General features: G+C 48.8%; 6 protein-coding genes and 4 non-coding genes across 10 annotated transcripts in view; 6 read left to right on the top strand and 4 right to left on the bottom strand.

Annotated features, from left to right (window-relative positions):
* SLC28A2 (solute carrier family 28 member 2) overlaps positions 1-2,251 on the bottom strand; it is a 35,905-nt gene extending 33,654 nt beyond the window's left edge. The window contains exons 1-3 of the mRNA XM_036248851.1: positions 2,248-2,251; positions 1,854-1,942; positions 1,631-1,719 (exon numbers count right to left, since the gene is read on the bottom strand). Of these exons, the coding sequence (XP_036104744.1) occupies positions 1,631-1,719; positions 1,854-1,942; positions 2,248-2,251 (182 nt within the window). The remainder of the gene's footprint in view (positions 1-1,630; positions 1,720-1,853; positions 1,943-2,247) is intronic.
* An 11,838-nt stretch (positions 2,252-14,089) lies between these two features.
* Positions 14,090-14,161, bottom strand: TRNAH-GUG. Its single transcript has one exon. It is a non-coding gene; the product is annotated as a tRNA-His (tRNA).
* Positions 14,162-14,824: 663 nt separating this feature from the next.
* TRNAH-GUG lies at positions 14,825-14,896 on the top strand. The gene has a single exon. It is a non-coding gene; the product is annotated as a tRNA-His (tRNA).
* A 1,473-nt stretch (positions 14,897-16,369) lies between these two features.
* TRNAH-GUG lies at positions 16,370-16,441 on the top strand. Its single transcript has one exon. It is a non-coding gene; the product is annotated as a tRNA-His (tRNA).
* A 5,175-nt stretch (positions 16,442-21,616) lies between these two features.
* On the top strand, positions 21,617-40,743 carry SHF (Src homology 2 domain containing F). The gene is given in 8 exon segments (XM_036277692.1): positions 21,617-21,733; positions 21,736-22,116; positions 31,027-31,168; positions 33,321-33,527; positions 35,041-35,181; positions 36,467-36,638; positions 36,781-36,900; positions 40,200-40,743. Coding segments are annotated over 8 exon segments (1,467 nt in total). The 3' UTR covers positions 40,387-40,743.
* Positions 40,744-43,654: 2,911 nt separating this feature from the next.
* DUOX1 (dual oxidase 1) lies at positions 43,655-76,554 on the bottom strand. Its single transcript, XM_036281824.1, has 35 exons — positions 76,474-76,554; positions 75,941-76,065; positions 74,589-74,679; positions 71,897-71,980; positions 71,536-71,700; positions 70,606-70,793; positions 70,202-70,403; positions 69,885-70,051; positions 69,452-69,512; positions 69,208-69,304; positions 67,726-67,816; positions 66,544-66,646; positions 66,113-66,285; positions 64,787-64,962; positions 64,464-64,582; positions 63,698-63,835; positions 62,940-63,053; positions 62,020-62,219; positions 61,188-61,373; positions 58,633-58,858; positions 58,290-58,383; positions 57,837-58,012; positions 55,691-55,760; positions 55,177-55,302; positions 54,465-54,643; positions 53,938-54,168; positions 53,316-53,415; positions 53,028-53,077; positions 51,548-51,675; positions 47,893-48,046; positions 47,249-47,478; positions 46,852-47,010; positions 45,576-45,731; positions 45,221-45,349; positions 43,655-44,596 (listed from the first exon to the last, which is right to left on the bottom strand). Exons 3-35 carry the CDS (start codon positions 74,644-74,646, stop codon positions 44,474-44,476), a joined length of 4,653 nt encoding a protein of 1,550 aa, XP_036137717.1. The 5' UTR covers positions 74,647-74,679; positions 75,941-76,065; positions 76,474-76,554; the 3' UTR covers positions 43,655-44,473.
* LOC118622334 lies at positions 68,395-68,519 on the top strand. The gene has a single exon (XR_004958050.1). It is a non-coding gene; the product is annotated as a small nucleolar RNA SNORA3/SNORA45 family (small nucleolar RNA).
* An 825-nt stretch (positions 76,555-77,379) lies between the features above and the next one.
* On the top strand, positions 77,380-90,322 carry DUOXA1 (dual oxidase maturation factor 1). The gene is made up of 7 exons (XM_036269001.1): positions 77,380-77,489; positions 86,991-87,167; positions 87,471-87,528; positions 88,218-88,352; positions 88,594-88,807; positions 89,054-89,271; positions 89,938-90,322. The coding sequence occupies exons 2-7, from the start codon at positions 87,021-87,023 to the stop codon at positions 90,180-90,182; spliced, it is 1,017 nt and encodes a 338-aa protein (XP_036124894.1). The 5' UTR covers positions 77,380-77,489; positions 86,991-87,020; the 3' UTR covers positions 90,183-90,322.
* A 1,225-nt stretch (positions 90,323-91,547) lies between these two features.
* On the bottom strand, positions 91,548-94,939 carry DUOXA2 (dual oxidase maturation factor 2). The gene is made up of 6 exons (XM_036268988.1): positions 94,793-94,939; positions 93,616-93,673; positions 93,199-93,333; positions 92,743-92,956; positions 92,209-92,423; positions 91,548-91,883 (listed from the first exon to the last, which is right to left on the bottom strand). The coding sequence occupies exons 1-6, from the start codon at positions 94,937-94,939 to the stop codon at positions 91,699-91,701; spliced, it is 954 nt and encodes a 317-aa protein (XP_036124881.1). The 3' UTR covers positions 91,548-91,698.
* Positions 94,940-95,961: 1,022 nt separating this feature from the next.
* DUOX2 (dual oxidase 2) lies at positions 95,962-114,529 on the top strand. The gene is made up of 33 exons (XM_036268341.1): positions 95,962-96,031; positions 96,315-96,404; positions 96,606-96,770; positions 97,282-97,469; positions 97,666-97,867; positions 98,018-98,184; positions 98,561-98,621; positions 98,768-98,864; positions 99,292-99,382; positions 99,666-99,768; positions 100,331-100,494; positions 101,083-101,258; positions 101,474-101,592; positions 101,951-102,088; positions 102,271-102,384; positions 102,569-102,771; positions 103,051-103,227; positions 104,660-104,885; positions 104,964-105,057; positions 106,712-106,893; positions 107,795-107,864; positions 108,294-108,377; positions 108,887-109,065; positions 109,161-109,391; positions 109,567-109,666; positions 110,347-110,396; positions 110,682-110,809; positions 111,061-111,214; positions 112,415-112,644; positions 112,875-113,033; positions 113,658-113,813; positions 113,921-114,049; positions 114,361-114,529. The coding sequence occupies exons 1-33, from the start codon at positions 95,962-95,964 to the stop codon at positions 114,481-114,483; spliced, it is 4,620 nt and encodes a 1,539-aa protein (XP_036124234.1). The 3' UTR covers positions 114,484-114,529.
* The last annotated feature ends 24,852 nt before the right edge of the window (positions 114,530-139,381 follow it).

The raw sequence follows: 139,381 nt of genomic DNA, 5'->3' as shown, positions 1-139,381 counted from the left end.
AGTGGGTGTCCTGAAAATGGCTGGCCTTTAGTTAATCATTAAATTTTATCAATTCTACTCTAAAAGTGTCTCTAGGATTTAACTTCTTTAATCTATGCCCACATGTACCTATATTTTTAAAGATTTTTTTTAAATTGATTTTTAGAGAGGGAGGAGGAAGAGGGGAGGGAGAGAGAGAGAGAGAGAGAGAGAGAGAAACATCAATATGACAGTGAAACATGGATCAGCTACCTCCTGCACACCCAGATCCCTGCAGTGTGGGCATTTGCCCTGACTGGGAATGGAACTGGCAACCTTTCAGTGCACGGGACGATACCCAACCAACTAAGCCACACCGGCCAGGGCAAAATCTGTAACTGGCTGTGATCAATTAATTGTAGGTACCACCACACTCAGACCAGCCATGTCCATATTGATATATATCAATTTATACACAGAAGTGAATTTCTGGAGAAGAAAATAGAATTAAATTTTTTAAGCTTATTTTCTCTGTGAAATCACTAAGTTAATTCTTAAAAATAAGGAAAAGAGCCCTGACCAGTTGGGCTCAGCGGTTAGAGTGTCGGCCTGCGGTCCAGAGAGACCCTGGTTCAGTTCCTGCTAAGGGCGTGTACCTCGGTTGCAGTTTGCCCCCGGCCCTGGTTGGCTGTGCGGGTGGCAGCCACTCGATGTGTCCCTTTCACGTCGATGTTTCTCTCTCTCTCTCTCTCTCCCACTCTGTCTGAACAAAAAATAGAAAAATGTCCTCTGGTGAGGATGAAAAGAAAAAATAAAGAAAAGAAAACAAACAAAAAATAACCTTTTGTTTGGGAGTGTTGCCTTTAGAAACTACTCAATAGCCTCTTCCAAACTTCTCAACATATGACTTCTGCACTTTTTAAATAAATATTCAGACCCTTTTCCACACCATGCAACATGGCTTCCATCTGACCCATTTTGCCCAAACAACTTTCTTAGACATTACTTCTGGTACCAAATCTAATGATCAAATTTAAAGATATTTCTCACTCCTCCTTCTTTTATCCCTATTTCAAAAAAAATTGTGAACTTTGCCTTCATTCTTGACACTTCTTTCTCTTTGGACTTTCAAGACTATACATTTTTATTTTCATTATTATCCTTCATGGTGGTCCTTTTCTGTCTTTCTTTTTTTCTTCTGATTTTTCTTTCTCCCCATTCCCAAAGCTGAGTATACCAGAAGAGCTTTATTTCTTTCTTTCAATGATATGGGTAAATTAATTTCTAAACCTCAATTTTCAAATTTAAAAAAAGGGATTAAAATTAGTATCCACCTGTTGCTGTGAAAATTTAATTAATTTCTTACAACATTCTATACAACAGTGAGTACTCAATAAATGTTAGTTGGTATTATTCTCATTGTTGTTATTTTTGTTGTCATTCCAACCAACTCCCATTATATATGGCACAGGTTTAGATACAAATAGAGATGTGCATATGGTAACATCAGGTGGTTGTGAGTCTTATCACCACAATAAGACCATGAGCTTCCTGAAAATGGGGCAGTTTTGACCTATTCTGAGTCCGCAGGCCATGATTAACCTAACTAAACCCTAACCCGGTTTAGTTAGGTCCTTAGGTCCTAACTAAACCGATTCCAGAACACACGTACCTCTGGTAAATGGAAGGCCCGAGCCCATCCCCAAGGCTTTGTCCTTGCTCTTCAGTCCTCCTGGTTCCCTCAGGATTTAATCCTTCTTCCTGTAAGCACAGGTAGAGTTGGGGTCAGTCATAGTGCCCTTCCAGGGGTAATGAGGATTGTGAGCAGCCAAAGACCCTACAGCAGGCCACACAGCAGACCAGAAAGCTCTGCAGAAACTAAACTGGCGGATTACCGTGAGCTCCAGCCCTGGGTTGTCCATGCCAGTCTCCACTGTGGACGGAGCAATGGCCTCTCTGCCACGTGTTTTCTCCTTCTCCTGTCCTCCTCAACTGAAAAAGAAATTCAGGGCCAAGACTGAAAGATTGGTCATTCTATAATGTGGGGCTAGGGAGAATTTTTAGGGCCAGTTACCCACAGGAAAAAATAAAAAAAAACAACTAAAAATCTTTACAGGTTCAATTGATTTCTTTAAGAACTGAAAATTGGAAAGATTGGGAGCATAATTTTAATATAATAAATAATGAAATATAGACTTCTATTTCCTGTTGTGAATAGGTAAGGCTGGGATTATACGACAGGAAAGAGAAACAAAGGGCAAGAGGAATTGAAATGAATCAGTGGTTCACCCATGTCCCCAGGACCTAGATTAAAAAGAACCCTGTTAGGTCCCTTACAGGAAGAGTCAGAGGCCAACTACTCCTGTTAGCCTGGGAGAGGCCCCGCTGACCTGTGCTAGGTAAGAAGAAATCAGAAAGGGAGACAGGGCTGGGAAGGCCCCAGACCCCAGAATATTGCTGAGAAGACAGATTAACAGGCTTTCAAGTTCCTGGCTATATTGTTGCACAAAAGTTGTTTTGGGAACATATAAGAGAGCTCATCACTCATTAAATAAAAGAAACCTGCACTTAGAATAGTCAGCATGAATGTTAATTATTCCAAATAAAGAAAGTTTTAAAGCAAAATGAGAGAATCAAGAAACTAAAGCAACATTTGAGCCTCACTGAAAGCAACCCTAATAGGCAAACATTCAAATTAATAAACTCATTCTGAGATATTTCTTTACTTTGCAGAAAATCTCCTTTCCCATGGAATTTGCTTGTTTGTTTTTTGTCTTAATGTGTTCTCTTCAATCATTCAATATAGAATTTCATTAAACACACATAACAGATTTTTGTTGTGTAAATTAGGGCCTTCCTGTATAGGCAGAGAACAACCTGAATTTGGTCTGAATATAATCAATTAGGAAATTTGGCAAATCATGTTCCTGCCCTCCCCAACCACCTTTTCTTACACCAGCTTGTAGGATTCCTTCTGTCTCCTCAGTGAAGGACGGAAAGAAAAATTCAGCTCCAAGTAATCCGGACTCTGAAGGGACAGACTGGCTTTCCTGTGATTGGCTCTTTTTGTCTAGGGCCCTCCCTGTCTGTGCCTGTCCTCCCCTGTAGAGGAGGAGTGCAATTCTCAAGTTAAACATTTATATATTTTAAAGACTGTTTTGCCGGGTCAGGTCTAAGAATTCTGCAGGAACCCTTAACAGGCATATCAGCAGAAGCCTTGCCCAGCATTGAACTAGGCACTGGGAAGCATGTAAAAGAAAGTAAGAGTAAGGTCTCTGCACTCAGAAAACTTTATCATTTTGTATGGGAAAGACAATTACTAGAAAGAAAGAAAGAAAAAAACAGAAAGCAGGACTGTACAGGATTCAATGTCAGACGATCACTAGGAAGTCTTTTATTAATCCGCTCAACAAATATTTATTGAATACTCACTGTTTTGGGTGCTGAAGACACAAAGACGAACAAGACATTGTCTTTGCCATGAAGGAACTTACAAATTACTAAGGGAAGACAGATGTGTCAGAAAGGTTCATGGAGTTGGTAACATTTGCCCTGAGTCTGGAAAGTCTTGAAAGGTAAGTAGGGGATCACTGATGGAGAAGGGGAGAGATTTAATAGCAGAGAGAGACACTTGAACAAAGGCACAGAGGTTTGGCCTTCCCTGACATGCTAAGAGGGCTGCAAAAAATTAGCTAAAGAATGGAGAGAATATTTTGAAGACTTAAGAAAGGACCAAAAAAAGAGAAATTAGTAAAGGAATCGTGGGGGGAATGGAGATTCCAGAAATAAGTCTGGAGATTCAGTCAAATACCAGATGGAAATGAGCTCTGTAAGCCAGGCTAAAAGTTTGGGCTTATTCTGAACAAAATTGGGAGGCGGGAGGAGGATGGACTGGAAAGATGCACATTGAGGACAAGAAGACAGGCCAGGAGACAAAAACAATAGTCCAGGTCAGACATGGTGAGTCTCTATCCAAAGCAGTAGCAGAGTTGGACAGAAGAAAACAAGTCTATAGGACTTGGTTGATTGATTGGGCATGGGGAGGATGTTTGGAAGGGGAAAGATAATTCTTCAAAATTGTTCAAAGTGATCTAGTTTCTGCCTACTCCTACCTTCCAGTAATACTTAACTGCATGTTGTTGCCCCAACACACGATGTTCCCCTGTGCCTGTGCAAGTTTGTGAATGTTGCTGTTCTGCCTTTAACACACTGCCCCTATTTATCCACATAGGAAGAACCTGAACTCACCTCCTCCCACAGACACACTGAATCTATAGCTATATATGAAACAATTTCCTCTGGGGGGAAAAAAAAACCTAAACTAAAAACTGGCAGAACAATCCCTTGACATCAGGCAAACAAGAGGGAAACCACAATGAAGTGGGTAGGAAAGGCTGAGACACAATCCTATCACAAATCTTACTCCCAGCCCTACTCATGCCCCCCACCCCTGCATGGCAACCCGCAATCAGGAAGGAACTCAAAACCTGAAGATTCTTCCTGAGGAGTGGAGGGTTTGTACTTTTAAAAGTTGCACCCCAACTTTTAGACCAGCACCTGAGAGACAGCCCCCAAACATCTGCCCTTAAAGAACAACAGGGCTCATGACCAGGAGACCTGCAGGGCTGCAGTGCACTGAGGAATATCTCTTAAAGGGCCCATGCCTTCCAAATCCATTTATGAAGCCAACATTATCCTGATACCAAACCAGACAAGGACAACACAAAAAAGAAAATTACAGGACAATATCTCTGATAAACATAGATGCAAAAATTCTCAACAAAATATTAGCAAACCAAATTCAACAATACTTTAAAAGGAGTGTGATTTATTTCAGGGATACAAAGATGGTTTAACATCTGCAAATCAATCAAAGAGTCAGAGGGACAAATTGGGTGTATACTGTTGTAAAATCTTTTTACTACATATGAGCTGTATGATAGTATTTAGACACAGAATCTGATGTTTAATAATGTATATATGGCAACCACTAAAAAACTTTAGTAGTTAAATTATCAGCCAAAAGTGGAAATTAAATTAAATTATAAAAATACTCAATCTAAAAAAGGCAGAAAAAAATAAAGAACAAATGAAACAAACAGAAAACACCTAGCAAGATGATAAATTTTAATCAAATCATGTCAATAATTATATTAAATATAAATAGTCTAAACACAACAAAAAAAATACAGAGATTGCCAGGTTGGAGCGGTTAGAGTGTCGGCCTGTGGTCTGGAGAGACCCAGGTTCGGTTCCTACTAAGAGCACGTATCGGTTGCAGTTTGTCCCCGGCCTTGGTTGGGTTGTGTGGGTGGCAGCCACTCGATGTGTCCCTTTCGCGTCGATGTTTCTCTCTCTCTCCCTCCCACTCCATCTGAACAAAATATCGAAAAATGTCCTTGGGTGAGGATTAGAAAAAAATAAAAAAATAAAAGTAAGACCCTGACCAGTTTGGCTTAGTTGACTGAGCATTACGCCATGCACTGAAAGGTTGCTGGTTCAATTCTTAGTCAAGGTTGTGGGTTTGATCCCCAGTGGGAGGCAACTGATTAATGCTGTTTCTCTCTTTCTCTTTCTCGCTACCTCTCTCCTCCCCCCTCCCTCTTCCCATCTTTCTAAAAAAATAAATAAAAACTTATTTTTTTTAAAAAAGTTAATGAGCTAGTATATTAAAAAATAAAAAAAATAAAAGCAACCTGATTGCTGTGGCTCAGTGGTTGAGTGTTGACCCATACATCAAGAGGTTGCCAGTTCCATTCCCAGTCAGGGCACATGCCTGGGTTGTGGGCCCGATCCACAGTGGAGGGCGTGCAGGAGACAGCCAATCGATGTTCTTGCTCATCAATGTTTCTCTCTCTCTCTCCCTCTCCCTTCCTCTTTCTCTCTAAAATCAATAAAGAAAAAAATATATTTTTTAAAAGCAAGACCCAATAGTATGCTATCTGTAAGGAACTTATTTTAAATATAAAAACATAAAAGTAAAAGGATGGAAAATGAGATTTCACAGAAACACCAAAAAATAAATTTAAAAAGCTGGAGAATCAATATTAATATTAGAAAATGTAGGCTTAAGGAAAAAGAATATTACTAAAGGTAAAGAGAAATACTACATTAATGGAAAGGAGTGAATTCACCAAAAATAATTAACAATCCTAAACCTATCTGGACTAAACAATGTAACTGCAAAGGATATAAGGCAAAAACAGATAAAATTGAAAGGATAAATAGACAAATACACAATTATGTTTAGAGAGTTTAATATTCTTCTCTCAGTAATTGATAGAACAAGGAGACAGAAAATACATGAGGAAATAGAAGACCTAAACATACTATTAATTTACTTCAGCTAAATGACATCTTTGAAACATTTCATCCAACAAGAGCAGAATATACATTGACTTTAGGTATATACAGAACATTCACCAAGATAGACCATATTCTGGGCCAAAACAAACAAGCAACTTAGAATATTTAAAATACTTCAAATTAAACAAAATATACTCTAAAGCAATAAAGATATTAAGCTAGGAATCATGAACAAAAAGATGTTTTGAAAGTCCCTAAATGTTTGGAAATTAAACAAGATATTTATAAATAACCCGAGTCAAAGAAGTCATAAGGGAAATTAGAAAATATTTTAGTTGAGTAGAAATGAAATAAAAATTTATGAGATGCAACTGAAACCATACTTTTTTTTTTTTTTTTTAGAGGTCTAAGACAGAAGACACGCTCTAAGGAAAAGACCTAAATAGCTTTGAACACGAGGATCTTTCTGACACCCTTGACATCTTCCCACATTTGCCCCCTCCTTGAGCTTTAGGAAGGTCTTGACACTGGTTGGGTCCGCCAGTGTTAATGCAGTGAGTGCTAATGTCATTTAGCTACCTCTGGGGAAACTACTGAAAATGTGTTTAAAATGACACTAAGTGTGGGTTAAAGCTAGGTACAGAGCTTAGAATTAAGGCCTTTGTTCTCTCTGACCAGAGGAATGTTCCTTGAGGAAATTATATTAAGAGGAAAGGCAGAGAACCAACAAACTGAAAATTTCAACTTTCTCATCATTGGCTGAGCTTATGTTGAATGGATATATTACATTATATTATTATTTGCTAAGCAAGAGCACAGATTTTGAAAGTATCCTTCCAAAAGGATGATGGAAAAACTCGAAGTACCAAGGAGAAGTGCTTGGACGCCCTCCTGTTCCTCCCGTGCTGTTTCATCTTGCCTTGGCGCCAGCCAGAGTCATATAACAGCTGTTATCTGGGGGTGTGGAGAAGATTATCTTGTAGAGTCATACAGATTTTTAGAGCAAAATGGACCTTTAACATCTTCCAGCTAGCCACAACAGCACTGACTGCAGGTATCGTTAAGTCATCGGGCTGCAGGCAGTTTACCTGATGGGCATGGCGTGAGGACTTTGTGCTCTGCTGATCATGCGCTCAGGCCCTCAGTAAACCCAACGGCCTACTGCACACCTCCCACTTTATGGAGATGATGTTCAGTCCCTCTCTCTAACCCTGACCTTGAGAAGTCTCCACCCACACTCCTGTCTTCCCAGGAACCTGACCCACTGATGTCTCAGCACCAATATGTTCTAAACAAGAACTTTCTGTTATCTTCTCAAATGCCACCTCCTCCCCTAGGTAAACCATTTCTTATAGTTACTTCTCTCTTTCTTTCTCACACACACACACACACACACACACACACACACACACACACCTGCCCAATGGCATCTTCCCTCGCTTGGCTGTGTATTGGAGTTAAGTACATTTTAAAGCTAGGTATAGAGTTTGTGTTAGAGTTAAGGCCTTTGTTCCTGCTCACCAGAGGGGAAGTTTCTTGAGGAAGGAGAAAAAAAAAAAGACATGGATAAACTAGGATGCAAAAAGAAGCATTTAAAGATACATTTCTTCAAATGTCAAAATTTTGGACTGGTTTGACCCTGAATACCAAGCTATTTGTACTACTGGGGGCAGTTAAAATGGTTTAAAGGGGTGGTGATGACAAATGTTTTCCAAGAATGCCATTATTTTTATGATGCCCTAGGTATCCAATTATGGTTTATTTTTTGAAATGTTTACCATTTCTCATGGAATCCTGATGCTTTTTGAATTTTGCCTTCAAGAAGCTTAAGGTCTTTTTCTCTCTAGCTTTGTCTCATGCAGGTTCATTTTAGAGTAGTGAGACACTGAACATGTGAAAAGTGTGGAAATAGAGAAGGGAGGTGAGAAATGTCCTTCCATACTGCAGCACTGGGCTTACCAATTCAGTGACTGTGTGCTAGACAACCTGCTTAAAATCCCAATAGAATGAGCAATCAAATGATATCTGACCACAGAAAGCAGAGTGAGAATAAGTCCTAAGGAGTCATAACCTGTCTGCTCTGCCACTGGGGATTTCTATCTTCTTTCCTGCCCTCTGCTTTTACATCCTACTGTTACCTTCAATGTATCTCTGACTCACCCTCCCTCCCTCTTTTCTCTGTCTCTCCCTCAAACCCCTTCCTCTCCATTTCCCATTTCTCCTTCTATTTAACTTTGCAGTGCTCCACTTGAGTAGGTTGTGATAGAGAGAGCTCTGGGAAAATAGGTTCCAGAATGCCTGTGGGGGCCACTTTGGTCCTTGCAGAGCAGAACTGGTGATGGAGGCTGACAGTGCTAAGGGCCTGTGTGTCAGGGAGCAGGTGGGTGAGCAGTCTCAGCTTTGTGATGGGAATGGATGAGGCTTGTGTTCCAGAGACTTAGCATTAACCACCACCTCTCGCAATTAGTCACACCATGGATAGAATCTTTATTCTCTATTTGTTGAACTTCTTAGGAGACTTTTGACTTGGGTTCTAATTAGAAAAGCCTGACCTTTAGTATTTCTTATTGATTTATAGTTGGCTAATTATTTTCCATGGCTATCTTGCTAGGTGGAAAAAGTCTAAAAAAGTTGATGTTGGTGCCTCACTCCTGACCCTCTCCATAGATGCTCTAACTACATCCCATTGGCAGAAGTCTACTGTTGTTTGAGAAACAAGTGATAAGGAATTAATTTTATTAATTTTATTTGTTATTAGGCATTTCAGGGTTTATCTCTCCTGGATTTTTTTAAATTTTTTTATTTTTTACTTTCAAAGCAGGATTGGAAAGATTTGGAATCAGACACTCCATGGGCACAGTGACCTCATCCCCAAACAATTAAATTAGAACAAAAGCGAAAGGGAAAACAAAAACATTTGTATAAATGGTAAGGTACTCTTATAAAAATGAATAGCTAAAATGTTAGTTCCTAACATAAATCCTTTGCTTTTTTAAAGCTATATTGTTCACTTATTGTATTTCAGTCACTGAAATGCATTTCACACATTTTCTCATTTATTCCTGACCATACACCTTTGAGGAAGGTACTGTTGCTATCCCAGTTTTCCAGACCAGGACACTCAGGCTTAAAGAGATGAAACAATTTGCCAAAGACCAAAGTGAGCAAAGTGAACTAAGTCTGAGCCCCCAGAGTCCTTGCTGTTACCACAACTCTCTACTGCTCATCCTGGCCCAGCCTCCTATGCCTCTCTTCCCTCTACCTGTTCTCATAATACCCAACCTTTAAGATCCAACTCAGACAACTTCCTCTTTTTCTGAAAGCCTTTGGACTCCATTTCAGCCTCCAATGAATTCACTGTCCTCTTTTATTGACTGAGCTACTCATGTCAATCATGAGGCATCTTTTATAATTTTCTCTACTATTGCTATTTGTCACAATGTTGTCAAATTGTATTCTGGAGGAAAAAAGTTTGTATAAAAGTAGCAGTACAATTCATCATTGAAAATTATGGGTTGTTTTTGTTTGTTTTTTTAGAAAATTATCTCGATTGACTTTTTGGCTTTCAAGCTCTGCTAGAGCAGAGACCCTAGCCCTAGCACATAGAAATTGTGCAAAAATTATTTGTTGAGCCCTGGCCAGTTTGGCTCAACTGTTAGAGCGTCCTCCCGCGGTCCAGAGAGACCCAGGTTCGGTTCCTGCTAGGGGCATGTACCTCAGTTGCAGTTTGTCCCCGGCCCTGGTTGGGTTGTGTGGGTGGCAACCACTCAATGTGTCCCTTTCACATCGATGTTTCTTTCTCTGTCTTTCTCTTCCTCTCTTTCCCTCCCATTCTGTCTGAGCAAAAAATGGAAAAATGTCCTTGGGTGAGAATAAAAAAAAAATTGTTGAAAAAACAAACTCCTAGGTATGTGCCCAGATATCTGGAGCAGAGGAAAGAGAATGTTATTTGAGAAGTGTATAGCTCTAAAAGAAAAACACTCCATGCCATGGCAAGTGAATGTCACCTGCCTGGGAGGCCTCTCTTAAGCTTGGCACCCAGGCACCATGGGCCCAGCCTGGACATTGATGAGGTTTTGTCAAACTCTATGTCAGAGCACTGAATGGGCTCATTAAAATTTGACAAAGGGCTACAGGGAGAAGGAGAAAAATGCTCACAGAAACCATCTCTGAGCATAGTCATCAATGAACTCAATTATTCATAATAATAGTTAACCTTTATAGAGCACTTACTTGGTGCAAAACTCTGAGCCAAGGGCCTGTCATGCATTATTTTACCCTATGAGTTAATTACTGCTTATTTAAGGCCATAGTTTACAAAAGCTGGGGCTTAGAGAAGTTAAGCAACTTGCCCAACTGCTGTTAAGTGGAAAGCTTAGATATGAATCCAGACAGCTGGGTATTTTCTCAAGAGGAGTCTCAGAACCCCCAGTGGTAGGTACCAAACTTGGCCCCTGGCTCCCCTAAAGCCCCAGAGGGCGCTGATGGGGCACTGCACAGTTTGGGGACTGATTCAGCCCCTCAGTTCATATCTCCTCAGGAAGCTGCTCTAGTGTCTGGAAAAGCCTTCTGCAAGCAGTGTTGCAAATAAGATAAGTGTAATTCTGCATTCTACTGAAATGAATTAAGATAACTCTAATAATAGGGAAGGGCCACCAGGCTGGCCCCAGCTTTGAAGTCTACAAATGCCGCCTATGATTCAGTCCACAATCTGCATTTTCAAGAACTTTTCCAGGCAGATGTTCTCCTGACTCTGTGGCCTAAGGAGTGGAACCTGCCTGCAAGAAAGATGGGATGGGGTGGTTGCTTCACTCCTCTCCCTTCTACCTCCACAGGCAACCCCAATCTGATCATTTCCAGGGAAATCACTGTCCATATCCTGTTTTTGAGAGTAGGGAAAGGAAATGGGGTCCAACCTGGGTCAGCCGGGAACATAAAGAGAAGGGGTCATGCCTGAGACATGTAATGAAAAAAGACAGCACAGATAAATGAAAAACCAAGAGAGAGTCTTTGGAGCTGAAGCCCTGTTTTTCTTTTCCCTTTTCTCAATCCTCTGTCTTCCTCTCTCTGACCTGATCAAAACCTTTCTTCAGGAAAAGATCCGAGATCAGCTGCTTCACTGGGAATAGTCAGGAAGTACTCATGTGGTTTCTGTGCCCTGTTTAGGGCTTTTAAGAATCAGTGAGCAAATCAGAGAGCTAGGCTTTGTCTTGTTCAGGATTAATTCTCCAGTGCCTAGATTAGTACCTGGCTCCTTAATTTTGTTGAATAAATAAATGTTGGAATCCAGGGAGTTCTTTTGGGACCCTAAAAACGCACACCTCTTGGCCCTGGGGTGTGAACCGTGGGCCCCAGGTGCTGGACAGAGCTTCCAGCCTCAGCCTTGGACATCCACTTCCTGGGATGCAGCGTCTCCTAGTGGAAGTCTAGAGTTGCTGCCTCGTCCCTAGATGCCTCCAAACATGAGCCCCTCTGCCACTACCCCAGATCTCCATCTTCTCATTCTCAAAACCTCAATGTCACCCTTATCGATGAGGCCCAGTAGACTTGAGCAGGTCCCTTCTAGTAACCCCAAGTACTCACAAGATGAACAAAAAAGGACTCTATTAGAGCCAGGTAGTTACCGTAGGTGAGAGCAGCACTTCTCAAACTAAAGTGCAGATGAATAATGTGGGAAAGTTAATAAATTGCAGTTGTCATCTTCAGGGTTTTCCCCTTGAAGGTTTCCCTGCCTCTTTCCTAGTGCTGAGACCTAAAGAAGAGCTTAGACTTCAAGTTGGAAGGGGTGGGGGAAAGGACCACATTCCCAGAATCAGAAACTACAAAAGGTGAGTTTAAAGCAAGAGGTCAAGGAGAAAAGTGTTGTTTTGTTTGTTTGTTTGTTTGTTTGTTTTTTTAAAGGAACCAGACTGCCACGTGTGAAGGTGCCTGGAGTCTTGGAAGCTTGACTACCCTACGTTCTCCTACAAATGGACCTTGAGAGCTTGTTTGGAGGTTCTAGCAGGGGAGCGCAGCTACTCGTATACCCTTGACCGAAGACCGGTCCGCGACCTCTCCTCTGGGGGGAAGGTCGTCCTCTTCAACTGAGTGCTCAGCCTCTCAGCTTTGGGAAGAGGGTATTGTGTGACTGCTCAGAGAGGGTGTTCCAGAGCAGCAAGTGAAGTCATCCAAAGTCAGGGTCACTAGCTCTCAGCTTTGCCAACCCAGAAACTCCTTTTATCAGTGCACACAGAGATAAGGAGATTCAAGGGAAATTAATCATACCAACCAAATTCTGAAGAATGTTAATAAAAGACCAGTAATAAGAACAACTGAGCTTGTTCAGAACAATGGATAACTGTATACCTGCCAAGAATGTCAGCATCAGAAGTGCAGGAGAACACCTTCCCCTTCTATTCCTCTTCCTACAACCAGGAACTTTCTGTTTAGCTTTCTTTAGAGCATTCCTGCCCTCAGAATATATCTCAGTCACCTTAGATGAATGTGAATGGCTAGAGTGGGTTATCTCAAGTAGTGCATGTTTGTGGGTTTTATTTTCTTGGTTGGCTGTTTTTACTTGTTAGGGGGACTAACAGAGTTTGGGAGCAGCTCATCACCCAGTATTGAAGCAGGTGCAGGAAAAGAATGGGAGGATGGTGGCAGGGCCATCAAGGTAAAAAACAGAACTTTTCCCTGCTTCCCACCCTGACACCTCATTCCAGCCTGTGGATTTAAAAAGCTTCAGTGTAGTTATTTGGTAAGGGGTCAAAGAAATGAAAGTTGTCACATTTCTGCTGGCTAGTTCTGTATATATATATATATATATATATATATATATATATATATATATATAGAGAGAGAGAGAGAGAGAGAGAGAGAGAGAGAGAGATATGGGCAGTTTCTCGGGCTCACCTTCCCCCATTCTGTTCTCTCATGGTCTGAGCTGTCCCGTTGTGTAGCTTTAAACTCATCACATTTAGGAAACTGGCAGTGGGGAGACCCAAGAAAATCACAGCCTTCAACAGTGTCTTGCTCTTACACACTGTTCTGTCTTTGCTGCTTTGCTGATAAATCGTCGGTAAAGGGGTACAACCCTACTGCAATGTCCATCTCTTTCAGGAACGCTTCCTAACTAGCTTTGCCCCCCGCCCCACCCAGGTTCCCTGGGAGCAGCTGGAGAGGCTCATTCCTCACTAAATCCTACCTCATTCCCTCCTGGACAGTTATAGAGCTGCTGTCAGCCACCTGAGAGCCAAATCTAAAACTTCGATTTTGCCTGATGCCAAATGACAGGGCTAAATTTGCTGAGTTTGGATTTAACTGCTGGTAAAACAAACAAATAAAAGTTGCTTTAAACATGAGGCAGATTAGGAAAAAATCCACAAGGAGGAAACACCTTCTCACCTAGGAGGTCGTTGAGATGGAGGCCACAAACTCATTGTGACTACGGAAATCGGCCTCTCCAGAGCCGTCATCTTTTCCACTTCTCACAGTGTATTGTCTACTCTGCACTCTTCTAACCCTTAATAAATGTTTGCACGTTGTTCTTATAACCCCTGCACCCCAAAGGATTGAAGTTTTAGCCAGCGTCGCTAAAACAATCATGCAACAGGAAGCACGAAGGTCAGCTTATCCACTTGGCAGATGTACAGTAGAAAGAGAAGTAAAGCCCCAGTTAGTTTGTTGTTTTACCGCTTTATAATTTGGGTTAGTTTGTTGTTTTGCCACTTTATAATTTGGGTTATAGTCTAAAGTCAAGTAGCAAATGGGGAACAATCAGAGAGAAATGTGAAATGTAGCCTCCAGAGTCTAAAAGGACGCCCTTGCCGTGCCATTGTTCCCACAATGCCGTGACTCGGATTCGAACCGAGGTTGCTGCGGCCACAACGCAGAGTACTAACCACTATACGATCACGGCGAGCTACCGGGACGCCACGAGGAAGAGGTCGCCGAGTGCTGTCCTCGTCGATAGGGCCGCGATTCTGGTCTTCCAAAGTTGACCATTGTCAGTCAGGCGCTTCTGGTCTTCGCGTTGACCCTGTAGCAGAGGTACCGGCGCGTGGACGCCCCACCGAAGTCTCTGCTGGTCGTCCGCACAGACCGTAAAAGAAAGGACATGACAGTGCTTTGCAAACTAAAGGACTACAGTGAGGCCAGGCCGACATAGCCTGTAGGAATGTGAGGCCTCGGAGTCGTCCAAACGGTGGCCCTAGGTCCCTCTCACGCCCACACTACCGTGGCGCTCACGGTGCTTGAACGTGCTACTGTTCGGAATGGGTCTGTCACTTAAATTCTATAAGAAAATCAGTTCCGACCCATCCCCGCAACTTCCTTTGAGGTGTAGGGAAGTGGAAGCTAGAATGCCACCTCGCTGCAGGTGAAGCGCGGAATCCGGTCTGCAGAAGAGTGGAGCTGAATTCAAGAAAGCAAGGAGACTAGTGCGCCTGCGTATACTCGGGAACAGCACTGTTGGAGATGGGCGGGGAAAAAACGATGACAGATCAATGACGTGTTAAGGGGCGGGACTATTAACACAGAAGATCTCAGGAGACGCCGCGGCGCTTCAGGCCCTGAGTAGCTCGCCGTGATCGTATAGTGGTTAGTACTCTGCGTTGTGGCCGCAGCAACCTCGGTTCGAATCCGAGTCACGGCATTGCGTCAAGCAATGACACGGCAGGGGGTCAGTGTTTTATAACTCTTTTCTCTCGAATCCTTAACAGTATTCTGGGAAGTGAATCCCAATAACCTTGTGACACCGGCAAACGATGCCTTCGCCAATTCTGCCTAAATAGGATTTCTGACAAATATAGGCTTCTAATTAGTTACGTCGGATCTATACGTGTTGCCGTTTTTGGTTACAAAACACAAAGCACTTCCAAGAGTGTGTGTAACCAGATATGTACGAATTTCCATGGCAGCGCTGGAAGCGGACTCCCAATAGTAGGAAGAGTAGGCATCGTTGAGCAGTTCTTTGAAGTAGCTCTTGAAGGCAAAAAGGAAATTTGTCAATCAACCAAGATCATCTCTTGTCCAAAGCCTTAAAGAACTATCGTGATTCCTCTTTGTAAATTTTCTCTCTTCCCCACTCCCACGACGCCCAGTGACTCTGCCCAGACAGGTAGGCGCTTCTCAAGGATCTGTAAGTGAATGAATGCAGGAAATTGGGGAAATGGGAAACGACACTGAGGGAGGGCAAAGAGATCACAGGAAATGGATGAATTTCTTGCAGTCAGGAGGGTGGGAGTGAGAGGTGGAGCGGTCAAATGATTCAATTCGTGTTTAGCAAGAATTCTATAGGGTATGGGGAAGTGATTTGAGCAGATGACATTGGAGAGACGGGTGGTCATTGTGGATTCACTTTTCAGAACAAGAGGCACGTTCTCAATTTAACAGAAAGCCACTGCCTACTGTGGACTCTGCCTGGTTCTAAGCGCCGTGGGGGCGGGAGCACTGATGGACAAGAAAAACCCGGCCCATGCCCTGCTGCCGCCCAGGGACACAACAGAGGTGGATATCGGGTCCGGAGGGAGAACTGCGGAGGGAGGAATCCAGGCCGTCGGGGAAGTTTGGAGGAGCTGCAAGGAAATGAGTGTTTAGGAGTAGGAGAACGACAGGATGAGATTTGTAAATCGAGTCGCTTCTATGTGGCTAGCTGGGTTGTGGGGACGTCCATATCCTCCGCAGAGGCGGCGTTGAGTCACTACTGGGGGAATTAGCTGGGAAGAGTACCCCTAAGGAGCCCCAGCAGGCCCAGGGTCGCTGGAAGGGTCTCCCGGGCTCAGAAGATGGGCGTCCTCCAAGGAATGGGAGTTACACAGCTTGTGAACACTCTGATTTCTGGCCAGTCTCGAACCTGGAGGTCCAAATAGTCCCCTCTAAACTCCTACCTCTCACATGGAACACACCCTTCCCACTGCATCATCACCATCACCCGCCGATAAAGGACCCAAACACGAGAGAACCAAAGCAACTGGAGTGAGCGAAATACGCCTGCGCATTCCTAGACCCCGCCTTAGGCTGGAACCCCGCCCTATAGGCGGGACTTTTAATGACGTGCAGGCTGGGAAGGCCTATAACTATTGAAAAGCATAATCAAAAGGACCTAGTCCCAAGGCTCCGGTAGCTCGCCGTGATCGTATAGTGGTTAGTACTCTGCGTTGTGGCCGCAGCAACCTCGGTTCGAATCCGAGTCACGGCATTGTGGGAACAATGGCACGGCAAGGGGCCTGTATTTTAAATTTTACTCTTTCCCTGTCGATGTGTTTTGCATATATCATAAATCACTTTACTTGAAATAAACCATTATATCTCCCTACCTTGAATGTTGAGCCACCTCTAAGATAGCCACCTCTAGTGATTTTGATTTAACTCTTCAGTTTCAGATCAAACAATTCAAAATAGATATCTAAATCATTCTCTTACACCAGCAAAACAGCGCCCCCGTGACCTTGCGATTTTTTTCCTCTTCATGCATTTTTTAAAAATTGTGTGGTTGTTTTTCAAGTAGAGAGTTCATGTGCACAAGTCCAGTGAACGGTGAGTCTCCTCATTCTTCACCCCCTCCACCAATTACTGCCAGTTTCCAGTATATCTTTCAATGACACTCCTTGTGTAAACGTATGTGTGTGTGTGTGTGTGTGTGTGTGTGTGTGTGTGTGTGTATTCCCCTTTGCAAAATACAAATGACAGCTTTCCTTCCTCCCCTTCACCCCCAGAAGTCAGAACTTGAGGTGATGGATTTGCACTGATAGGCAATCTCCCTTTACAGGGAAGAACAGTACACATACTCTCCACCTACCCTGATTCTGTCCGTTTTTCTCCCTAGGCCCTGGCTCCTGGCTGGGGAGGGTGGGAGATGTTTGGGTTGGTAAGAGAGGGGAAAGGGATTCATTACTGTGCCCATAAAAACCTTTGGATGGGAGCCTAGGCTCTGTTGGGAAGCAGACCTATTTTGATTTCAGGTTGGAAGGCCAGGGAAGCATCCTGGGTTTAGAACTGGGAAGAGGGACTTGACTTGTTTATCCACTTGAAGACCCTCTATTTCTGTCTCTCCCTAATCTTATTGTCAGAATCTAACTTAAGTCACAAATCAGTGAAGTTAGAAAATTCAAGTTCATTGAAGGCAGAACACTTACTATGTTTGTGTTCCAAGCATATATCTTCTTCATAAATATTTGAACAGAGGTTTCTTATGGAGTCTATAAATGAGTGAAGTAGCCTAGTTTGTTTTTGTTTTTTTGTTTTTGGTTGTATCTTGAGTGGTATTCTTTCAACACAGAACTATGTTATTTTCATATCAGACAAATAGAAAACTTGGCCCAAACAAAACTCCACCTACATCCAGCATCTCAAAGAACAAAGTGCATATGTAAATGTACTAGGATGTTAGTCCTCTCAAGGTTGTGGACAGAGATGTGCCCAAGGCAAGGCAGGAACCAGACTTAGAAGAAGGCAAAACCCAGAAGGGATCAGAGCTCAGGACAGAATAAGCATCCAAAGTCAGGTGCAAACAGAAGTGATGACACCCCCACTCAGTCAGTACCCAATAAGAAAAGTGAACGCTAAGCACTAGGCCTTGGGACATGCATAAATTTAGGAGGTTAAGGGAGAAAGAGAGGATGTGGCCTGAGAGAAAGGAGGAGAACCAAAACAGTATCATTTTAAGAAAAGTTTTGGAGAAGATTTCAAGCATAGAGGAGGTCAGCAAATTCAGATGCTGCAAAGAAGAAGGAGGAATGAGACAAAATAACTGGGTTTGACACTTTGAAATCATTGTTGACTTTTAAAACCTTCCTTGAGAACAACTGGATAATGTGTATCAAGAATGAGAGAAAAAAAAAAGTATATTCTTTGCCCCAATAATTCCACTTTTGGGAATTTTGCCAAAAAAAATAATCCTAAACTTGGAAAAGTTATCTACATAAAGATGTTTTTTATAGAGTTATTTAGAAGGGAGGAGAGTGGAAATAGCCTAAATGCTCGACAAATAAAGTTCTGAACTAAACTAAGGTATGTTCCTTTAGTAATATATTAAATAGTCATTTTTAAAGTATAAAGTCAATGTTTAAATATAATTTCCAACTAAAAAGAGTAAGATTCCCTTAAAGAAGTGACTGGTAACAGGTCTTCAGTAGGGGAAGTACAAGTTGAATCTGGAATATCTTGTGTAAGAAAGCAAGTAAGTACTTAAAGATTGATAGGACCAAGTTAAAAGGACACAGAAGCCTTCTGAAAAAGCTCCTATTGGACAATTTTGGGGCAATTTGAGCATCACAAAGAATACTGTTGTTAATGGATTATATCATACTGAATTTAAAAAAGAATTTTTGAGACCATGGGGAGAGAGGGAGAAAGAAGAAAGAGGAGGAGGAGAGGGAAGAGGAGGAATTCTTTACAGAAGAATTCCAGATAATAAACAGAGAAGAAATGACAGAATTAGAAAGTCACCATTTTATAATCCCCAGTATACTAACAAATGCAAGTATAGATCATCATGGAAGCTAAAACCACTGGGTAAAACATTGTTGGGAGCAAATAGTTAAAAGGTCTTAGGAAATCACACCAGAACTTACTTTAACTTGTAAAGTAGAGAGATCTGATGAACTCCAACTTAACCAAGTGATAAAGCCTAGCACCACCAATAAATGACAAATGTGCACTGTTGGCCTCCCTGTGTGACACACCATCCACTATGCAGTGGTCTTTTCAAAACTGAAAAGTCTTTTCAAAAATGTTTAACCTAAATCTAGTCATGAAGAAACTATGCAAAAAGCCAGAATTGTGGAACACTCTACATGACAACTACTTTGGACACTTCAAAACAATCAATGGTGGGGCAGGGGGGGGGAGGGGGGACGACAAACTAGCAACAATAAAATGGGAAACTGTTCAAGATTAAAAAGACTAAAGAAAGAAACTTAAACAAATTCAATGAGGGAACCTTGATTAAATCTTGAATCAGGAGATCATATATATGGTTTTGGAGGAAAAATGGAAAAAAATCAGTATAGACTGTATAATAAACAATATTATTGTGATAATGGTCTTATGGCCCTGTAGAAGAATTCCTTATTCCTAGGACATGGCTGCTGAAGTATTTAGAACTGAATTGTCATGATATTTGTAACTTGTAATCAAATGGTTAAGAAAAATTAAAAAAAAGAAAAAAGGATAAAGCAAACATGGCTTATTAAAAAAGAGTGTATCTAGGGAAAGGGTATACAGATGTCCAATGTACTTTCTTTGCGCTTTTCTGTAGGTTTGAAATTTTTTGAAAAATGAGTTGGAAGAAAATAAAACATAACAAAAATGGGAAAATTATGCAATGTTAAGTAAAACATAAGAACATAAAACTGTGTATACCACAATTATAGCTCTATAAAATAAGAACAAGAGAAATGTTCTTTATTCATTTCAACATTTGTTAAGCTCCTGCCACATGACAGGCTCTGCACTAAGTGAGGGGAACACTTTGTTCCCCTTCGGAAGACTGATTTTATGGTGTCATACTTAACGTGTTTAACATGCAAGACTTTGGATCTGGCCAATACCACCCAAGTCTCAGAAGACCCTTGCTGTGATAGCTCACCTCAGTATCTTTGGTTCTTAGCAAGCTGCCTGGCTCCATGAGGCTCTCACTCTTGTGGGGAAGCAAACTGCATTAACAGATAATTTAATTTAAATACACATAAGCATTTTAATTATCATTTAAACTCTACCTTTATGGTATCCTACCCCCTCCTCATCTAACTTTATTTCCTATTCCTCCCTACTATGAATCCTCCCCTTCTTTATGGCATTCTGATTCCCACCTCAATGCCTTCGCTCAGCTAATGCTGACCTCCTAGCTTGGAATGACCTCTCACTCCCTTGCTTCACCTGTTCAAATCCTACCCAGCTCAGGTCTATTTTTACAATGTGCACATGTTATTTCCCCTATTATAGTTCATGAAGCCAGGTGCAATTTAGATATTTCTGTATTTCCTACAGCCCTGCTAGTCAGTGTGATGGGAAAACCAGCCGCATCTGTATCCATTGGGAATCTGTTAGAACTACAGTCTGGGACCCTGTCCAGCTACACCTACAGAATTAGAAACACCAATTGAACAAGTTCCTTGGGAGATTCATGTTCACATTAAAGTTTGAGAAGCACTGTCCTATAACACCAACTATAATATGCATAAAGCAGAAGCTCAAAATTTTATTTTGAGACCTTAGGCCCTGGGAATCCTAGGGGATTCTTAGTTTTGTCATCCCATCTTTTTCTACCCTCCCATCTTTGAGTCCCCTTCCCTTTGGGGCCTCACTGGTTCTTTGCTCCCTCAGAAGGTAGAAAGGAGCCTAAGAGTGAGGGAGACACTGAGGCAGTGCCCAGGGGGTGATGGTGAGGTGCAGCTGCTACCTCCCCAGCAGAGCCAAAAGCAAATGTTGGCGTCTGCTTCAGGGCTACACCATTTCGGGGGGCTGGGGGGATTAGCTTTACTTCTAAGACAAAAATTCCTATTGCTTCAGCATCCGAGCCTCGGGATGAGACGTATGTGATAGACAACATTGGAACTGTTTCTAGACTTGATTTATTGACTTGTCTGTTTCTATTCTGTCACTAATCTGATTGACAATGAAACCCGGGATGTGACTCAAAGTGATTTCTGCGTGTGCGCGCGCGCCTGGTGGGCCTGCTCAGAGCGGGCGCTCCGGTGGATGAAAGGCAGTTATGCAGGGGCTGTTTGCGTGTGAGGAGGGCGTGTGTGGAAACGACACGGGAGAAGTGGGCACCTCTAGGAAGTTGTGTGTGATGGGAGATGTGTCTGGCTTGGGGAGCAATGTGGGTTCGAGTGTGTGCGGTGCGAGCAGTTGGATGGGAGGAGGTAGGTGGGACTCCCACAAGGGAGGGGGTAGTTACAGACACATCTTAGAAACAGCCCCTTTTCTCGCCCTCCCTAGATTTTCCTCCTAGGATATTATTTCCCACTTAGGGGACCTTGGAAGAGGGTATGGGAGGGACGGAAGGTGCCCGAGGGCTTTCCTCTTGGCGTCGCGCGTGAGCTGGCAGCTGGGGAGGGAGAACTGATGGGGACAGGTGCGCCCCCACAGCGGCACCGTGGCGACACGTGGAGGATTCATCGTCAGTCCGGGAATCGTCCCGTGCCCTGGGTCGCCTGCTTCACTTCCCTTGAGCCACAACGCTGGAAGCCCGCTTCCCTCTTCTCTGCGGGGACCGGGAGAGGACGACCCTGTTAGGGAGCGGAACCCCGCCCCTCCCTTGTTACCCACGAGCCCCGCCCCCTCCCGCAGCCCAGCGGAGCTCCGCCCCCTCCCCGCTCCCGCCCCCCGCGCGACCACAGCTCTCCCCGAGCTCAGTCTGGCTGGCCCCATGCTACTGAGCGGAGCTCCTCCGGCGGGCTCCGGCCCGGGGCCGCGGGCTCAGGGGAGCGCGGGGAGCGGCCCAGGGGGGTCGCGCCGGGGCGCCGGAGGTGCGGGCGCCGGCCCAGGGGGGGGGGAGGCAGTGGCGGGGTGGCCAAGTGGCTCCGGGAGCACCTGGGCTTCCGTGGGGGGAGCGGTGGCAGCGGGGGGGGCAAGCCGGCGCCCCCAGAGCCGGACTATCGGCCCCCCGTACCCTCTCCGGCCGCACCCCCCGCGCCACCGCCGGACATTCTGGCCGCCTACCGGCTGCAGAGGGAGCGTGACTTCGAAGACCCTTACTCTGGGGGGCCGTCCAGCTCAGCTGCCCTAGCCACCCCGGTAGTCCCTGGCCCCACGCCGCCCCCGCGCCACGGATCGCCCCCTCACCGCCTTATTCGGGTCGAGACCCCTGGTCCCCCAGCGCCCCCGCCCGAGGAGCGGATCTCTGGACCCCCAGCCAGCAGCGACAGGGTGAGTGCCATGACGGGCGAGGGTGTTCAGGAGGAGAGGTGGTTGGTGGTCTATAGCTTTCGAGAGGGACAAAGGTGGCCTGGCCGGGGCTGTGCCCCTAGGTGTCACGGTTCCTGGCGGACACGATCTTAGTCCCTGACCCCGGGGCTCCTCGGAGCCTTCAACCACCTTTGTTCAGACTAATCTGGGACGTGTGCCCCAAACTCTGCCTCTATCCACTATTATCGCCCCAGGACTTGGTGACCCTCCCCCTCTGGGTCTCTGCTCTCCTCGTCGCAGCCCCCTGGAGCTCAATCAGCCAGCCTTTTTCCAACGGGATTTGAGCTCCCCTCTCCTTATGGCCTTTCTGCCCACTGGGAGCAGCAGCGCACTGCCCTTTGATCTCTGACCCGTTCCCCCAGGGCAGAGCCAGCACAAAGCTCCACTCCTTGTCCTCCTTTGGTAGCCCAAGCATCCTTGCAGATGCTGAAGCCCCTGGAAGGAGGTGAAGACTGGGGTTTCTCCCTGTGGACACAGCAAGGGCTGGCCTTTGCCTCACCCAGTGGAACTGGAGCTGGGTGGGCTGTTGTTCTCAGGGAGCTGGAACCAGCAGAATGCAGCTCTGTGCTAAGAATGCTGACCACTGACGTTCAGGCAGGCCCACTACTGCACACTTTCCCTTGTCTCCCCAGGTGTGGGGACAGTCAGTGTTCAGAACCTGTTGCCCAGAAGGGGTTAAGCAGCTGAGACTAATCCTCTTCTCCTCTTGGACTCCCCCCTCCCTCAGTTCATTCTGAGGGTTACTAGAACCTTTCATGGATCTGCAGGCTTGGGATAAAGAGGAGAGCTGAGAATTCACTGTTCCTGAGAACACCCACTGTGCCTCAGAGGACCTTGGTGGAGAAGCCACCCCTATGCCCAACATCAGTTTGACCTATCCCTCCTTGACTGAGAGCCATCCCCAGGTCTCCCTAGCTCTAAATTCTATGACTCTCTGGGCCACTCTGGCTCTGTTATCCCTCTTCACTCACCCCTGGGGCTTATTTCCCTCATCTCATCAGAGAACAGTTTTGTTGGATTAGAGAGCAAAGTTACTGTCCGAATCCACTGGCTCCAGGGTTGAGGCTTTCAATGCAGAGAGTTCCATTCTGCCTGATTTCCTGGATAAGAGAGAAGCGTCAGGGTCAGAGCAGAAGCCTCAGGAATGTGAATTATTTTTTCCCCTAGTTCCTGCCATGGGGCATGGCTGCCTATCCTGGGTTAGGCTCCTTAGCCTGCAGAAGGAGGCTGTGCTTTCTTCACGCGTCCTTCGTCTTCTCTTTTTCCTACTTGTCCCTGCTGTTGGGTGATGTGATGGTGGTGGTGGCAGTAAGGCACAGGGAGCATTAGGCCTTGTTCTCACTATTGACCAGTTAGTCTCCTTCTTCCTGTCCACAACCCATTGGCACATGGGCCTGAGCTGTTCCTGGTCCTCTTCCTCTTAGAATGGCTTAACAGCCTGCCTACCAAGCTCCTCCAGGACAAGGACCATATTCTCCTCATCTCTGTGTCTTCCAAATGATTGACACCATTTTTGGATTAAAAAGGATACATAAATACTTCCTGGATGGTAACTGTCCATTACCAGCATGACCCAAGGGTCAGAGGTTCCCCTTGTACATTTCCCCACAAAGACCCCATAATGAAGGGGCTGTGCCCACACAACCATGCAGAGATCTACAGCCTCCTCTGACTGAGGGCACATGCCTTACCCTGGGTCAGCTCTGTGATCTGTGGGCTGTTCAGACCTTGGGGGCCAAGAGGTGTCTGACTCCTTTGTCAGCTTCAGGGACAGGAATGAAATCTAGCAGGCTCTTCTGGGAGCCACACAATCTGTGGTTTCTTTACTGGGTGTGATGAGAAGGACCCAGGATGCCATCCAAGATGGCCCAGGGGCAGGGATGCTGTCTCCATAGGCCCAAACCTGGGGCCTGCCAGTATTCAGAGAGCAGCTCCACCACTTTGGGAGCAGAGTTTGGAGGACCCCAGAGTCTTCCCTTAGGAAGAGCCCAGATGAGGTACCTGAACCCCTTACCCTAAATCCAAGTGTCAGCACATGCCTACAGAGCTCACACAGAGTTGCTGCCTCTGGGTGGTGAGCTGGCCTGGCTCTGGCCCTTGAGGCAGTACTGAGCCAGTTTCTCTGTTCTGTGTGGCTGCTTTATCCCTATTCTCTGTTCTCTCTCCTCTCAGCACTGCAGGTCCTCTTGGCTTGTTATTTTTGGATCACTTTCTGAGGTGAGGTGGAGACTAGGGACCAGGATGTGCCTTTGGCCAGTTTCCCTGCTCCTGGGGCCCAGTGACTGGTGCTGGATGGTCAGAACCCTCTGAGAGGGGCTGGATTGTGAGGTTTGATGAAATGGGTGGAAATGCTTCTGTGGTGAGCCAGAGAGATTGAGGGAAAATGAGTTCAGTGAGTATGGGGTAGGAGAGAACTGGGACTTAGACAGAAGCCTGAGAGGCCCAAGGGGCTCAGGACCATTAGCCTTTACCCTAGGCTGGGCTCTGGCTGTTGGCCCATCCTGAGACCCACTGCTGAAGTTGGCAGGGGTACAAAGGTGGCCATCTGGGCAGGCCTGGTAGGACAGGTGTGGGAGCAGCAGGAGCCTCACCCAGCAAGGGATGGGAAGGCAGGGACTCACCATCTGGCTGCAGGAAGAGCTCCCTCATGGTGTTGGGTCCTTTCTGGCCACCAGGCATGCTCTGACAGAGGGCTTATAGAGCTAGGCCTTCCCTTGCTTTGCTCCCTTTTCTCAGACCTTCAACAGGAAAAACTTTGTCTAGGAAAGGGGGATGGGGATGGGAAAGGGACCCTGATTAGATAGAGCTTTGAGCTGTCTCTGACCATCTGCACAGTGTGTTCTTTGCCTCCACCATGCCAAGATGTGTGTGTGTGGTGGGGGTGGGGTGGGGGAGTGGGGGAGAGGTTGAGAGAGAGAAAAAGAGAGAGATGATGGGAACAATAAGACAGGTATCCTGTATGAAGTAAAACTAGGGCTCTTATTCTGAGCTCATGGAGACATTTCTGGGGTTCATGAACCTCTTGAAATTGTGCAGCTATTTAGCATTTTTCTGGGGAAAAGCTCACAGCTCTCAGATTCTCACAGGGGTTCACAGGGCCCAAAATATTAAGCACTTAAGAAAATAGATGTGCATCATATGGTATCCACGTGGAATTGTATCCTCCAGGCCCAAATTCAGAATGAGTGAACAGACATGTAGGAAGAGTGTAGTAAAATGAAGGAGATATTGGGTGTCTGAAATTAAACAAGATATGCCTGCTCTGGGGTTAGGAAAGCGGGTAGGGGCCTTCTCTTACCCAGTGTTCACTGAGTGTTTATGTATCATTAAGTGACACATTAAGTGACACCTAGGTGCTAAAAGCGACTCATCATCCAGAAGACCTGGTCCTTGACTTTTTTGAGTTTGCTTGTTTGCTTTAATTTTCCTTCTTAGGACTTCCACGGAGTCTGGAGGTCTGATATGTTTATCTCGCATATGACCTCCAGTGGAAGTAGAGGGAGAAGAGAGGGGTCCAGATCAGGGACCTTTGTGGACTGGTTAGACCTCTTAACTCTTTGTGGCCTGAGCTGACCACCTGTGCTGCTGATGGTGTTTCAGGGAGGGCTGAGGCCTGTGGGACTGAATGGCAGGTCTGTCCACTCTACCCAAGTCCATCTCCTCATACTGCGGCACTTACTCGCTCTGGAAGACACCTTCAGTTTATTGGCTTGGCCAGTGACTTAGTGATACTTCAGCCTTGGCACTCTGCCCACTAGGAACAGCTGGGACCCTGTGGACCATGAATGGTAATGAGAGTAGCTGGCTGGGGCCTAGGCTTTGAGGGGGTACCTGTTGCACACTCCAGTTGCCCTCACCACAGAACCAGTGTGATATTATGTGACAGCAGAGGCCAGGCCAATCCCTGTGTGAGCCTGTGGTCCTCCAGAACCTGGGTCCCAGATGTGGGGCTTCATGGCACCTCAAGATGCTTCAGTCTTTTGGAGCTTGTTCTGTGTCTGTCACTGCGAGCTCCTGGAGGACCCGGGAATTTGGTCTCTTCATTTTTAATAATATAATGGAAGACATTTACTGAGCACTTACTTTGTGCCTGGTTCCATTTTGAAGAGTCTGACATGGATTAGGCCAGTTGATCCTTACCACGACCCTATGAGGAAATTCAGTTATTATCCCCGGGTACTATATAGGGAGACTGAAGCACAGGAATGTTGGGTCACATTTTCATAGTTTCACAGCTAGTAAGTAGGAGAGCCAAGGTTGACAGCCAGGCAGCCTGACTCCATACTGGAGTCAGTATGCTAGGAGACCCTTGCACTTATGGAGAGGAGCCCTGCAGAGCAGAGGTGTTCATTAAGCATTTGCTAATGAACAAAGGAAAGGAGACTCAGAGAAGGACTGAGGAGTGCATTCTGGGCTGAGTTCACCAATTTTGAATGATGAAGGCCAGCCCTAGCCACCCAATCTTGAGGTAGCCACAGACATACTTTGTAAGGGTCTTAAAAGGGTTGGCAGCATCGATTACATGTCTGTGATATTTGAATGTTTTACAAGCATGATATTGCTTTATAATTAGAAAGAATAATAACAAATTTGTTTCATGTGAAGTAGTTTCCCTGGCCGATAAAATTGGGACAGGCACTCCAATAAGTGGGAATAGAGAGTGCAAAAGTTTGATCTCAGAGAAGGTAAATAGTATATACCATTTCCCAAACTGACAGACTTTCAGTTGAAAGGATTTTATAGTTTACTTTGGACAAATGCTGATTTAAACAAAATTAGAATGCTCTCTTTGCTGCAGGACTTCTCAGAGCCTTTAACATGCTTATATGTATTTATTGCTACATTTCCCAATTTTTCTGGAAAATTTGTGGCAAGGCACTGGAAGTCAGGAGACCTGGGTCCCAATCTATTTTTTTTTTAAATTTATCTTTACTTTTGAAAATATTACAGATGTCTCTCTTTTTCCCTCATTGACAGCCTTCTCCCCGCTCCTATCCCCCACCCCTGCCTTCACTGGGTACCAATCTTGTCTCTGCTGCTACAACCTGTGAACCATGGACAAGTACCTACACTCTGGGGCCTTAATGCCTGAATATAAGAGATTATCATCAGGGCTAACACTTACTGAGTGCAGACCCCAGGCCAGCCTCTGGGCTAAGGACTTTTACATTTATTGTCCTCTTCCCAATCCTATGAGGTAGGTACTAATACCATCCCCATTTTACAGATAAAAACCCAGAGGCTTCTACATTAAATGTAAACTAAAGAAATGGAGAAAAGGGGCAGTGCTAGATTTTGGGGACCTTGCAGAGCCAAATCCTGTGATGTCTGCCCCTTTGCTCCCCTTGACTCACAAGCCCCATGGGGGGGGGGCAGGGACTCATAGCAGGGCCCAGCTGCAGAATGGAAGATCCAACCAGATGGTGGGCCTGCCAGCTACCTCAGGAGAGGCTTGGGCAGAAAGGAGAATCAAAGCTTGACAGCTGCTCTGGGAGGGGCATTGCCCATTTGGAAAAGGCACACGAACTGGCTCCTGGTGGCACCCTGCTGGATGATAGAAAGGAGGGGCTCTGGTTGGCAGGAGGTATGGGGACAAGGGGGCCCTCTGGGCAGCAGCTGCTTAAGTTCTAGTTTGGAAACGTTTCAGCATTTCAACAGCATTGACTACCAGAGGGCTTGCCCAAATGTCAGCCCTGGTCTTAGTGCTTTCCCTGCTAGTTTCTCCCTTCTGCCCTTGAGCCTGAGGCTTTGATCCCCCTTCTAATGTCAATTCTCTTGACAGCCTGTCCTATAGCTGCCACTGGTTGGTCAGAGTTCGGATGAATGGGGATCTGAGAATCTGGGGAGAAGGAGGTTTGCTTGTCAAGCCTCCAGGAAATGTGCATAGAGCACCCACTGGGTGCCAGGTTCTGTGATGGATGTGATGTACAATAGTGAGCACATTAGACTCCGGTAAAGGGCCCATACACAAAATAAATCATGGCAGGGCAGAGGTGTCAGAAGCTTACAGGGGTAGCTTCTGCCACTGAGCAGTTTTGCCTCCTTATGTGACCTAGAAGCCTCTGGGAAAGCAGGCCTGGCTTATGACAGGGGTCCTCTGTGCCCAGGGCAGGTGCCCATTCTGCCTGGCTTCCTAGCAGGCATCTCTGCTGCTGCTGCTGTCTTCCAGCCCCATGGGTGGCTCCTCTGGGCACTCTAGCCCAGGGCAGGGGGCTGGGGCTTCCTGAGCAGGGTGTGGAGACAGGAGTGGAACAGAGGAGCCATTGAGCTGCCCACAGAGCTGCTACCTGGGCGCCCACGGGCACCAAGGGCTGGTGCTAGGGAGGCCCACACTGGCCTGGGAGGGGTCATGGCTCTAGACACTGGCCCAGGACTCAAGTGGGAAGGGTGCTGCATGCAGCTGGGACCAGGCTTGGTGAGGGAAGGGCTGGGGGCTCTGTGGAGCTGATGGGCAGCTGGTTCTTGGGCCAGGTGCTTCTGTTTAATGAGCAGCTTCAGGGTCTCAATCCCCCTGTCTGATCCTCCACCCCACCTGATTCATGCCTCCTTCTTCTGAATGGACAAGAAAATGTGCTTCCTTTGTCCATTCTTCCTGTTTTATGTGAACTAATTTAACAACTATTTACTGAGCACTTTCAGGCACTAGGAATTTAGCAGTAAACATGGTTCCTGACCTCAGGAAGCTCACAGTCTGCAGGAAGACAGATAATAAAACAAGCATTTACTACACGTGTGATGATAGCCCAGATGATCGTTACATGATAGCGCCCAACCTGACCTGGGGGGAGAATGGAAAGGCTTTCTGAAGAAAGAAAAGAATCTGATCCAGGCATAGGGAAAGCTTTTGAAGGAGAGAGAGCAGAGAGCTTTCAGGTAACAATGTGATCTGAGATGCGTAAAAAGAAACCACAGAGGAAAATGGAATCTTTAAATCTCTTTAACTACAGATTTTTCTTGTAGCCACTGGAGAGCCATTGCAAGGTTTAAGGATAGCATGTCTGTTGATTCAGTTACTGTTGAGTAGCTGCCACGTGAGTGTGAGGCTGGATGCCAACTGGGCTGGGTACCCAACAGGCTGGCTCCAGAGCCCCCTTGGTCAAGTGGGTGGGGCCAGTTGGGGGTGTTGCCAGCTGCCTGGGAGATAGCAACCTGGTGTGGGAGGGGGTAAGTGGATTTCTTTTCTTTACTTCTCAGAGGAAGGAGGATGAGGTGTGGTGGGCTCCAAGGGAGATGGGCAAGGATCTGTAGAAACATTTCTGTAGTGCCTACTATGAGCCAGGTGCTTATTGGAGCTGGAGAGACAAAAATGACAGAGAGCTTCAGGCTAATGGATGATTTAGTGGCAGTGTTAGGAAGATCTGAGATGGTGGTCTTCTTGGAAGCAGGCAGAGGTTTGAGGGAGGAAAGGAGCTGGGCAGCTTGATTAGAACAAAGTAGAATAAAGTGGGAGCTGAAGAACTGAAGTATGACGTGGTAGGAGCCTTTGGGATGAGCTCTAGAGACCCGTAGAGGGGTTTGCAGCAGTCCAAGGAACATGAAGAAGGGGTCTCTGAGGTGGGAAGTTTCCTTTTTCTGTCTCTGCCTTGCTAGGGGTCCCAGATCCACTAACCCAGGGCAGAGAGGTCACCCCTATAGCCTCCCTGCCCAACTGGCTCCCACAGTTCTGGTCTGTGAAATTTTGGCCCAGAACCAAAGCCTAGACCAAGAATGGGGGAGAGGCAGGAGTGGGCCCTCCCCGTGCTGCTGGCCCCAGAGTCGCCTCTTGTTAATGCCTGTCAACCCACTTGCAGTGCTCCCCTGAGGGGCTGGCAGCCCTGGGTGGGCTGGGCTCTGTCTCTGCCTCAGCCAGTCCCTCCCTCCCTGCCCCCCAGGAGGCTGTGCCCAGCTTGGAGAAAGGCTCTATTGTCCTCAGCTTTGCCCCTCCCTGAGCACCTTGAACTCCTCTGCAGGGTGTGCGGCTTGTGGTTCCCTCTGCCTTGACTGGTAGCAGGGACAGAAGGGTGGCCATGAGCCACTTGTGTGGGAGAAGGCGTGCGCTGTGGGGGGCCAAGGCCAGGCCTTTCCTGTTTCTGTCCTCCAGGTGCCAGGGGACTTCAGCAGGGCCCACATCCTGGCTTTCCTCATGGCTGTCCTCAGGTTGTCTTTCTCCTGAGACAGCCAAGACGCCCACTGGTGGCAGGTTGGCCATATGATTTTGTACAAAGGGCACAGGTTCCTATCCTGGTACCTCCACTTATGCGGAATGGTCTTGGGCATGTTGTTTCCTACCTGCTCTGAGCCTCCGTTGCCTTAAAATGGGGATAGTAATACCCACATGATGATATGATGGCTGTTATGCAGATAAACCAGCAGAACTGTGGCATAAAGTGAATACACGGTCTTTCTGTCCTTCATGGTCAGCAAGTAAATACGTGTTCAGCACCTGGTAACACACTGGTAGGCACGGACCAAGCTAATCTCCAAGTTGCCCACTGTGCCCTGCCCACTCTTTGAACTCTTCCAACACCTTTGTAACCAATTCTCTGAATTAATCTCCTCTGTTGAACCACCTGGTGTAAGCTCTCGCCCTGCCTGGACCCTGACTGAGGCAGGCCTTAAGGCCCAGAGCCTCATCCTGGCCATTTAGCCTAGAGGATGGCCCAGAGGCACAAAGGTAACAGAAAAGAAAGTACCACTCTGTGGCAGCCTAGTGAGAGACCCCTGAAAAGGAAGAGCCAGAGCTTGTCCCCATCTAAGCTCAGAGTCTGCCCTTGGGTACCTGGGGCTCCAGGTCTGAGGCAGTCTGTCCAGGACCCTTGCTCCGAGGAAGAGAGCAACTGGGGAGAAGCAGAGCTGTCTCTCAGATGTCTGAAGCCTGCTCTCTTCCCCCAGGTGGCAATCCTAGAAGACTATGCGGACCCATTTGATGTCCAAGAGACTGGTGACGGCCCAGTAGGAGCTTCAGGAGCCCCAGAGAAGGTCCCAGAAAATGATGGCTACATGGAACCCTATGAGGCCCAAAAGATGATGGCCGGTGAGTGATAGAGTAAGGGGGAGGGATATCTGCAAAACAAGCTCTGGGACCCACAAGTCTAAGAACCAATTCCTTGGTCTCTAGAAAATATGGAGAATGCCCTTGCTGGGTCTTCTGGGAAGGTGACCACTGCTCTCAAGATAGTCACTTTGGAGAAGGAGCTGTGATGTGTGGTGCCTGAGACCTGAGGTGGTAGAGAAGGCCACACCGCCAAAGGTCAGACAGATGGAAGCATTTGGGATAGTCAGAAAAAGCAAGATAGTGGTGTGGGCTAGGGGTCATTGGTCCCCAAAGAGAATCACTAGCTTTAGGGAAGGTGATGAGTTTGAAACGATGTGATGTCAAAGTGAAACCTCTTTGTAGCTATTGGAAGCACATGACTATAAATGCGGGTGCACTGCCTGTGATACTGGGCATGTAGTTCAAAGAGCAAGGACAAGGAAAAATGAATAAGACCTGGCCCCTAGGGAGCAGAGACCAAGACAGGATCCAGGGAAAGACCAAATGAGGGCGATCAGAGAGGAGGACAGGGGTGCGTCAGTCTAAGCCAAGGCCCCAAGGCAGGATGAAAGGAAGATTGTTTCACAGAGAGGCAAGATGAGAGAGGCCGAGAGGGGCAGTGGAAGGCCTTGAAGGCTCGGATGAGGCGTTTGGACTTGCTCCAAAAGGGGAAGGGGAGCCATTATGGATTCTTGAGCAAGAAAGAAACAGGACAAAGAAGGTATTTTAAGAGGATTACAGAGGCTTTGGTGTACAGAACAGACTAGAAGAACTGGGCATCAGAAAGAGGAGTTAGCAAGCTATTGTGGAAATTACTGAGGCTTTACGGAACCAATAATTAACACCCTTTTCTTCCCCTCTGGAGCTTGAAATAATTGAGAAATAAGATCAAGGAAACAGAAAGATGGAGATAACAATGTCAGTTTTATTACTGATACAGGTGATTGGAGAACATTACTTAGCTATGTCACCACAATGGGCTTCTTAATACTTCACCACAGCATTAAACTTGCCTACTCAGGCTTGGGCAACATAGCATAGTTGTAGGCCCCTATACAGGGGCAGGAGGAGAATGTTCCAGAATGTTCGCTCTGCAAGAAGACAGATCAGATCAGCTGCTCTCCCTTTTTGGGAGAGGTAGGTGAGGGGGCAGAGAGCTGTCAGGAGTGTTATTCTACAGAGCCCATGAAACGAGAGCCTGAAGAATGGAGATTCACCCTAGCAGTGATCTAGACGTGGAGAGAGAAGGGTGAGACTCACCAGGCATTCACAACGAACAGACGGGACTCAGAGAATGAAGGAGGGCCAGAGCCAGTGTGTGGGGAGAAATGGAGAAGTGAGAGGGTGGCTACCATACTTAAATCAGAGGGGTGTGGCCCCCTAGGAGGTCCATGAGTGCCCTGGAATTGATGAGAAAATTTGCACATTTTCAGGGGGAGCTCTATAACTTTTACCAGAGTTTCACTGGGGTGAGAGATCCCAAAAAGAGAATCACAGAACAGACTAGAAGAACGTTTGGGGAAAGTGATGAGTTTGAAACATAAAACTGAAACATCTTTATGGCAGTTGGAAACATATAGATGCAAAGGATTCCATGAGACTGGGCAAGTAGTTCAAGGAGTGAGGGCCGGGAGAAGTAAATACGATGTGGCTGTGGGAAACGGAGACGGAGAGAAGGATCCAGAAAAAGAGACCACATGGGGTAATCAGAGAGGAGGACTGTCCATGAATAAGACAGTTTCAAGGACAGGGTGGTCATCAGTGTCTGAGCAACAAAGAGGGATTTTCTGACTGTGAAACGGTATCATCACATGGGACACAAGGAAGTAAATGGAGTTGGGTAGCAAGGAGACGGGCTAGGAGAGGCCCTGCCTTGGTTTCCTAAGTATATAAGCTCAGCTCCCCAGCCCTTGCTGGCCATTGCAGGATCTTTTTCTTTCCCACTCTGGTGCCTCTCTGCCCCTGCCTCTGTTGGGTCCCATGCTTTTGGAACCCCAGAGGTGTTTTGAGGGAGAGGGACCCTGGATGTGTGCCCCAGAGCCAGCAGCATCTCCTCTGAAGGAGGCCTGACCCGCTGCTGGGGAGCACTGCAGGAGGAGCTGAGCCAGGCAGCCAGGGCTCTCACTCCTCCCCTCCTGCCTTGCCCTGGTAGAGATCCGGGGCTCCAAGGAGACTGCAGCTCAGCCCCTGCCTCTGTATGACACACCCTATGAGCCAGAAGAGGAGGGGGCCACCCCGGAGGGTGAGGGGGCCCCCTGGCCCCGGGAGTCCCGCCTGCCTGAGGATGATGAGAGGCCCCCCGAGGAGTATGACCAGCCTTGGGAGTGGAAGAAGGAGCGGATTTCTAAAGCCTTTGCTGGTGAGTCCTGGGTGGAGAGGGCAGGTCTGCTGGGGCCTCTGAGCGGCCTTCTGGGCTCAGAAGAATGGAAGGAGTGGAGCCCTGGGACGGGGGAGGCCCGGAGGGAAGTGTGGTTGAGTCTGCACCACGGAGAGCTGTGAGCTGGCAGCGTGGACTCAGTGCTGCGTGTAGGGTCCGAGAATGGGCGCAAGAGAAAGATGAAGGCGTCTCCCTGCACTACCACCTCTCAGAGGCCAAGAGGCTTGAGCCACTTCCATCTTTTGGAGGACTGGGTATATTTAAAAATAAATAAGTTCCCAACAAAATTATAAAGCTTGTGGCATATGATACTTACACTTAACAAAAGAAGGCATTAACACTACAGACAATGAAAACAGCTGCCTGTGTAACCTTTAGAGATACCAACGCCGAGTCAGAGTCAGAGGGCTGTGTCCCCCAGTGGTAGGCCGTGCCAGACCAGGGTGCCTACTCCCAGACGGACTTCTGAGAAGCAGCAACCAGAGGGAAGGATGCTGTGAGCAATCCCCTTTGCTGAATGAGGACAGGCTTCTTTTGGACTGAGCACCCCAGTGGTCATTCCAGGCCTGAAGTCCGACACGGAGAGGTGTATTGGTGGTGTGAGTGGAAGGGCACAAGAGCCTGGGCCCAGGAGCTTCAACTCCTGGGTCCTTGATTCAGTGAGGACATAAAGGACCTAAATGCCGTTAGACTTCGTTCCCATTCCCGTGTTCCCCTCACTTCTCCTTGGCAAGAGCTCATCTAGACCCAGCCCTTCGCTCTGTCCTCCCCACACTGGCAGCCAGACTGAGAAACCACAGGTTTCTCATTTGTTTCCTGTGAAGCGTGCACCATTGAGGATGGGCTGTTTATCTCCAGAAGTCTCCTTGGAGAATCAATACTGTTTGGATTGCTTAATGGGAAAATCTATGCCTGTCATTAGGAAGCCTTGTTAGCAGTCCAGGAGCCGCCACTGGCGCCACTCTTCGAATGGTCACGGCTCGGGGTTGAGGGCGTGGGGGTAAACCTGACCAAAACATCTGCCCCCAAATCTGCCTGAAGCTGGGCTCTCAGCTAGGCTGTGGGAAAAGGAGGAAGGGGAGCAATTTTGGGGTTGCCGGGAGGCTGAGGGTGCGGTGCTGGGACGCGTGGGCAGCTCCTAATCCCTCTTTCCCCCTTTCCTGGTTCCCCTGGTTCCTGGAGGCTTGTGAGGTCAAATGAAGGGGATCCCCAGGGCTGGCAGAGCAGGACCCTGCGTTCTGCAGTTCGCCACTTGGGCCTCCCACCCTTTGACCAGGTCAGCCCAGTGTGGTCAGTGTAGCTCTGCCCAGCCCTCTGAGTCCTGTTCCCCCTTCAGAAGCCGCCCCTGCCTCTACTCTGACCCTCCTCCTTTCTAGGCTGTCCTGTGTCCTGGCTCTGGGTTTTGGTGTCTCAACCTCTGCCTCTCTCTGTCTGTCTCTGTCCCTGTCCCTGTCTGTCTGTCTGTCTCTCTTTTCCCTGCTGCTACTGGCTCCAGTTGACATTAAGGTCATCAAAGACCTACCTTGGCCTCCACCGGTGGGACAGCTGGACAGCAGCCCCTCCCTGCCTGATGGGGACAGGGACATCTCCGGTCCAGCCTCACCCCTCCCTGAGCCCAGCCTGGAGGATGGCAGCGGTGGGTCCTGTTGGGGCTTCCGGCCAGGGTGACGTGTCCTCTCATCCCTCAGGCCCTGTGGGCTTGGGTTGGAGGAGCTAAGAGGTGGGGTATGGTTTGAAGAACCCAGGAAGAATCCCTCTCTTCCTGGAGGAAGAAGGAGGGGACAAAGTACACATTCCTCCCCCACCTCCAAACATATGGGGAAGGTGTCTCCTAAGGGAAATCCCTTCCACATATTTTCCCCATTATGCCACAGAAATCCACTATTCTAAATTCATTTCTTTGGGTAGAGTTTTGCCTGACCAAATCTTCAGCAATGCAAACAACTCCTGAGGTGGGGGTGATCCTAGCTAGCACAGGGAGTGTTTAACTCCTGACAGTAAAGGAAAGGATCTGATCCTTGTATCTGGTGTCTGAAAGATAAGGGCTTGAAAGTACTGCAAGGAGAGAAACAGTCCAAATGGGGAGAAAGAAAGCAACTGAAAGCACTAGGTTCAGTTGAACGCAGATGGGCAGCCAAGGGTGTGTGTGTGCATCTTTGCATATGCACACAGGCCTGAGCACCTGTTGCACATTGTGCCAGATTGTGAGTGGGTGTTTTCTAAGTACAGGATGAAGGAGAATCTTTGTCACCTGTGCATGTGTGCCTGCGCCTCTGTGGCCCGCTGGCTTCAGCAGTCCCTTGTGCAGGCTCAGCAGTCAGGTCTGCCCTGGTCTGAGAGCGCAGAGCCACCTCCACTAGGCTTCTGTGGGGGTGGGGAGGGGAGTCTGTGGGCAGCAACCTTGGGGGCGGGGGAGGGGTGGACCAGCTGGCAGCTTTGGGCAGGATTAGTCTGTCAGGATGGCACCAACGGGGATCAGATAATTGTTCTCAGATCGATAAGTCATTTCTACAGAATGGCTTGGCAGGGTGATTTGAAGAACTGTAATGAACTCTGAGCAGGAGAAAGAAACAATATTATCAGCGCTGAAGCCACCCGGAGGAGGATGGAATAGGGGAAGGCAGTCAGCTGCTCCAGAGGGAGAAGCTTAAGTGGTTTCTCTTGTTGCTCCTCTCTCCTCTCCTCCCAGTGTTGGGACTGGGAGGCTCTGTGTGGCACAGGAGGGCTGAGCCCTACCCTTACCTTCACCCCTGCCCCCTTCTGGGGGATGGACCCAAAATTCCATCCCTAAAGCCAGTCAGGCCCATGAGTATGTCCAACCCTTCCAGAACATGCCTTTTACCCCTTTGGGCAGGAAATGGGGTTGGGGACTGGCTATTCTATAGGGTCCTCAGTGTCTGTGACTGGTATGTTCCCCACAGCCCAGTTTGAAGGATCTGAGAAGAACTGCCTGTCACCCGTCCTGGAGGAGAAGGGGCGTCTACCTCCCCGACTCTCTGCAGGGAACCCCAAGTCAGCCAAGCCCCTAAGCATGGACCCCCCCAGCCCCCTGGGGGAGTGGACAGACCCAGCACTGCCTCTGGAAAACCAGGTGTGAGTGTCTGTGTCCATCTGGGGACTCTCTCCCCTCCCTTCCCTTCCTAGACTTGCTTGCCTGCATGGGACACCCAGAATGGGTGGGCCTGGTCAGCTAGGGACCCAGTAGAGATGCCCTCCTTCCTCTTCTCATCCTCAGCTGGTACCATGGGGCCATCAGTCGAACAGATGCCGAGAACCTGCTCCGACTGTGCAAAGAGGCCAGCTACCTGGTGCGCAACAGTGAGACCAGCAAGAATGACTTCTCCTTGTCCCTCAAGTGAGTGGGGCGGGCTGGCTGGCAGCTTTAGGCAGGATTGGCCTGTCAGGATAGCACCAAGGAGAATCAGTGGGAGGACAACCACCAGCACAGGAGGAGACTCTAATATTGCCCCCATGCCCAGCTAAGCTGGGGAGAACCCCATCCCCCACGGACATTTGCTGACTCTGGGCCAGGCCCTAAGGAGCTGGAGATGTCTGAGCTTAGCCCTGCTCTCAAGGAGCTCAGAGTTTCTTGGAGGAAATAGTTGAGCTAGTGTCCAATTCAGGAGGGTTCTGTCACTTAACTAGCTGTGGGCCTTGGGTCCCCTTAACCTATCTGGACCTCAGTTTCCTTACTTACATAGTAGAGGAATCATATCTACCTTAGAGGGAAGCATTAAATGAAATAATGTATGGAAAGCACTTAGATGTTCTAGAAGCACAGGCAAGGACATAGGAACTTTGCCTGAAAGGATCTACAGGGTGAGATGGAGGCTGGGTCCTGGGAGGAGGCCAGGGCAGTAGACACAAAGCTATTCTTGTTCATTCTGAAGAAGTGGGCAGGAGGTCTGGTTGCTAGTGGCTGACAACTGAGCTTTAAAGATCCTGGAAGAGGTGGGGGAGGCAGGGCCCTCCCTTCCCATCAGCCTTCCTCCCTGGGAGCAAATATACACAGGCCAGCATTGGCCTCCTAGGCTCTCCTAGAAGGATGGTAAGTCCTCTCCTTGGCATCCTGGAGTCCCACCTGGTAGAGCCTGCACCCCACATGGCCACCTGCCAGAGTAGTGTGTCCATTCACATCCCCCTGCCACTACTGGGGCCTCTGTACCACTTCCTACCCCATTTTCTGGGGGCACTGGAGTATAGATATACCCCCACTTCCAACAAATCCAATATGTGGAAATTTGGGACTACTAAACAGATACCTTTGAAGAGACTTATTCAGTTTCACTAAATGATAATAAAAAAAATGCCAGACTATAGTCATAACCTGAGTTTTATTCTTGGGTTTAATAAAACTAGCTATGTGTCCTTATGGAACCTTAACCTCTCTGGGCCTTGGTTTCTGCATTTGCAAAATGTGTTGATGGTTACCTCTTAGGTTTCTTCTAGCTCTCCTCCTCTGGGAGTCTGCAAATTATCATGAAATCAAAGGAGCATTTGGGAAAAATTCATTTGTCAAAAATGTGATTTACATAACTTCAGGAATGTGTATGGCTTTAAAAATTATAGTTAAGATTCATAGAGCATCTACTATGTGCCAAGTAGCATATACACCATCCTAAACCAACTACCATTCTGCAAGATCAATCTCTTTTTATAAACAAAAATAGACTCAGAGGTATGTGACTTGCTCAAGGCCACCAGCTAATAATAAAGTTCCAAGAGCAAGATTTGAACCCAGCATAGTCTGACTCTAATAATACTGTTCCATTGCACAGCTCTACCCTTCATCAAGTCTGGAACAGTCCAAGGCACGGGGAGACTGCTGGGGTCTGGCTCCCTTAGCAGAGTACAGCTGAGCGCAGCTGGGCACAGCCCTGCCTTAGCCTGGGGTATAAAGGGGGAGGCAGGCCTGGACGCCAGACTCCAGCCCTGGCTGATCTGGCCCCGCCAGCAGCTGTCTGCCAGAGCCTCGTTTGCATATAAATGGCTTCTCTGAAATACAATTATGGTTTCTCTTCTCCCTGTAATGGAAGGGCTTTCACTGGTAATTAAACAGCTTCCTCCAAAAGTCAAGCCAGGCCTGGCCCTGCGGCCCAGCTAGTCCTACCCCAGCTCCCTGAGGGTCTGGCAAGGGTTCTGCTGTGTCCTAATGGACCCATGGGACTTTGTCCCAGGAGGTCAGTTATCCAGAAGGAGGCTGAGCTCTCAGCTTCCAACTCCGGTCTCTGGCTACTTATTGCCCTTTTTGGCCATATCTGTCCCTCAAAGAGAAGATATAATGCACAATTTTTAGGAGAAGTTAGTTTTCCCAAGTGGACTATGGGAAGGAGGCTGTCTCCAAACTGTGAGGGGACAAGTGAAGGCAGGGTCCATGCTGCTACCCGCAGCCTTGGGCCTGGGCTTAGGCATCAGGCAGACAGGGGAGGGGACCACTTACTGTCTCCCTTCTCTACAGTTCCCAGGGGTGGTACATTTTCCTGAGGCCCTTGACGCCTTTCCCCAGGGCCTCTGTGGTCACAGTCAGCGACAGCACTTATCTCAGACGGACAGATGAAAGATGACCCCACACCCTGACACACACACCCAGGACTGGGGCCTCCAGCAGGCTTTAGGGCACTGTACCCTGAGGAGGGGAGGGAAGGATGGAGTTAGGGGCTTGTGTTTTCCTCCCACCCCTTTCCTCTCTTCAGTCACCCCACTCTCCCTGCTTTCTGACTGGTGGGCCTAGAGAAATGGGTCCAGTCAGAGACCTCTTTGTACCCGGACAGCAGAGGCAAGTGAGGTTTGCCAGCTTCACCTCTCAAGACCGGGGGCCTCACCCTGACTCACCAGCCCCCTCACTAGTCCTATCTCTTACGTCTGCTTCTGAGCCCCGTCTTTGTCCCCAGGTAGGCTCTGACTGGCAGGGCTCCCCTAAGCAGTACTGACCACTTACCTGTGAGTGAGTTTCATTCCTGGAGCCTAGCCAACCATGTCTGTGGTAGTTTGAACAAATGTTGTTCTTGCTGGGGCCCCACCCCCACACTCTCTCTCTAAGGCTGAGGGTGCCCAGACATCTGGGAGATGGCCAGACTCTGAGGGGGGTTGGGGGGTCCCAGTCTTGTGGGCAGGGCCAGGCACTAATGCTCATTTCCTGGATTGTGGCCAGAGATGGGCGAGGCAGTGGAACATGTCCTCTCTGGGGGAGGACATGGAGCTGCACCCTGATGTCAGCCCAGGGTGAAGGGCTGGGTGGATGAGCTGGGGGCTTGGCCCCAGGCCTAGTGAGCAGGAAGGTGAATGGATGTCCTCCCCTATGGCTCAGAGAGGGGGAGGGTAAACTGGTCCTGGCCACACAGGCTGGAAGGCAGGAGTGCCAGGATACCAGGGTTTGGGGTGAGGGGTGTTGGTCTCTCATATGCACCCGCACACACACCCTGTACACTCACTACACACACACATTCTTGGCACACCCAGTTCCCTCACCACAAAGCCAATACCTACTGCTACCTACTCACAAAATCCCACTCACCCCCTCCCTGCTTTCTGAACTGACCTCCCTCTTCCCTAGCCCCTCCACTGGTTTGGAAGGAGACTTCTGCTACAGGGGTGGGGGAGGGATGGGGACTGGAGACGATCCCCACTCACCAGGGTCTCTTCTCCTTTTCCCAGGAGCAGTCAGGGCTTCATGCATATGAAGCTGTCTCGGACCAAGGAACACAAGTATGTGCTGGGCCAGAACAGCCCACCATTCAGCAGCGTCCCTGAAATCGTGCACCACTATGCCAGCCACAAGCTGCCCATTAAGGGGGCTGAGCACATGTCCCTGCTCTACCCTGTGGCCATCCGGACTCTGTAGATGTGAGGCTTGGGCACTGTGACAGATCTGAACCCAGGCCTGTGCTTGTCCTCTGGCTGAGGGCTGTGGTCCTTCCCAGGGATGAGATCTCCCAAGCCTTCCTTCCCCTCTCCCTGGGATGCAGTGGAAGCTGGAGATTCCTTAATTTATTCTAAAAGGGATGGACTACTGGGGCCTTGGAGTAAGAGGTGGTCTGGAGCTGAGGAGAGAGGAATCCCTGGGGAGAAAGGATAGCCCCTGGAGGAAGGGGGCTTCAGAAGCGCGGGTCTCCTGAGGAGTTTAAGATCGCAGATCCAGACCCTTTCAGCCTCTGGGGCGGAGCTGGCAACCCCTTCCCCTCCACCCTCTACCCCCTGGGTCAGTACCAGGTGGAGCAGGTCACTTCTCTCCTCCACCCCTAAACCACGGTGGCGCTCAGTCCCGAGTCTGGTGTGGGGCTTTGGGACGGCAGACCCCTGGGATGGAGATGGCATCGGGGCGGGGAAAGGCTCTGGCCGGAGGGAACTGTGCGGTCCGGAGGGGTCGCTCCGGCTCCCGGCCACAGGCAATAAATAAACCGAGTGCTGCCAGGCACAGCCGCGTCCGCGCCTTCAGCGCCGCACCCCGGGCTGGCCGGGTGGGGAGCGGCGGAGCGCGCACGTATCTGTTTGTAAATCATCTCTGGAGCAGACACAGGCTGGCTGTGAAAAGCGCTTTCGAAGCACCAAGTTCCTTCCTTTGACGAGATGTCAAAACATCCCCCACCGCCCTCGCCCCGGCTGGGGAGCCCCGGAGCCGGCCAGCCTCGCGGCGCCCCCTCCTCGCCGCCGACGAGTGCGGCGCCCCAGGAGCGCGTCCAATTTCCTGCCTACAGCCATTTGCCTGGGAGGAGGGGAGCGGCGCAGAGACAAAGAGGCGGCGCGCCAGGCGGGGGGAGCGGGTGGCCCTGCCACGCGGAAGCCGCGCGCCCGCGGAGCCGGGAAACCGGGCACAGCCTAGTGCGTTTCCTTTCCAGGGCAGTGGGACCCTGCCGCCTCCCCCATACCCTAATGGGTGGGTTCCCCCGGGACCTGCAGCCATGCGGGCCTGGGTCCGGATCTCCCACACACCCCTCCCCCGCGGTGGCTGCCGCTGGCGAGGTAGGCTGGTGGGGCCGTCCGCGCGCGCCCTCTGCTGGCCGTGCCCCTAACCGCGGGACCACACCCGCCGGTGGCCCGGGAGGTGCCCCTGCCTGGCCCACAGTCACAACCCGCCAAGGCCTGAGGGCCCAGCTCCTGGGAATATCCACTGGGCCGCCAGGCGGAGCTGCTGTCAAGCCACCCCAGGCCCGCCTTCCTGCTCCCATGGGCAAGCTGGACAAAAACTCCCCGACAGACTGAGCACACACCCTCGGGATGGCTGCCTTGGGAGGGCAACCTGAGGGGCCTCCTCCAGAACCTACACCTGCATCTCCCAGGTGTGATGTAAATCATGGGATTTTGGATTTTCTAATCCATTGGTTAATTTATTGAAATCAAGGATATGTGATCTGACAAATGTAAGAATTCTGTGGGGCCAGTCAAAAGAATCACTTGAAATGGAGCTTCAGAAATTCCCTCAGAGAGGATTGCCCTATCTTTAAGTAGACTTGGAAGGCATTCAGTCATTTTGCAGATGCAAAAACAGTGTTTCAAAAAGGTTAGGTGGTGTGCTCATCTGTCTCCTTGCTGTCACCTCACTACCTGGTGCTCAGAGAAGGGCTGGGAGTAACCGAAGTCCTGGGGCAGGCCAAGCCAACTCTGCTGCCCTGTAGGCTGCTGTGTCTCACCACCCCAAAACCCCCTTTTGCCCAGCCCACCTTCTCCAGAACCCCTCACACCTTCTCTCTTTCTCCATCCTGATCAGGCTTCAGAAACCTCACACTAGCCACACAGAGAGGCCCTCTGTCAGGAAGGGTGCCCCTAAGCCAGGAAAGGGGCGTCTAGCTGGGGCACTTAGCCTGGGCGGGTTCCTTTGTTCAGTGTATACTAGCAAGCTCAGAGAACGTCTGCATTGGCCTAAATTGAGCGGTTTCTTCTGCCAGTACCTACCCCATCCTGGGGCAGAATAAAGAAACCCAGAGGGCAGAAAAATGGTTTATCTGTAAAGGAGACTATGGAACAAGAGGAGAAGGGCTGAAGAGCACTACACATATGACAGGCATCTCACAGGCACCAGAGAAGTGTTATTGGAAAGCCCCCTGAATCAGAGGGAGCGGGCTGTCCCCAACCTCAGTCCTTGTCTTCTCATATAAGTGAATTGAGAGGAGAGACCTTGACTGTGTTGTGAAATATATTTATTAAAACATTAAAGTGAGTGAATTTATTAAAAATTAAAGCATGCACATTTACTAATGAAACAAAGTGAGCAAACCTATACATCTGGTTTCTGGGCTCTCAGCTAATCTGAAGTGCATTCTTTTATGAGAAGTTTTAACCCTTTGTTCTCAAGATAAGGTCCTGATACAAATGGCCTGCAAAACTTTTTGGCTTTAACTTTCCTGCCTCAGTTTCCCTTTCCACATGTCCCAGAATTTTTCTAGCTTTTCATTGTCCTACAACTCAGAGAGATATTGGGCTAGGTCTGACTGCAGTACCTGTTTAAGAACTTGGGAGAGAAGATCAATTGTGCTGTTAGGGGTGCTGAGGGGGTTCCTATAAATTTCTGTGGGTCCAGCCTCTACCCCCTTCAAGATATTTGCCAGCCCTTTTGACAGGGGAGCCCAGAGGAGGGAGAGAATCTGGGGGAGGAGTTCTAAGATGGCAGCAGTGTGCTCCCACTTCATCCGTAGGCTCACAGCCCCGCCCTTCCCCCCATACACACACACTACACAACAGTGGAACCGAGGTTCTCAAACTTAATTCGTTCTGAAAGGCTGTTTGAGAAGTGATTTGTTCAAAACACCAAATCATTTTTCCCTATTAGAAATAATGTGAATTAAATTAATTCATTCCAGACTCCCAAATGATTCAGTTTTTTCTTTTCTTTTTTTTTTTTAAATCCTCACCTGACTTTTTTCCATTTAACTTCAGACAGAGTGGAAGGACGAGAGAGACAGAAAGAGAAAAAACATCAATTGGCTGCCTCCCACACAACCACAACCAGAGCCAGGAATCAAATCGAAACCGAAGAACATACATGCCCTTGACTGGAATCAAACCTGCGACTCTTTGGTCTTTGGGCCGACGCTCTAATCACTGAGCCAAACCAGTCAGGGCCCGTAAGGTTCAGTTTTAACCTTTCTTATATATAGTACATGTCTAATGCACTGTTTAATCTATAAACACTTATTTTCTTAAATTTCTTGAACCACCCCCTACTAGCCTTAAACTAATCACTTTCAGCACTCATTCCAGGATGTCTTTCAGGTCAGTGTGCAGCATCTTCACTTTTTCACATACCATTACCTCCAATATGCTGTCACTGCTAACTGCTTTTCATTTATCCAAATCAACAACAGTTTTTCTACCTCTTCAATTGCCTGTGATTATTGTTTCTTTCACACCCTTCTCAAAATTAGCACTTTTGATGGCTTCTTTTTTTAAAATTATGCTAATTGCCCATTTACCAGCAACAAAAGCAAAAAACACATAAAAATATTCATAGTACAATTTCCTGAGATAAACCGACTGGCGGTCTCTCCTTTGTTTGTGGGTCTGAGAGACACTTTTTGTCCTGCTGATGTATCAGCATGAAAGGGTTGTGAGGTCAAGAACCGAAGTTTTTCCAAGAACAACTTGGTCAAGAACCGAATTATTTGAGATGGGAGACGTTAAAGAACTGAGGTTTGACTGTACTTGTCAGCTCCAGTCTTTTGAATTTTTTCTTAGTTTGTAAGAAGAGGTATCACTTTGCCCCAAAACGATAATAGCCCCCAACCGCTAGTCCCCAGACAGTGCCTCTCACTTCTCTAGCCCGAGGGTCCCTGAACCCACGTGGGGTGACTGACCATGGTACCTGAACCTAGGTTGGGAGGTGGGAATGGGGAAGAGGCTGAGGGAGCCAGAAACAGGAAGTCCAGAGGTGAGGTGAGGTGTGACCCAAACATCTGCTCAGCAGGGGCAGTGGGTGGAGCCTCTGGGCAGGAGGCCTAGAAATTCTCATAATGATGGGAGAAATGAGTCCGGTCTTGCCTATTGATGAGCTGACAAGCCTTTTCCACATTCTTGGTCATGCCAGGGGGACCACAGCTAAACACCCCAATCTTCTGGACCTGTTGGGGGAGGAAGAAGTGAAGGCTAGTTCAATGTCCATGTTAAAGCCATGAAGAGTCCTTGAGGCAGGCTCACTCTGTGTTCCTGATGAAAGTTGGCTTCTACCATGCATGGTGAGGGCCAGCTCAGAGCTTTTAAATCAATTTTGGTAGACCTGCTCTCTGTGGGTCCAGCCTCTTCCCCTTCCAAAGTATTTGCCAGCTTCAAGTGCAAGCAAGATCAATGTTTCTGATGAACCCAAACAGTTCTGATTGGGTTAATCAACATGCAAGAAGAGGGACAGCTTAGTGTCTCATTAAGGGCTAACCCAGTGTTCAGGGTGAGGCCTGGCTCAGTATTAGTGGTAAGGGTCTCTCTGAGTTTATGGTGAGGACTAGCTCAATCATTGAGCTTTTCCTTCTGAACAAGGCATCATGGCTTCAGAAGCAGCAAGACCCTGTCACCTGCCTTCCCTCTCAGCCCCTCAGGGTGACCCCCCACTTCTCCTTTCCCATTTCATTACCCCACCAACTTCCTAGGGCATTATCAGCAGTCCATCTCTTCCCTGATGGAGCAGGTCTGGGAGCTTTGCTCAAACCCCAGATGATAAACTGAAGAGAACCTGGATATGAGGTGGGACTGACCTGTGGGTGAACCTCCTGCAGCGAGTTGAAGAAGGGCTCAAAGGGGGGGCGGCCAAAGTGGGTGACAGAGCGCAGGCCCGTGAATAGACTCCGGTTCAGCACCTTCTGGAAGTGCCGCTCACAGATGTACTGGGGGTACAGAGGCAGGTCAGACCACGGACAGTCAGGATCAGTGCCTGGCCCAAGCCAGCCCAGAGCCTGAGTTGGGGTGAGAACTGGAGGCTTGGTATCAGAGCTACCAGATCTGTGCCTCATGCCAACTGAGCCTGGCTGCCCACCCACCTTCCTTGGCCATCCTGCCTTACCCTGCTACCCAGCTAGACCGAGCTGCCCTGCCTGGCCAACCCTGACATACCAGCATGGTGGTCCTGAGGTCGAACTTCTCAGCCAGCTGGGTGATGTAGATGTGCACTGACACCAGGTCCTGGCGGTCATTCTCCTCCACCTCCCGGATGATGTCAGCCAGCCACTCAAATTGCCGCTGGGTCCGGGTCACCCAGATGAAGTAGATCTGGGAACAAGACTAGAGCTTAGGACCCAGCTCAGCTCAGGCTTCCTATATCCCAGGGATCCACACACCGATGAAACACTTCTGCCCAGCTGGTGCCTTTCCCCAGACATCCTGGGGATGTGGAGTGTGTGGGGCCATAGGGCTGGGGCAGGAGATGGAGTTGCCACCAGGGCACGAAGAGGTGCAAGTGAGCGACAGCCTGGGGCACCTGAAGGTCTGATGGGGTGGGCAGCAGCTTTTCCATGCTCAGCCTGTCGTGTCGCTCTTTCCAATGGGCCCTCCTGAGGCTGCTAGGCTCCCAACCAGCCCTAGACCAGAGGAGGGGGTCCCACTAAGGGGCTTGTCACTGAACATCTTCAGGAAAGACCCAGCTGGCTGCCCAGAGGGGACAGGAATGGACTCAAAGAGAGACCAGGGGAAAGGAAGCTTCCCTGGGGGGACCCATCTCCAGCTTCTGATGGGGAGAAGTGGGGTTGTGTGGGTTAAGAAGCAGTGGCAGAGCTGGCTTGGACAGAGGAGCAAGGGACTGTCTGTCACCCTCTGAATGCTGACAGCAGATGGGCTGGGCCTCTACCTGCTGCATTCCTGAGCTCCTGATTCACTGCCAGGCCTAGAGAGACAAGCAGGGGCCTGCCACCAGGTCCAGGCTGGGGTGAAGGAGCCTGGTGAAGAGGGGGCCTGAGGGCCTGGGCTGTGTTCTTGGAACCAGCCATGCCCATCAGTCCTGCCTACCACCTCCTATCCTCTTCCTCTTGAGAGCAAAGCCAGTTTCAGTTGTGCCCAACCCCAACTATGCCCTTCCTTCTTCCCGCTGACAGTGCCTCAGGTGCTGGCCTCCTGTAAGAGGGAATGGGGTCCTTTACCGCTCTCCAACCCTGCCTGGAGGGATTTCATAAGCGAACCCTATGTGTGGTGCTTCGTAACTGAGAGAAAGAGCCTGGAGGCATCAACAAACTAACACTGTTCTTTAGGATCTGGGGATATCTTGACCATCCCCCAGAGCCTGACCAGCTTGGCCTTGCCTAGGTCAGGGAGACCAAGAACAGAGGCAGGAGAGACAAGCACAGATGGACAAAGTGACAGGGTGCAAGGGGCTTGGGCTGGCCGGAGGGGCACTTACCTTCTTACAAAACACTTGGTAGCTGACTGAGGACTTGAAGACCAGGTCTTTGAGGATAGAGGCAAATGGGGTGACCCCAATGCCCCCTCCCACCAGCACTGACACCTCAAACTTATGCCACTCCTGGTGGCCCTCTCCAAATGGTCCATCGAGGTACAGCTGCAGGGAGGGGAGTGAGTTTGAGTTAAGCTTTCAGCTACCACCATAGTTCTGTAGCCAGAAATGAGAGACAAGAAAAGGCAGGTAGATTTATGGAGTGAGCGGGAAGTGAGGGACTGTGGCAAACAGCCAGTCTTCGGATGGGGGCGGGGAGGATACAGTAGGTGTCTGGCGCTGCAGTCAAGGCCTGCTAAGGGGCTGTGGGAGCATGTGGCACATCTGGCCTGGGTCTGGGCACCTTCGGGTATCTGGCACAGCCGCCGGTTGGAGGTGAGTAGATCTCCCTGAGGCGAGTGGTCCAGGGCCCTGCTGCCCGGATGTGCAGGCTGAGCGTGTCCTCATGGGGCGCGGAAGTCAGTGTGAAGGGGTGGTACTCGGTGGTCCCCAGAGCCAGGCAGGCGATCCGCACCCACTGTCCTGACTTGTACTCAAAGCCTTGGGGCCGCTGGAACTGCAGGTGGGTCACTCCTGGGGAAAGGAGGGGAGCAGGAGGCTGCTGTCCTGAACCTAGCAACAATGTGGTCTCCAGAGAGCTCCCCCACCTGCAGTCTCAGCTCTGCTTCTGGAATTTGCCAGGGGGACCTCCCCGCATCAGAAGTCTTCACTCCCCTCAGGCCATGTCTACCCTGAGGAGGGGCTGGGCAACACTGGGGCTGGTGGTCAGCAGGGCAATGGCAGCCTGATCTGGGCTCTTCTCCTTTGTGCAAGAGGCTCAGGTCCCTTGGCAAAGAGCTTCTTTTACCAGCTCCCTTGTCTCTTCCAACTCCCCAAGGCCCCTGCCTTCTCCACTGGGCCAAGCTAGGCGATTGCAAGATCCAGCCCTGCTCTGTTTCCTTCCTTAATACCACCAAGCTGGTCCCCTGACAGCCTCCAGGCTTGTACCTGAAGGCAGCAGCTCCGCCTTCACCACGCTGATCTCCACCTTCTTCCGGCTCAGGCTCACCAGCTTGTCACCCCCATAGATTAGCGCCGGGACCAGGAAGAAGATGTGGAAACGGGGCAGCTGAACCAGAGCGAAGCTGCCATGGATGATGAGCTGAACAGAGTAAAGAATACAGCTCAGACCCAGCCACACCCACAATAGGATCTGAGGCCAGCTTGGAGCTTAAACCCCTGTATCCTTCCCCCACTGGCACATCCAATCTCCACCTCACCATGTGCCACGCTCCTTCCAGGTTCCAAAACCTAATTGCATCTCTCTGACACCATTGGAGACAAAGCCACGTGGGCTCTCACCTGCACTCATACAGTAGCCTCCTAATCGGTTTCCCACTGGGTTACCCCTCTGTGTTTGAATCTCTTCAAGGCAGCCAGGATGACTTTTTAAAGTTCGTTTTATCATGTCACCACTAGCTTTAAAAGCTTTAGTGGCCTTCCCATTGCACCACAAGGCCTTGTGATGAGCTGATCCCTGCCTGCCAGCATTTCCTTCTCCTTGTTCTTCAAACATGGCAAGTCCTTTGTGCTACAGGACTTTTGCACCTGCTGTTCCCTCTGCTGAGGATGCCCTTCCCCTGGTTCTTCCCCTGGATGCCCTTCCCCTGGTTATCTCTATCTCATTTTTCAGGCCTCAGTAGAAACACTGCCTCCTAAGGCCTCCACCCAGTCCTCTGCCACAGCTCCCTGTTAACTCCCTTCAAAGCACTTGTCATTCACAATCATTTTGTTTCTTCATTCACTGACATGTTTACTGTTACTTTCCCCAGTTGGAGTGGGTACTGTATACATTTTGTTTGCCACTGTACTCTCAGCTCCTAGCAGCTTCTGCCTGGCACAAGGTAGGCACTCAATAACTACTGAGTCAATGAAAGGAGTTTCCCCAATTTATCTTTTCCCTTTGGAGTCTAAGAGCACCTGACCAGTCTCCCTTTTCCATGAAAGAACTGGCAGGCATTGTCCAGCTCTAGTCCTTTCCCCAGTAATCTGGTCAGACCCTCCTTGCCCCATTCTTCCCACTTGCTTGTTCCTGAGTCTTGTCAGTCTGACTTTCCCCTCCACCTCTTCTCAGGATCTGCTCACTGAGGGCTCACAAATGGCCAAACCCCAAAGTCTCCTTTCAGACCACTTCTGCTCCCACCTTTGGCAGCCTGTGGCACAGTGACCAGCCCCTCCTTCACGCTCCTGCAACAATGCTCTACTGGGTCTCTCTCCTCTCACTTTCCATCTCCTGCACTGACTCTGTACCTTCTCCACTCTCAACAAGCCTGATTTCCTCACCCTCTGCTCTTGACTTTCTATGTTCTCCCACGTGCCTTGGCCTCGCAGCTGAGCCACAGCCCCTCAGCTTCAGGGCAACTCACACAGGTCCACCGCGTCCTGCCACCGCCTAACGCCCTATGGCCATCTACAGCCCGGCTTGTCTCCTCTGTGCCCTGAATATTTTATCACCACTCACATCTCTGCACCTGTGCTCATGCCCTTCCTTTTACCAGGAATGCTCTTCAGCTTCCACTCTGCCCTGTCAAACTTCAGCTTATCTCTCCTTAAGGCTTGGCCCAAGTCCCATCTTCTTCGTGAAGTCTTCCCTAACCGGTTTGGCCCAAAGGAAACTCCCATCAATGGGCTCCTGTAACTTAGTTTTTGGAACACTCAGCTCAGCAATTAATCTTGTATTGTCTGATTGTTTCAATCATTTCACATGCATGGATGGCATGTATCTCTGCAGCAAATCCTGAATTCCTGAGGGCAGAGCTTAGAGTCTCCCCTTCCCTCTTCAGGGCTTAGCACAGAGCTAGGACATAACAGACTCTCAACACATAGCTTAAACTAAACCCTGGTTTCTCATTCAGCTCTCCCTTCCCCCAGCTGAACATTTCTAAATTCTTGAGCCTTCCCCCACAGGATTTAACTGAACCTCTCTGAGCTCTCCTCTGCACTGGCTCTGATCCCCCAAGTTTCCCTTTCATTATGGAGCCCACGCCCACCCCCAAGGCTTTCTGAGCATTCATCCAGGCTGAAAACAATGGCAGGGTGACCTCATGCTTATGTACCCTATTTGGTGTTGGCTTTATTTTTATACCACAAAGCTTCTGTAGACTCGTGGTTGGCTGAGGAGCTGGGGAAGCAGCCTTCCAGCTCAGGTTTGGCTGTGCTAGTCCTGCCCTCACCATATGGCCTTTACTTGTAACTTCTCTTTCTGCCTGAGATCAAGTGGCCACACCTGTGATAAATGGGAAAGAAACAGGTCTTTTGGCCCTGATCTACCCCCAGGGGAGTTGCTCCCAAGCAGCCAGGGCTAGGACTGTCCAACAGAAAGGCTTACACCTTTCTGAGTTGCTGACTTCCCTGCTGGCAGGAAGGGTGGTTCTGAGCTCCAATGATCCCCCAAATCAGAGATAAATCAGAAAGGGATCGTGGTCTCAGGGAGCCAGTCTGGCTACTCATCTGGGTCTCCCATCAAGAAGCTGCTCTTTCACCAGGAACAGGAACATCACCTCCACCCCTAACAGAAACAGTAACCCAGGATGCCAGGGGTCCACCCATTACTGAGAAGGTGGAGAGGAAGGGATAGATTAGTGAGAGATTACTTTGGAAATAAACATCATCAATTCTAGGAAACAACCTAAGCCCAGGCTGTGTAGTCGTCTTTAGAACTGTGAAGTGCCAAGTCTCAGACACGATGGAAACAGACCCTCCTACTTATCAGTGAGGACAGAACTACACCTGGGAGGAGGCAGGGCCAACCACAGGTGCCAGCCTGACCCAGGCAATGGGAGACCCCTGTGTGCAGTTCTGCGTGGAGCCAGGTGATAAAGAGGGGGGCCATATGGGCCATGCATTTCTTTAATGCTCACAGCCAAGCTCTCATCAGTGGAAACGCAGGGGCCTTGGGACTTAGTTTAGCTTCTCAACAAGGTCCTCAGGGTGCCCTTTTGGGAACTGCCAGTGCCCATGAGGAAGGCAGGCCAAGCAGAACCATGAGACAGGGGCACAGATCAAAGTCAGCTCTGAACGCAACGAGCTGAAGCAGCTGACGATAAACCCAGGGAAGGGTGAAGGGACAGGACAGGAGAAAGGAGGGAATGTGAAGGAAGGCAGGCAGGACCCCAGAATAAGGAGAAGGAAAGGGGACAGGTGGAGTCTTAAAAATCCATTTGATCAAGTCCAAGTAAAGACATTTTGAGCAAGGTCATTAACTTTATAGGTGGCACTTAGCTGGGTGGGGTGGCGAACATCTTAGGAACAAGATCAGAACAAAAGTAGCAAAACTCAATTAAGATAAGTTTCTCTAAAAAGGGTGATTCTCCCTTAAGTGTAGGCAGTCCACCTAGGAGCCCAAACTGGCCACTCAAAGTGGAGAAAGACTGGTTGGGCAAAATGACGTGCGGGTTCTGCAAGGAATGCAGATCAGTCTGGTACAGCCGCTATTGCAAACCCACGCCAGCAAGTCAGTCCACTCGAGAGTCCTCTACTATCATCTCCATCTTTTAAGTGACAAATGAAGTGGACACTTGACATAACTAAGGGGATGGAGGACCGATGTCTCAGCCCTCTTGCCCAGACCCCACTAGCCTGGCTCAGAGCCAAAAGCCCTCACCAGGACGTAGAGCAGGATGTAGAGGTGGTGGGTCAGCCAGAAGCCCCGGAAGCTGCAGCGCCGGAAGTGGTGGGAGGCGAAGACATACATGATGGCCAGGACCAGGAGCAGTATGACCCCCGTGAGGCCTGTAAAGTGAACAAGGGGTGAAGGGCAAAGGAGTAGGGCTGTTCTGAGCCTGCCAAGGGTCTGGATCCCTTTTCCACTCCACCGTCCTAGGGATGGGGTGGAGAAAGCCCCAGCATCTTCCTCTGTTCCTCTCCCCTCACACCACTGATCACAGGTACCTTTCACTTCAACAGAGCCTACTCATTCTTCACAGACCTTGTCATGATATTTTTCAATATCATGGGTCATTATTTGTTTTTACGTCCATCACTTTCCTGATTCTCAGGTTTACAAGAACAAGGACCAAGCTAGACTACTTCACCACTGAATCCTAGTGCCTAGTGAAGGGCCGGGCACACCGTGGGCCTTATACAAAAGTATGCAGCGCGAATAGATGCACAGGGCGTCTTCTCTGGGCCCTCTGGGTCGGACTGGACACAGGATGAGCACTGGTGAGCTGGTGAGTAAGTGCCACCCGCAGAGACCCTCTGGGTTCAGTCCTGAGTTGGTGGGAGGCCCCTCTGCATAGGGGATCCCAGGACTGAGCTATACGGGAGGGTGATATTGAAGCCTGGGTGGGAGGGCAGGGCCAGAGAATGACCCCTCGAGTGATCAAGGAGGAGAGAGGCAGAAATTAGGAAGATTAGAGCCCCGAAGTGTGGAAAAGCAGAGGTTAAGACGGGATCTAACCAAAGCCTATAAAAGACAGAATGGAGAGGAGAGCATAAACACAGCCTTATCCTCGAAATCCCAGTGTGCAGGAATTAGCAAGCACTCTCTGAAGTTCAAAGCAGATCGTTTTAGGATTAAAAAAAATAAAAAGCTGTGCTTTGTTTCACAGAGCAGTGAGTGTAGAAAACGTGTTATCCCAAGGAGGGAACAGACTAAAAATATAAATAGTTCAAGAAGTGTTTGAATAGATTCACAACTAATAGCCCTAAAATGGGTGATTATGGAGAGTTAGGAATATACCCCTAAAACAGCCCTTGTCGACAGACTAAAAGGAGTTGGGGGGGGGGGGGGCTTGTCTGGCTTGACAAAGAGCCCGGTCCCTCCCCCATGCAGCTGAGGCACAGTATTTCTCAGAGCCACTGTCCTGGTAGGTGTGTGTGTTGGGAGAGTGAGGGGGACCACTCCCATTACACAGAAGGAGGAACTAGTTCAGAGTGGGGATGGGAGCCCAGTCAAGCTCCTGAGAGAAGCACTGGAAATCAACCTCTTACTGCCCAGGAGAGTCCTCAGGGCCAGAGGGCAGAGCCTGACTCACCATGAGAGCCCAGTGAGTGCAACTGGGCTGCTCTACGGTAAGCAGAACCCAGAGCCTGGAGCTTGGAGCCAGGCCCAGAATTCACGGAGCAGGAAGGGCTCTCACCTGGCACAGTCTGGAAGAACCACCAGTAATACTTCTGGGGGAACTCAGACCTGTGGGGAACGGAGCACAAGGAAAGATCCTTAGAGGAGATGTCTGGGACTTCCAGAAAGTTCAGATGAGGCACCGCAACCCAGCCACCAGTCTCCCTGTCTACTGAGTTGGGGCTGGGGGCTCATCCTGGTCATTGTCTGTCCTGTAACCTGGAAGGTGACACTCTCCTCTGAGCCAAGATAATTGCCTTCTTTCCACTCACAAATAATACACCCCCTTTCCTCACTCACTACTCACCCATCATCATGGAAGAGGCCAGGGAAGAGGCAGGAGAGGATGCTGAGCGGGCTGATGGAGAACAGGTACACATTCACCACGTGGCCTGCACTGTGTAACACTAAGGAAGAGCAGACAGGGTGGGGTGAGCCTGGGGATGGCCGCTTGGGGGTGCTCCACCCACTCAGCCCAAGGTAGAGAATTGCAGTCAGCCGGGTTGGGGCTGAAGAAGGACCCTAGGGGTTTTATTTCTGATCGCTGATCAGCTTCCTGTTCCTCCCCATGTCCCATACACACACCATCCATGAACACAAGCATGGGCCCAAATCATGTACTAGAAGTTCACGCCTTTGGTTTCTCTCACAGAATTATGTTTTACAGCATAAAAGTTGTGAGGGGGCACATTATGTGCTCTCATGCTGGGGTGTTGGTAACTTGTCAGCTGGAGGCTCTCGAGGTGGCCTGAAAGCGTGGGAAGAGGCCCTGGCGGGGCTGCGAGGGGCTTCTGGGCTCACTTCCCACCGCTGTGGGGCCACCTCCATCCTCAAGAGAGGGACATCCAGGGAGGGAGGAGGGGCTCTCAGAGGAGGGGGAGCTCATGGGGGCGGGAGGCCAGGGCGAGGCTCGGGACCCCAGGCCCTGCCTGTGAGGACGAGGGCAGTGGAGGCAATGAGGCGGTGGAAGTCCACGGCGGCGTCGAAGGGCACGTAGCGGTTGAGGAAGGTCTCTCGCAGGAAGGTGATGAGGTTGCGGCACATGGTGAGCAGGATGTAGGAGAACATGAAGGAGATGCTGGCGGCCGTGCCCCGGGACAGGATGATGCCCACATAGGTGGTCTCTGCGATGCCCGAGGGTGGCGAGGCGAAGGCGTAGTCTGCGGAGGGGCCCAGGCGGGTAAGGGGGCGCAGTGCAGAGGAGAGAGCGGCTGGGGGAGGCCAGCGGCCGGCCCTCCCCAGTCTTCGTTCAGGCTTCATTCAGGCTGGCCCGAGCACCCCCGGAGGCCCTGCTCCCTCCCCCCCCCCCCCCCCCCCCCGCGGGGGCACTTTTGCAAGCCTGGCCCCGGGCCGTCTGTCACTCACAGGTGCCCGGCCAAGCCCTCCCGGCGCCGTCACCCAAGGAGGCCCGCCCCGGGGTGCCCGTCCCCCGGGTCCTGTCCCCGCCGGCGCTCACAGTAGGCCCTCTCCAGGAAGAGGCCCGCGGCGACGGCGTAGAACACGGCCACGCAGCCGATGTGGCGCCGGTAGTTCTCGATGAAGCGCTTGAACTGCTGCACCGTCTGGTGGCGCCGGCTTCGCTGAAACTTCTCGCGGTGAGCCTCGGTGAACAGCAGGGGCTGAAACGCCGTTACCCTGGCAGACAGGAAGGCTTCGCTCTCACTAGGGACCCCACGCTAGCGCAGCCCCGCTGCCCAGAGGGGAGAAAGGGCGCAGAGTTACCCAAAATACATGTGGTTCGGAGTCGAAAGGCTAGCATCACAGCCTCGCAAGTGGTCACTGGGTCAGCTCATTCCAGGGGATGCACTCCGCCTACCCCAGTTCTCACTCACATTCAGACAGCCCTCTCCCCTCCCAGTCTGTAGCTCCCAACTCCCAGGGGTCTGTTCTCACCCTATCCTGGAGGCTCAAAGAACACCTCCTCCAGGAAGCCTTCCCTGACCTCCCAGGCAGAGATGAGCATTTCCTTGAGCTCAGAAGCCTCTTGCTCTTACCACCGTTATACCACTCATCAGTGGGACACTGCAATTTTCAGTGTACCAGGCTCTCTCATCAGACTGTGATGTTCTGAGGCAGTGCTTAGCACAGTGCCTGACACCAACTAATCAATGCATGCTTGCTGAAAGGATGGATGAACTGCCTGGGCTTAGGGGGAGAAGCAGGCGTACTTCTTGCCAAACCTCCGTCGAATCTCCTGGGAAGGATCTGTGTCCGTGGGGCACTGCTGTCTCTGTGGTGTCAGCTCCACCTTGACATCGCTGCGGGAACAGCGAGCACTCACTCTGGGAGAGGGACTGGGATAGGAATGCAGGAGATAGGAACTTAGTCACTTAAGCCATTAGGTGCTCTGTTGCCCCTGGTCTGCCCCAGACCCACTCTGTTGGGGAAGGGCAACTCTTAGCCAGGGGACCGCAGGATTTCCAGAGACCTAGATAGGGAATGAGTCTCATCCTGGGGGTCCTAGCCAAGGCTATCACTTATAGCTGTGCCCTTTACAAGGGAATCTGACCCAGGCCGCAGGTGAGTGCAGGGCTATGTCTGCAGAGTAAGAAGTGCTTCTTTCTTATTTGCGTGAAGGCTTGATATGGGCTAGTGGGGGATGTGATCCCAGTCATTTTGGGGAGAGAAAATGCAACTCCCTGACCCCAACCCTCCCTCTAACATTCCCAGAAGAGGGCTCACCAGAGCTGATCCTGGCTGATGTAGGAGGCTCTCCGGCAGAGGTCCTTGATGACTTCAGGCACCTCCACCCCTGCAAAATGCAGAGCTGGGCTAGGGAGCAGTTCAAGGCCCAGAGCTTCAGAAGGACCTGGCTCAAATGCCAGACACTATAGAGGGTCTCTGTCCAGTACCCTGCCTCTGGGTGCCCCAGCCTCAGCCTCTGTCCCCAGTGGGAGCAAGACTCAGCCACAGGTAGGCAGGAAGAAGGCCTGAAACAAAGTTGGCTAGGCATGTCCACTTTCAATCTCATTTCTGGAACTAGAATCAGGCTTATGGAGTAGAGTTCAGGAACAGTATGCAACCTGTCAGCTAAGATCATTCTGCCACAAAACCCTGCTAATGACCTTCCAGCTTAAAATCTCCCAGGAGTTAAGTGTAGAATTTAGGTGGTACATATTTGGGAGATCACTATAAAATTATTTCCACTTTTCTGTGTTTGAAAATGTTCATAAGAAAATGTTGGGGGGTGGGGACCTCTCCCTGTCTGGGCTGAGTGCTTAGGGGCAGGGCATGACTGAGCAGCAAAACCGGATTCTAACAGGAGGCCTAGGAATCTGCGGGTCACTTCTCAAGTACTAAACTGATCCTGAAGATTACCCTGGTCTACAGGCCAGAGACCAAAAGTGATTAACTTGACTTTAATGAAATCAGAGTGTTTAAAACAAAGTATACATGTCTATCCTCTCAAATGCTTTAGCAAACAGTAAATGTGGCAAAAACAGTAACTTGACAAATCTAGGGGAGGGGAAAGGGGATGCTCCTTGTACTATTCTTGTACCTTTTCTGTAGGTTTAAAATATTTCAAAGTAAAATATGGAGGAAACAACAAAGCACAACAATTAAAAGCCAAACAGCCCTGGTCAGGTAGCTGAGTTGTTTAGAGCATCTTCCCGATACGCCAAAGTTGTGGATTTGATCTCAGGGCACATACAAGAAGGAACCAATGAATGCATAAGTAAATAGAACAACAAATCCATCTCTCTCTCTCTCAAATCAATAAAAACATTCTTTTTTTCTTAAAATGTCAAACAAAATAATACTCATTGCTAACCTTCTACCTAATCCTCCTTTTCCCAAGCCTGGTCCTTCCTCCACCCCAGGAGCTGGATATCCTTGGGACTCTGGCCTAGGACCACTTCAGGCACCTGTCCCTGCTCTGCCCTCAGGCCTAGGTGCCCGCTGTCCTGGCTGCCTGGGAAAGGTGAAAAGCTGCAGAATCAGATGTGCTGGGTCTGCACTCTTCCAGCTCTCTCCCACCCTGGGCAGGGGAAGTCCTGACCAGAGGCCCAGCTGTGCCTTGTCTAACTTGCCCCTCTCCCGCATCTGGACTGCTCAGTTCCCCCAGGCTCTCATAATCCTGGGAGGGGCTGGGCTTGGTTTCAACATGCCCTAGCAACCCAGGCTGTGAAGACACTGTAACAACTCAGAGCAGGCCACAGGCAGTCCCTCTGCCTGCTCTCTGCCCACTCCTCACCCTGATTCAATCCCCACCCACCTGAGTCAGATGCAGGTGGGGCAGGCGGTAGGGGGAAGGACAGCAGAGGTGGGTCTCCATGCACTCAGCAAACATTTACTGAGCACTCCTCCAGGGGAAGAAGTGGTAAACAAAACCAGAGCTCCCAGCACCACCAGAAACCCCAGCTGAGGTGGGTATGGCTGGGGTAGGACTGTAACGAGGAGACACTGTTTTGCCCCTGCACTGGGCTCTGGGCACAGGGGTCTTTGACAAGAAAGAGGAATTCCAGCCGCCATCTCCCACCCCATCCTGACCCTGCCCACCCCACCAGCAGGTCTGCATCATGACTTTTGTGGGTCCCAGGCACTGCTGTCTTCCTGGGCTCCTTCCTCCATTTAAAAAAAATTTTTTTTAAGTATATATCATAATTATGTTGGTGTAAAAAATATAATCCAGGTTGGATACAGTGTTACATATTTATTATTATTATTCTCATTCTTTCCTTCTGACTTTATTTTATTATTTTTTTCCTTTTATTCTGATTTTAAAAGAAATTAAAACATTTCCATGGACTCTCAAAATATGTGGTCCCTGTGTACTGTGCCTGCTGTGCCTAAAGGATAAGTGAGCCCGGCCTCCGGGCTCCCTCACCTTTGACGCAGAGCTGTGTGAAGCGGAGCTCGCTGTCGTGGTCCCGCAGCATAAAGTGGAAGTCCTCCCATGTCAGCTCCTCCTTGTCCTGAAAGCCCGACTCCCGGAACATGGACTCCACCACCTCAGCCAGCTGGGCCTTGGATAGGCAGTTGTTGGAGATCTCGATGAAGGACCTGGGGATTGGGGGAGGGGAGCCATCAGGCCTGACAAGGGGCCTGGGGCCTAGACACAGGGGCCCACTGGCCATCCCACCAGGCCTCCAAAGCCGACATGGAAGGACCTGACTGGACAAATCTCAAGCCCCCTCCTAGCAACAACAGTCTCTGGCTCCACGGGTGAGAAGGAGGAGGCCCCTGTTCTTTACTCTCCTGCTTCCTCCTTCATGTCCCACCTCTGTCCCCTAGCAGTCCCTGCTCTGGCCCACTCTCCTGACTGTCCCCCTGGACCAACCTCAACATCCTGATGAACTCGTCCTTGGAAATGAGACCATTCCCATCAAAGTCGTACATGCGGAACATAAGACGAGACTTCTCCTCAGGGGAGCCTAGGAAAAGGAGACCCTGTGAGAGGCCCAGACCGCCCGCCTAAACCCCAGGCTGGCCAGAGGGGCCTTGCACTGTTGTGACCCACTACTGGACACAGCGAGGGGTTGCTCTGCTTCCTGACCCTACCTGGGTGCTCCCAGATGTCTACCATGGCTAGAGACCTGGCCCAGTGCTTCCCCATCTCCAACAGCCCAGTCTCCAGCCCCTTCCATCTTCTCCTGTCTGACAATCACTCCTTTCTCCACTACCTTTCATGAAGACCACCAGGATGTCCAGGAACTCCCGGAAGGACAGGTAGCCATTGCCGTCTTTATCAGCCAGAGAGAACATGGACTCCACAAACATGTCCTGGGGTTTGAGGCCCAGGGACTCAGCAAACTCAGCCCTGCTGAGCTCACATGTCAGGGCCTCTCGCACCTTCTGTGAGGAGTCCAGGGGCAAGGCCCCTGCATCCGCCTGGTCGATGTCCAGCACCTGTGCTTGGGGGGAAGCAGAGGGAGGGAGAGGAGGAGACAGGGACTCCTTGACTTGAAGGCCAGTTGAGGCTTGTAGGAGCCATCTTTTAAGGTGTCTGCCCAGCACCCCCTCCCCTAAGCACTACCCCATAAACCCTGCAGGTGGTCCCTGTGGCCATTTATGTTACAGAACCCTGGCCCTGTGTGTTAGCTGACTGGATCAGGGATACACACTTGAGCCAAGCAGGGGACCTGGAATTGGGACTGAGAGGTCCTAGGTCTGTCTTGATCCAAGCACAAGAAAACTCAGAAGTTGTGGATCACCCTGTCCCTCCAGGTGCTCAGAGACACCGAGACAGAGTGAAGCAGAGGCGCAGAGAAAAAGGAGGAAGCCTAAGAGAGGAGTGGCCTTGCTGGCTGACAGCTTTCCCTTTCCTGGTCCTTTCCGGGGCAGGTCACAGTCCTCCCTTGGGAATTCCTGAGACACTGCTATATCCTCAGAGTCAACTGACCCTTCGTCAAGGCTAGCTTGAGCGGGTTGCTCTTAAAGCTAGAGTTTTGACTGAGAAAAACTTCAGCTGGATAGAGAAAAAGCTGGGCTTGGGAAGGAGAAATTCTCGCGTCATCTTCAGCCCCGCCAAAGGGCTGCCCCAGCTTAAGGAGAATAGACGGTGAGGGAAGCAAGCAGGCTGCCAACCATAACACCTGTCTGTCCTGCCTGTCAGCTGGAAGCCCCTACTTCAAGCCTGGCTATGGTTTCATGAGGTAAACCTTGTTGCTTGAAATAAGGTGCTTTGGTGGGAAGAGCCTGGGGCTGGAGGCAAGAGACCTAGGTTCATGGCCCAGCTGTCTCACTGTGTGGCCTCAGGCAAATGTCTTCAGTTGTCTGGCATTCATTTCCTCACCTGCCCTACCTATCTCACAGGGTTATTGTGATAAACAAGAGAGGCTGAAAGAGCTGGGCAGAGAGAAAGGGTTGGCAGCTACCCCCAAGGGATAGTAGCACACCCTCGCCTCCCAACACAGGGAGTTCTCTTTCATAGCCCTGGCAGATCCTGAACTGGGTGGAGGTGCCCAGGTCCTGCCCAGGCCCTGGCAATGTGTCACCCCAGCCAGGGACCCTCTATTCTACTTTTTTTTTTTAAATCCTCACCCGAGGACACTCCTCCATTTTTTTGTTCAGATAGAGTGGGAGGGAAAGAGAGGAAGAGAGAGAGAAACATTGATGTGAAAGGGACACATCGAGTGGCCGCCACCTGCATGACCCAACCAGGGCTGGGGACAAACAGCAACCAAGGTACATGCCCTTAGCGGGAACTGAACCCGGACCTCTTGGGACCGCAGGCTGATGCTCTAACCTCTGAGCCAAACCGGCAAGGGCGACCCTCTATTTTAATACCTACTCAGGTTCAATTTGTTTAAGGAGCAAGTGACATGGTCATGTGCACCCAGTAAATGACCATTAAATGGTAGCTTCCTTCTTGTATCCTCTCCCCCACTAGCCAACCTTGCTCCTTCTCCTCAAACACTGATTTTTCTACCCTTCTACCAGGCACCTCTGCTCAGTCCTTTCTGCTCCTTTCTTCTGAGCCCAAACTCTTCTAACTTGAGTCCTTGCCGAATCTCACCTCCACCATGACTTCACACCCGCCCAAAGCTTCACTACCCTTCTGAACTCCCAGACCACTGATTTCCTGGGTCACTTTTATAGCTGTCTTTCTTTGCTGGTTATCTTCCTTTCTGCATGCACCCCATCTTCCCAATGGGATGATAAACTCCTTCAGTGGACGCCCATGCTGTATTACCTTATATCCCCCAAGCTTCTCCTCGCCACTATTTTGCTTCCAGGCTGCCTTTATTTTTGTGCCAGATATGGACTCAAGTCCTTGTATTTCTCTTGTTATCTTATTTCCCTCTATCCTCTCAGTGGTTCTCAGAAGTCTGCAAGGTGGGCACTAACGCCCCTTGGAGGCCTCTGACAGCTGCGTCCCCCCGAGGTGGGGAGACAAAGGGCTCTCGCAGCCCCACACTGCCTGTCTCGCCCTAGGTTTCTGCAGCCTGTGAGTGAGGGCAGAGACCCTGGGCAGCCCTGAGGGGAGAGGTAGTGATACATGCAGATGAGCCCCTTCCTAGGGAATGTTTTTCTGGAGCCGCACAGGTGGGTGGGATTGGAATGGGGCCAGGAGCATCTCCTTACAGTAAGGTCAGGTGCCAAAATCACAGTAGAGTTGATTCTTGGCTGTGACCTCAGGGTTTCTGACTTTCCCTGGAGTCACCCCATGGCCTTATGCAGGAAAGGGCCACAGGCAGACAGATGCCCAAGAACACATCTGATCCCGCGTCCACACCTGGGAGAAGAGATGCCTGAAGAAGGTCTCCAGGAGGTGGCTCCGCTGCTCCCGCGTCACAGCTGCCCTCATCAGCTCCTGCTCCCGCAGCTCCCACTCCTGGAAGCTCAGCCCACTCTCCTTCAGGGCCACCCGAAGGCTTTCCACCAGTGCCTGCCGCTCTTCCTCCAGGTTAAACAGCAGCACCTGTGGAGGCAGGAGGAGGGAGAGCAACCATTCGTCAAGGCCTCTTGTGTCTAGGAGCTTTACATGAATTTTGTCAGGGGCCACTGGAAAGAGAGCCCTTGCAAAAGAGGTACTGTTATTTCCTGGACTCAGGGGTTGAGTGGTTTTCCTGTATGTGTAGAGGTATATGTGCAGAGGTAGCATTCAAAGTCATATACATGTATAAAGCCAACCTTCCCTCTCTGTTCCATACTGGAGAAGGGGGAGGCACAGAGGCCAGAGGATTGAGCGGACTGTGAGCCAGACAGTCAGAGTTGAAGATCAGCCTCTGATTGAGCTCCCCTCCAAAATCTTTAACAAATCACTACAGCCTGAAATCAGGGGACAGGAAGAACACCCAGCTTCTTCTAACGAATCCCAACAAGGACCTGCCACAGTGTCCTTAGAAAGGGAGGGGGCAAACTGTGTCTGCAAGAGGAACAGGGGACTATAAAGACCACATAATTCTACAGGCCCAGAGCAGGGCAAATATGCTCAAATTTCTCTCTCTGTTAGGTACTACAGCCAGTAACCAGAAGCCAGAAACCCTGTCTGGCCCCGTGCTCCTTTCCCTCCGCCTGGCTGGCTGTGGCTGCAGACAAGAAGCCAGGGGCCAGCTGGGTCATACCAGGTCATACTCCTTGGGGACCTTGAGCAGGAGGGTGCGGCGTCCGCGGTTGCTGGACAGGATGAGGTTGACCTGCTGGACAGGCCGCAGCTGGATGATGCGGAGCACAGAGAGCCTGCCATCCATGACGCGGATCTGCCCAGGCTGCAGGTGCACCAGCACAGGCCGGGAGGGCTCCCTGCGGCCCTGCCATTCCAAAGCTGAGGAGAGATGGGCGGGGTCAGCTGGGGCCCTCGGGCCTGACCTGCCTGCCAGAGGCATATTCAAAGGAAGAAGGCTTAGCTGGAGTTAGATCAAGGCCTCTGCAGCTCCTTGCCTCTTGGGTACCAAGGGTCCTCCCCTTCCTGACAATCTTGCTGTGCCTCTAGTCCATGAGAAGAATCACAAGCATTTTCTGAGTCTTTGTGACGTACCCAACTCTGTACCAAGTACTTTGCATGAACAAGTTCATTTAATCTTCATAAATCTACGAGGTAAGTGCTATTATTATTCCTATTTTACATATAAGGAAAAATAAGTTTAGAGAAACTTAAAAATCTGCCTAAGGCCCAACTGATGGAGCCAAGATTCCAATCCTTGGTCAGTCTAACTCTAGACCTTCACTAATTATTTCTCTGTTGCCTGAAGTTCCCGTGTGAGAGGCACAAAGCAGCAGTTCTTGGGAATTTGTGAGTCACCGTAACCCTGTGAAATGTAGTCCAGGTCCTGTGACTCCTCCCCATGAGTCTATCACATTCCATATATTTGGGAAAGTTGGGAGGAGCAACAAAAGTGGGAAAACTCCAGGTCCAACTTCCACCCAGTGTCCCTGTGGCTCTTCCCACTGCCCTGGCTGCCTGGAGGCCTGGAGAAAGGAGGCCTTTTCCTTTTGCCCTGAGTCATGTCCTCCTCGTCACCACCCTGGCCAGCCCAAGGCCTACCTTCCACGCCCTCCACAAACTTCTCAGACTTGATACTCTGGCGGTCCTGACTCTGGAGCCTCTTGAAATTTCTCCTCCGGAGCCGAGCAACAATCCAAGCAACGAGCAGGCTCACTGGCAGGGCAGAGGCAGAATGATGCTCAGAGGAAGGTGGGAGTCTGGGGACATCAGTGGCTCCTTTGCCAGACTCTTTTCCTTGGCAAGATCCCTGCTTCCCCCAAGTCCTCATTCTTCCCATTCTCAAACTTAAAGCTCCCTTCAGGGAGTGAGGGAGCTGCTTTGCATTCTACGGGGAGCTTTGGGGAGCATCTAAGATGACTGTGCTTCAAGTCCTTTCACATCCAGAGACTGGACCTACTCTGCTGGGCTGCTGGTCAACTCATACACACAGCCATGCCAAAGACTAAATCCAAAGCCTCTGCCCCAGCAACTACATCCCAGCCCTGGTTCTCCAGCAGGGATTTGCCTCTGACAGTTTCCCAGGCCCAGGCTTCTGCAAATAGCTATGGACTGTGGATTCCCTATGGTGCCTGACCAATGTTGGCCCCGGGGGGATCCCAGGAGAACAGGGGAGCAATTTTTCCTAGTGCCAACTTATCTGCAGGTCAGACACTTCTCATGTCCCCTCCTGCTCTGATGTTTTAGTCACCTGCCCAGAGGAACATGGCTGGATGCCACAGATGAAACTAATGCACCCCCCCCCCCCCCCGCCGCAGCTTGTATTTCTCACCCAACCCCACCCTGCTCATTATTTTTACCCAGGGGGAAGCAGCAGAGGGTCCCGATGGTGACCCCGAAACCAAATCCACTGCCCTTGAAATAGTCCCGCATGACCGGGGGAACACAGGCTGGCAGGCCCTCAGTGCTGAGTTGTCTTGGCTGTGGACAGGGGTCTCCTGGGGAGGCAGAGAAAGCTAGAGACCTGGGGGAGTGCTGGGCCACAGGCTCAGGCACAGCACCACTGAGGAGGTTAGGGTGGCAGAAAGAAGGTGGTAGCTCTGGGTACCAGAGGGGAGGTGACTGTTTATCCCTGCCATTGTGCCAAGAATGTGGTATTTCCTACTTGGGTACCAAGTGTGGTCCAAAATGAACCTCAATCTCTATCTCTCCCTCATATACACATATGTACACACACACACACACACACACACACACACACACACACACACACAGAATCCTTCCCTCATCTCTGCTATGGGGTTGGGATTTCCTCACTACACTCAGCCCTCCTAATGTTCTACCCACCCCCAGCCCCATCCCAGCTGAATGTGAGCCTCCTTACGAGGTCTCTCTGAGCCTCAGTCCTGCTCTCACTTGGGCACCTCCTGGAGTTGTGCAGAGGGGAACCTATACAGCTGTGTGTTACAACCTTGGTGCCAAGATCCACAGTTTCCAAGGCCAGAACCATACATAGCTCACTGCCCCTTGGAGGTTACTGTCCAGCTGCACAGAACCAGACCCACAGCTGAGGAGGAAGGAGATTCCAGACCCCAAACTCCCCCCAAGTACCGCCTGGCCACTCACCTGCATGCCAGAAAAAGACATTGGGCTGCAGGGCACTGGCTTCCACGTTGGTGACAGCCACTATCACATCCCATAGGGAAGTGTTTCTGATCTCTGCGATCTCATCCTCGGAGAACAGCCTGGGGGTCGGGGTGGGGTGTTCTTAGAGTGGGAAAGAGATGCAGGCCCCAGGCCCAAGGATCCAGATGAGGAAAGAGACCCAGAGGGGCTGGGGAGGTGGCTGGGCCAACTGGGAATCAAGGGACGATGGGGGCTGTTTACAGGCAGAGGGTCTGGGCCCAGGCCCAGCTGGAGTCTGAGGTGGGGGCCCAGACAGGCCTTACCCATTCCTGGTGTTTTCAAACCAGTAACGGTCACCATCCCGCAGCCGCACAAACTGGTCGAGGACTATGGTGCTGAAGAGGGGTCCAGGGTCCCCGTGGCTCTCCAGGAGCCCCCCAGGGAGCATCTCCAGCAGGGACAGGTCCTGGTTGTACAGAGCAGCTGTGGCTTCCAGCACCTGGGGCCAAGAAGGGACAGGAGTGAGCGTAAAGACCTGGAACTCACCCTCAGGCAAAGAGGTGGTCCCCAGGGATCAGTCTCAGGGATAATAATCATAAATGACAGTAACAATAACTCACTTATTATGCCCCAGGCACTGCTCTGAGTGCTTTACATAAGTTAACTCATTAGGGGAATTCTCTCACAGATCAGCTGCCTATTTTACAAAGTTGGAATGAAAGAGTCAGCCAGTCCCCTATGTAACTTATTCTTGAAAAGGTATAAAATTTGAAGGATCAGTGCAAATGTTAAACGGTAGAATGATATGTCAGAAAAGATTTCTATTCTTTAGATCTAAAAAAAAAAAAAAAAAAAATGTTTATAAAGATCAAATCCCTACATAGACATTGCCTTTTAAAGACAGTCATCAACAATATATGAGAAGCATATCCTACCTGACCTTTACTTTAGTTCTTTTCTTCACAGTGTAAATAAGCACTTGACCAGCTTAATTCCAAAGAGGCACCATTGAAGCTAAAAATGTGCTACTTTGAGTATGCCTGGGCATTCTTATCTTTATGTTGCTGTTATGAAGTTTACAAGCCCCACACACATATCACTTCTTTATTGGTCTTTCAATTCTCCACTTTCCAACAGTTTTATAAAGCAGTAAGGGCAAAGGCAATATACTTGTCATGTAATTGTAAAAACACTGCTGCGCCATGATAGTAAGGCACCTGAAACTGGTCTGTTGGCTGGCAGGCAATGCCACTCACCCAGGTGATAGTTTAGGGTGTGAGATCTGACTCCCCAAAGGCAGCTTGAATACTAGTGCACAAAATTACAGCTTGTTCCTGAGTCAAGGACCTTCTATATCCTCAGGGAATCATTGGGAAGAGTAAATGAAATAATGTCTGTTAAGTGCTTGGCATGCAACAGATGCCCAATAAAGATTTGCTGGATCTGCACAGTCAGAGTCTAAAGCCAAATCCTGGTCTGGTAACCTCCAGCCTGGTGTGTGATACTGGGAAGAGCAACCTGGCTGAGCCCTGCCTCTCTCACGAGGTGCTTGTCTCTGGTGCCTAGGTCTCACTGCCCATTTTCTGTGTCTCAGGCCAGTGTGCCCTGGCCCTCCCACCCTGCCCTCTTGGGTCCCGACCCCTCCTCACAGTGCCATCACTTTGGAAGAGTGCAGGGTTGATGTCCTGCCATCTGGTAATGGAAGGCAGGCCCAGTGCTGCCCTGGCCTTGGTGTAAGAAGGCAGGCCCAGGTCCCGGCCCCGCTGCAGGCTGCTGGCCAAGTAGTCTGTGCGGGAAAACTTCAGTGGCCCGGGCCAGAAATCTGTGAATTTGATAGCAGAGAGTCTCAGGAAGCTCAGCAACATTATAGCTCCTGCAGCCCATGCCCCAGGCTCCAATCAGCCCCAGGGGGACTTGAGCCATATGGAGGGAGCTGTGGCCATCAGGTCAGAAGCTCTCTCAGCAGAGAGGCAGTGCAGGTTCCCTCTCTGGATACCCTCTCTGCCTGACTCTGGAGCTCCAGCTGAACCTCCTCCCTGGGGCAGGAGTGCACAGCTTGCGGAGACAGTCGTGGCCTCACCTCGCACATCCTCAACCACCACATGGTCCTCTCGCTCAGCGATCTGGGAGGCCATGCCCAGTAGCAGTGCATCCACGTTTTCAGCTCTTTGTAGGTTTGGGTGCTATGAGAGTGACGAGAGGAGAGGGGTGTGGCTAATGGGGCCAGAGTTTGGGCAGCCAGGCTCCCTTCACCTCATAGTCTATGCCCTCCACTCAGTCCTGCTGCTCATTACCAAACCAGTGGGTCATTCCTCTTCCCCAAGTAGATTCCCCACTCATGGTGAATGATATCCGCATTTAAAGCCCATGCCACTGGGAGACAGGTTTCCATAGCACAAGGGACCAAAAACTTTATTTCTTCTATATTAGGAGACTTGAGAGTATGATTGACAGAGACACTAGAAGATTTAGGTCTTGATTCTTGTTCTGTTTACTAACCAGCCATGTGATTGTGGTCAGATCATAAGATCTCCCTGAATTCAGTGTCCTCCCCTTACTAAAAAAAAACATTAGAAATTAATAAAATAATAAAATAAAATTAATAAAGTAATAAAAAGGTATTAGGAGGACACTAAGGTCTCTTCCAACTTAGCTCCATGACTCTGATCCTACGCCTTCCTCTTCTCTCTTTTCTTCCCTCCTCCCTTGCTGTCTTATGAACACTACACAAACTATCTGAGTTTGCTTTAAATTCATGATTAATGCTCTTGACTCCTACTGACCTGGTTTGGATGGACAGTCTGTCCCTGGTAATTTCTGAATCCTTCACTCCTTCTTACCCTCAGCCCACAAAAACACATTAATGTGGTGCCCTGGGTGTGTCTAATTGGAAAGTTTCCTTGGGGGCTGGGATGAATGGGGTACTCCTAGGCCTACGGGGGACCCAGGGCTGTTAAGGGAGAAGAAACATCCAGGAGAAAGCAATAAACGTAGAGCTATTCTTGCACAGGCCCCACCATCTTCCACACAGTCCTGAGGTGAGAGTAGAGGGTTGACTTTTAACTATGTACAGCTACCTGGTTATCTCAGACACTGATAGGGAAGATGGCTTTGGTCCCCAGGCTGCCTCCTCTGCCCCAGCTCATCCCAGGTGGCTGCCTCAGCCTTACTGCCCACCTTCACCACACACCATAATACACATGTACACACGAGAACACACAACACACATATAACAACCCACATATATGTCTCCAGCCCTGACCTCTCGGCTCCAGTAGCTGTTGCAGACCCGGAGAGCTCTGGAGAGGCTTGAATTCTGATTGGTGACCCTCTGGAAGTGACAGCTGGCATTTCTGAAATACAAGAAGCAGGGGAGTGGTGACTGGTATCTCAGGGTTCTAATGTCAGGCATCAGCTCTGGTATCCACGGCTGTAGCTAGGGGCCAGACCATTGCTTCCCTGAGATGACATGTGGTCAGGGTAGGTCCTGAGCAGTCTGATTTTTGGTGCATGGGTCCATGCTCAACCATTCAGCCACACCAGCTGAGTTTGAAAGAATTTTTTATTGTTCTTTTGAAATTACTTGTCTATGGATAACTTGATTGATATGATTCCTTGGCCATCATCAAGCATATCCAGAAATTGTTCCAGTGTAAGAAAATCTAAGCTATGTAGACCCAGAGTCATAGAAGTAGGGTACAGATTGGCAATCCTCAAAAGAAGTGGTGGGGGAAGTGAAGAGATAAATCACAGAACTTATATGTATGTATGCATAACAGATGGACATAGACAACAAAGCTGGGGAGGGGGGGGTTGGGGAGGAGGGTGTCAGTGGGGAAAAAAGGAGAAACATCTGTAACATAAATAAATTTAAAAAAAGAAAATCCAATCTATAAATTATTTTAAATTATAAAGTAAATGTAAAAAAATAATCGAGGGTAGAGTCATGCTTGGGCTATTGCCTTTGTGTGCTAGAGTCCTTGAAGAGCAACTACTGACCTTATTCACTGACTGTGGTCCCCTATGGCATAGTCAGTCACCAGGTTAGTGACATGTATCAGATTGATCTATACAACTGTTAGATTTGCTAACTGTGCCCACAAATTAGGGGATGATATTTTAACTATTGTTTAGAAGATCTCTATTATTCAGGGACTTATGAACCCGGTTCCATGAAATAAAGCTAGTCTTTTCCTCCTGAAAGTCTTTGGTGGGCTTTTTAGAAAGATTTGTTTATTCAGGGGGAAAAAATGGACATGTTTTGCATTGTATACATTTAATTGAATGTATATTTTTAGCTTAAAGTTCCCTTTTCATTATTGTGGAGCCAGTATTTTCTTTAGCACTCACGTATATTTATTATAATGTCCCCAAAAGGTTTATAAACCCCAGGTACTGTGTTTACAGCTAAAAATGCCCCCAGGCTAGTGTCAAGAGTTGAAGTTCAGACCAATAGGTTTTGTGACTCACCCTCTGAACCTTAGCCCCTCTTAACCTGGGGAATTAATATCTACACCAGCTGCAGGAAAATGGACATAAAAGTGCTTTAAAACAACAATGATGTATCTTTGCAAACAATTGTTTTTATTCTTCCCTTCCATAGTCACTGTTCCCCGGGGAGATGGGCACGACTTCAGACTGATAATCCTGTCCTGAAGAGTCCTGAGAGCAATTTTTTTCAAATGACAACCCACACCCCAATCCCACCCCAACCCCACCCCCACACATTTGAGCCCTCCTTCACCTCATGTAGACGCCAGGGGGCACCATGGTGGAGAAGAACTGCTCAGAGGCTGCCAGGAACTCCGGAGAGATGCTGGGGTCCAGGAAAGGGCGGTACCCTGCCCCACAGGGGTAATAGGAGAAATATGCTCCTTAACCCTCCATCCTCCCATAACGTGCACCCACCCGTCTACGTTAACCCTATGGATCCTAACCACGAACTCCCCTCAATGCAGGTGCCCCCCCCTTCCCCCTAACACCCTTACCTGTATATTCTGGGGGTGTTTTTTGCAGGAAGCTGGGCAGCCACTCATACAGAACAATGTTCTGAAGATCAAGAAAAGGGAAAGGGAAGGTGAATGCTCCAACTGTCAGGCCGGGAGGGATCTGAGCCCAAGGAAAGCTTAAGTGGCAAGTTGTGACTGGGCAGGGGCAGTCGTGGGGAAGGCAACTCAAATAGGAGAGGTGCTGAGGTCAGTCCTCCCCCAAAACAAGGAATCGCGGGGGGCAGCTAAACCTCTTGTGTAAAGGGCACTTCGCCTCCTTATCATTCCTAGACATGAGCTCTCTGGGGAGGGGTGGACTCCCGGGAAAGGGTGTTTCTGGGTGGCGGATGACCAAGGATGGAAGGCTCTGCGGGGCAGCAGAGTCTCCTGTGGACCAGGAGGAGTTGGGGGTGGGGAGGGCCTTGTCACCGACCTGGTAAGTGGCGATGACCCTCTTGCGTGCGTGCTGGAACAGCTCCTCGTCCCCCCAGCGCGGGTGCTCGCGGGCCAGCCTCCGCGCGCACAGGTTGTGGTAGCGGAACCACAGCAGGCCCAGCGCCTGCAGGAAGGGATCGCGGTTCCCTCGCTCCGCTCCGAAGGCTGCATCGGAAGTGGAGACGCAGGGGAGGGGGTGAGCGGCGGTGGGACCCAGGGGAGCGCCACCTCGCAGACCCCAGCCCGCCTCCGGCCAGCCCCGGCTGCTCAGAGCCTTCCGCCCCTCCTGCGCCCCAGTCGGCCCCGAAGCCTCACCGTACAGCCCCCGGGGCCCGCCTTGTCCCGTGGCGGGGTCGGGCGGGGTCCACATGAGCAGGGGGCTCTGCGCGTCCCGGGGGAAGGCGGGGTCGGACCCCGACGCCAGCTCTCCCCCGGAGAAGCTTCGCAGCGCGTCGCTCCAGGAGTGCGAGGAGCCATAGATGGCGCTGCCGTCCAGCCAGCCCGTCACCTCGTTGGTCTGCGGGGCAGGGCACAGGGGAGCAGGGGTCGGGTAGTCGAGGCGCGTAAGGGAGGGCCAGGGCCAGGGCCAGGGCCAGGGCCAGGCGGATGTCCGTGGGTCGAGGGTGGGACCTTCTCTCCACGCGACCCTGCCAGCCCCGGAGCCCAGAGCTCCACCTGCCTGGGACGTAGCTCCTGCCCCGCAGTCTGCCTAGTCTCACCAGGTCTCGGGGGTTGCTGGGGCTCTGTCCGGTCTTGGGATCCCAGCGGCTCCTCTGGAAGGGCAGCACCACGTCCCCGCGCCGGTCGGGGTCGAATACGGGGTCTCCCGGTGGGATGCGGATGTTGAGGAACTCGGCGGGGCAGCCAGGTCTCTCTACACTCACCAGGTCCGAGAGCACGTGGTAGCCTGCCCGCATTGGGGAGGGCATTGTAGGGCCAGCTAAGGCCACTCTGTTTTCTTCCCCTGGTCTAGTTCCTACACCCCCAGTTCCACGCTTCAAAACACTCAACAGCCATTGTGAACAAGTCCCAACCTTGACTTGGCCCATCCCTTCCCAATGCTTTGTTACACCCTGGTCCAAACTGTTTTCATTGCCAGTTTGGCCTTCTCCTTGGAAACTGGGAGGTGCCCAGTGAATGTCTAGGCTGTTGGGAGCAGCCTGCCCAGAGAGCCTGCCAGCCTCAGTAACATGGTGGACACTGCAAAACAAGTGTGGGCACCCTGAATGGGCAGCAGGAGCCTGGCATTCCTGCTGGGAGCCAACAAACCAGTCTCTGGGATCAGGCAGCCCTAGCACCCCCAATTCGAAACCCCCCCACCTCCCTCCAGGATAAGAACCCTGCCCTGAGGCTATCCTAGGAGATACAGAGGCAAAGAGTAAGACTAGCATCCCACCAAGAGTCCCCACCAGATTATTTTCATGCTCCTACCCCATCAACAGCTCAACCTGGGGCACAATTATACCTCCTCCAACCAGACTTCCTTCCTCTGCTCCCACCCCTACCCTCCATCACCTGCCCCTCCATCTTTCTCCCCTGTCTCTCTGACCTCCAACACTTTTCTCCCTCACTCCCTGAGTCTCCCCACAAACATACAGGTATCTAGCTGACCCCACTGGCCTCCCTCCCTTACAGGTTGAAGCCCTTACCAAAGAAGACTCCCAGCACTGTGCGGTTTTGCTGGGAGGCCCGCCCTGCTGGGCCCCTCATGGCGGTGTTGCTGAGGTTTCGGGGATTGGGCAGGTAGGGCTCTCCCAAGGGCTGATACACACCATCGGCATAGGTGGCTGGAACCAGGCGCTGTAGCCGATAGCCTGAGATGGGAGGGGTAGGGACAAGGACCAATCCCTAGAGGGCTCCCTGACCTCCTCTCTCCAAGGCTTCCTCCATACCACAGATCTTAAAACCTTAGGAATAGATGAGCCTTTGCTGGTACCTGCCAGCCCTTGCCCCTTAGCAGTGAGTACCACCCTGACCCTGGGGCTCTGTATCCACTTGGCTCTCACTTACCTTTGCTGCCCCATCTGTGCTCTTTAAGGTTGTTGTACCATCCATCAAATCGCTGCACCTCCCATGAAATGGGGTTCTGAGCTCCTATGTGAGGTTGGAGAGAAGGGGTAGCCAGGCAAGTCGTCCATGAGAGGACGGACAAGCCTGCAGAATATGCATCCTGTGAGCCTGGCACTTGGGTCAGCAGAAAGTGGACACCCAGCACAGATGTGGGAGATAGGGTACAGAGGGAGATAAACAGAGCAGTGATTTCCAAATTCAAGCCCAATTTTTAAGCTATTGGGGTGGGGGGTGGATATGACAGGGAGCACTAACTAAAGGATTGTAGCCACGTGGCCAGGTGCAGTGTGCTGACAAATGGCCTCAGAGAGGAAGAGGAAGCAGAACAGCGACAATGGGAAAGGTAATACAGGAGACTGCCCTCACACCTTAGCTCCCTGGGGGACACAGTAGGACAGAAGCCATTCCAAACCTTAAGACATCATACAGAGCAAGAGCCAGCTATCCCCAAGAGTTAGCCACTCTTCCACTCAGGGAAGGACATGTCATTCTGTGATTCATCCCCAGGCAGGGGCAGTGTGGAAAGAAGCTTGGCCCTCTCCTGCTGAGCAGAGCCCAGGGCAAGGATGTGGGCCACAGGGCTGTGGTTTTGGTCTTTTTTTCCCCAGTTTCTTGGGTGGGATCAGGGACTGATAGTCATGTGGATAACCTTACCCCCTCTTCTTTGGGGGCATCATGTCCCCCTTCAATTTCTCCTCTTGACCCTATTATACTCCAAAAAACTAGGGCTTGGGAGGGAGCACTGAGCTGTTGAGGGAAGAACTTGGGCAATGGGCAGAGGGAAGGGTCCAGAATCAGAAATATGTTGAGGGGGGGTCCTTCTGGTCAGTAGATCAGATGACCAGCCAGATTCCTTTCCCAAATTAGAAGGCTACAGGACTGAGTCCCTCTCTCCTCACCTCAGACAGCAAAGCAAAGAAAAGACTTATCAGCCAGAGGGAGACCCATTCCTCTGATTATCTCCCCACTCAGACCAAGGACAGGATCTCAGAGCTACTCTCCTGCCCCATACACACACACACACACACACACACACACACACACAGATATTTGAACTCAGGAGGAGCAGAATAAGTGACCCCAAAATATGTCACTTTGGCATGTGGATTATTTTGAGCTTAAGGCAATCAGGACAGAGGACTCAAGAAAAAACTTCCTTTCCCTCAACCACCTAAAAAATATTAGATAGGGGGCCTGGACCAAAAGAGGGCTAATACCAGAGATAACTTTTTATTTGTATGGCTGGGCAAACATCTAACCAAACATCTGCTCTTCCCATTGTCCTGTGAATTTCCCTTCTGCCCAGGTCCCTCTCCCATTCCTCAGCTTAGGATGGTAAAGAAGCCTCAACTACCCAATTTGCCCTTGGGTCTCCTGTTTTTATGAAATTCAATTTATTTTTCTCCTGTTAACCTATTTTATGTCAATTTTTTTCTTTTTTATCCTCACTCGAGGACATTTTTCCAGAGTGGGAGGGAGAGAGAAGAAGAGAGAGAGAGAGAAACATCGACGTGAAAGGGACACATCAAGTGACTGCCACCCACACGACCAGCCAGGGCCGGGGACAAACTGCAACTGAGGTACACGCCCTTAGTGGGAACCGAACCTGGGTCTCTGTGGACCACAAGCCAACGCTCTAACCGCTGACCCAAACCAGCCAGGGCTTATGTCAATTTAATTATTAGGTCAGCCAAAGAACTCGAAGGGATGAAGGGAGGAATTTTCCACCCCTGCAGAACCCAACTAAGGATCAGGACTTGGGGCAGAAATACGGCAGCCATAGACATGTGATCTCTAAAATAAGATGAACTGGTGGCAGAACCAGGGGTGAACAAGAGGTGGGAACTGTTGGGGAGGGTATGGAGGAGAATGCCTGTTGGGAATAAGAGGTAAGAGAAAAGGAAAATCTAAGGCCAAGGCATAGAGAAGGCTGGAAGGAATGCGAATGTGAGCAGCTCTGGAAAGGGAGAAGCTGCGGTGGCCAGCTTACCATCGTATGCCTCCAGCCAGGACAGATCATTCCACAGATTTTCTTTGCTGCCTGTTCCTGCATTTCCCACTCCTGATGATCAGGGACTTGCTCTTTTTAACCTAACTTGTGGCACCTTAAGCCCACTTCCCTCCTCAGAGACCCAGACTACAGGGAATGGCCTCAGATTTGTGCAAAGCCAAAGGTAACAAGATGAAATTCTTGTGGATTGTATTTCTTAAAATCATATTGTTTTAAAACACTGGTGACTTCCCTTTGGGGAAGTCAGCTTTTGGTCTGATCTGACCCCAAGGTTCTTTTTTTCCCCCCTGTGTCTAATCAATCTTTTCCTATTTGGGGTCAGGGGTCCTTTATGAAGATAGAGAGAAGATAGGGGAGAGGAAAAGGGTCCCCAGACTATAAGTCATTAAATAGGGAGTGCTGACGCAGCAGTTGAAGGCTCCCTAATTCTCTGTGTTTGGGAAAATATTTTATGATCTATCCATCTAGTCAACAAGCCAGAAATGAGCACCTACCATGTGCAGGCTACTGTGTTAGTTAGGGAGTAGAGATAGAGATGAACATGATCAGCTTCTGTCCTTGGGGAAGCCCAGAAGGGATTCCTCTTCTCCTAGCCATGTTTCTCCTCCAATCTGTACTCACCTGTGGGCACCCATAGACCAATCAGGAGTGTCCATGCTAGAGCCAGGTGGAAGCCCATGATGAAAATGGATAATACTTTTAAATGGAGACCCTAGAAAAAGACAGAACACAGAAAGAATGAGCCCTAGCAATTCAAGAAAGTCAGACCAGGGCCTCTGCAGGTCCCTATGAATTAAGGTACGGGGGCTGGGCCAAGGCCACAGTATCAAAGAGCAGGAGACTCCCTCCCTCCCAAGGATCTTTCATTCATTTAACAAATACTTGATGAGCACTCACTAGGTAATGGGCACTGACTTAGGCACTTGAGATTAAGTGATGAACAAAGCAAACAGAAATCCCCACTTACCTGGACTTCACGACCTAAGATTAATTGGAAAACCTTGCTTTGACTTAGTTTACTGCAGTGTGTGTTCCTTGGACAGTGCCTTGTTTGGAGGCCAGGATATAGTGCTGCTGCCAGTCCACTATGTTGATCTTAGGTCACTTATCTGGTCTGAAACTTGGTTTCCTCCAAGCTGTGAGAGTAAACATGTCTGAACTGTCTACCATCTAGCATGGTTGCCAGGATCAAATGTGAGACTGAAAAGTGGCAGGTGTGAAGTAAATGTGATATAGAGAGGGTGGGCTGGAGCTTAGCTCCTCTTAGTCAACTCAAAGGTGTTCCTGTGTTTAATGCTGACTTCCTGTTCTCTCTCTCCCTAGTCCAGTAAGTCACCCAGGTACAACAGGGAAACAGAGGCAGCAGAGGGCCCAGGTTGGAACTTCTGAGTGGCACAGGAAGAGCCGAAGGCCAGTAAGGACCTCCTAAAGGCAATGTGGAATGGGGCTGGGGAACTATCTAGTGGACGAAGGTGGGAGTTCATCGAAAGCCTCACCTCTAGCCAAACCCTCAGGGCTCCTGGACAGGTTATCTAGTTACAGTGGAAGGAACCCAGAGGGTGACCTCATCTCCACTGGCCATCTCCCATTAAAGAAATAAGAAAACAAAACGTAGACCTTGTCAGAATGCAAAACCTTGGTTTTCTCACTCCACCCAGAGGTTGTCCAGATGCCAACCTTTGGTAGTTTGTGAAGATCAGGTTGAAGCCTAAGGCTGGGCATGCTGAAGTGGCCACAGTGGTCCTTCCCTGATCTAAGATGCCCTTCCCCTTCCTCCCTACCACTCTGACTTCTGGATCCTTGGTCCTAGACACCAGTGCACCATTCAACCTGTAAAAGCATGCAGTGAGCCTTCAGGCCAGGCTGTGGGAACAACCTGAAGGAGAAGATGGAAGTGCTTAATAACCATTCCTTGTGGGTGGGTAGCCACAATGATTTACAAAGCAACATTGGTTCTGTAACCTCTCACCAACCTTGAAAGGAAGGTACAACCTCAGGAAAGGGCTGTAAAGCCCCAGGCAGTGGCAGGGCCAGGGGAAGAATACAGGCCTGCCTCACCAGGCAACTTTTCCAGCCACGAAGTCCTACAGTGGTGACTCTGGGGAGGGGAAAGATGAGTCAAGGCCGTAAGGAATCCAACTTGGGCACAAGAGAGGACTGAAGAGGAAAGCCTGCTCTCTAGATGTCCCCAATTCCTCCCTGGCATGGTGTGCTGGTGCCAGGAGGGGCTCCAGAGAGATTTCCTAAGGCTCAAGCAAACCAGGCCACCCAACATTCCCAGATCCCAAAGCATCCAGTCTCCCCAAATCTGGGTGGGGTGGAGGATAGGTCCTAACAGTGCCAGCTGTAGTCTCAGGCTGGGAAAGGAGGCTGAGATCAGGTTGGATTCCCCTTCCCTCAAAAATGTGGCGGAGCTGGGGCACACCCTGCCGCAGCCACCCCGCTGGAGCTTCCTCCCCCCCAGCTCCCAGATCCGCGGGCCCAGAGAAGCCCTCAGGGCTCTGACCTGCGGCGGTGCTGTCCCCGGAGCAGGGACTGCGACTCAGATCCCGCCTGGCTGGAAGTTCGGCCCTCGACGCCCGCTCGAGTCCAGCTCCCTCTCCAGTTCTGCTCCGGGGCGGACCGGGCCGCGAGGGGTGGGTGAAAAGGCGCCGGCGCGCCCCAGTTCCACGGCGGGGCGGGGCGGGGCGGGGCGGGGCGAGGCGAGGTAGAAGCCGGCGCTCAGGGGACCCGCGGAGGTGCTCTGAGGGGACCGGGGCTCGCAAGGTGAGACGCCACGTGCTCGCGGGACCCAGGTGGAGGGAAAGTGCGGTCCATGACTAGGACCCGGCTAGTGCGGCCAAAAGGGAGGGCGAAGAGGGCAAATCTGCTTCCACGGGTCTGCTGAGGCTGAGTGGGAGGAAGACGGAGAGGTGGAGGGGAACGGAGAGGCGCTCCCCAAATGCTCTCCACACCTTTGGCTGTGGGCTCTAAGACCGAGATCCGAAGACCTGGCCAGGCGTCCAAGCAAGGCACCCATCCTCAGACCCTGTTAAGGACTGTGTCGACCACCCCCGGGGGGAGTTCACCCTGACACCGCCGAGGTCTCGCCGCGCCCGCGCCCGCCGCACCCCGACCGCATCGCTAGGTTTGTGCCGGAGCTGCCCGGGGTGCTGGGCCTGGGGGGAGGAGGAGTCTGAGAGATGGCTGCGGTGGGATCTGCACCGGCCCTTCTCTGTGCCAGGCTGGTGTGGGGCAGCGCCGCGGAGCCTGGGGTGAGGTCTGAGAAGGTCGAGGGTGACTTAGAGTGGGAGGTGGAGAAGCATCCGGGACCCGGTTTGTCCGGTTATAGCCTGGTCCTTAAGTGAAGGAGAAGACCAGGCTCGGTGGAAGGGAGCCCCGCCGAGAGAAAGGGCACGCGCTTTCCAGACAGAACGTCAGGACCAGGTGCCCCGATTCCACTCCCGAGGGCGCCACGAGGTTCCACGAGGAGGAGGCCAGCGGCGCGAGCTGCCACGCACGCATTGTTTGGAAGAGGCGAAGGTAGGGAAACCTGGTGCCGCGTGAGTGGCGGGGATGTGGTTGCTAGGGTCGTTGCGGTCCCAGTGGTTTTGGAAGGGGTCTTGAAGTGCCGCCCTCTCCCGGGCCTCTAGGCTAGGGGCGCACTTCCTGCGTCCAACCTGATCAAAATCAGATCGTCAAAAGGTTTGGTTAAGAAACTAAGAGGAGGCAAGAAAAACCCCATAAAGCAGTAAACGCCACAATACCTACAGAAATCCAATCCTTATCTTGGCTTATCTGGATAGTTTGGTTTGTATGACTTAGCACTCCTGGGATCCTTACCTAACCTCAGCTCTTACTGAGGATTCTTGCCTCAACTACTTTTCAGATCTTGTTCTGATTCTCCATTTAATCTTTCCTTCAATGCAACAACACACATACACATGCCCACACACGTTCTTGAAGAGGAAAGCCCTGGACAGGAGTTTCTGACAGGGTCTCCTTAGCCAGCCAGGGCTGTAAACTTTTAATGGGGTCAACCCGAACTGGAGAAATAAACCATAAACCACATTCTGGTAGCTGTGTTATCACCAATTACAGCTCTTGGCGACTTGGGAATGTGACTCACTCCCCCTTTGTAGAGAGAATTAATAGTCTTTACTCTATGGGTTCCAGAGATGGGGGCGGTGGGCCAGAGGCTTCAAGAAGAAACTCCTGTAAAGCTAAGAGAGGCCACAGAGCAGTAAGAAAGCTCATAAGAACTTTGGATGCTGAAGATTGTAACTTGTACTAGGATGAATTTTCTTAAAGATTGGAACTATTTCTTTCCCACTCTTCATACACACATGGGAACCCCATTTCATCCTTTGGTAAGTAGTACTGGGTGACTGTGTGTGGCATACAACTTAATATGAGAAATGCTTCAGTATTTTAAGGGACTTCAGGAAGGGAAAAGGTGTTCCTCACCTTTCCAGGTCAGGAGATAAAGGAGGACCCGAAAGTGTGAGGATTGGCCTGCCTCAATGGGAAAGCACCCCAGTTTTGTCACAGGGGCTCTGATGCAGGGTTTTTGTGTCTCATGTCTGTTACTGAGAACCTCTTTCTTCTTGTGCCTGTATTTCCATTTATATGAACTTGTAGGTGTATGTCTGATTGTATCTTGTGCTTATTAATATCAATATACATTGTGTATATATACCAGTCATGGTGGTGAGCTCAAGGAGAAGCGGGTCAAGGGAAGACTGACATGAGATTATTATCAGATTAGAAGAAATTTTACTGCCAGACTCTCTTGGCAAACCAGGGAGGAAGGTGTTCCTGAGGGAAACTACAAGCTTCATAGAAAAAGTGGGTTTGCTGGATGTGGGGACTTTTCATCTTAGTCCCACCTCTTTATGCAGGAGGCCTATTAGCTTAATAATTATAATCAAATTAAGATCAAGGTCATGAAAAAATAACTTTAAAGTAGACAATGTGAATTCAGGAAGACCTAATTCACTAAATGGAACAAGAAACAATTAATCAAGGTAAATTTCATTCATGAACTATCTTTTTGCTTTAGTCATCTTTAAAAAATATTTTGGAAATCTGGAAATAAGATAACATTGTTCTTCTGTACTTAAAATACAGAAAGCCTTTTGTTAGTGTTTCTTTGAAGCACCATGCTAATAGAGATGTAAAATATTCTTGTAAAATATTTTATAACCTCCCTTTCATTTCTTTTTTTTTAATCCTCACCTGAGGATATTTTTCCATTGATATATACTATATATGAATATATATTAATATATTTTACATATATTAATATTTATATTTATATTATAAAATATATATTTGTATATCTATATAAATATATGTATATATTTTTTAGATAGAGTGGGAGGGAGGGAGGAAAAGAGAGAGAAACATCAATGTGAGAGAGACACATCAACTGGTTGCCTCCAGGACAACCAGGCCAGGTGTCTAAACCCACAGCTGAGGTATGTGCCATTGACTGGGAATTGAACCTGAGACTCTTTGGTCCATGGGTGAACACTCTAACCACTGAGCCAAACCGACCAGGGCATATAAAACCTCCCTTTCAAATAAATGCAGGAATAATGTGACCCTGACCAAAATACATTACACTATTATTATTTGCTTATATTGCAAACATTTGTTTTTGAGGTTCCAGAATGTAACATGTATTCTTACTATTAGCAAACTTGCTTTATCTTCATATCTTACTAACCAAGATTTTCTACATTTTATAGACTTTCCAAAAAATACAGCTTTCTGCCCTAACTGGTTTTGCTCAGTGGTTAGAACGTAGGCCTGCGGTCCAGAGAGACCCAGGTTCGGTTCCCACTAAGGGCCCGTGTCTCGGTTGCATTTTCTCCCTAGCCCTGGTTGGGTCGTGTGGGAGGCAACCACTCGATGTGTCCCTTTCACATCCATGTTTCTCTCTCTCTCTCTTCCTCTCTTTTCCTCCCACTCTATCTAAAAAAAAAAAACAAAAAAAAAAACAGCCTTCCATCAAAATTATAATGGCTTCATTCTAAGTGTCATAAATTTAAAACTCTTAGGCCAATAAACATCTGCTTTAAAATCAATATCACTATCACATATTTTACAAAATAATTTAATCCACGGATTCTTAGTTACTCATCTTCAGTTAGAGTTAAAATGTATGTTTCAGGTTCAATTAAACATGAGCATCATGCTTTGGAGAATCCAAGCACTGGAAGAGATTTTCTGAAATTTTGTGAAAGCATTAAAAATTGACAGGATTGGTAAAAATCCCTTCCTGCCTAGTCCTTAGTCCTATATTGGTGATAAGTTAATGTTGAATGAGAGTATAGCACAGGGCAATCAGGGAGCACAGCTCCCTCTTGTGTTTCAAATAGAAGATGCTACCTGCACAGGGAGGGACCCATTCATTCATTCATTCATTCATTTGATCCACAGAATGATTAGCATATGCAATGTATAGGAGATGCAAATATAGAACAAGGAGATTAGAAGCTAAAGGAGAGAGATGTTCAAACAATTAGACTATAAGGTGATTATTGGGATTATGCAGCTTTGTTAAAAATATAATCAGAACATTGACGGTAAAAACATCCACATAGTCCCGATGGCATTAGAAGAAAGTTCAAGGAGGAGTTAACACAAGCTGAGAATTGAAGAGTGAAAAGGAGTTTGCCAAGAAGGTAAGAGCGTTCTAGGCAGAGGAAATAGCATATACAAAGGCATGAAGGCTTGAAGGAGCATGTCAGATTCCGGGAAAGGCCAGTAGTTCAGTGTGGCTAGAGATTAGGTTGAGCAAAAGATGGAGATGGAAGGGTAGGTAGGACCAGACTACAGAGAGTTTTCTATGTGATGGTGAGATTAGATTTTACCCAGAGCAAGGAGGAGGAGGAGGAGGAGGAGGAGGAGAGAGCCCTGACCTGTTTGGTTCAGCAGTTAGAGCATCTGCCCCGTGGACCGGAGAGTCCTGGGTTTGGTTCCCCGCTAGGGGCACGTACCTCAGTTGCAGTTTATCTCCGCCCCGGTTGGGGTTGTGCAGGTGGCAAGCAGTTGATGTGTCTCTCTCACATCTCTCTCTCTCTCTCTCTCTCCCCCCCCTCCTTTTCTCCCTCCCTCTCTATCTGAAGATAAATGCAAAAATGTCCTTGGGCGAGGGGAAAAAAGAAGAGAAGAAAAGAAAGAAAGAAATAATTATATTTGCTTATTAGAAAAATCATTTTGACACCAGGCAAGACAGGATGAGGCTGAATAAGGGCAGGGGCAGTAAGGAAGGAAATGCATGGATGGTTTCAAGAAATATTTAAGAAGTAAGCTATTCCAGGTATCTGGCTTATTTGATTAATGAAGTGGTGACAAAAAATATCAAAAGCAGCCCAACCAGTGTGGCTCAGAGGTTGAGTGTTGACCCATGCACCAAGAGGTTGCTGATTTGATTCCCAGTCAAGGCACATGCTCAGGTTGTAGGCCCAATCCTCAGTGGGGGGCATGCAAGAGATGGCCAATCAATGTTCTCTCTCATCGATGTTTCTATCTCTCTCTCCCTCTCCCTTCCTCTTTCTCTAAAATCAATAAAAAAAAAATATATATCAAAAGCAAAATAGACATGGTAAATTCAGTTTGTTAAATGTGAAGTATCCATAGAACATCTGAGTGAAAATATCCATGGGATAATTGACCCTTTTGTGTCTAGAGCCCAGAGAGGAGGTCTACCTAAAAACATGAATTTGAGAAGCATAAGCCATGGGGATGGATGAGCTCGCCCAGGGAATCGGGAAGAGTGCTAAAATAAGAGAGTGAAGACAGAATCCTAGAGAACAGAAACATTTAAGAGGGAGAAAGAACTAGCAAAGGAACTACAAAAGACCCAAACTCCATAGGCAGGAGACCCAAGAGAATGGTGTCATGGAGGTCCAAGGAGAAAATGTTTAAAGAAAGAGGGAATTGTTCACAGTCAAATACTACAGAGAGGTCAAAAAGGATGAAAAGCGAAAACATCCCTTTGGATTTAGCATTTGGTAACCTAACGGAGAAGTTGGGGATAGGGAGAGGCCAGATTGCAATGCGTTGAGGAGATAAAGCAGTACAAGTACCAACATAGACTATTCTTCCAGAAAGCCTGGCTATAAAAGGGAGAGAATGAGATAAGATGGTAGCTGTAGGGGACCCAGAAGGTCAAGGGAGAGAGCCCTTTTTCTTTGGGTTCTTTAGATGGGAAACATTTAAGCACATCCTTGAGAGAAGGATCCAGTAGACAAAGAGAAGCTGCAAAGTCACAAAGAGAGTCCTGGCCAGTTTGGCTCAGCGGTTAGAGCGTCGGCCTGTGGTCCGGAGAGACCCGGGTTTGGTTCCCGCTAGGGGCACGTACTTCGTTTGCAGTTTGTCCCGGGCCCTGGTTGGTCGTGCGGGTGGCAGCCACTCGATGTGTCCCTTCACGTCGATGTTTCTCTCTCTCTCTCTCCCTTCCTCTCTCTCCCTCCACTCTATCTGTACAAAAAATGGAAAAATATCCTCGGATGAGGATAAAAAAAGTCACAAAGAGAAAGGGGGATAACTGATGAGAAAGGTGGTGGTGAAAGCAGGCTGAACTGGTGTCAGAGCCCAGAAAAGAGAGACTCATTCCTTTGGGATGGGAGAGTTGACAAGTTAAGAACATATCCTGCCTAGAAGGAGAGGAGAAGGTTGGGAGCTACGATGTTTTGTAGGAGAATCACAGTATTTAGAACTAGAAGGGACCCTTCTAATTGCAGATAAAGAAACCAAAGACCAAGGAAGTTGTCAGTTGCCTTCCTAATGTTAAACTATACACTGAAAACCTGGAACCAAACCCAGAACTGATTTCAGTCCAGTTCTCTCCAAAAAGAACTGGAGATAAATGGAATAATGAAATGCTCCCTCCCTCCCAATCTGGTCGCTTCTATTTATTGATACTATTCTGTGCCAGATACTTTATTTATTTATTTATTTATTTATTTATTTATTTATTTATTTATTTATTTATTTTTATTGTTGAATGTATTACAGATGTTCCTCATTTCCCCCCCCATTGACCCCCTCCTCCCCACTCCCGCCCCCCTCCCACCTTTTCCCACACTATTGTCTGTGTCCATTGATTATGCATATAAGTTCTTTGGTTTATTTCTTCCCACCCCCCAACCCCCTTCTCTTTGAGGTTTGACAGTCTAGCAACCAATTTGTTCTTCTTAATCCCTTCACCTTTTTCACCCATTCCAACCAGCCCTCCTCCCATCTGGCAACAAACAAAATGTTCTTCATACCTATGAGAATGTTTCTGTTCTGCCTGTTCATTTTGTTTGTAGAATCCATTGTCGATAGGTATGTATTCATTGCCATTTTGTTTGTTCATATATTTTATTTTTTTCTTCAAAAAGACCCTTCAACATTTCATATAATAACAGTTTGGTGGTGATAAACTCCTTTAACTTTTTCTTGTCTGGAAAACTCTTTATATGGCCATCGATTCTAAATGACAGCTTTGCAGGATAAAGTAATCTTAGTTGTAAGTTCTTGCGTTTCATCACTCTGAATATTTCTTTTTTTTTTTTTTTATCCTCACCCGAGGATATTTTTTCCATTTTTTTGTACAGATAGAATGGGAGGGAGAGAGCAGAAGGGAGAGAGAGAGAGAAACATCGACCGTTGAAGGGACACCAGCGAGTGGCTGCCCACCCCACCGACCAACCAGGGCCTGGGAGACAACCTGCAACCGAAGTAGTGGCCCTTAGCGGGCAACCGAACCCGGGTCTCTCCAGACCACAGGCCGACGCTCTAACCGCTGAGCCAAACTGGCCAGGGCACTCTGAATATTTCTTGCCACTCCCTTCTGGCCTGCAAAGTTTCTTTTGAGAAATCAGCTGACAGTCTTATGGGAACTCCCTTGTAGGTAACTAACTGCTTTTCTCTTGCTGCTTTTAAGATTCTTTCTTTGTCTTGAACCTTTTGCATTTTGATGATGATATGTCTTGGTGTGGGCCTCTTGGGGTTCATCTTGTTTGGGACTCTCTGTGCTTCCTGGACTTGTATGTCTGTTTCCTTCACCAAGTTAGGGAAGTTTTCTGCCATTATTGTTTCAAATAGGTTTTCGATTTCTTGTTCTCTCTCTTCTCCTTCTGGCACCCCCAAGATGTGAATGTTGGCACGCTTGAAGTTGTCCCAGAGGCTCCTTACACTATCCTAATTTTTTTGGATTCTTTTTTCTTTTTGCTGTTCTGATTGGCTGTTTTTTGCTTCCTTATATTCCAAATTGACGGTTTGCTTCTTGGCTTTACCTACTCTACTATTGAATCTGTGTAAATTATTCTTTATTTCAGTTAGTGCCTCCTTCATTTCTGACTGTGCATCCTTCACTTCTGACTCGTCCTTTTTAATGCTCTTGAGGCCCTCACTAAGTTCATTGAGCATCCTTATAAGCAGTATTTTGAACTCAGCATCTGTTAGGTTGCTTATCTCCATTTCGCTTAGTTCTTTTCCTGGGGTTTTGTTCTGTTCTTTCATTTGGGACCTGTTTCTTTGTCTCCTCATTTTGGCTACCTCCCTGTGTTTGTTTCTGTGTATTACTGAATGAGAGTTATGGGGCTATCTGAGACCAGATGTTCCTTGTTTGAAAGAATTTAGAAGAACCTGAAGCAGGATCCAAGACAGGCCAATCCTATGGTTAAGCAACTGGCAACAGCTTGGGTGGGCCTGAAAGTTGAGTGGGGCGGGGCCTCAGGGAATCACCAGGGCAGGGCTACCAGTGTGAGCCAGGTTGCTGGAGTCCCAGATATGGTGGCTGTCTGCCGCCCCAGGGAAGGGCTCACCAAAGGAACAAAGGTCTCTGACAGCATGTTTGTCCTGGAGAAAGCCCCCTCTCCAGCCCTCGCTCCAGTGCCAAACAGCTCAGTTCTTCCCTGTATATCTCTGGCGCCCCTCGAGCTGCCTCCCCTCCAAACTTAGAGGGAGTGAGTCTGATAAGTGTACAAGGGCCCTTTAAGAGGAGCTGCCTAGGGCTCCAGCTGCCTCAGCCTCCCTGAGCATCAGTTCCCGCTGGTTTTTCCAGCCAGAAGTTATGGGGACTTCTCTTCCTGGCACTGGAACCCTGAGTGGGGCATCTGGTGTGGGACAGGGACCCCTCAGTCCTCAGGGAGGACCTTCCCAGCTGAGGTGTCCTCCTGATTTTTATCTGCCACACGTGGGTGTGGGACCAGCCTGTCTGCCTCCGCCCCTCCTACCAGTCTCGATGTGGCTGCTGCTTTAATTCTGTAGTTGTAGGACTTCCATTCAGCTCGATTTCAGGCAGTTTTGAATGATGGTTGTTCAGTAGTTAGTTGTAACTTGGATGTGGTTGTGGGAGGCCAAGATACCGCGCTTACCTACGCCGCCATCTTGACCGGAAGTTCCCAGGTACTATTCTTTGCACTTTACATACATAATCTCATTTTATACTCACAATGAACCTATGAGGTAAACATTATTATTATCTCCATTTTTAAATTTCTTTTATTATTTATTTTAGAGAGAGGAAGGGAGAGGGAGAGAGAGACAGAAACATCAATGAGAGAGAACATCTCCTGGCTGCCTCCTGTTCACCCCCACCGGGGATCGGGCACACAAACTGGGCATGAGCCCTGACTGGTAATCAAACCAGCAACCTCTTGGTGCATAGGTCGATGCTCAACCAGTGAGCCACACCAGCCAGGCATCCCCATTTTTAAATAAAACTTTTTATAAAGGTCAGGTAACTTGCAAGAGGCAGAGGTGGAAATCAAACACAGAGCTACTTAACTCCAAAGTTTATTCTTTCACTATATCATTTAACAAGACACTACCTGGTCAGGCTATAAAGCATGGAGCCTCCTGGACAAACCAAGGCCCCAGTATAGATCACACTCAGGGAAATGAGCTGAGTTGGAATCATTGATTATAAGATGTTTTTGTTTTGTTTTTTCACATTTTGACATCTCTGAAATTGAGGTGTATCTTACCAACAATGGCTATCATGGTTTAAACTATAGTCCCTTTCTTTCTTCCTTTCTCTCTCTCTTCTTTCTCCTTCCTTCCTTCCTTCCTTCCTTCCTTCCTTCCTTCCTTCCTTCCTTCTCTCTTTCTTGTACATAAAATAATAACATGTCTTGTAATCCATTCTGTATGGATTTAACAAAACACAGTAAGTTCTGGTACCATTTCCCAATATCCATCTACAAGGGAACAAACTAGAGTCAATCTATTTCTGAGATCAGGGAACAGGCAGAGACGAACTGAGCCAGTGTTTGAGCTGAAATGAGGTCTGGGAATTTAAGTCAAGGAGAAAGGCTGCGGTTGATGATGTGTGCAGTAGAAGGACATCTGGCCCCAGCGCCGTGCCTGGTGGAGGGCAGGTGCTCCTTCAGTGCTCACTGAGGTGAACTCGATTCAGCTTGATTGTTCTGGAGTTACCAGAGCAGGAGCCAGGCGCTTGAGAAAGCTGGACAGACCAGTGTGGGCAGGGCCAGGTCTGGAAATCAGCCCTCGGATGTTATAGTTAGATTATATACTTAGCAGAGCTGTCTGGACTTTGTTCCTTTGGGGACTGAAGAGGAAAGCCAATCTTTTTGTAATCTGTACTATCTTTCACCCTTATACTTTCACTTGATAGTAAATATAGCTCTTTTTATGTTCTGCAATCTGTCTGCTTAAGCTGGAGGCTTGAGGGAGATATAAATAAATAAATAAATAAATAAATAAATAAATAAATAAATAAAATTACGTTTTTAAGACTGTCCTGAAGGAAGCAGAGAAGCCTCCAGGGTAGTGGTGGCACTGATTTAGGGGACCTGGAAGTTAGGAAGGGAGCATGGGGCCACAGAAACTGATTACCAAAACCCTCATTCTCTCACAGGGAGATGGATGGCTGAGGGGCAGTGGAATGACAGTAACAGGGAAGTCTGGTGGGCTCCAGAGAAAAGGGCCCTCATCTGGTTTATTCTTGGCTGTATCTCCAGCACCAGGAGCTGTGCCTGGTATACAGGGCATCAGTAAACATCTGTTCCTGTTGTACAGCATCTGCCTCCCCTGCACAAACCCACCAAAATGGCTGCTTTTGGACACACATTCCCCTTCTATGCTGGCCCCAAACCAACCTTCCCAATGGACACCACCTTGGCCATCATCGTTACAATCTTTCTGACTGCACTCATCACATTCATCATCATCCTGCCTGGCATTCGGGGTAAAATGGTAAGAAACAAACCCAGCCCTGGAGACCCCAACCCCAGAGAGACCTTGGCCTCAGGGTGAGGGGGCCATACTCTCTTACTACAACCAGACTCAGAAAAGAGGCTCCAGTCCTGAGAAAGCAACACCCTACCCCCCAGCAGAGAACTCCTCCACTCATTGATTCAACAGATGATTATTGATTACCTATCATGTGCCAGGCACTCTGATCTCAATTGACTGAGTAACCCCAAACCTGGAAAGAGGAAGGGTGGATTTGGAAGAAGGGTGCTCCTTCCTAAACCCACCCAACCTGTTATGGCTCAGAGGCTGTTCTGGCTGTTTCGGGTGGTGACCAGCTTATTCATCGGAGCCGTGATCCTGGGTGAGTGTGAAGCACAGCTGTTCCAGGCAGTGCCTCCGTCCCATCTGACTCTCTCAGCAGCCAGTCTGGCCTCTCCTTGTTTCCCCATAGCAGCTTCTGCTTCAGGGTGGTCTTCCAGACCCTGTCCACATGCCTCCCTCATTATGGCCATATCCCCTACTTTTACCCTTGCCCAGAGGGGTGCGGGCCCTGGGAAACCATCCTAGATGCGTCTCTCCAACCTTCCTAATATTTTTATTCAGAGGAAAGCAGGTAAAAATGAATGTCTGTGGGGAGAGGGCCTTTGGAGTCTGGAGGGAGGAAATGGGGAGGGCTGCTTGCTTTGCTTTGAGAACCAGGCAAATGCAGAAGTGAAAAGTCTCTAAGTTGAAGCTGTGTTTGCCCAGCATGGTTTATTACATTGTTTTCCTCCCCGAGCTGTTTGAGTAGCTCTTCCTAAATGGGGAGAGGAAGGGAAGGAAGGTGTAAGAGGAGTATGACCAAGGGAAATTAGGATTCTGACCCATTTATTCATCTCACACATTGTTGGCAAACCAACCATGAGCCAGATCCTAGGTTAGTTAATGGATATACAGGATATACAATTATAAGCAAAACAGACATGGTCCCCTTGTAGCTCTCCCACTGACTCTAGCTCAGCAATGCACAGAACTCTCCGAGTTCCTGAATGTCCAACTCCCCAACCCCAGCTGTGAATTTCAGTTCTGAGTGGTCTGTGGGCCAGGTCAGCACCAACACATCATACAAGGCCTTCAGTTCCCAGTGGATCAGTGCTGACGTTGGGCTCCAGGTTGGGCTGAGAGGAGTCAACATCACACTCACAGGTGAGGAAGGCTCTTACCAGTAAGGGAGGGAAAAGCTCTGCTCTGTGTCTAGTTTGTTGCAGTCCAAAGAGCTACTGGATAGGGGGATGGTAGGAGGGGGAATTCCCAGACCTTGGAAACCACCTTCTGTTCACTGAGACAAGCTCCTGTCCCTCGACCCATTGTGGTGAGCCCCTTACCCAGGCAAATGCCCCCCTCTGGCCTTTGGGTCCCTGCTGAGCACAGCTACCCCATGTCCCAGGGACCCCAGTGCAACAGCTGAATGAGACCATCAATTACAATGAGGAGTTCACCTGGCGCCTAAAGGAGAACTATGCTGAGGAGTATGCAAGAGCACTGGAGCAGGGACTGCCAGACCCCGTCCTCTACCTGGCCGAGAAGTTCACCCCAAACAGCCCTTGTGGCCTGCATGGCCAGTACCGCCTGGCAGGACACTACACCTCGGCCATTCTGTGGTGAGGGTGGGATGGAGGCCCCATAAGTCTAGACCCAGGAACAGAGTTTTTAGCCACCTCTCCTCCACTTACCTGGCGATCCCTAAGAGGCAGGCTGGCATCAGTCACCACAGTACTCAGTTGGGAAGCCCAAGGCAGAAATCCTTACCTCACATCTTTGGGGTATCCTTGGGTCCCTGAGCCTCCACCTGGAGCCCTCCAGGTAGAGGAGCCTGGGCCAGCCTTCACAGGGTCCTGGCTCTCCAGGGTGGCATTCCTCTGCTGGCTGCTGGCCAACGTGATGCTGTCCATACCTGTGCTGGTCTACGGTTGCCACATGCTGCTTGCCACAGGCATCTTCCAGCTGTTGGGACTGCTCTTCTTCTCTATTGCCACGCCACTCACCCCACCCTGTCCTCTGCACCTGGGCACTGCTATGCTGCACTTTCACCATGGGCCTGCCTTCTGGATCACACTGACCACAGGTGAGGTCCAGCCCTGAAGACAGGCACTGGAGAGCTCAGGACCAGGGATCATCACGTTGATGGGGTTGAGGGTCCGAGGGCCAGAATGCCTTTCCATTCTTTAAAGCCCCATCCTTCTTATATCCCTCATCTCTAGGTTTTCTCACCCCAATTCCATCCCCCCTCGCTCTTTGTGTATGCCTACTCCCGTGTCTTCTTTCTTTCTCTGTCATGTCCCTCATCCCCTAACTCTCTCTTTCCTTAACTCTTTCCCAAATCTTTGAATCTCATATCCCCACCCACTTTCCCCAAACACTCTTCTCTGTGTCCCCCATTCCTAGAACCCTTCTCCCTTCTCTGTCCATGCCTCACATAGCCTTCAAGTGTCCTGCTGTTTTATTGTCCTCTCCTGTCCACGGTGTCTGTGCCGCATGCCCTTTCCCAGGCCTCCTCCTTTGTGCCCTAACCTTCCCTCAGGGGTTTTCTGTTTTTAGATTCTCTCTCCTGGGGGATATAAATGAAATTGCATTGGGCTTCAAGTTCAAAACTCACAACCACCTCTCTGAGCCCAAGTTGTGTTGAAGCAGGGGTGCCAGGCCTCCCTTACAGTGTTCTGATGCTCTTAGAAGAAAATGTCCTTGGGAGGGTGTCACCATCACTAAACTATCACTATCGCCTCATTCCCAGGACTGCTTTGTATGCTGCTGGGCCTGGCCATGGTGGTGGCCCACAGGATGCAGCCCCACAGACTGAAGGCTTTCTTCACTCAGAGTGTGGGGGAGAACCCTGGACTGGAGTGGAATCCTGAAGAAGGGGGACTCCTGAGCGCCCGCTACCGGTCCACAGCCGAGAGTCCTAAGCCCCAGTACATTTCTCTGTCAGAGGCTTCCTCCCAGGAGGAGCACTCCAAAGTACCTGACCCTGCCCTATAAGTTTCTTCTCCCTAGTAGCCATCCAAACTTCCAGTCTGATTCCAGGCCTCTTTTGAGCCTTATAAAACCACCAGACTGCCCACAGAATGGATTGTATCAGCCCTCCAACTCTGGTCTGTAGGTGGAGCAGAAAAAGAAGACTCAGTGTTAACAAAACAAAACTAAAAACCTAAGGTGCTGCCCTGGCCAGTTTTCTCAGTGGATAGAGCATTGGCTCCATGGACTGAGGGGTCTCAGATTCGATTCTGGGTCAAGGGCACATGCTTGGGTTGCAGATTCGATCTCTGGCCCCAGTGAGAGTCGTGTGGGAGGCAACCAGTTGATGTGAGAGATGTTGATGGTTCTCTCTCTCTCTTCCTTCCACTCTCTAAAAATCAATGGGAAAAGTTCCTCGGGTGAGGATTAACAAAGACAAAAACAAACAAACAAAAACCTAAGGTGCTGAACAGATGTTGGGGCTCCCCGTAAACTCTGTCACATGGTAAGACCAAATGTCTCCACACAGCAACCCTGCCTTTCTTCGATGCTTTGCCTGTTCAGGGTTCCATTTATTGAAACCTAGCTTCATCCACACAATGATGTGCAGCAGGGAGCAGTTACAGTGTGATTCTGTGGTCCCTCTCATCCCTCTGCACCTCTTGTTTTCCTTTCTCGTGGGTCCCCTTTGCTCTTCCTTTACATTCCTAGCGTGTGTGACCTCTTGGTACAATGAAAGAGAGCAATGGAGGGAGAAGAAACCAAACTTCTCACCCCGGGTCTAATATTAACTAACTATGCCACTTTCTCTTTGAGCTTCAGTTCTCAAATTTGCCAAATAAAATTGTAAGACTTGCCAAAGACCTAAAAAATAATCCCAGGATTTACATTTTTATGCCTTGCTGATATCTACCTTGGGCTTCAGACACCATTCCCTGGTGAGTAAACTGAAGTTAGTGAATAAACTTCAAACTCCATTTCCTCCTAGCTCACTTAGCTGGGCCAGCGGAGGAGGATACCAGTGGGTGGGTCAGTGGAGGGTGAGGTGCCTGCCTGGTCACTGTGCCCTACCATCGCCTGGGGCGGCTCAGGAAGATGCTGGCTCTGGTAGGTTCCTCTCTGGGCTCACTAGAGGGCGTCCGTCTCCCAGATCTCTACCTGGGTTATTCTGCATTCTCCAGATCAAGAGAATCAGGGTTCTTGGCAAGGCAGAGAAAGAGAATGTTCTACGGCTGTCTCCAGCCCAGCGAAGTTTCCCAAAGGCGCGTGTCCCCCCAAAACCTGGAGAAGCCATTGAAATTAATGGAAAAAAAGTTAAAAAGGGGGGGATTTTTATTTACAGCTCACCACGGGAGACTCTAGGGTGCACCGCGCGCGGCGCACGTCTGAGGCTGCCCACCTTCCTTGGGCTCCCGCAGCGCAACACCTCTCCCGGAGTTCTCTAGGCCCAGGTCGGGCGTGTACAGGCTGCTCTCGGCCTGTGGGGTACCGAGGCGGAGTAGGAGTCCGAGGTTGGGTCGTAGAAGTCTGAGGTTGAGCTTCACAGGCTAGTACTGTTCGTTAATTCCGAGGCCCCGAATTGCTGGTTGTTGAGGTTGAGAGGTGAGGCCCCTCCCGCCTGGTTACCGCAGTTCTTGACGCTTTCGTCCAAGAAAGTGCGAAGAGCGCTAGGCCGAGCGTAGTGGAGACCCACCACCGCCGCTCCTAGAATGAGGCACAGGACGCCTGCGGCGGTGCGGATGCAAGAAAAGAGGGCGGTCAGGACTCTGGGTCAGAACCCGTCCTGCCCTCTTTGTCTGCTGGAGTCAACCCTCACATGTTCTACACTCGCGCGTGCTCTAATTTAGATATGATACAGGGGCTCGCGTGCTAACTGGGCAAGATACCAAACCCTTCTGTAAAGATGGACAACAGTGCCTGCCTCTACGACCTATCGAGAGGTGCAGAATAGTCTAATATAGGTGAACTCGATTCGTAAACTGGAAAGCACGCACCGGTATAAATCCCGTTCTTATCCCCAGCCACCCCAGGCCCATCCCTCTGTCCTCACCGGTGGCCAGCGTGACCCAAAAGGCGGCACCGTAGTGACTGGTGATCAGGGAGGAGCCGAGGTGGAGGGGACAGAGTGGCACACTGGAAATTGAGGCGAAGGCCAAGACAGAGAAGAGCGCAAAGGCGCCGGTGGCCAGGAGCGTCAGGCCTCCATAGAGCGGGACCGGCATAGACAGCAGCGCGTTGGAAAGGAGCCAGAAGCAGAACGCCACCCTGCGGAGACATCAGCCGCGCTGTGAGCCGGCTTCTCCCAGTTCGCCCGCTCCCGCTGCTTTGCTTCCTCTACCTCCCTACCCCAGAACGAAAGCCCGGGGTGGGGTGGCGGAAGTGCAAGGGAAATACCCGACGGGTGGACCTGATCCCAGCAGTTGCTGAGTCTCTTCGGGATCCCAAGTTCTGTGCGGACTACGTGATCTTCTGACCCGAGGGACAGTCATATTCACCCGAGCGAATTGGGCTGTAACCGCAGTTTACATTCTCCGGTACAAACACCCACCCACACACACACAGTGTCTTCCCCCCCAGCGCTCACCACAGCGTAGCTGAAGCGTAGTGTCCGGCGATGCGGTACTGGCGGTAGAGCCCGCAAGGGCTGCTCGGGGTGAACTTCTCCGCCAAGTAGAGAACTGGATCGGGCAGCCCCTTCTCCAGCGCCTCCGTGTACTCCTCGACATAGCTCTCGCCAAAACGCCAGCTGAACTGCTCGTTGTAGTTGATAGTCTCGTTCAGCTGCTGCACTGGGGTCCCTGCGGAGCGCGGCGGGGTCATGGGGCTGAGCACAGCCGAAACCCCGCAACTAGTGGTTTGGGGTAGTAAAGCGAAGACGCGAGAGAAACGGGGTTGGCAGTATTTGGGGGCAATACAAATTCATGAGGACCAAAAGCTGTATGACCTTGTGAGACCTGAGAGGTCCTGTAGCTGCCTCTGCCACACCCCTCACCATGCGGCCAGCTCATCCCAGAAGTTCACTTCGCCCCAGCCCCCTCACCTGTGAGTGTAATATTAATTCCCTCCAGGCCCACGTGCAGACCCACAAGGGCTCGAACGCGGGCTGCACTGAAGGCCTTGTAGGATGTGTTGGTGTTCACTCTGCCCACTGACCATTCTGCACTGAAGTGCACAGCTGTGAAGAGAGGCACATGATGGGGGGGGGTAGGGAAACGATTGGGGAGATATAATTGGAAGAGTGGTGATGGAAGGTGGGACACTGTGAAGAGATGTGGGTGGAGGTGTAGGGGTCCAATATGGTATACATGGTAAGGACAGAAGAGTGGGCACTGGAAAGAGCTGGAGAATGGAGAGGGAGAGGGAAACCTACCCCAGTTCTCCATTTTTTTCAGCTGCCCTCTGCCAGCCTCCTTCCTCACCCCAGGTCCTCTCCCCATCTGATGCACCACACACTTACCCACGATTTCTGCGCCAATGAACAGACTGAGAAGAACTCTCACCAACCAGAACCAACGCTGCAGGAACAAGCTCCAGGTCAGGCCTGGGTACTCTTCAACCAGAGTCCCCAGGAGCTCCCTTGACCCCATGCCACCTGGATATTTAGTGCTTCTACAACTGCCCTTTCTCACCCGGTGTCCTTTTCCCAGTTACATTCCTGGCATTCTGAGGCTGTGTTCAGGCTTACTTTTTGTGCAAGTTCCTCTGAACCACTAGCATTTCTGATATTTTCTGACCATAAACTTGTGCCTCCTCAACCCCATTTCCCAGTCTACCTTGCAATCTGGCTCTCTCTCTCTGCCTGGTGCTCTCCCACAACCTTCACTCCCACCAGCTATCTTGTTCCAGGTCTTGGTTCCGCCTCCTGCTCGGGTCACTGCTATGGTAAGGCTCACTGAGTCCAGAAGTGCTAGGCATGCAGGGGTCACCTTCCCTAAGAGAAGGAGGCCCTGGGTTTGGTGGCCAAGTAGAGGAGGTGGGAACACAGCCTCTCAGATATTCCTAGGTGCGTCAGTTTCCCAGAAACCCGACTCAGGTCAAGACTCAGGGAGTGTAGGTCCTCCTTGACTTGAAAAAACAGACAACTTAGCTTCTTGGAGAGAGGGGGGATTCTGAGGGAAAGTACTCAGTCTGCTACAACTTTGAATCCTGTGCCGAAATGTCAGAATCTTTAGGTGGGGGCATCCATATATAAGCATCTCAAGCCAGCGCATAAGTGAAATGTAGCGATCTGAGCTGCTAGTTTCCGTCCTTTTGGCCAAAGGTAATTACAAGGAGGACTGGATGAGAGTGTGGATGGAAATAGAGTTGCAATATGGGGAAAGTCAGGAGGCACCACAGCAAGTGAAGATTAGAATGGGCCCCAGCATTACTGGACTAGGTGGGTACCAGGCTTCTTTACGGCAGCCTCCTGAATGATTCAGCTGGATCAGTCTCTAGGATGTCTTCAACCAGACCTCTCCCCGTCCTGAGGAATGTGTGCTTGCTGCACTAGACTTCTGGGTCTGCTCCACCTATGCTCCTCTGACTATTCAATGGGGGTCCTTGCTGCAGTCTTAACCTGTCCTGGGTCCTCCAGAGACAAGCTGTCCACGATGTCCTCCATCCCCAGACCCCAGCTTCTAGCACCCCCTTACCGAGTGGCCACGAATCCCTGGCAAGATGAGCAAGAAGCTGGCAGCCAAAGCCAAAAACACCAGAATAACAATAAGCAGCGGGACGCTGAAGCCGGCGGGACGCCGGGACTGGTGGTAGAAAGGCAGATCGCCATCCCAGAGAGTCATGCTGTAACGCGGCCGAGTGCTGCCGGTTGGCTGGCGGGTAAGTCGGGAGCCAGGAGTTGAGCCTGCTTGAGCCGGGAGAGAGCGTCCAAGGAGTCGAAGCCCGGTTCCCACTTCTCTTTAGCCCGCCCCTAGCGTGCTAGGGCACGACCCACTGGGTTAATTAAGTCTGAGCCCCTGGGCTTGCCCCTAAGGAAGCGCAGCCGCTAGCTGCCCTCAAGCGCTCTAGGTTGGCCCGGGAGGAGTCGGGTAGGTGGGAGAATGGAATTATTTCTCACAGTTACTGTCGCTGCTCTTCGGGTTCGCTCTGCGTTTGGATGTCGCTCGGGACCCAACACTTTTTATAGCAGCGTGGGCAGGGTGCCAAGCTGTTGTCGTCGTTTAGCAGCTGGGTCGGTTCGGGAAGAGACCATGCAAATATAGGCGGCGGTCGCTATGCAAATGAGAGGAGCCCTGCCTCCTCAGCAGGGGGCAAGCCCTGAGTTGGCTATACCTGTCACCAGTCCAGCCAGAGTGGACGCCGCGCAAAGCGCCTCAGAGGACCCAGAGAGTAGGGTGAGAGTGCAGCTGGGAGGCTGCTAGTGAGTGCGGGTGGGAGTGAAGTGGGAGAGGCAGGAAGCAGAGCAAAAAGCAAAGATTCCAAGAGGAAAGATTTCTAATCCCTACCGGGCCCTAAACCGGAGGTTGGAAGGGGCTTGGGGCCTGATCTTCCCATCCCTTCTGTCCACGAGCAGATAACTCATTTTGGAGTATGAGGGGCTGCATGTCCCGGCCTCCAGCTTACTAGCCACTTTCCCTTTCCTGCTTTTTCTAGGAAAAGCGGGGGGGGGGGGGGGGTGTTGCTGGGAGAGGGCATTTGGGGGTTTGGGTGAGCCCTGGAGGCTGGGGTAAAGTCCTGCCCGGGACTAACATGCCGCAGAAGACTTGTGCCCCATGGGTTTCTGTGGTCAGAGTTGGTTCTTTGACGGGGTGGAGCATTTTGTCCCTCACGTATCACCTCCAATTCGCCAGGGTGCAAGCTCAGTATGCTCCGTGCAAGACCAGAGGCACTGGTGCTCCTGGGAGCTCTACTGACTGGATTCCTGGATCCTGCGGGTAAGCTTAAGGTGCCCTTCGGGATGTCACTCAGTGTCCCCTGGGGATGAGGGAAGGGAGAATTGCAGTCAAGCGGCTCCCTGAGGCTGGAAGATCGAGTCAGATCTCTACGCGGCTCAGCGGGGTGGAAAACTTTCTAGAACAGCCTCCACGCCGCGCCTGTATAGCCACTTGGGTCGGTTTGGGGACGCTCGGAGAGCCGGAGAGACACAGGTTGAGGTCATCAGGTACCGGGCGCGTCGCGGGGAGGCTAGCACTGAGAGGACTGCTCTCTGACCCACAGGTGGCCAGGACGCACTCTCACTGCCCTGGGAAGTGCAGCGCTACGACGGCTGGTTCAACAACCTGAGGCACCACGAGCGCGGCTCTGCAGGTGCGTCCAGGCGGGGAGAACAGGAGGGAGCGCACCGCCATCCTCCTGGCTGCCAGCGCGGAGAACTCCTTTGCATTCCTGGGGCCACGAGACTAGGGAAAAGGGGTTTCGTCACTGGTGAGGAAAGAGTAGATCAGAGTTCGTGGCCTTGTTGGGGACCGAGCGTTCTAACACAGCCCGTCTCCTTCCTGCTTCCTGCAGGTTACCGACTGCAACGCCTAGTACCAGCCAATTACGCGGACGGCGTGTATCAAGCCCTGGGAGAGCCTCTGCTGCCCAACCCGCGCAAACTCAGCGATGCCGCCACGAGGGGCAGATCCGGGATGGCATCCCACCGCAACCGCACGGTGCTGGGGGTCTTCTTCGGTGAGGGCAACGTGGGAAAACAGCGGGGTTAACCCACTGAAACCCCTCTACAAGTCCACAGGAGACCGATCTGAGACTCCCAGCCACCTCCTCACTCCGCTTCCCCCACTAAGCAACACGTCGAGACATTTTTCGTCTCAAAAGGATCGGGGTTTCAATCCAGGGGTCTTTGCTCCCATAAATTCCTTCATCCCTTACTGTAAACCCAGAGTACTACTGGACCCCCACTACAGCTCTTACAAGCTGAGTCCCCTGTCACCGCTCTCCTCCTCATATGATTATACTCTTTCCCCCAGAAGGGTAGGAGAGGTGGAAGGATTTATTAAGATATGGGAACTGTCTTGGGGGAAACCCTTAAATTAATTATATTGGTTCTGACAACAACTTTGCAGATTAGAAAGAAGCAGCAGAACTAGTGGCGGAGCTTGCACTCGAACGTCTGTTTTTTCGGCTCTTGAGAAACTTGGCCATGATAAGTGGTGATTCTCACGTTTGCAACTCTCGCTCGCAGGCTACCACGTGCTCTCGGACCTGGTGAGTGTAGAGAGACCTGGCTGCCCCGCCGAGTTCCTCAACATCCGCATCCCACCGGGAGACCCTGTGTTCGACCCCCACCGGCGCGGGGACGTGGTGCTGCCCTTCCAGAGGAGCCGCTGGGATCCCAAGACCGGACAGAGCCCCAGCAACCCCCGAGACCTGGTGAGACTAGGCAGACTGCGGGGCAGGAGCTACGTCCCAGGCAGGTGGAGCTCTGGGCTCCGGGGCTGGCAGGGTCGTGTGGAGAGAAGGTCCCACCCTCGACCCACGGACATCCGCCTGGCCCTGGCCCTGGCCCTGGCCCTCCCTTACGCGCCTCGACTACCCGACCCCTGCTCCCCTGTGCCCTGCCCCGCAGACCAACGAGGTGACGGGCTGGCTGGACGGCAGCGCCATCTATGGCTCCTCGCACTCCTGGAGCGACGCGCTGCGAAGCTTCTCCGGGGGAGAGCTGGCGTCGGGGTCCGACCCCGCCTTCCCCCGGGACGCGCAGAGCCCCCTGCTCATGTGGACCCCGCCCGACCCCGCCACGGGACAAGGCGGGCCCCGGGGGCTGTACGGTGAGGCTTCGGGGCCGACTGGGGCGCAGGAGGGGCGGAAAGCTCTGAGCAGCCGGGGCTGGCCGGAGGCGGGCTGGGGTCTGCGAGGTGGCGCTCCCCTGGGTCCCACCGCCGCTCACCCCCTCCCCTGCGTCTCCACTTCCGATGCAGCCTTCGGAGCGGAGCGAGGGAACCGCGATCCCTTCCTGCAGGCGCTGGGCCTGCTGTGGTTCCGCTACCACAACCTGTGCGCGCGGAGGCTGGCCCGCGAGCACCCGCGCTGGGGGGACGAGGAGCTGTTCCAGCACGCACGCAAGAGGGTCATCGCCACTTACCAGGTCGGTGACAAGGCCCTCCCCACCCCCAACTCCTCCTGGTCCACAGGAGACTCTGCTGCCCCGCAGAGCCTTCCATCCTTGGTCATCCGCCACCCAGAAACACCCTTTCCCGGGAGTCCACTCCTCCCCAGAGAGCTCATGTCTAGGAATGATAAGGAGGCGAAGTGCCCTTTACACAAGAGGTTTAGCTGCCCCCCCCCCGAAATTCCTTGTTTTGGGGGAGGACTGGCCTCAGCACCTCTCCTATTTGAGTTGCCTTTCCCACGACTGCCCCTGCCCAGTCACAACTTGCCACTTAAGCTTTCCTTGGGCTCAGATCCCTCCCGGCCTGACAGTTGGAGCATTCACCTTCCCTTTCTCTTTTCTTGATCTTCAGAACATTGTTCTGTATGAGTGGCTGCCCAGCTTCCTGCAAAAAACACCCCCAGAATATACAGGTGAGGGTGTTAGGGGGAAGGGGGGGCACCTGCATTGAGGGGAGTTCGTGGTTAGGATCCATAGGGCTAACGTACACTGGTGGGTGCACGTTATGGGAGGATGGAGGGTTAAGGAGCTTATTTCTCCTATTACCCCTGTGGGGCAGGGTACCGCCCTTTCCTGGACCCCAGCATCTCTCCGGAGTTCCTGGCAGCCTCTGAGCAGTTCTTCTCCACCATGGTGCCCCCTGGCGTCTACATGAGGTGAGAGAGGGGCTGGTGATGGGATAAGAGAGACAGCAATGGCAGAGGCGTCAATTTAGAGGGTCCTGGAGCCTTTTATACACCCCCACAGTGTTATGGGGGAAGCAAAATTTGAGGTCCTGAAACAGGGCCCCAGGATAGGAGGCTCAGTCTTAACAGAGATATCTCCCCAGTTCCTCCTAATGATTGAACTTCAGTTGCAGAGAGCAGGATTTGTCCAGCAGCTGGGTAACCCTCTCCCCTCCTTCCCTTCCCACCCTGTGTGGACAAAGAGCAACCTCTACCTTCAGTCCACATATACTAACAGATTTGTTCAAGGAATTTCAGGGGCCATCTCAGACCTGGCCAACCCCCTCAGAGTCTCTCACCTCACTCAACCCTGTCAACCCTGTCTCAGCTTCTTCCACATCCTTGGTCCCCATTTCAGAAATGCCAGCTGTCACTTCCAGAAGACCATGGATAGGGGTTTTGTCAGCTCCCCAGCTCTAAGAGTCTGCAACAGCTACTGGATTCGTGAGGTCAGCCTGGGGTCAGCGTCAAGGGAAGGTGGTTCAAGGTCAGTCTCATTACACAAGCTGGGTAAAGCAACAATTCCAGTTATTGAGTGTTGCTGCTCCATGGGTGGTAGGAGATGAAGGGTAGAGTGATCAGAAAATTATCTGGGGACAACAGCTCAAGAGAGTCTAGGATTGGCCAAGAAATCTTTGTCCTGAGGTACTGCAGTGGTCCAAGGTGAGAGGGACTGGGCTTTGGGAAGGGACCTGAAAGCCTACTTTGACTGAGTGTGTTGTTTATTTCCAGAACCCCAACCTGGACAGTGCCCAGGAAGTGAATCAGTTGCTGTTGGGAATGGCCTCCCAGATTTCAGAGCTGGAGGACAGGATAGTGGTTGAAGATCTGAGGGGTGAGCGCTGGAGCCAGAAGGGATGGGGGCCCAGAAGCTAGGCAGCCTGGGGATTCTTTCGAGTTAGTCAACAGGCAGACCTATGGTACCTACAGTGTAGGTACACAGATACACATACTGCAAACAGCTATTAGAAGAAAATAAGCTTTGACAATTTCCCCTCAACTTACAGTTTAGTGTTGTTTTCATTGCAAGTTACCTATGTCTGAGTATGTTGGAAAGAGGTGGCACCACAATCTCTTTGGTCCTTAGGTCTCTAAAGATTTACACCCACCCCTGTCTTGACGTTAAGGAAGTAAAGGCTAGGGAATTTTCTACTTGGTTACTAAAACAGTCTTGAGTCTTAGGGGAAGAGTCTTGCCAGAAAAGTTGCCCATGATCACACATGGTAACATTGACTCCATCCCAAGGCAAGGTTCATATGAATGCAGGTCACAAGTAGAAAAGTGTTGGGGTTGGGGCGGGGGTGGCAGTAATTTGTTCTAACAGCCCAATTCGAGGCTATTGGGCAAAGAAGGGTTGAAGCAACTGAGCCTATAGTCTAGTCCTCTTCCCTCCTCAGATTATTGGCCTGGCTCTGGCAAGTTCTCCCGCACAGACTATGTGGCCAGCAGCATCCAACGTGGCCGTGACATGGGGCTGCCCAGTTATAGCCAGGCTCTGCTAGCCTTGGGCTTAGAGACGCCGAAGAACTGGAGTAACCTCAACCACAATGTGGACCCCCAGGTCAGGAATAGTAATAATGACAATGCAACCAAAGCTTTCTTGTGGCCCTACTGTTCCAGGTCCTTTACAAATGTAATTCATTAAATCTACATCAGGAATGTTGTAGGGTCGATACTACCATTATCCGCATTTTATCAATGACATCGTTGCAAAGTCCGTCATAGAGGCAGGATTTAAATTCAACTGCCTGAATCCAGAGTATGTTCCTCCTCACTACATTGGGCCATTCCTGCAGGGTGGCCCCTGGGGTAGGTGCCATTGCCCTATTCCTGCAGGATTCCTCCCCATGAGTCGGGTGACTCTGAAGCTGCTAATCACTTGGGCCAGGCAGTCTAGGTAGCGATAGTCACACAAAATGTAGTCCTTAGGCACCTAATAGTGGTCTCACCATGGGCAGGGACACACTGATCCCCACCCAAGACTTGCCACCAACTGAAGGGCCTGCCTAGGAAGAGACTTCCTCAGGCCTGAGCAGCAAGCCCAGTAGCTGATGGGGTCCTGTGTTTGAGGGGTGGGGCAAGAGTGGCTGTGCTCCCCAACACACAGACACACATGTACACACTCTCCTCACTTCCTGTGGTACTTCAGGTGCTGGAGGCCACAGCTGCCCTGTACAACCAGGACCTGTCCCTGCTGGAGATGCTCCCTGGGGGGCTCCTAGAAAGCCACGGGGATCCTGGACCCCTCTTCAGTGCCATAGTCCTCGACCAGTTTGTGCGGCTCCGGGATAGTGACCGTTATTGGTTTGAGAACACCGGGAATGGGTAAGGCCTGCCTGGGCTCCCACCTCAGACTCCAGCTGGGCCTGGGCCCAGATCCTCTGCCTGTAAACAGCCCCCATGGGCCCTTGATTCCCAGCTGGCCCTGTCTCCTCCCCAGCCCTCTGGGTCTCTTTCCTCATCTGGGTCCCTGGGGCTGAGGTTGCTGGAGGCCTACAACCGCTTCCCATCCCAACAATTCTTGGTTTCCTCCAACTTAGGCTGTTCTCCAGGGAAGAAATTGCAGAAATCAGAAACATCACTCTGCGGGATGTGCTGGTGGCTGTCACCAACGTGGACCCCAGTGCCCTACAGCCCAATGTCTTTATCTGGCATGAAGGTGGGTGGCCTGGGAAAACACAAGAGATTGCTGCCAGAGAAAGTACCAAGGTTTGGGGGATCACTTGGTGCTATCCAGGGAGCCAGGCACCAGGCAGCCCCTTCTGTGTCAGTCTGGGAGGCTTGCATTAGCCTGTCTCTCCCAGTAGGGACTGGACTAGTTTGCAGGCTGCACCCTGTGGTCAAGCTGTGGTGAATGCTGAGAGGTGGGATATGGAAGGGGGCTTTTTGAGGGGAACATATTCCAGGGAGGTAAGCCTCGGAGAAAGTGTACTTGGTTTTTTACAGGAGAGAAGGAAGATTGACTGACCAAGGAGTAGGATCCTCAGGCTTTGAGAATTTTTGTGCCCTCTCCTCAGGTGCACCATGCCCTCAGCCCCGGCAGCTCACAACTGATGATTTGCCACCCTGTGTGTCCATGACTGTATTTGACTATTTCAAGGGCAGTGGTCCTGGTTTTGGTATCACCATCGTGGCTCTCTGCTGTCTTCCGCTAGGTAGGCCCTTTACCCTCACCCCTGTCTCCCCTCATTCCCACAGACTGTCCCTGACCCTCATTACCTACTGGCTTGCAGGCCAGTTTTTTGGTACAGTTGAAGCCGGGCAAAGCAGGCCTTGCCTCAGTAAAGCATCAGGTATAGGCCCCCCTACCCACTGGCTCCTTCTGATCCCCCTTCAGTGAGTCTGCTTATCTCTGGGGTGGTGGCCTATTTTCGGAGCCGAGAACGCAAGAAGTTACAAAAGAAAGTCAAAGAGAGTGTGAAGAAAGAGGCAGCCAAAGATGGAGTACCAGGTGAGATGGGGCTGAGGAGGAGGGGGCAGCTGGGGTGAGGCAGCTGGAAGAAAGAACCAGGTTACAGATGTGGGGAGAAAGCCAGATTTTGGAATGCCTGCTCAGATCGGTAGAGTGGAATTGCCTGGGGGTAGGGGCCCAGGGACCTCTGCTTAACTGCTCTGCCCAATTGTCTCCTCCACAGCGATGGAGTGGCCAGGCCCTAGGGAGAAGAGCTACCCCATCACCATTCAGCTGCTCCCAGACAGATGTCTTCAGGTTCTGGATAGGCGTTTCTCTGTGCTACGCACCATCCAGCTGCGGCCCCTGCATCAGGTCAACCTCATCCTGTCCAACAACCGTGGACGTCACACCCTGATGCTCAAGATCCCCAAGGAGTATGATCTGGTATAGTCCATCCTGCCTCCCTTCTCTCAGTGAGTGCTCTCAGGTCACACCCCCTCCCCCGTCTTAGCCACAGAGTTCATCTGTGAAGGCTGATGCTGGGAGAGGCACTCCTTTCAGACGTTCCCCAGACTGAACCTGACCCTCCTTCTGAACTCACTTGTCCCCAACCTGGATAGATGGGGGCAGTTTTTTTCCCTTCCTCTAACGTAAGGTCTTTTGAGGGGAGGCTGAACCAGAAGCTCGAGCTCTGAGCACTGTTTAAGCCTTCCTCCCACCTAGGTGCTGCTGTTTAACTCCGAGGAAGAGCGAGGCACCTTCGTGCAGCATCTGCAAGGCTTCTGTACTCCGGACCTCAGTGTGACTGAGATGAGCGAGAATGAGCTGTTCAGGAAGGCTGTGACCAAGCAGCAGAGGGGCCGCATCCTGGAGGTCTTCTTCAGACACCTTTTTGCCCAGGTGCCATGGCTTAGCCTTTTGAAGACAGGACCAGCCCAGGGGTTGGAGGGAACCTTAGCCTGATAGGGCTCTGTGGGGTGAACTAAGCTTCTGCTCTGTGGGCTAGAGACAGACAGCCTTGGTTGAATCCTAGCTGTGCCACTCACTATCTGTGTGACCTTAGGCAAATCACATACTCTCTGCTCTGTATTTTAGTTTCCTCATCTACAAAACAGTGTATTAAAATAGGATCCAGCCCTGGCCAGTGTGGTACAGTGGTTAGAGCATAGGCCTGTGGACCAGAGAGTCCAGGGTTCAGTTCCCACCAAAGGCATGTACCTCAGTTGTGGTTTGTCTGCAGCCCCAGTTGGGGTCAAGCAGGTGGCAACCAGTCAATGTGTCTCTCACATCGATATTTCTCTCTCTCTTCCTCCCTCCCGCTCTATCTGAAGATTAATGCAAAAATGTCTTCGGGTGAGGATTAAAAAAAGAGATCAACTGTAAAAATAAAACAAAATAAAATAAAATAGGATCCACCCCATTGGGTTGTAATTAGAATTCATTGAGACAGTATACATCAGTGGTTCTCAAAGTATGGCCCCTAGAGCAGCAGCAATAGCCTCACTTGGGAATTGTTAAAAATGCAAATCCTCAGAAGCTCTCACCTGATCTCACCCCCTCCAGACCTACTGACACAGGAACTCTGTAGTTGGGGCCCATAAGCCCACCAGGGGATTCTGATACACTCCAAAGTTTGAAAAACACTGTTCTATGTTGTGTTGAGTCAAATGCTTGGTACAACAGGTCTTCCAATAACGCCACTTTGTTAGAATGTTGATGAAATGACATAGGAACTTAACTCAAGCTTATATCAATGAGCCTATGGTAAAATTGATTTCGTTACACCTCATGTCGCTTAAAGTCGCAGAACCTATTGATGACATTAAGTGAGGACTTAACTGTATATTGTAGGCAACTAACAAAAGTTTGTTGCATGTATATAACTTTTAAATCTTTGCATAATGTGCAGGGTCCAAATCAAGCACATGGCAGCTTGTCTGAATTGGCAAGAAAACATAGCCCTAGCCTCTTCCTGCCTGTCTACCATGTCTACTGCATCCCCAGTATAGGCTCTTTTACTTAGCATTCCCAAACTTTGCCCCTCCCCACTTCCACCTTCTGCCCCCTACAGACCCAGCACTATTCCTATTGTATTAAGTTCCTGGATTCCCAGATCTTGGGTCCAGAGAGGAAATGGGCTGAATGCTAGAGATTTAAGTCACCCTCTCTACAGGAGAACAGGAGCCCAAGTCAGGAGTATATCTGAGGACCAGGAATAGCCACCAGGGCTTACCCTTTCTGAGTTGGACTTTGGAGAGATGTGAAGGGTAACTGAACTGAGTACAGCCAGACCTCACCTCCTTCTCTCTCTCCCTCTGCTGCCTGGGTGCAGGTGCTGGACATTGACCAGGCGGATGCAGGGGCCCTGCCCCTGGACTCATCACAGAAGGTGCGAGAGGCCCTGATGTGTGAGCTCAGCAGGGCTGAGTTTGCTGAGTCCCTAGGCCTCAAGCCCCAAGACATGTTTGTGGAGTCCATGTTCTCTCTGGCTGACAAAGACGGCAATGGCTACCTGTCCTTCCGGGAGTTCCTGGACATCCTGGTGGTCTTCATGAAAGGTAGGGGGTGGTGGGCCATCCCAGGAGCCAGGGTTCTTTCAGCAGAGAGGTGGCCTACATCTTCCTTTCTTTTCCCAGGCTCCCCAGAGGACAAGTCCCGCTTGATGTTCACCATGTATGACCTGGATGGGAATGGCTTTCTCTCCAAGGAGGAATTCTTCACCATGATGCGGTATGGGCTGGGCCCTTCCAGTCCTGAGACTTCCTGATGTTTTTATCAGGAAAACAAGTCAGGTCTGAGGAGGATAGGCAAGGACGTAATCTGTACTGAGAGCTGGCCCTCAGTGCATCCTAGACTTTCAGAGCAGCCAGGTTCAAATGTTTACCTGGCCAAGTCCCTGCCTCCAGGAGGGTCAAACTCTACACTGTCAACACCAGCCAGAAAATTCTCCCCCTCTAGTTATAAAAACAACACCATCACCACAAACAACACCAATACGACCACTAATAAAAGTCCACTAACTCCTTCTGGATACCTTTGGATTTCTTGAAGTCTATAGCATGCCTAACACTGCTCTTATACAGTGAAGTAATGGATGGATATATGGAGGATGGATGACCTTGGTCACTCTTCCAATATTAATCACCATGATATGCAGGAGGAGAAACAAGGAAAGTTCCTCTGTTTTCCAACCCTTTCCTCTTACTGCTTCTTAAGCCATTTCAGATTGCAGTGTCCTGGTAAAGATCAGGTTTGAGACTTCTTATTCCTGAAGACAGTGCTTCAGGAACACAGTCCCCTTCAGCTCCTTAAAGAAGGATTCATATCTTCTTTGTTTCCTGCTGAATGTACCTCCTCCACTCTGTGATTGGCACACAACAGGCATTCCATACATAGTTAACTGAATAAGATGAGATAAATGAACAAATGAATGAGTAGAATGCATGCACCAGCCCAGATCCTTTTAGCTGTTCTACTCTTTTAAGTCTTTCCATTGACTTCTGCATTCCCCTTGACTGCTACACCTCTTTTGCAGTCCAGATATCACAACTGGACATGGGCTTCTAGAAGGAATAGGGTGACATTAGCTGACTGCAGTCGGTACCTCGCTGGGTGTGTCATTGTGGGCCCAGGCCAGGGCAGGGCCTAGGAAATTTAGGAGAGGGTCCCTGACCGCAAGGCCTGAGCTTCCACCTTCTCATCCAATACTCAGTGTGTGGATCGTCCTCAGGCTCAGTGGGATGATGTGTTTTTCCAGTGATGGCAGTGCTTGCTGTGCCATGTGGAAAAAGGTCTTTTTCTCTGGATTTACACAAACTTGCATCATTAGTTTGTTTCATCCCAAAGCACAGCCTAAGAAAAGAGTGTGGCCACTGCTGCTGCCACTACGGGTGCTGTCAGATTGGATGTGGAAACACTCCCGCCCGTGCCTTTGGGTTTTGCAAGGAAGCAGCAGCAATTGCAGCTACATCTTCTCCTTCCCCGGGCTGTCTGTGCCCGCACTGGACTGTGAAAGGGGGATCCCAGTGATGGTGTGGGACACATCACAAAAGAGAGTAGGTAGAGACCCTCTTATGGGAGAAGGTCATGGCATACCTGGAGGCGTCCCTGTACAAAGTGGGCATTCATCCCAGCTGTAGATGTCCCCTGTTTGAGGGTTGCTGTCCTTAATTGGTCAAGGTTATTTTTAGTTTTGTTTTACTTTTGAGCCCGTGGTCACTCCACCCAGCTTCGTGTCAGGTGCAGGCTGGATGAATACCTTCTCGGTGCTATTTTCTGGGTCACTGGAAACAATATTAGATCATCCAAGGCCCGCCCCACTGTATACCTGCCTGAGCCTGACCTCACCGGGTGACAGGCTGCTCTGTCTCTGGTCCTCCTCCAGGTCCTTCATCGAGATCTCCAACAACTGTCTGTCCAAGGCCCAGCTGGCTGAGGTGGTGGAGTCCATGTTCCGGGAGTCAGGCTTCCAGGACAAGGAGGAGCTGACATGGGAGGACTTTCACTTTATGCTGCGGGACCACGACAGTGAGCTCCGCCGCACACAGCTCTGCATCAGAGGTGGAGGTGTGTTGAGTATGTAAGGAATGGTCAGAGTCAAGGTGGATAGGACACAGATCTCATTTCTTTCTTAGTCCTTGGTGCATAGCACAGAGCCAGGCATATGTAATCAAGAGTGTCGTGTACCACTGTGCAATTTGTGCAGAAAACTGAGGGTTCTAGAGTGAGCTGAACACTTGGGGTTAATTCATAACTAGAAAGATTATGGAAAACCTTTTGTAGAGCAGATAATAGTCATTCAAGGAAATTTCTACTGACTATGGAATGAATGCTTGAAAATTCTCCTTTAGTAAGTGGCACTACATTATAATATTTCAGAGAACATACCAGCATTCCACACTCTAACTTCACCTGTGTATTACTTCAAAGAGTAAAAAGTGTTCAAATAGGTAGGGCACATTAGTCTATATCATAACAAAATAATCAATACATTTGTAAATGCTACCAGTAATCTCTGTGTAGAACAGTCTAGGTTTTGTGTTACAATAAGGTCTGCATGGTGTGAAAAAAAAAGAGTGAGCTGAAATCCAGCCTACATTCTGCTCACCAAGTCATGTGCAATGGTCTGGGTTGTATCTGGCCAGAGGAAAAGGTACTACAAAGGATCTTCAGGCCCAGGCATCTATCTACCTGGAGTGGGTTCCTTTTTCTAATTGCACAGAATTGCCACATTGTCTAGCAGTGGCTGCCCTGTGTGCAGTGAGTACTCAGTGTGGGGAGTGAGGGGGGCAAAGCTGGAGCAGGAGAGGAGGACATGACCAAGTCAAGGGCAAGTACCATGGCAGCCTTCCCAGAGGGTAGTGGGTGGTGGTGGTCGTAGTGGTGGAGAGACGGTCTCCCATCCCACCCCAACCCACCCTACCACCCTCATGGAGAAGCCTGTTCAGCCTCTTGTTCTTCGCTCCAGGTGCTGGAGATGTCTTTAAACCAAACATCAGCTATCGAGTTTCATTCATCACTCGGACTCCTGGGGAACGGTGAGAAGGAATGGGGCACTGAGAGGTCCCTTTGGTCTGGTCCCCTGCAAAGAAATGAAGAAAGTAGGGTTGGCTGAAGACAACCCTGGGGTCAGACACTGACCTCTGAAAGTTGACCTTAGTGCATGCCAGTCTTAGCCCAAATTCCAGCTGTCTCCCACACCCCATGCTGTTCAGAAGCCTGGCTCTCTCCCTGCCACTCCAGGGCAGAACCACCCTATAAAACAAATGGCCAGATAGTATTTACTCATTCTGCCTTGCCTCCTGTATGCTCCTCTCTGACCAGTTTCATGGGAAGGCTGTGTGGGCAGGGATGGGTCCTAGGATTCACCTCTACCCTACCCCACCCCACCCCCAAGCTCTGACCTGGCAGTTCTTCTCTTGGCCACAAAGACAAGGGGAGAACTAGTTCCATTTTCCTTTTCTCAGCTCCAGCTCCCAGAAAGTGGGGCTCCCTGCCTCAGAAGCCCCAGAGCTGGGAGGCTCTGGGCTGAAGAAGAGGTTTGGCAAAAAGTGAGTGTTTCCTAGACCCCTGAGCCCAGGAGACATGGGGAGAGATCTCAGGGTCTCTGGGCCCTGCCCACACCACACTGACACACAAGAGACTGTCCTGAGTCTCATTCCACTTGTACCTGACCTGATTGGCAGTCTTGTAGGGTCAAGTGATCAACACCCTAATCTTCAGGCTAGAGTCTGGCACTCGGACACAACACCAAGTCTCCTGGCTCCTGCCTTCTTTGGACACAGCAGTGAGGCCTGTGCAGGGAGCAGGAAGAGGGAAGGAAAGAACAGACGGGAGGAAGAGGAAGTAGAGTAGTGGGGAGACAGAAGAGGGGCTGGAATCAATAAAGATGAGAGGTACAGTTTTCAGGGATTGGGAGTCTTCCTCCCAAATGCTTTTTCCTTTCTCTATTGTTGCCCATCCTGACCCCCACAAAGTCACCAGGTCTCCTTCACAGGGTGGCATTTAGGGGAGGCCAGGGTGCCTTGACCTTACAGCCACCTGCCTCGCACGGCTGCAGGGCAGCGGTGACCCCTCCGCGGCTGTACACGGAGGCGCTGCAGGAAAAGATGCAGAGGGGCCTCCTGGCCCAGAAGCTGCAGCAGTACAACCGCTTCGTGGAGAATTACCGGCGGCACATTGTGTGCATCGCAGTCTTCTCGGCCATCTGCGCCGGCCTGTTCGCGGAGCGCGCCTACTGTACGAGCTCGTGCTCGGGTTTCGGGCGGTGGGAAGGGCGAGGGGAAGCCCTCTGGTGGCTGTTCCTGCCCCTCAGCGTCCCGCTCTGTCCCCAGACTACGCCTTCGCCTCGCCACCCTCCGGCATCGCAGAGACCACCTATGTGGGCATCATCCTGTCCCGGGGCACGGCCGCCAGCATCTCCTTCATGTTCTCCTACATCCTGCTCACCATGTGCCGCAACCTCATCACCTTCCTGCGAGAGACCTTCCTCAACCGCTACGTGCCCTTCGACGCCGCCGTGGACTTCCACCGCTGGATCGCCATGGCTGCTGTCGTCCTGGCCAGTACGTGGCTCCCGGAGTCTCCTCACGGCTGCAGCCCTTGGGACCAGCTGTGGGAGAAATAGTGGGGTGCAGGCGCTGCTTTTATTTCCATCTCTCCTCTCTGTTCCTCCTCTCTCCCTTGGGTTTGGACTGGAGTCTGCTCTAGGTGACATCTCTAACAGTCTGTCTCTTCCAGTTCTGCACAGTGCTGGCCACGTGGTCAATGTCTACATCTTCTCAGTCAGCCCCCTCAGCCTGCTGGCCTGCGTCTTCCCCAACGTCTTTGTGAATGATGGGTCAGTTCTGAGGGTCCCCTAGAGACACCTGGGCAGGTCTAAGGGCATAATAGAAAAGAAATAGATGGTCCAAGATACTCCATGCCCTCACTGAGCAAGGGTGAGATGCCAGCCTCCTTGGCGAAGCTGAGAGGTGACTTCCTTGCCCTCAGGAAGGAAGCTGGCCTTGATTGGCCAGGAAAGAAGTTTGGGAGATGAAGTTGGAGACATTTTCCCACATCTCAGCCTATCATTCAATCACTGGGCGAACATTTATGGGGCACATTTTATGTGTCCATCCAGGAGCCAGAGAGCAGGGATGCCAAGATACATGCAATCACTCAGCAAATACTTCCTGGGCACTTACTATGTACCTGGCACTGTCTGAGCATAGGGATAGGGCAGTGAGCAAAACACATACCCTGCCCTCACAGAGTTTAAAGAATGTGAACCAAGCACTGAAGGAAGCAGAGATCAGCCACAGTAGGAGAGTTCAGGATAACACAGGAGACCGAATTGCTGAGAGAGCAGAGGATGGAACTGTGGGAGACTGGGTGCCATGTTCCTTCGAAGGATCACAGGCTACCTGGGTGGAGGCCCAGTACCCTCAGCCATCAGGGCCAGCAGGAACAGGATCATGTTGTGACAGTGGTGGAGCCCCTTTGCCCCAGCCAGAGGCTCCATGTGTGTTTGCCCCACAGGTCCCAGTTTCCCCAGAAGTTCTACTGGTGGTTCTTCCAGACAGTCCCAGGTAGGGAGTTGGGTTGTGTGAGGAGTCTGGGGGTACTGTCTGAGGACTTCTGCTTTTGTCTTCATTTTTCCATGAATACACACTTGTGTATAATGGTCATAGATTTCCTTTCTAGCCTCTAGGACAAGCCCCAGCTACAGTCCCTTCAGTCAGGTTGTCCTGGGGGCCAGGGAGGGATGAGAGAGGTGAAGGAAGGAGGGCAGAATGAGGGGAATGCTCTGTTGTATTCTCAGTCCAGGCTGAAGTCCTGAGATGCTTCTCTGTCCCTGCGTCCCATACCCCCAGGTATGACAGGGGTGCTTCTGCTCCTGGTCCTGGCCATCATGTATGTCTTCGCCTCCCACCACTTCCGGCGGCGCAGCTTCCGGGGCTTCTGGTTGACCCACCACCTCTACATTCTGCTCTACGTCCTGGTGAGAGACTTCTCCAGGCAGGGCCTGGCCATAGGGCAGGAGTGAGCACTCATGATGGCAGGGGAAGCAGGCTGAATTGGACACAAGATCTCAAAATGAGACATTGAGATCTGAGATCCCAGTCTCTGAAGCTGATGCCATCCCCATTACCCAACCCAGGCCCAGAACCCCAGCAAAAAGTGTCTGGGCAAGGGGTGGGCAGGAAGGGGGCCTGGCTGGGTCTGAGCTATACTAACTGGCCATGTCTCCAGATCATCATCCATGGCAGCTTTGGCCTGGTCCAGCTGCCCCGTTTCCACATCTACTTCCTGGTCCCGGCACTAATCTATGGGGGTGACAAGCTGGTGAGCCTGAGCCGGAAGAAGGTAGAGATCAGCGTGGTGAAGGCGGAGCTGCTGCCTTCAGGTACCAGGCCTGGCTTGACCCTGGGTTAGGAGCACTGGAAGTTGACTTAAGGGGTGTGGGGATACAGCTTCCCAGAACTCCTGACTCCCATCTAGACTCCTGATAGCCTCTCTGGGACCCCTGCAGCTTTCCTGATGCAAATGCAGTCCTAGGAGGACTTGTAGACAGTGGAGAATGACCATGAGAAGAGATAGGTGAAAGTGCAGACTAAGGCGTTTAAGGACAAGAAAGACACCCATGGCCCTGGCTGGTTTGGCTCAGCGGTTGGAGCATTGGCCTGTGGACTAGAGAGTCTTGGTTCGGTTCCCACTAGGGGCACATACCAAAAAAAAAAGAAAGACCCCCATGTGTGTCGCCTGGGTGCAGGGCAAGGAACCACATGTTCCTCTTGCACTCCTTTTTACAGAACAACCGTCTTTCAGAGACAGGTCAATGGCTCGATTTTGAGAGTCTTGTTGAGAGATAATGTGGCCATTCGCATCACTGTAGAGGGTGACGAAGATGATTTTAGGTTTTAAGAAACCATCCAACCTTGAGAACTCACATAGTAAGAAAATTAACCTCGTTTCCACTTTATTTCTATCAAGATTACTTAAGGACAAAGTCTCAGCATGGTGTTAGTATGGCTTTTGCACTCTTCAATACTTGAAAATCTCCTTTTCAACAAAGAGAGAACAGGACGGAGGCTCAGCTCTGGTCAGGTCATAAAGAATACCCAGAAAAAATTTGATAAAACATTGTACCTTCTATTTAGAGTACATGATACCAGTTTTCCACCTACCTTAGTGACCTGAAGCTTCTTGTAAAGGTAAATCAAATTTAAAAAGTAAGTCAATTCAAAGAAAAACAATAATAGTGCAGAAGGTGTGCAGATATGGCTCTAACAGTGGAGGTTTGGTAAGCACCAGAGGTCCCCTGACAGAGTAGGCTTCTATTCAGGACAGTAGTGTTGGATCTGGACCCTTTGTGGGAAGAGAGCGTGGAGAGGAGAGGGGCTGGAACAGGGGAGCAGAGAAACCCAGCTCTCAGGTTACCCAGGAAACAAAGGAAATCCTCTGACTATAGCCCCATGAGCCCAACTTGCTCAGACTATGTGACTGTTCCCTGTGCCTCAGGCCTTTGGAGAAGACAGGGTACCTGCTAGTCAGGGACCAGAAGCAAGCTTTCTGATCTCTGCCCTTCTCTGTCCATGACCCCCAGGAGTGACCCACCTGCAGTTTCAGCGGCCCCAAGGCTTTGAGTACAAGTCAGGACAGTGGGTGCGGATCGCCTGCCTGGCTCTGGGGACCACCGAGTACCACCCCTTCACACTGACTTCTGCGCCCCATGAGGACACACTCAGCCTGCATATCCGGGCAGCAGGGCCCTGGACCACTCGCCTCAGGGAGATCTACTCACCTCCAACTGATGACTGTGCCAGATACCCGAAGGTGCCCATCACTGGAAACCACTTCTGGGGCTTTGGCATTAGCAGAAGTTTCTCCTCCCTCCCCACTCTGAGACTAGAAGCACCAAGACCCCAAGGCCAGGCTGGGAGAGGGCTGGGTGCCTTAGAAGAGGCTAGGATGTACTTGTGTCCTTCTTCTCCTTGCCTCCCCCATTTCTAGCCTCAGACCTGGGGCAGGGCCAGGCTCATTTTCATCCCCTCTTCTGTTGGCAGCTGTACCTTGATGGACCATTTGGAGAGGGCCACCAGGAGTGGCATAAGTTTGAGGTGTCAGTGCTGGTGGGAGGAGGCATTGGGGTCACCCCCTTTGCCTCCATCCTCAAAGACCTGGTCTTCAAGTCATCTTTGGGCAGCCAAATGCTCTGTAAAAAGGTGAGTGTCTCTCTCCCATTCTTCAAAACAATGGGAATAAACGGACTAATTATGTTCCCACATCACAACAGAGTAGCATTGGAAAAAGCCCCTGGCGCCCTGGCCGATTTGGCTCAGAGGTTAGAGCATTGGCCGGCGAACCAATGAGTCATGGGTTTGATTCTGGTCAAGGGCATGTACCCCGGTTGTGGTTCATCCCTGGCCCTGGTCGGGTCATGCAGGAAGCAACCAGTCAGTGTATCTTTCTCACATGGATGTTTTTCTCTCTCTCTCCCTCTCCCTCCCTCCCTTCCTCCCATCCTATCTGGCGATAAATAGAAAAATACCCTTAGTATTTTAAAAAAAGGATTTAAAAAACAAAGAAAAAGCTCCTGGCTTATAGGCACTAGGTCTGCCAGGGCCATTTATATCCAGTTTTCCAGATGCCAAATGTTTTGAGGGAGGGTAGGAAGTGTAGCCAGAAGGACTTTTGAGATCTGTCAGTTAGAAGCCTTGGATCAAGCCTGTGGGTCCTGACAGAGGTTCAGTGTCTGTGGGTGGTCTAGGGCCTTCCAGCCTCTCAGATAAAGGCATCTGGGTGGAGGAACCTTGAGCTGAGTCCTGAGTTCCAACCTGTGTTCCCAGATCTACTTCATCTGGGTGACCCGGACCCAGCGGCAATTTGAGTGGCTGGCTGACATCATCCGGGAGGTGGAGGAGAATGACCGCCAGGACCTGGTGTCAGTGCACATCTACATCACCCAGCTGGCTGAGAAGTTCGACCTCAGGACCACCATGCTGGTATGTCAGGGCTGGCCAGGCAGGATGGGTGGGTCACCATCCAAGCTAGGAGCTGATCCTGGCTCTGCCTGGCCCTGACCTTCCTCTTCCATTCATTCCTCTATCAGTACATCTGTGAGAGGCACTTCCAGAAGGTGCTGAACCGGAGTCTGTTCACGGGCCTGCGCTCCATCACCCACTTTGGTCGCCCCCCCTTTGAGCTCTTTTTCAGCTCCCTGTATGAGGTACACCCAAAGGTTAGTCCCACCCCCACCCATCTTGGGACTCTGGCCTTCCCTGCCAGGTCATCTGGCCTGTAAGCACCCTGTGGCTCTATCTTGAGTGGAGAACCTCCCAACCTGGCCCCAGAACAAGGTCAAGTGTTGGAGGAGGCTTCAACTCCCATCTACTCACCTTCCCACCCCCAGCTCAAGTCTCCTCCTTGGGGTCTGGGGTTGATGCTCTGGTTATTCCAGCCAGGCTTTAGAATCAGCTCCCTCCCAGAAGTGAGCCTCTCAAGCCTGCAGGTCTCTTCGATCTGCAACCACTCTCCCCACACACTTGACAGGTACGAAAGATTGGGGTATTCAGCTGTGGCCCTCCAGGAATGACCAAGAATGTAGAGAAGGCCTGTCAGCTCATCAACAGGCAGGACCAGGCTCACTTCGTGCACCACTACGAGAACTTCTGAGCCCACCCTCCCTGGTGCCTGCTTCCCCTCTGCGGACCAGTCCTGCTGGCAGCTTATTTGTCAGGATTCACCTCTGGCCTCAGTTGGAGAGCTGAAAGAGCCGCTCCTTCATTACCCCACATGTCCCATGCTCTGAGAAGGCAGAGGAGACCCTCCAGCTCAAGCCACCGCAGTTTGTGGCAGACCAAGTGGGGAAGGGACAGCCCCTGCCTTGTGACAGCTGTGGAGGTGAAGAGATACAATAGCATTTGCCTCTGATAGGTTCCCATGTCTGGTTATCTTCCACGGAATCCATGTATTGCTTTGGTGTTTTCTTGGCCTCAGCATTTGAGGGAGGGTCGAATGGGGAAAACAGTTGAGTGAGAATCTCCTGAGAGCCCAGTTCAGCTGTGATGCTAAGAACCTAGTCAGCCCAAGTGCCTCAGTTCAGTCTCTGAGGCATTTCCTCTTCCCCTCCCTCTCCATCTTTTTCTGCTCCTAGAGGTTCAGGAATCCTGAGGAACAACTTAGGAGCAAAGATGTCTCCCCAACCCTGATGTTCCTGGTGTCAGCCAGCAGTGCTCACTGTCCTGACCTCTTGGCATGTCCTTCGTGAGCCCATGGGAGCAGCCCTAGGACTCTGGGACCAAGAGAGTCCAGATTGTGGGCCAGACATCCAAAACTCCTTCTCAGTTCCCCACTTCAATAGCAGTTGGGTGACCGGCTGTCTTGGTTTACCCAGGACTCGCCCAGTTTCAACACTGAAAGTCTTGTCCTAGGAAGCCCCTCACTCCCAAATCAGGACTTTTTTTTCATCCTCACCCAAGGACATTTTTGCATTTATCTTCACATAGAGCAGGAAGAAGAGAGGGAGGAAGAGAGAGAGAAACATCGATGTGAGAGAAACACATCGAGTAGTTGCCACCCTCACGACCCCAACCGGGCTGGGAACAAACTGCAACCGAGGTATGTGCACTTAGTGGGAACTGAACCCGGGACTCTCTGGTTCACGAGCCGATGCTCTAACCTCTGAGCCAAACAGGCCAGGGCCCAAATCAGGACTTTGTAAGATGCTTCCTTTCCCTTCTTCAGCTGGCTCTTTTCTAAAAAGTTGAGCTTTAAATTTTTTTAAAATTTAAAAATAGTTTGCAAAGTGTATACATCTTAAAGTTACCATGTATGTATGTTACCACTACATTTACATGATCCCAGAAATGTCCCTTGTACCCCTTCCAGTCAGTCTCCCCCAACCCCTAAAAGCCACTGCTGCTGTGATTTCTCCTGATCAGTTTTGCTCATACTGAATGTACTCTTTGGAGACTGGCATCTTTCACACAACACAGTATCTTTGTGATTTGCCATGTTGTTGTATGTATCAGTAATTTGTTTGTTTTTATTGCTGAATTGTATCACATTCTAGAGATGTACCACAGGTTGTTTATCTGTTTTCTGTTGACAAACATTTGGGTTGTTTTTTGTTTTTTAAAATTAAGAATAAAACTGCTATGTACATTCTTATGCCTGTCTTTTGGTGAAAATGATGTACTCATTTCTCTTGAGTCTATATCTAGGAGTGAAATTGCTAAGTCATGATGTTCTCCAGCCAGTGAAACCTGTGGTAGGACATTTCAGGCCATCTCCACACTTCTGCCCCAGATCTCTCTCCTTTTGGCCTTACCCTTTGGCTCCCACCCCTCTCTATTGAAGGAATAGCTGGTAGAACTGGAAAGGCACTGGATCAGGAGCTAAGAGACCTGGATTCTAGTGTGAATTTAGCTACAGAGAAAAATCCCTTACCTTCTCTGAGTCTGTTTCCTCATTTATTAAATTTTCTGTTTGGCTATTAGGAAGTCAGATAATGATAGTGGACCAGGAAATTATACAAGTTGAGAAAATGTATGTGTTGTGTGCTTATCTTAGCTTACTGATAACCAGGGTTATGGCTGGACCAACCCTCATGGTTCTTACTGTGATTGTAAGATGTTCTCAGCAATAATCATCAGGAATCTTTGAAAGAGACAAAGTTTAGTGATTATAGGTCCTGGAAATTACATGGTACACCTGGGGCCACACAGTGAGGTCATGGGTAGAGAGAGCAGGGCCTGGGGTTGTTTTTATTAGGGTCGAGAATGGGGGCCAGGGTTTCACAGGCTCATCTTTGGTAAAATTAAAACATGAGAGTGGGAATTTAAAGCACTAGAAGAGAAAAAACAGGCAACCCAAATCTGGCCCATCAGTACCTTCCTTATTCCTTCTAAAGACCACTCAAAATATTTATCTGTCCTGCCCGGCTGGTGTGGCTCACTGGTTGAACAATGACTCATGCACCAAGAGGCCACTGGTTCGATTCCCAGTCAGGCCCAATCCCCAGTGGGGGGCATGCAGGAGGCAGCTAAGCGATGTTCTCTCATCGATGTTTCTATTTCTCTCTCCCTCTCCCTTCCCCCCTCTCTAAAAATGAACAAAGAAACAAAAATTTTTAAAAAATTTATCTGTTTCACCCTAATTCATCTGTTTCACCCTAATTCATCTCTCCTTGCTAGGCTAGAGGATGTTGTTAACATGGCTAATGATTATCTGTAACACTCTCTACTCAACCCTCCCCTTCCTGCCCTGCTAGGGCAGGAAGGTCTCTTGAAGACTCCATGGGACAAGTGTCCATTTGGACAGAGGGACATGCCTTTATGATCTTGAGTAACCTCAGGTTGCACTTGGCCTGCCTGGCTCAGTCCTAACTCCACATCCTAGCCAGGTTCTAGATGGAGGCATTTTATTCATGCTATCTGGCTGTTCTGTCTAATCTTGCCCAGATTCACTCACTGCTGGGATAAAAGTCAAGGACTTGCAGAGAGAGTAATGTATCTTCAGCCTGGACATACACCAAGACTGTTAACTGGCCCCACCCTTTGGGACTAGCTCTTCCTGGGAAATGCAATAAACGGTGACGTTGGGGCTGTGAAAATGAGTTCACTGACTGCACAAGCGAGTGTAAGGGAGAGGTTAGTTAGACTCAAGGGAGATGCAAAAATATCTCAGAGAAAGAGGACTGCAAAAGAATGACTTGGGAAATTCATGGAAATTTTTATATTGACAGTGTAAAAGAAAGCAAACTTTCTCTACCTCAGATTACAGCTGTTGGTCTCAGGTCCCGGGACCAAGCCCAACCCAAGCCCTGCCTCATAGGAATAGAAATGAGGATGAGAATGGGACAGAGATGGAAAAGGAATCAGATGGGATTGGATGGTGATGGAGAAAATGAGATGAGATTGGATGGAAGGGCTTTGGTGGGTGAGTGGGAAGGGTATGGACAAGGACAGCAAGATGCTGAGGCTCAGATCTGTAGGAGAGAAATGAAGGCTAGCATTTTGCCTTTTCCAACTTTCCAGACCCAGCTTCTGCCTCAAATGAGAAGGAAGAAAGTTGACAAGATGTGTCAATCTACCCACCCACTTGCTAAGAATTTTTTAGTAAAAGGAGCCAATTTAGCATAGTAGTTAAAAGAAAGGACTATTGACTCAAATTGGGTTTGAGTCCTAGCTGAGTGTGACCTTGAACAGACAAAGGAAAGGCTTGATGCCTGTTTGCTCCTCCATAAAATGGGGATAACATGGTAATTTGCTTCATAGAATTTGGGAAAATCCAATATTATAATTCAATGCAAAAAATATGTGCTGGCTCAGCTGGTGTGGCTCAATGGATCTAGTGTCATCCCATGGACTGAGAAGTCCCGGTTCAATTCCTGGTCAGGGCACTTGCCCAGGCTGTGGGCCCAATCCCCAGTGGGGGGCATGCAGGAGGCAGCCAAGCAATGTTCTCTCTCATCAGTGTTTCTATCTCTCTCTCCCTTCCTCTCTCTCTCAAATCAATAAAGAAAAAATTATTAAAAAAAAAAATAGCCTTGGTTGGTTTGGCTCAGAGGTTGGAGCGTCGGCCTGCGGACCAGAGAGTCCCAGATTCAGTTCCCGCTAGGGGCACATACCAAAACATAAAAAAAAATAAAAAATAAAAAATAAATAAATAAATAAATAAATAAATAAATAAAGTAGGTTTTCCAAATGTGTATGTTAAAAAATTGACAAATTACTTTACCTGTTTTTACTTATGTAGACATGTTTATGTAATTAAAATTGTGTGTATGAAAAGTTTAATTTCACAGAAAAGGTTCTCTATATATATTACAGTAATTTAAAATTTATACTGAATAGGTCTAGTAAATACGTACATTCATCAGTGACCTGGAGTAAACCAAAGGGGCCGTGGCTTAGTGCATGTCGGAATATCTGCTGGCTCCCATTAAAACTGCTGCAGAGCCCTGGCCGGTTTGGCTCAGCGGTTAGGGTGTCGGCCTGCGGCCCAGAGAGACTCGGGTTCAGTTCTCGCTAAGGGCGCGTACCTCGGTTGCAGTTTGTCCCCGGCCCCTGTTGGTCATGCAGGTGGCAGCCACTCGATGTGTCTCTTTCACGTCGATGTTTCTCTCATTCTCTCTCTTCATCTCCCTCCCTTCCACTCTATCTGAACAAAAAATGAAAAAATGTCCTCGGGTGAGGATAAAAAAAAAAACTGCTGCAGAAAGTCACACCACCTGACAACAGAACCCATTACTTTACTGGATGCCATGTGATCACGTGCTAATCATTCGCTGAACACTGTTTGAGTGGTGACTCTTGGATTTAAATACATAGACTATAGTTGTAGATATGTAATATTTATGTTGGTGAAATTACTACAGTGTTTTTTCCAACATATGGACTATTTGCTAAAATTTGTTAAAAATAACAGTGAGTTAATAACCTGTTAATTTAATTATAAGCAAATCTTGGGTAAAAGCATTTTAAAATTAACAGGGTGTTAATTTTCACATATGACATGCAGACAGAAAATTTTGTCCATTAAATCCAAAGTTTGTTAAATTGAGGTCTACAAAATCGAAGGTTTACTGTACTGATTTATTACAAAGGATATGAATCAACAGCCAGATGAAGATATACATAAAGCAAGGTCCCAAACCAAAGAGCTTCTGTCTTTGTGGAACTTAGGCTGTCAAGGTGACATGTAGAAGCACTCTGATTGACCAACATGGAAGCTCTCCAGTAGAAAGGGCCAACGAGCCCTGGCCGGTTTGGCTCAGCAGTCCAGCGTCAGCCCTCGGACCAATGAGGTGAGGGTTTGATTCCGGCCCTGAGCATGTACCTAGGTTGCGGTTCGGCCCCAGCCCTGGTTGAGACCTTGCGGGAGGCAACTTGTTGATGTGTCCCTCTCCTGTCGATGTTTCTCTCTCTCTCCCTGTCTCTACCCCCAACTCTATCTGAAGATAAATAGGAAAATATCCTCGGGTGAGGGTTTTAAAAAAGGGGGGGCCAATAAGTTGTCCTCCTGGGTTTTTATGAAGGTTTCATTACATAGACATGATAAATTAAGTCATTGGCCATTGAACTCAGTCTTCAGCCCCTCTCCTGTCCCTGGAGGTCAGAGGTTAGAAGTGGGAAGTGAAACTGTAATCACAGATTGGTTCTCCTGGCAACAAGCCTCCACAGGTGGGTGGAGTCCAAAATCATCTCATTAACTAACAAGACATCATTGTTGCTGTCATCTTGGAAAATACCAGGGGTTTTGGGATCTCTATGCCAGAACCCAGACTGGGGATAAAGACCTAATATATGTTTCTTTCTTTTTTTTTTAAACTTATCTTTATTGACCAACATGGTCAATCTTTATTGTTGAATATAATACAGATGTTCCTTCTTTTTCCCCTATTGATCCCCTCCTCCCCACTCCTGCCCACCTCCTGCCTTTTCCCACACTGTTGTCTGTGTCCATTGGTTATGCATACATGCATATAAGTTCTTTGGTTTATTTCCTCCCATCCCCCATCCCCTTCCTTTTAAGGTCTGTCAGTCTAACAACCAATTTGTACTTCTTAACCTCTTCACCTTTTTCACCCATTCCTCCAACCCCCCTCCCATCTGGCAACAAAGAAAATGTTCTCTATCTATGAGAATGTTTCTGTTCTGCTTGTTCATTTTGTTTGTAGATTCAATTGTCGATAGGTATGTATTTATTGCCATTTTGTTTGTTCATATTTGTTCTTTTTCTTCAGGAAGACCCTTCAACATTTCATATAATAATGGTTTGGTGGTGATGAACTCCTTTAGCTTTTTCTTGTCTGGGAAACTCTTCATATAACCATCGATTCTAAATGATAGCTTTGCAGGACAGAGTAATATTGGTTGTAGGTTCTTGCTTTTCATCACTCTGAATATTTCTTGCCACTCCCTTCTGGCCTGCAAAGTTTCTTTTGAGAAATTAGCTGACAGTCTTATGGGAACTCCTTTGTAGGTAACTAACTGCTTTTCTCTTGCTGCTTTTAAGATTCTCTCTTTGTCTTGAACCTTTTGCATTTTGATGATGATATGTCTTGGTGTGGGCCTCTTGGGGTTCATCTTGTTTGGGACTCTCTGTGCTTCCTGGACTTGTATGTCTGTTTCCTTCACCAAGTTAGGGAAGTTTTCTGCCATTATTGTTTCAAATAGGTTTTTGATTTCTTGTTCTCTCTCTTCTCCTTCTGGCACCTCCAAGATGCAAATGTTGCATGCTTGAAGATGTCCCGGAAGCTCCCTACACTATCCTCATTTTTTTTTGGATTCTTTTTTCTTTTTGCTGTTCTAATTGGGTGTTTTTTGCTTTCTTGTATTTCAAATTGATGGTTTGCTTCTTGGCTTTACCTACTCTACTATTGAGTCTCTGTAAATTATTCTTTATTTCAGTTAGTGCCTCCTTCATTTCTGACTGGTCCTTTTTTATGCTCTTGAGACCCTCACTAAGTTCATTGATGTTCTCATTAAGTTCATTGAGGTTGATTATCTCATTTTGTTAGGTTGATTATCTCCATTTTGCTTAGTTCTTTTCCTGGAGTTTTGTTCTATTCTTTCATTTGGTGTTAGCTCTTAACTTCCATATTACTGCCCTAAACCTCCCATTCCAAAAAACCAAACTCCATCACTCTTATAGTTTAACCTTGCCCTAAGCCTCTCATTCCAGAAAACCAAAACCCATCACTCCAGTCAGGAGGAACGAATGATGGAACCACCCTAACCCACCCAAAACTGCAAGCAGTTGTTCCACAAGAAAAACTAGTTTCAGGAGACCCCAGCCCCCGACCAATCAAGAACTCAGGAGACCCCAGGCCCGACCAATCAAAGACAACCATGTCTCCTGGGCTGAATGACCACCCGCCCCAGCCCTAAGTTTAAAAATCCGTAGTCTGTACAAGCCGGTTGCTACTCTCTCCTTAGAGGTAGTCGGCAGGCTAATTCCCAATAAACCTGCACTTCTGGAGATCTTGCACCGCCTCGTTCCACCTTGTTCTTACATTTGGGACCTGTTTCTTAGTCTCCTTATTTTGGTCGCCTCCCTGTGTTTGTTTCTATGTATTAGGTAAAGTTGCTATGTCTCCTGGGCTTCCAGGGTGGCCTGTTGTAGTAGGTGTCCTGTATGTCCAGTGGCACAGTCTCCCTGATCTCCCAGCTGGGCCCTCGAGGTGCACCCCTCCTATGAACTTTACACCCTTCTGTTGTAATTGAGTCTTGATTGTTGTTAGCACATCAATGAGATGGTTTTACTCAGACTGATCAGCTGCAAGGACTGGCTGTACCCACTACCCACCGACCTCTGACTACCTTGGATGTTCAGCTGTGCAGGGGCCCACCACACAGAGCAAGACTTATCAGCAGGGCTCTGGTACCCATTGAGTCCATTCCTTGAGTGTTATCACTTGTGGAGGTGGTTGGGTGGTGGTGCTTCACAGTGTTCTGAAGCTGTCCACTGGGTGTGCTGGCTCTGGGGCCAGGTCAGCCACTGCCTAGTGTTCTACCCGGGGCCACCAGGCATAAACTATAAAGCAGTCTGCAGATGGCTGCTTTTTGTGCTGGGCTTGGAGGTGCCCCAAAAAAGCCCAGTTATGAACCAAGGCTGGCTGCTTCTAGTGCCAGGCCTGGGGCTACTTAACAAGAGGTATGGGGTTCACTGAGACCAGATACTTCTTGTTTGAAAGAATGTAGGAAAATCTGAAGCAGGATCTGAGACAGACCATTCCTTTGGTAAAGCAACTGGCAATAGCTTGTGTGGGCCTGAAAGTTGGGTGGGGCAGGGCCTCAGGGAATCACTAGGGTGGGGCAAATAGTGTGAGCCAGGTTGCCAATGTCCCCTATATGGCGGCCATCTGCCTGCCCTGTGGAGGAAGGGCTCACCAGAGGAACAAAGGCCTCTGACAACACGTCTGTCCAGGAGAAAGCCACCTCTCCAGCCCTCGCCCCAATGCCAAACAACTCAGTTCTTCCCCATATATCTCTGGTACCTTTCTAGCTGCCTCCCTCATGCTGGAACCTGGAGGGTGTGAGTCAGAGTAAGTTTGTGTGCGGGTCCTTCAAGAGGAGCTGCCTGGGGTTCCAGCAGCCTCAGCCTCTTCAATCTCAGTTCTTGCTGGATTTTACAGCCAGAAGTTATGGGAACTTCTCTTTCTGGCACTAGAACCTTGAGCCGGCAGCTTGGTGTGAGAGGGGGACCCCTCACTCCTCAGGGAGGACCTTCACAGCCAAGGTGTCCTCCTGATTTTCATCCACCACACATAGGTGTGGGACCAGCCAGTCCACGCCTCCGCTCCTCCTACCAGTCTCGATGTGGCTGCTTCTTTAATTTCATAGTTGTAGGACTTTTATTCAGCTCAATTTCAGGTGGCTTTGAATGATGGTTGTTCTGTAGTTTAGTTGTTATTTAGATGTGGTTGTGGGAGGACACTAGACCACGTTTACCTACGCTGCCATCTTGACCGGAAGTCTGTTTCTTATTATGTATCACAATATCACAGAAGTTGCAGCACAAAGAGGCTCTACAAACTTTCCCAAAGTTACCAGAATGTGAGAGGACTAGATTTGAGTCCAGAAAGTTTTAACCAGATGCCATGCCCTTAACTATGACTGTATCTTGCCTTTCAAAAGCAGGTTGCAAGTGTTCAGGCAGATAATGTATGGAGAGCCCTTAACTGTGCCTGGCATCTAGTAGTATTATTATTGTAATAATAATTACTATTACTATTACTATTACTATTACTAAGAGACACTGAGGCTTTGGAAGGCAGAATTCCATATTCTAAGGAGTTTGGAGTATTTGAGGCTTGATGTTATGTGACTTATTCCTAGTCCAGACCTGTCCTCTGTTGATCACAACCTCCATCCCCTTGTTATCTCCCTAGGAGGAGAAAGAGGCCTGCCCTACCCTCACAGGGGTGGGGAATGTCTGGCCCAAGGGTCCTAAAATCAATACCAGCTAACCTCATATGCCTCATCAAATTAGCCTGATCAAATATAGCAGGCTAATTTTTTTTTAAATAGAAAAAGTGGGTTTATTTAAAGAAAAGGAGCTTAGGGGTGGGGATATTCAAAGGGAAGGGCTACACATCACCGAGCCATGGGGTAGCAGGCTAATTTTTTTTTTTAATTTAATGTTTACCCAAAAATGTGTGAATGGTCATCTTAAACTATATAAAATTTGGTCCAAATTAAGCACAATAAAAAAAAAATCACCGTATTATGAATTTTTTAAAGTTTTCTTAGAAGGGCTCATTTTATACAGTGTTTTACCCAAATGTCCATAGGCATTATCATTATATATCTACATAGAAGTCTTTATCCTAGAGTCATCTTTTGGCAACCCTGAAACATATAAATTACGAACTTTCACATTGGTATTTATATACTCGAAAGTTGTGACCTCAAAATACTGACAGGACAAAGGAAAAAGTCACCTATCAGAACAAGCCAAGATGACAAAAATACTTCTGATTTATGACAGTTCACAAATCAAATAACACCCCCCCCCCAACTGGAAATAAATGATCTCGGGCTATAGAAGGAGCATTGCAGGCTAATTTTTAAGTTGATAATGGCCTGGGAATGATGTTATAAACATCTAAATGACCTTGGCAGAAAAAAGCTTCCTCGCCCCTGCAGGAAACACCAAGCTCCCAGATCATCTGAAAGTCACTCCATCTTGGTCTTGCCTGGATTGGACTCAGGCAAGCAAGTTATAGGCACCTCCACCCAGATTCCAGGAAATTGGAAATGGCATGGGAATTCTTTGAGGTCACTTCACAGGAATCCTGAATCTCTCCAAAAAACATCCTCAGATGAACTCAAGCACTAAAGCATTCTCTTTTCTGGCAGCAAGATTCTAGGAGCAGCTGTCGAAATGCACTGGATGCTAGAATGGGAACCTGGCTTCTGTTTCCAGTGCTACTACTAAAATCACTGGGTGACCTCAGGGAAGTTACCTGAGTTCTCTGGGCCTCACTTTTCTGACCAAGAAAATAAAGGGATAAATAAGACCCCAGACCTAAAATTTCACTGTTTTCTTCTGCATTCATTGTCCCAAATGAATGGAAGGCCTGTGTTAGGGAAATAGCTTTCTCCGCCTCTCCTGTGAGGTTCAGTTAACTAGGGGAAGGGATCCTATACCACAATGTGGTTAGATCCTATACCACATTTACGCAAATTCCTTCATTTAATCTTCATAATAGCTCTTTGGAGGAGGTATATTTGTTTGCCCCCATTTTACAGAGGAAGCACCTGAGGCTCAGAGAGCAAACTGCCTACAAGCATCCAGCTAGTAATAGGCAAAATCAAGATTTGAACCCAAGTTCCATGAAATCTCAGAATCTCTGCTCGCTCTTTCCATTCTGCTGCCTCTAAAGGTATAAAAAGAGAAGATGATCAAGAAGCAATCAAACGTTTTCTTTATTTGTTTCCCATTGTTAATTGTTCAAATAATATTTATTGAACAACTACTGTGAATACAGATCATAGATCCAGGGGACCCAGAAAGGATGCAAGACACACACCTAGCCTTCCAGGAGTAGAAAATCAGTCTAGCATGGGGAGAACGTGCAGTATCTCATCACACTTGCAAGCACAGTGCTGGTTCAATGTCACTCTTTCCTGTTATGCTGTGAGCCCCGAGAGGTAGGACTTATGCCTTTGCTGTTCACTGTCATTAGTCTACTGCCTACCATAGTGCTGGGCACAGAGAAGATTCTCACAGGGTATTTGGTGAATAAATTACTTTATACAATACATGATTGATTAAATACCAAGATGGACAGGAGAGCTGTGAGGGCCCAAGGAATTCAGAAGAGCTCTCTGGAGAAGGGAGAGTGTGAGCTAAATTTTGAGGGATTAAGGTCAGTTGTATAAACTCATTCTGGGCTGGAGTCCACATTCTACCTGTTCAGACTTTAGCTGTGTTTCTCTTCCACAACCAGATCTTCCTAAAGATGGCATTCCTGTCCCTCAGAAAATGCAGCCTGAAGAGCCTCAGAAGGAAAGAACATTTCAGAATTCCTACGGCCAGTGGGTTGGTGATTTCCATGGAGGGTTGTTATCTTAGCACATCACATTAGCAAAAACAAGTCTTACCCAGTCCCGGTTCAGGACAGATTGACTGACACTTTTGAAAGGTACAGGCCTTAGGGGATGAACTACAGTGACCCCAAGATGAGGAGGGGAGGCAGTTTAGGGCTGAGTTTTATGAAGGAGAAAAATGCTATCACCTGAAGTGTTTGAAAGAGAAGGTAGATATACAGAGTAATGGAGTTCCTCTCTGAGTCAGGCCCAAGGCTGAGTTCCCTAATATGCTCTGCCATTCAATTCTCTCAACAACCCTATGAGGCAGCCATAATCATCTGGATGTCCAACAGTAAGGGGATATCTAAGTAAATGACACAACCAAATAGAATATTATGAATAATTTCCAATGAAAGTTCTTAGATGAGCAATCTCATAATGAGAAATTTGGCAAAATATCTCAAGAGTCTTAAAATATTTAAGACTGCCTTTCACTAATTTCTCTTGTAGGAACCTATCCCAGGAAAATAATTAGAAATCTAGCCTGGCTGATGTGGCTCAGTGGATTGAGCATCATCCCATGGACTGAGAGGTCCTGGGTTTCACTCCTGGTCAGGGCACATGCCCGGATTTTGGGCTCGGTCCCTAGTGGGGGGGCATGTAGGAGATAGCCAATCGATGTTTCTCTCTCACATTGATGTTTCTATCTCTCTCTCTCCCTTCCTCTCTCTTTAAAAAATCAATAAAACATATTTTTAAAAAAAATGAAATCTGGATAAAGGTTTACATTTTATAGAGGAAAATGCATCCAAATGTTAACAGTGGTTATTTCTAGGTGAGGACATTATGGTTGATATTATTTTCCTCCTTATAATTGGGACATTGTTAAAAAATGCAAAATATTTGTAATAAGAGGGGAACAAACATTAAAAATTAACCGTTAAAAAGCATTTTAAAAAACAATCCAAACAAAAGTATTTTTGGAAAAACTACATTTACAAAGATTTACTAAGCATATAAAGTGGTTAAGATTTATTAAGTAAAAATAAATTGTAGCTGTGTCTTGATGGTGACTATGAAAATATTTATTTATAAATTGTTGACAGTGCTTATTCTTGAGAGTAGAATAGAACTAAGAGTTGGCCAAGAGACATATGAAGAAATGCTCAACATCACTAATCATCAGAGAGATACAAATTAAAACAACTATGAGGTATCACCTCACTCCTGTCAGAATGGCTGCCATCAACAAATCATCAAACAACAAGTGTTGGCGAGGGTGTGGAGAAAAGGGGACTCTAGTACACTGCTGGTGGGAATGCAGACAGGTGCAGCCACTATGGAAAACAATATGGTGTTACCTCAAAAAGTTAAAAATTGAACTTCCATTTGACCAAGTGATCCCACTTCTAAGAATATACCCTAAGAAACCTGAAACACCAATCAGAAAGACTATATGTACCCCTATATTCATAGCAGCACTATTTACATTAGCTAAGATCTGGAAACAACCCAAGTGTCCATCAGTAGATGAGTGGATTAAAAAGCCGTGGTACACGTACACAATGGAATACTATGCAGCTGTAAGAAAGAAAGATCTCTTATCCTTTGAGATGGCATGGAAGGATCTGGAGAGTATTATGCTAAGCAAAACAAGCCAAGCAGGAAAAGACAAATATCACATGATCTCACTTATTTGTGGAATATAATGAACTAAACAAACTGCTGGACAAAATTAACCCAGAGACATAGAGGTTGGGTACAGACTGACAAGCCTCAGAGGAAGGGGGGGTTTGTGGGGGAAGAGATAAACCACAGAACTTACAAGTATGTATGCATGACCAATGAACATAGACAACAAAGCTGGGGATGGGGTGGGGGGGGGGAAGGGGAGGAGGGTGTCAATGGGGGAAAAATGAGAAACACCTGTAACAAAAACAAATTAATAAATAAAAAATTTAAAAAAAGAACTAAGAGTCACTTTCATTTTCTATCTTCACATTTCTGTGATTTTTAAAAATAACAAGTATATATTACTTTCATAATCATAAAAATAGAAATATTTAAAAATTATAATTACTTACATGTGTGGGCAAAGTAGGTTTACAGATGTGAGTATGTGAAACAGCATTTATTCTTGTACTTTTTTTTGGTCATACCTAGAGCAAAAAAGAAACTTTATTTTTACACAAGTTTAGTTACAATCAATTTTGCTAAGCATTTCTTCATACTCTACAATTATCACTATCTTTTAAACTATCTTTCAAATCAATTTTAGTTCAAAATAATCTTTCTGTCATTATTTTTCTGTAGTTTACCAATAGCTCATTATGAAGCAATATACTACTCCATGGGAAGGTTGTTGTTATTTTTTTAACTTATCTTTATTGTTGAATGTATTACAGATGCCCCCCTTTCCCCCCCATTGACACTCTCCTCCCTAATTCCCCCCCTCCTGCCTTCCCCACACTATTTGTGTTTATTGGTTATGCATGTATGCATAGAAGTTCTTTGGTTTATATCATCCCACCCTCTTTCCCCCCTTCCCTTTGAGGTTCATCAGTCTAACAACCAATTTGTACTTAATTCCTTCATCTTTTTCACCCATTCCCTTAACCCCCACCCATCTGGCAAGCAATAAAAAGTTCTCTGTAGCTGAGTCTGTTTCTGTTCTGCTTGCTCATTTTGTTTGTAGATTCAAGTGTTAATGGATATGTATTAATTGCCATTTTATTGTTCATATTTTTGTCCTTCTTCTCCTTCAAGAAGACCCTTCAACATTTCATATAATAATGGTTTGGTGGTGGTGATCTCCTTTAGCTTTTTCTTGTCTGGGAAACTTTTTTTTTTTTTTTCAGTTAATTATCATTATTATTTTTTTTACTAATTAATTTTTGTTACAGATGTTTCTCCTTTTCCCCCCACTGATTCCCCCCTCCCCCCTCCCTGTCCTCTCCCCAGCTTTGTTGTCCATGTCCACTGTTCATGCATACATGCATATAAGTTCTGTGGTTTATCTCTCCCCCACCACCCCCTCTTTGGGGGATTGTCAGTATGTACCCCACTTCCACGTCTCTGGGACTACCCTATTCCTCAGACTGTTATGTTCATTATATTCCACAAATAAGTGAGATCATATGATACTTGTCTTTCTCTGTTTGGCTTGTTTCACTTAGGATGATACTTTCCAGGTCCCTCCATGTAGTCTCAAAGGATAAGAGATCTTTCTTTCTTACAGCTGCGTAGTACTCCATTGTGTATATGTACCACTGCTTTTCTATCCATTTGTCTACTGATGGACATTTGGGCTGTTTCCAGATCTTAGCTATTGTAAATAGTGTTGCTACAAACATGGGGGTACATATATTCTTTCTGATTGGAGTTTTAGGCTTCTTAGGGTATATTCCTAGAAGTGGGATTACTGAGTCAAATGGAAGTTCAATTTAAAAATTTTTGAGGTAACACCATATTGTTTTCCACAGTGACTGCACCAGTCTGCATTCCCACCAGCAGTGTACTAGAGTCCCCTTTTCTCCAAACCCTCACCAACACTTGTTGTTTGATGATTTGTTGATGGCAGCCATTCTGACAGGTGTGAGATGATACCTCATAGTTGTTTTAATTTGCATCTCTCTGATGATTAGTGATGTTGAGCATTTCTTCATATGTCTCTTAGCCATTTGTATGTCCTGTTTGGAGAGGTGTCTATTTAGTTCCTCTGCCCATTTTTTAATTAGGTTCTTTGTCTTCCTTTGTTGATTGTATGAGCATTCTATATATATGGGAAATTAACCCCTCATCTGATATGTCATTGGCAATTATGCTCTCCCATACAGTGGGTTGCCTTTCCGGTTTGATGATTGTATCTTTCGCTGTGCAGAAGCTTTTCAGTTTGATGTAGTCCCATGTGTTCATTTTCTCCTTTGTTTCTATTGCCTTAGGTGATGTGTCAGTAAAAATTCTGCTGCGTATGATGTCTGAAATTTTGTTGCCCACAGTTTCTTCTAGGATTTTTATGGATTCATGAGTCACATTTAAGTCTTTTATCCATTTTGAGTTTATTCTTGTGTAGGGTGTAAGTTGATGGTCTGGTTTCATTTTTCTGCATGTAGCTGTCCAATTTTCCCAGCACCATTTATAAAAGAGGCTGTCCTTACTCCACTGTATGCTCTTGCCACCTTTGTCAAATATTAATTGAGCATATTGCCTTGGATCCATTTCTGGGTTGTCTGTTCTGTTCCACTTGTTTATATGTCTATTCTTGTGTCAGTACCAGGCTCTTTTGATTACAGTGGCTTTGTAGTCTAACCTGAAATCTGGTAATGTGATCCTTCCAACTTTGTTCTTTTTCAAGATTGCTGTGGTTATTCGAGGTCTTTTTTGGTTCCATATGAACTTTTGAAGTACTTGTTCTAATTCTGTGAAGTATGCCGTTGGTATACTTGAAGTTGTCCCAGAAGCTCCTTACACTATCTTAATTTTTTTTAATTCCTTTTTTTTTTTTTTTTTTTGCTGTTCTGATTGGGTGTTTTTTGCTTCCTTATATTCCAAATCAATGGTTTGCTTCTTGGCTTTACCTACTCTACTATTGATTCCCTGTAAATTATTCTTTTTAAAAAAATTTTTTTTTATTAATTTACTTTTGTTACAGATGTTTCTCCTTTTCCCCCATTGACACCCTCCTCCGAATCCCACCCCATCCCCAGCATTGTTGTCTATGTCCTGTAAATTACTCTTTATTTCAGTTAGTGTATACTTCATTTCTGACTGGTCCTTTTTTATGTTGTTGATGTTCTCACTAATTTCTTAGAGTTCTTAAGTTCCTTGAAGTTCTCACTAAGTTTTTTGAGCATCCTTATAACCAGTGTTTTGAACTCTGCATCTGATTGACTGTTTATCTCTATTTCATTTAGTTCTTTTCCTGGAGTTTTGTTTTTTTCTTTCATTTGGAACATGTTTCTTTGTCTCCTCACTTTGGCTGCTTCCCTGTGATTGCTTCTATGTATTAGGTATATTTGCTATATCTCCTAGCCTTCATAGTTTGGCCTGTTGTTGTAGGTGTCCTGTAGGATCCAGTGGCATAACCTCCCTGATCACCACAGCTAGGCCCTTGAGGTGCACCCCTAGTGTGGACTGTACACCAATCTGTTGTAATTGAATCTTGATTGCAATTGGCATGTCAATGGTAGGGATTTACTCAGGCTGATCAGCTGCAAGGACTGACTGGCTGTGCCCATTGACCACTGGCCTCTTACTAAACCTTGGAGGATATCCTGTGCAGGGGTCCACTACAGAGGAAGACTTTTATCTCAGCAGGGTTCTGGTACAGACTAAGTCCACTCATTGATTGTGTCACTTGTGGAGGTGTTTGGGTGGTGGTGCTTTGATGTGGTCTGAAGCTGTCTATTGGGTGTGCTGGCTCTGGGGTAAGGTCAGCCACGGCCTGTGTTCTATCTGGGGCCACCCAGCATAAGCTACAAAGTGATCTGTTGATAGCTGCTTCTTGTGCTGGGCTTGGAGGTGCCCAGGAAAAGCCAAGTTGTGAACCAAGGCTGGCTGCTTCTAGTGCCAGGCCTGGGGCCATTTAATGAGAGGTATGGGGCTCGCTGAGACCAGATGCTGCTTGTTTGAGAGACTTTAGGAAAATCTGAAGCAGGATCAAAGACAAGCCAATCCTATAGTAAAGCCATTGGAAACAGCTTGGGTGGGCCCAACAGTTGGGTGGGGCGGGGCCTCAGGGAGTCACCAGGGCGGGGCTACCAGTGTGAGCCAGGTTGCTGGAGTCCCAGATATGGTGGCTGTCTGCCGCCCCAGAGAAGGGGTCACCAAAGGAAAAAAGGCCTCTGCCAGCAATGTGTGAAAGAAAGCTGCCTCTCCAGCCCTTATCCCTAAGCCAAACAGCTATTCTTTTCCATATATCTCTGGTGCCTTTCAAGCTGCCTCCCCTCAGAGCTCAGAGGGAGCAAGTCTGAGTAAGTCTGTGCTCGGGTCCTTTAAAAGGAACTGCCTGGGGATCCAGCAGCCTCAGCCTTTCTCAGCCTGATTCCTGCTGGTTTTTCCAGCTAGAAGTTATGGGGACTTCTCTTCCTGGCACTGGAACCCTGAACTGAGGGCCTGGTGTGGGACAGGGACCCCTCACTCCTCAGGGAAGACCTTCCCAGCCAAGGTGTCTGCCTGATTTTTATCCAACATACATGGGTGTGGGACCAGCCCATCTGCTCCTCTGCCTCCTCCTACCAGTCTCAGTGTGTCTTCTTTAATTTCGTGGTTGTAGGGCTTCCATTCACCTCGATTTCAGGCAGTTCTGAATGATGGTTGTGCTGTAGTTTAGTTGTAATTTTGATGTGGTTGTGGGAAGAGGTGACACTGCATTTACCTACACCACCATCTTGACCGGAAGGCTCTTGTACTATTATTTACTAATCATTGTATTATTTATTTGTATTACAATGTAAACCTACTTTTGCCCACCCCATATATGCAAAGACTGGCAGCAACCAGCAGAGAAACATTCAAAGCTGATATGTTACAGTAATTGTTGTCAAATCAAAATTATTGTTATGGCAGATTGTGTAAAAAAAATTTTTTTATTTCAATGTTTCTGTTTTAACCCACTAAATGTGGATTGGTTGTTTTTTTTTTGGGGGGGGTACATGCTCCTAGCAGGAACCAAACCTGGGATTCTCTGCTCCCCAGGCCGACACTCCAACCCCTGAGCCAAACTGGCCAGGGCTGGATTGGTTTTTTTGTGCAGCAATAGAAAACTGAAACATCCTTTAACATGTTATCCCATTTATTTTATTTTTTAAATTGATTTTAGAGAGAGGAAAGGAGAGAGGAAGAGAAATATCGATGTGAGAGAAGCATTGATCAGTTGCCTCCTGTACGTGCTATTTTACTTTTATAACCTCAATTTGCAAGGGTCAAGTTTATCAGCTCTTTGGTCCCAGTCAGCATCCTCAATTAAATGTGGCCTCCATATCTATCTTATCTATTTCTATGAATGATTCCTGGAATAGAAGAATGCTTAGTTGTTTTTTTTTTTTTTTAAGTCAATATTTCACCACCAAAAGGGAAGCCAAAGAAGGAAGAAACAATGGGAGAAATACTGAAGAGTTACAAATATCCCATTGATTAGACAGTATTTATTCTGAAAGAAAGAAAAGAGGAAAATATGTTTGCCTCCCTAAGGGAGTGTATAGGTGATTTTTTAAAACTGTGGTAATATCCTTCTGTATGGAAACTCTACTTCTAAGAATCCTACAGAACTATTTTATGTATTGATGTGGAAAGATATATGTACAAGGAAATTAATTGTGTTTAGAATAGCAACATATTCGAAGAAACCTAAACACCCACTAACAGGAAAATGATAAAGGATATATGGTGATATATGGTACATCCATGTGTGGAATAATGTTGGCATTAAAAAGAATGAATATGATCCCCATGTACTGACATGGAAATATATGTAACTAGGATGTGATCCCACTTTTGTAAAATAAAATCTCTGTGTGTGTAATATATATAGTGTCCATGTTCCTGCAAGGATATACTCCAAATCGTTAACAATGGAGGCTTCTAGGAAAATGGGGGTTGGGGTAAGGTAGGCACTTAGCTGAGTTAAATCTCCATTGTATAGGAGAGCAAATAATCAGCAATGCCAAGAATACTAGCATTTGAAAGCCTAAATACAACCAAATTAAACAACAAATTGATCAGCTTAGCAAACAAAGAAAATAACAAGGTACGAATGAGGGCCACACTGTGACCAAGAATGTCATGAAGAAAATGCAGCATCACTGTGTAGGGAATAATTATCTTTGGAGCTCAAACCCCCAGGTGTCAGTTATCTGCATTCAGGTTCCATCACTGCCCTGAGTCTCAGTTTTCTGCCAAACGTGAAGGTGAAGTGACATAATGTCAAGTTTGGAGCAATATGACCCATTCTGACATTTCCCTACATATCTACTTGCCAACTCTGTAAACTCAGAGATGAATCCAATAGGACCATATAAATGGTGAGTAGTTAGAGGACCCTGGGAAAATTTTTTTAAAGAAGCTAGAATGAAACGTTTTCGAACCTCACTTTTTGAGCCTGGGAAAGGAGAAGAGCCTGAAGGAAAGTCCTCACAACCTGACGAAAAAGGAATGGGCAACTTAAAGTAAGGATCTCAATGCATTTTCCTTGCCTTAATTTCAAGAAACGGCAGCCTCGAAAGAATTCATCAAGAGAGGTGGTCAGCTGTAGAAGTAATCATTAGAAACAGTGGGGACATGAACAAAGAGAAGTGATCACATCTAATGGCATGAGGTCTAATTAAACCATGTATCAGATACAATATTGTGAGAACTACTGGGGAGTGAATATTTGAAAGGGTTTTTTAGACAGTAATGTGCTATCAAAGGCTGAGTGAGGCCAGGAGGAAACACTTAAATCCATGTTTGTCAAAAACAAGATTCAAATATAACTTAATTGTTCATAGAAATTAGCAGGAATGATAAAAAATATTGTTAGAGCTTGTTATGGTAAAAATCAGTTAAAAAAAAAACAAACTAGGAAGATGAGGTAATGTTTTCTTCTAACCTAATTTGAAAGGACTCAGGGGATGCAAAGTCTTCCATAGAAATCACAAGATGGGGGAGCAAAAGAAGGAAGTAGCCAAGGCAAGCCTCAGAGGTAAAAAAAAAAAAAAAAAAAGCACAGATACCACAACTGCAGCCACAACTGTGTACCAACTTAATTCCTCAGAAAAAAAGAGGATCATTGACTCTATTCAAGAATAAAACCCAGTGCCATGGAGTCCACAAACATAGCTAAGACCAAATATACAAGCATACAAGAACTAAAGGGAGGTGCCGAGGACTGGCCCCCTGTGGGCAGTTACTCAGCTTGTCCTCAGATACAGATGATTAATATAAAGACCAAAAGATAGCACAAGAATGAAGCATGAAAACAGCTGACTTCTCAGAACCAGCAGTTTCACCCACAGTCCTTCAGGCCTCAGGAGTGACCCTTAGGCCCATGATGTAACAGACCACAGGCTGCCCAGGGGTCTGCTAGGGGTCAGGGAGTAGGGTTGTAATTGTTTGCAAGTGGCTGGCCCCTCCCTCTCCTTACTTCTGGGAATGGGCTGCAGCCAGTCTTTCTGGTAATGGAGAGTGTGCTCTGCTTTGGGAGCCCAGCCACCTGCTTATGTTCTTCAGTGTTTGGGTCTGAAAGTCACAGTGAGCTGTGACATCTTTAGTCATTCTCTTAAATTTCAAAAGTGATATAGGATCATGGTTTTAAAAAATTTAATCAATAGAGGAATTTATACAGTAAAAAAATGGAAGTCCTACAGACAATAGTACCAGAGAGAAAGTGGAGTGGGAGGAGGTAGAAAAGGGTAAAAGGAGGATAAATGGTGATAGAAGGAAACTTGACTTGGGGTGATGAACACACAATACAATACAGATGATGTATTATAGGATTGTATACCTGAAACCTATATAGTTTTATTAACAAATATCACCTGAGTAAATTCAAATTTTTGACCATATAAGGAAATTTATTTTATTAAAAAATATAGAGTTCATTATTTCTCCCATATTTTGCTTATGATTTTCAAAGAATATGGCAAAAACAACCAGAAGAGTAGAATACTATAAGAAAGAATGAAGTAGGATTTTAAGTCTTATAACATGCCCTAGGTCTCAGCAACCATGAGCTGACCTCAGTTCTTTTCCTTGATTGATTCTACTCCACAGTAAATATTTGAATGTCGGCACTTATATTTAAAAAATCAGTATATCTAAGAATCTGGGATTGCACCATACTTAAAAGTCCTATTATACTGTTGCTACACCCTGTCTTAAACAATGTTTCTTAAGGACTAACTCTTTAGACCCTTTAAATTACAGTCACTTAGTAGCACATTTTAAGAAGTTCAATATGTAGATTAAATAAAAATTATAAAAAGCTGATATCCTTGTTTACTGCTTGACTAGACTCTTTTGTTCTTTGAAGTTCCATGATGTTGAAGAATGTGTACCTACTGGTTTCTTACTAGAGGGTTCCCAAGACATCCAAATATTCCACGGGCCTCTTCCTTTACCACCTCTTCCAAATGCAGGAGAAGTTTTCTTCTAGTCTGGCCCATGACAAGACATGTGCTGGATGACAGAAACTCTTCTGCAGCCAACCACCCTGGCAACGTCTGTCTTCCCCTTGGAAGTATAACTCTTCTGGAGCCCTCTTCTGGGAGAAGGCAGCATGGCTTTAGGGGACCAGTGAAGAGGACAATGGGTGTTCCTCAGGCTCTAGTTTCAGATGTGTAGAAAGATGTGCACTTTTTAAATATATGTGTTTTTGTTGATTTGAGAGCGAGAGAAACATCGATTGGTTGCCTCCTGCACACGGCGGAGTGGGGACCAAACCCGCAACCTAAGGATGTGCCTAGTTGGGAATTAAACCAGCAACCTTTTGGTACACAGGATGCCACTCAACCAACTGAACCATACTGGCCAGAACAAGCTGTGGGACCTTTATATGTGGCACCAGGGGAAGCCAAGTCTAGGGTAGGCCCAGAAGAGCTCTGGTGAGGTCGGTCTGTGCCTGTGCTGAGATCCCCGCCGCTTCCCAGCAACAGTTTCCAAAAGCGCGGGTTGCGTCACTTTCTTCACCTTGCTCTGAATATACTACTAGTTCCTTTTCCTCTTAGCTTTTTCCTCATTCCTCTCTCTCAGTCAATATGTTGTTCCTCATTCTGCTTACTGATAACAGTTTTTCCAGAAGTCTTTAGAACCATCAATCCTTGACACTGTCGATGCCAGCAGTCTCATTCCATCCCACATAATGGGTGACAAAGGAGATGACCGATTTACCTTTGTGTTCCGGAAAGCACACAGCACAAATATGCAAACACACTTAAAAGCTATATTGTTAGGCTGCGTAAGCACAGCCTTAATATATACGTGACAAGAGATTACGATAGCAATCTGACAATTGTATTTGAATCATTCACTCAGAAGATGAAGTTCCTAAAGAGTCCTACAAATCTTCTGAGATCCAGAGAATCCAAAATTTTCATCTGAATAACTCCTCTAATTCATTCTATGCCACATGGATTTGCATCTCCTTGAAAAGCCAGAGCCAAAAAGGAACTTTCTACACATAGCAACTTCACTTCCTCTTAGTGACTTATTAAACTTTGGTGACTGGTACCCAGAGTCCCCTGGCATTGAGGTTTGGCAGAATGGGGAGAGTCTTCCAGTACAAGTTCATTGATGGGGTTCACTGCTCCACAGTACCCCAACCACAGTTCCCCATGAACCCTATGCCACTCTTAACAGGAGCTCTTTGTTGTTATGTCCTGGCAGTAGTCCCAGAGCTAGAAGGGATCACTAACTTTACTAATAAGGAAAATGAGGCCTGAAGAAGTGCTGACCTGCCCAAGTTTATAGATGGTGAGGCCCAAGCCTCCAGCTTTCCCAAGGTTGGCCCAGAGCCAGAGAGCCAGTGGCTTCATGGTACCCCAGAAAGGTGCCCTGGACTCCAGAGTCCTCCCGCATTGTACGTGTCGTGGGGCACCTCCCCATCTCAGATTTTCTTAGATAGTCTCAATATCAATATTTTGTTTACTTGTCTAACCAGGTCACTTCTAAAATGTGTATGCCCTTCAACCCAACTGTTTTCATTCTAAAACATAACGTCAGAAAATAAGTCAGCAGCACAGAAATGTATGCACAAGAATAGTCATCACAACTCTATCATAAGACCAAGACCTATACACTATCCAAATAATCAAAATATTGTGATTTGCTTTATAAATGATAGTACATCCACATTAAGGGGTATAGTGGTTTAAAATGATAGTATATATACAGGAGGCAAAAGTAGACTTACAGTTGTGAGTACATAAAACAGTTAATTCTTGTATCATTATTAATTAATTATTGTATTATTTCTCATATGAACAACTGTAAATCTAATTTTGCTCCACTCTGTAATTATTGGCATAGAAATTTAAGACTTTGTTAAATGAAAACAAATGTAAAACAGTATGTGGAGGACAGATGACTCTGTTTCTTCAACATAATAATGGTATTTAATAAAAAATGAAGGGGAAAATATAATAGATTAAAAACAACTTAAGAACCCTGCCGGGTAGCTCAATACGTTAGAGTGTCCTCCCAATATGTCACAGTTGCAGGTTCAGTCCCTGGTCAGGGCATATACAAGAATTAACCAATGAATGCATGAATAAGTGGAACAACAAATTGACGTTTCCCTCTCTCTCTAAAAATAAATAAAACATTTAATAAACAGTTTAAGAGACATAACTATGTGCAATGTGTTTGGATCCTGATTTAAGAAAACCAAGTATAAAAAGTCACTTTTTTTTTTTAGATTATTAGAGAAAATTGGTCTTGGAATGATGTGGTATGAGATGATTTGAAGAAATTATTTATTTTGTTAATGGGAAGTATGATTGTTTAAATAAAAGTCTTGCCCTGGCTGGTTTGGCTCAGCAGTTAGAGCACCGGCCTGCGGACCAGAGAGGCCCGGGTTCGGTTCCCACTAAGGGCACGTACCTCGGTTGTAGTTTGTCCCTGGCCCTGGTTGGGGTCTTGTGGGTGGCAACCAGTCATTGTGTCTCTCTCACATCGATGTTTTTTTCTCTCTCTCTCTTCCTCTCTCGCTCCCTCACGCTCTATCTAAAGATAAAAAAAAGTATCTGTTCTGAGTGAAAGTGGACAATGAGTAGGTAAAGTAATTCCTATTTCTGATTATAATTGTATATGTATAGAGATGCATGGGGAAAGCTAGAAGGAAGTACTCCAACTTATTTGCATCTGTGGAGACAGGTTATGGCTGATTTTATCTTCTTTTTACTTATCTGCCTTTGATTTCTGAACAATGTACAAACGTGTGATAAAGAAAAGTACAGTCACTATTATCTCCTGGTGACCAGAGCACTGTAAACACCTGACCAGAGGAGCCTCTAGGGATTCCTGCCAGGGAGGAGGAGCTGAGGCAGGCTCGTGGGAGAAGCTGGTAGCTGGTGGTTCAGTGCACACAGAGCCTGTGAGTTCACAGCAGGACCCACAGGGCTTGAGCACCACCCACCTGAAGCCTGGTGCTGGTCCCGAGGGAGCTGCACCTGCACCACGCCTCAGTGGTGTTGAACCCAGAACAGGCCCACTTTCTACCACAGCTCCCTCCTCACTAGAAATGAACTGCTGCCCCACTTCCACCCGGCTGGGCTGTGCCTCTGCCTCTAATCCTATGTGGAACACAGAGAGGCCAATCAGTGACCACCAGCAGGGAAGTTAGTGATAAGGCCAGACTGTCCAGGCCCAGCTCCGGGCTGTGCAGAGCCCCTTGGGACCACACCTGGGAGACTGAGGCTAATGAGCAGAACAAGGTGATGCCCAGGACAAAGGTACTTCCTTAGGCTGCCCTCCCCACCTCAGGCCATCCCTTCACACAGACATTGGATTGGAACTGAAACCCAAGAAGGCCCCTTATACCTCAGTCCTGA

This window comes from Molossus molossus, unplaced genomic scaffold (genome assembly GCF_014108415.1).
Source record: "Molossus molossus isolate mMolMol1 unplaced genomic scaffold, mMolMol1.p scaffold_m16_p_1, whole genome shotgun sequence".
NCBI lineage: Eukaryota > Metazoa > Chordata > Mammalia > Chiroptera > Molossidae > Molossus > Molossus molossus.
The sequence above is the reverse complement of the archived record's forward strand: the minus strand, read 5'-3'. Positions and strand labels throughout refer to the sequence as shown.

What these genes read in the sequence shown, in the direction of transcription:
- DUOX1 (XM_036281824.1), bottom strand. Translation starts at nt 74,646, where the DNA reads ATGGGCTTCCACCTGGCTCTAGCATGGACACTCCTGATTGGTCTATGG. An exon ending in CCCCCTGGCGTCTACATGAG is followed by an intron (nt 67,817 to 69,207) that starts GTGAAGGAGGGC and finishes CTTGTATTTCAG; the next exon opens with AAATGCCAGCTGTCACTTCC. An exon ending in GGTGGTTGAGGATGTGCGAG is followed by an intron (nt 66,286 to 66,543) that starts GTGAGGCCACGA and finishes TCAAATTCACAG; the next exon opens with ATTTCTGGCCCGGGCCACTG.
- DUOXA1 (XM_036269001.1), top strand. Translation starts at nt 87,021, where the DNA reads ATGGCTGCTTTTGGACACACATTCCCCTTCTATGCTGGCCCCAAACCA. An exon ending in CATCGGAGCCGTGATCCTGG is followed by an intron (nt 87,529 to 88,217) that starts GTGAGTGTGAAG and finishes CCCCAACCCCAG; the next exon opens with CTGTGAATTTCAGTTCTGAG. An exon ending in AGTCAACATCACACTCACAG is followed by an intron (nt 88,353 to 88,593) that starts GTGAGGAAGGCT and finishes CCCATGTCCCAG; the next exon opens with GGACCCCAGTGCAACAGCTG.
- DUOXA2 (XM_036268988.1), bottom strand. Translation starts at nt 94,939, where the DNA reads ATGACTCTCTGGGATGGCGATCTGCCTTTCTACCACCAGTCCCGGCGT. An exon ending in CAGGGATTCGTGGCCACTCG is followed by an intron (nt 93,674 to 94,792) that starts GTAAGGGGGTGC and finishes TTGTTCCTGCAG; the next exon opens with CGTTGGTTCTGGTTGGTGAG. An exon ending in TACGCTTCAGCTACGCTGTG is followed by an intron (nt 92,424 to 92,742) that starts GTGAGCGCTGGG and finishes ATGTCTCCGCAG; the next exon opens with GGTGGCGTTCTGCTTCTGGC.
- DUOX2 (XM_036268341.1), top strand. Translation starts at nt 95,962, where the DNA reads ATGCTCCGTGCAAGACCAGAGGCACTGGTGCTCCTGGGAGCTCTACTG. An exon ending in TCCCCAAGGAGTATGATCTG is followed by an intron (nt 102,772 to 103,050) that starts GTATAGTCCATC and finishes CCTCCCACCTAG; the next exon opens with GTGCTGCTGTTTAACTCCGA. An exon ending in ACTCGGACTCCTGGGGAACG is followed by an intron (nt 107,865 to 108,293) that starts GTGAGAAGGAAT and finishes TCCTTTTCTCAG; the next exon opens with CTCCAGCTCCCAGAAAGTGG.